Below are 144,179 nucleotides of genomic sequence, written 5' to 3' on the forward strand. Positions count from 1 at the left end.
AGGTACCTAGCTGTGGATTTTGTATAGTAAGTCTGTACTTTTCTGCACAACTGATACATGCTGCTGAAGTTAACATTTTTGCAGCTGGTGTTCATCCGATCAACACATCAGTAGCTACCAGCTTGAACAATACAAGTTTCTGATTGGTGCAATAATTTTGAATTATTTAGATCAAGTTATACTTCACTCAATACTAACCAATTGCCAATGACTCTGTAAAAGTGTTTTATATATGTTTGCTATTTTAAGTAGGAAGAACGCACAGGCTATAGTTTATATATACTGCATTACAGAGATAGATTAACTTGTGTTTTTAGATTGTGGAATCTTGAGTACCATCAATACATAGCATGTAATGTCATTATTTTGCTTTATTAATCGTGGAATTAAAGAACTTACACTAAAACTACAACTTAACTTATTTACTTGCTTTCACAATAGAGTCATGTTTTGTGTGGTGTATCCCCAGATACTTGCCTTCACTGCCCTTTTTTTTCTGAATCTGTTTTTGCTGGCTTTAGGACTTGGCATACTTTCCTCCTACTAACCCGCAGCAAAGTGTACGTGCACTCCATGCCAAACAAGGTAAAGCTGGTATACATCCAATTAGGACATTTAATTTTCTTATAGGTTTCTTGTAGATCGTTCTAATGGGTTGAAGCACTCATTGTACTACCCACTAAAGTAACACTGTAATATATGTCTCAGGCCTGCACTAGCATCCTGCAGTGCAGCTTTTAACAGCCATTTCGACCTGGCAACAGAAACATTTTGCCAGACTTAAACCTTCATTTTTAATAGCTATACATTACCCTCCAGGTATGCCCTAATGGCTTACAGGGCACGGTGTATTGTATTTAAAAAGTAGAAGATATGTGTTTAGGATTTACATGTCCAGGCAGTAAGAAAACTCCAAAATAATTTTTGATTGGCAAGACTTGCCCCCCCATAGACTAACACTGGTTTATGGTGTTTAAAACATGTGAAACCCAGTTTGGGAATAGCTAGAGAAATTCTTCTTTCACTCATTTAATAGTAATTTAAAGTCCCCTTTAATAGTGAAGTTCGATTTTAAATTACTATTTTGAAATTTTAACTTTTAGAAAGTTTGCTTTTTTGCCTTAACCAAATGTGTCCTACTGAAAGTGTTCAGTGTAATCTGCCTGTCAGTGACTTTCCTGTGGTGAGATGGGCATCCCCCCCAGACAGTGGACAAAAGGGCCCTTTGTGTGGGGAAGGGTGTTCCTCTACTGAGTAGGCCTGAGTGTTTGTACCCACCCCCTTCTTGGATATCAAATGGGACCCTGAGGGCTGTACTCAGCCCCTTCATGATTTCAGAAAGATGCCTAGCCTATTACTGGGAAATACAGCTTACAACTAGGCCTGCCTGTTCCTTGTTTCACTAAACAGACTGGAGCCAAATCCAGAAGAAAAGGAAGAACTGACCAGAACCAGTTTTAGGGTTAGGCAAAGGGCTTTCCTGTAACCCACAAACTGGCACTGAGTATAAAATTGGCATATGTATAGCCTCAAATAAGAATGTTCCTGGGCCTGAGAAGATTCAGAAGGACTGTCAGGCAGTCTGAATAAGGAAGACTGGTCCTGCTTGCCTTGAACTGAGGTTCCCAGATGTGAGCTGGCTGATCTCCTGTTTGAGCTACAGGGACACAAGTTTCCAGAGGCCCTTCCTCCTTTCCAGCTGACGAGCATCAACTGAACCTGACACTGTAGCCTCTGCTGGCCTCTGTAGGAGTGAGTCCTGACCCCCAAGTGCTGTCCTATGGGTCTTGGACCCTTTGCTGGAGTAGAGTGCACGTCTCTCTGCCTAACTGAATGTTTTGCCAGATCTTATGCACCATGGCACAGAGTGGCACAGACATATTTGCATTGCAGCACAGTGGCACTCTTGATCAGCAGCTTCACCGGATCTAAAGCAGAGACACAAAGACCCTTACATCATAGCACCACCCAGCCTGTGATCAGCAGTTTCAGTGGATCCAATGCAGAGCGCTGCAGAGCCTCACATTGTAGCACCATGCAGCTCCTAATTGGCAGCTTCACTGAATCTGACGCAGGACCTTGCATTGTAGCACTGGGCAGCCTTGCACCAAGGACAGATGGTACAGTTCCCTGCAGACCAATCCTGGTCCCATACCCAATTTGCCCTCCATCACTGTCGGCCTAAACTTGTGACTTTATTCTGTTCTGGTGCAACCAGATGCCCGCAGTTGGTGCTTCGCTCCTACTGGAGCAATTTTTACCTAAAACTTTAAAAACTCATAACTTCAGTTCTACTAATTAGGTTTTTGTTTTGTGTCCTTCTATTTAATAAAATACCCACCAATTTTCTAAGTTGGTTTGGGATTGTCCTTGGGCTGGGTTTTCACTTTATTTCTGTTTGTGTGCTGCAAGAATACTTTACACATTGCTTCTAAGCTAAGCCTTTCTGCTTTGTGCCAAGCTGCCTTAGGAGTAAGAAAAGGTTATGTTTTTTAGTGGCTTTAGTGGTTCTTCCTGATAGGGATTGTGATTATTTCTTTAAGTGGGTTTTCACCCTGCCCTGTTTAACAAGTAACCCATTTTCTTATAGGTCATATTCTGGATACAATATTTCTGCAGCATAATGTTTATGCTGTTGACATACAAACCAAGGATAAGGTGTGAGATTGAGCTGGAAGCAGTGCTGGAGATAAGAGCTTTCCCCTCTACATCCACATCCAAAGAATATGTGCTTACTCCCTTTCCATTGGTGCATACACAGTTCAGTGAAATCTTTGAAATTTGGCTTACACAGACCACTCATGGCTTTCGTAACCAAATTTTCTCCATTCTCTGCTTAGAAGGCAGAAATAATGTGTAAATTATCTCAGAAGTTAAATGGGGTTGGTTGCACAAATGTAATGGTAAGTTATCAAATCTGTAAGTGAACTCAAAATGACATTTTAAAATTGTATCTGATTTAGCTGAATTCCAACAGTTCATTAACAAATAAGGTCTCGATAAGATAGCTAATTCTGGGTGCAACCCTGTATGTAGTTGAACCACTGTTCGGATAAACAAAATATTACCATGTACTTCGGAGTGGTTGCTTTGAAATGGATATGGCAGGTTCTATTTTTTAATGCTTATCTTTCTGATTACCTAACATGCATCTTCTTCCTCTAGAATGTCTAGCAGCATATTTGATGGACAAAAAAGAGTATACTCGTGGAAGTTGAAACGCTAAAGTATACAAAAGTGATAGATAGAAAACTTGAATTAATCTCAGCCACTGGTACATACTTGGGCCCACATCCCAATCTTTCTGATTACCTAACATGCATCTTCTTCCTCTAGAATGTCTAGCAGCATATTTGATGGACAAAAGAGAGTATACTTGTGGAAGTTGAAACGCTAAAGTATACAAAAGTGATAGATAGAAAACTTGAATTAATCTCAGCCACTGGTACATACTTGGGCCCACATCCCAATCCATCGTTATTTTACACAGCGTGCCACCTCAGTTTGGACCCAGCCATATGCAGATCAGATGTGAACCTGCTCCAATGGGAACAATCCAGGATTACAAGAAACCCAGGACTGGTTTTCACCCTATTAGGGATGAAACTGTTCCTGGTTTGCTTGTGTTCTGGTTCAAGAAGGACCTGGCCTAGCAGTTTAAGCTGCACTGCTCCATTTGAGCAGGTTCAAGATAAATTTGCATGAGGTTGCGGTCACATAGAGGTGACGTCATGTGGGAAGAACGATGGATAGGAATGAGGACCAAGTGATTGCCAGTGGCTGAGATTAATTCAAGCATTCCATCGACCACCTTGTTTTTGATGCCCTATGGATCTATAATGCCTTGTGGGCATTATAAATATGCCCCATAGTGCTTCACAGCAGGAAACAATTATGGAGCAGTAGTGGTTTACCGAGGCCACATATGGATTTTTCTGTAATGTTGAATATTTTTCTATAATTTTAAATAATAGGCTGTGTGCAACAAACAGCCTGTTTCCCTGGGCCCCCCATGGAGGCAGGGGGTACTTGGAATTCAGTCTACCAGCAGGTAAGTTCCCGTGGCTTGGAGGGCAGACCAAGGGGGTTTAGAGGAGCACCAGAGGGGCCCCAAGTAGGCAATAATCCCACACCTTCACCAGCACTGGGGCGGCCAGGTGCCGGGTGCAAACAGGGCGTCGGGTTTCCAATGAAACCCTAAGAGGGGACCGCGCGCGGGGGCACTGAGGTGCTGCAGGTGAGGTCTGGGGGGGTGTCTTGGGCACACCACTGGTCAGGCAGGGAAGAGGCCCGCCTGTTGATTATTGCTGCACCAGGTGTCTATTTCTCCAAGGCCTGGGGGCCGAGGGTGCAGTGGGTCCTTTGGTGTCGGTTATCTCCGTCCAGGGCAGTCACGGACAGGGGGTCCTCGGGATTCCCTCTGCAGGTGTCATTGTGGAGTGGTCGCGAGGTCAACCCAGGGTGGACCCTTGGTCGCAGTCACCTGGGGGTCCTCTCTGGTCAGTTGGGCCACCTGGACTCGGGCTGTCGGGAGGATGGAGGATTCTGCAAGGAGGGGGGTCACTTCAGCTCTGGACACTTTAGGTGTGGTCCTGGTTGAGGTGGTGACTCATCCTTGTTTGTCCTAATTATCCCTCTGGACTTTGCCCCAAAAGTGGGGACTTTGTCCAGGGGCTGGGCATCCACTAGCTGGAGTGCCCTGGAGCATTACAACACAAAGCCTGAGCCTTTGAGGCTCAACGCTAGGTGTTACAGTTCCTGCAGGGGGGAGGTGTGAAGCAACTCCACCCAGTGCAAGCTTTGTTTCTGGTCCTAGAGATCACAAAGGCTCTCACCCAATGGGGTCAGAAACTCGTCTCTCAGTGGCAGACTGGCACAGACCAGTCAGTCCTGCACTGAAGGATTGAGTAAAATACAAGGGGAATCTCTAGGATGCCCTCTGTGTGCATTTTTTAAAAACCCAACACTGGCATCAGTGTGGGCTTATTATTCTGAGAAGTTCGATACCAAACTGCCCAGTATTTAGTGTAGCCATTATGGAACTGCGGAGTTCGTTTTGACAAACTCCTAGACCATATACTTAATATGGCCACACTGTACTTACAGTGTCTAAGAATGGACTTAGACACTGTAGGGGCACATTGCTCATGCAGCTATGCCCTCACCTGTGGTATAGTGCACCCTGCCCTAGGGCTTTAAGGCCTGCTAGAGGGGTGACTTACCTATCCCACAGGAAGTGTTTTGTGTGCATGGCACCCTGAGGGGGATGCCATGTTGACTTTTTCTCCCCACCAACACACACAATCCGCAATGGCAGTGTGCATGTGTTAGGTAAGGGGTCCCTTAGGGTGGCACAACACATGCTGCAGCCCGAAGGAACCTTCCCTGGTCACAGGGCCCTTGGTACCACTTGTGCCTTTTGCAAGGGACTTATCTGTGTGCCAGAGGTGTGCCAATTGTGGAAACATTGGTACATTTTTAGTGAAAGAACACTGGTGCTGGGGCCTGGTTAGCAGGGTCCCAGCACACTGTCAGTCAAGTCAGAATCAATATCAGGCAAAAGGTTTGTGGGGGGGTAACTGCAACAAGGGCCATTTTCCTACACAGTGGCATCTTAAATTCTCATTTTCTCCTAAAGATATAGATAGAGGACAAGACGTGACTATTTCTGGCCTCTAGACAAAATGGTAGTCTGGAAATGAAGTGATTTGATATTTAAAATGAATAGGCATAAGAATTCAGGAAGTATATACATAGGGAAGCCGGAGATGTAGCAGCCAACCTTGAATCGAAATAACGTTGGAATTAAGGCAACACTGTTTTAAGCAATGTTCTATTAAGTTAGATGAGAATTACTCCAGGAATGGGAGTTCCATAGCAGAGGGGTTGTGGAGGATGGATAGCACCCTCTTTGCTGACACAATGAAACATGTACTGAAATGATACCCATTAGTAAGAAGTCCAGATGAAAGTGGGCTGGAAGAAAGCACGTGCAGCACAGGAGAGAAAGGACAACTTGGTGTTGAAAGAGGGGTACAGGAACAGTGAGTGTGTCATATGGGCTGTCAGGTACTGTTAAAGCTGTGGAAGTGGAATAATTAGCAGCAGAATAGAACCACATTACCAAGGGTGGGAGCACAAGGAGTGAGTGGCTGAGGCCAACTAAAAGAGAAAAGGTACTCAATAAGGCAAAGGGGTAAAGTGGGGGGCATGCTGGAGGGAACCAGGAGATGTGGTACCAGAATATCATTACCTAACTATCCTCTAAGAAAAATAGTGTGTACTCCTTACACACATATCACCCCATTTACATTAATAATAGAAAATCTACATCCAGTGTAGAAATATTTTTGTAAACCATATCTAGACCAAGATATTTTATAAGGTGATACTTTTAACAACATTCTGACATACAAACGACCTGAAAAAGTAGAACACAAGCCAAGAAATTATATCTTGATACAGCAGAAAAGATAGTGGAGTGGGCAGTACAAGACGATTGCTTTATGGGTGGGAGATAACGGTGTTACAAAAAGAAAGCTAGGGGAACCTGATAGTGAGAGAAAAGTAAGAAACAGTTTGGCACAGAAGTTACTGAATCACTGCCTGAGATCTCTGGTTAAAGCACACTGATAGGCCCGAGCTGTGGACTGCTTGCAGGGCGCCCATGGGGGAGACAAACCACTGCAAGCAATATGGAAATGGAGGAAGAAAAGCAGAAGACTGAACCAAGGATGACCATACACAGGTGAGGCCATATGTAGGAAGAAATTCACGTCCTGGCTTGCTTTGAAGGAATCGTCCTGCTGAGTTAGAGAATGAAGACTGACATGGAGAGGGAATGAAGAATAGAGTGAGAAACACAAGAGGCTCATGCAGTCGTGGCTCGTGCGATGCTGAAGGGCCGATGCAGCACGCGGGGGGGGGAGAGGGATTAACGGGAGGGGGTTATATAAAAAATAAAAAAATTAAAACTTACCTGTGCCGCCACAGCCTTCAGAAAAGCGCTGCTCCTCTTCTCTTTCCTGCCTGCCTGCAGGCACAGGCTCCCAGCCTACCCTGCACCAAACCTGAAGCTGCTGAGCAGCATCAGGATTGGCTGGGAACGACCAGCCAGGGTGCACCCAGGGAGACTGCAAGCCTGTGCAGGCTCTCTCCAACCCAGCAAATGTGTTGCTGGGCTGCAGAGAGCCCTGTGCGCATGTGTGTTTGGCCAGCTCGATACGGCTGGTCAAACATACATGCACAGTGTGGGGGAGTGCTGTGCACTCCCCCTTAGTGCACGTCACCCCTGTGGCCCCACCCCTTTCCCCCCAAAATGATAATAAACAAATTTATTATCGTTTTTGTGGAAAAGGTTTCAGCTTCCGCTTCTGGCGGGGGCGACACTCCTCCCCCCTCATGGAGGTGCCGCCCCTGGGCTCACATTTAAAAGGCTCAAAGAAAGAGCTACAGCACTGAGAAAGACTGCAGGAAAGCCTGAAAAGCATGTAAACCATGAGATTGATTCAGGGATGGTGGAACCAAAGGAAGCAGCATGCTTACCAGTGGAAGTGTAACAAGGAAGGAGTGGATGACAGAGAGAAGCAAGACCATCATATCGATTCAGTTGGAGAATTAATTGAAACCTGATTTCTTATATACATCTACATGTGACAAACTGATGCAGTGGGCAGAACAGTTGGTGCTTGGAAGCAGCATCTATTATCATCTATTAATAGTTAAGAAATGTGTTTTCATTAATGTACTTACATAATGATTAGTGTCACTATGTCTAGGTTTCCTAATTGTCTTAACCTGGCTGCCGACACCATATTAAAGTTCTGGTCTGTCATTTAACAATCTACTGCACTCTGGGGTTTTAGTCTTGGTTAATGTCAATTAGGCTAGCGTATCAGGTTGCATTTGAAAGTCTTGAAACTATAGGCCTGATTCACAAAGGTAAACTTACACTTCTGTGTAAGTTTACAGTTGTTTGGTATTCACGAAAGGATTTAGGAGTAGCATCTTTATGAGTGCTGAGTCTCAGTACATAAATAGATAGGACTGCCCTATCTTTGTTTGTGTGGAGACTTTACACTCGTAAAGATACTACTCATAAATCCTTTTGTGTATACCAAACAATCGTAAACTTACAAAAAAGTGTATGTCATTCCTTGTGTAGATGAAGAGTGCTAACATAAGTGCTCTTTCTCACCTGTTCCTCTGGATATCCTGGAACTTACACCTCTGGTTTCACCAACCTTGATTGTGTCTCCCGACTTGAGCCCCACCACATCTATTTCTTGTTTTCAAATGATCCTCAGGTGACTTCTCCCTTCCTCCTACACACTGGACATCTTTGAACTTCAAATTGGCCTTCAGAAACTGGCCCTTCACTGTTTAATTTATGTTGTTCTTCATCACTGTAGCGAACTACTATGTACAAATCAACATCTTCCTGCAGCTTCCTCTACTATATTTTAGTCGACCTCCTGCAGGCTTCCACTGTACCTCTACTCCTGTGTTAGATCTGACATCCTTGGAGTGGTATTCCCCCCAAACTTTTTGCCTTCACTCCTCCTGTTTTACCGAATTCATTTTTGTTGGCTTCAGGACTATTTGCACTTTAGTATTGCAAACCAGTAAATGGTACTACATGTATCCAGGGCCGGTAAATTAACTTCTACTGGTGGTCGTGTAGCACTTATTATGCCACCCACTGGAGTAGCTGTTTAAAACGTGTCATGCCTGTCATTGCAGCCGGTAGTGCAGTTTTAATCTGCCATTTCGACCTGGCAAAGTAAACCTTTTGCTGGGCCTAAACTCTTTCTAATGCATAAGTTACCCTATGATGCCCCTAAAAGTTCATAGGGCAGGGTGCCTTGTATTTAAAAGGTAGAACATGTGAGAGCAAATTATTCATGTCCTGATAGTGAAAAACTCCATAAGACGTTTTACACTGTTGCAAGGCCAATCCCTCCTATTGTTTAACCTGGGGTTACCTTATTGCTACTTTAAAATCCTTTTAATGATGAAGGTAGATTTTAATTCACAATTCTGAAAGTGTCACTATTAGAAAGTAGGCATTTTCTTGTCCTAGCCATTTATGCTTTCTGCAAGGCGTCTGAGTCATGTGGCTGCAAATGGCTCTGCTCTTGTGGTTTGTGTATTCCTTCAAGACAATTACGCAAAAAAGGATTAGGTGTGGACAGGGTGGGCCATCATGCCAGGATTGTTGAGAGCAGAGTTATACGCAGCCCCACTTACATTTCAAAGAGTTCTGCCTCCTGCACAATCAAAGGCACCTGACACTAGTCTTTTGTCACTCCACTCTTCTTGGAGCCTTGACAGGGACAGGGAAGAATTTTCCAGAACCAAATGTCTGGGTAGTACAGGTATTCCCCTCACTTCAAAGGCTGCAATGGGTATTCATTTTGGATGTCCTAAGCCACTCATTAGTACACTCCTGGACCTGTGGACATTACAGAAGAGGGACTGCTTTGTTCCCCAGTGGGATGCCCTGCCGCTTGATGCTTGCCCTGCTCCCTAGATGACTCTGCTGCTGCTACTAGAGGACTGCCCTGCTGCTTAAGTACTGTCTTGACCTGCAAAGGGCTGCCCTGCCACTTGATGACTGGCCTGCTCTCAAAGAATGAAGACTGGACATAATCTCCTCAACCCTGGCTTCCTGAGTAACTCCAAGGATCAGTTGGCTGATGTCTTGTCTGAGCTACCGGGACAAAACAAGCTCCGGAGGCCTCCCTTCCTCCCTGCAGCTGAAAGCTAAACTGTTGTAATGGACCTACCTGGACCTGCAACTTGGCCTGCTTGCCCATTGGCATACTTCAGTTAAGCTCTTCCTGTAAAGATGGGTGCAATCATGAAGTTTTTGCCTCTTTTCGACTGCGAACGGCCCTTTTCGCCAAGACTCTGCCGCCTGCGACGATTGCCAACACGTAGCTCTAGTAAACCCAACTCTTTGCGCTACAGAGACCATAAGCAATGACAAGCAACAGGAGATCGGCACTTCATGCTACAGCAATGACAGGCCGTACTAACCGCCAATTCAAAGCTCCAGCTATGACCGTCTTCCACACCCAACCGGATCTTCGCGCTACAGCAACCATCAGTAACACCAGGTCTCCTCTTCGTGCTACAATGACGACCATACAAAATGCCCTCCCTGCTCCTCACAGCACCCCCCTCGTGAACAGAACTCATGATGCTGGACTTTAAGATGGTAATTTCTTCATTGGACTAACCTGGTCCCTGTATCTAGCATGCTCTCTTTTGCAGTCTGCCTGAACTTGTGACTTTCACCTGGTCTAACATGAATAGATGACTGTGAGTGGCATTTTTTGCTATTAGATTTTATATGTACCTGAAATTTTGAAACGTAATATCTCTGGTTCTACTGTATGAATTTTTGCTGCTGTGTATAATTTTATTTATTAAAATGAACTCTGTTTTTATAAATTAGCTTTGGATTTCTTTCCTGTTGTGTTTTCACTTTATTTTTGTTTATGTGCTGCATAAATTCTTTTAATTTGCCTCTAAGTTAAGCCTGACTGGTGGGGGCCAAGCTACCAGAGAGTTAAGCACAAGTTAATTTAGTGACTATTTGTGGGTCATCCTGACAAGGACTGTGGTTGTTACCCTCAACCATTAACCCGATTTCTTATATCCTGCAATTTCCTCCCTGCCCATTTCTCTTGGTAACACAGATATCTCCCCATTGTTCTGTTGCCCTGATGTCGCTCATTTGATTCACTAGTCCCTTGTACTTTTCCTTTAGTTACTGGTGGTCAACTCTACAGCCATCCAATTCCTTCTTGTGGAACCACTTTGGATGCTACACCCAATCTCTGCAACTTATGATACCACTCACTAATCAGAGTGCAGCAGTTTCATTGCAAAAATCTGATTAGTTTGCAATCTCTCATATTTATAGCACAACCGCATATGAGAATGAACATTGACTGCTTTTGCCAAATGCATGTTCTATCTGTTCTTTCCTCTTGTGAAATGGCTTGCAATCTATTGGCTGGCATTAGTTAATGCTATGTTATAACTATGATATAGTTACCTCATCTACATAGTATAAGGTGCATTTCAGTTGCACTCCTGACTTTGTTCCCACTAGAATGATAGTATCCATGGCATCATATTAGACAGAAAACCTTACACACATCAAAATTCAATATAGTCAAGTATATTTTTTTGTCAGCTATTGCTTAACGTCTGACAGTATAATAAACTGAGAAAAACCACACAAATACCCATAAGAACACATTAGACTGAAGACATTTCATACAACAAATACAACTTATATATGCCATGTATGTAGCTAGCAAATGGCGCTTCAGAACACTTCCCGCCATGCTACGCGGCAAACATCCAGCAGAACACAGTGCAAAAAAGATATAATCTGCCTCCAACACACCCCAGATAATCCATATCACCTGCTATCACTGCTCTGCCAAGAATTGCCACACCCACAGCTTCATCCATTACTACATCAGACATGTTTGTTTCGGCAATTGGTAAAGCACTCAAGCCACGCTTCAGACACCAAAGTCATGCAACCATAGTTCAAAGAACTAGACATAGCCACTGGCCACAAAAAGGTGAGGGACATAAGGCCTGGCTTAGATTTCAGGGGACAGGTTACTCTATCACAAACATGACTGATATTTTGTCCCCCATATTACAAGAGCTATTGGCTACAATGCACTTATAATGCAATGGATAGGATATCTTTCACCTTTGTGATGGAGTAACCCACCTGCTGATCTTTAAATCAGGCCAATAGTCACAATTCAAATCAGACTCCAGTCTGTAATGGGTAAATTAGAACCACTGGAAAAATCAGCAATGATCTGCAACAGCCCTATGAATCCACATATCAATTATATAAGAAAACATAATAATTGTCTAGTAGTGTGCAGTTTTAGGTAGACCTGGTGTCTCTACAGCCATATGAGATGAACGTCAGCTTTGTCTCCGAGAGATGGAGAGATCACCCCTGAGGTAGCCTGTGATCTTCTCCTGCTCAAATGCAGAAATAACGATGAGTTTGGGTTAGTGAGCATAGACTGACAAACAGCTGGAAAAACAAAAGTGGGCTTTATCATATCATCAAACCCAGGCAATTCAAAATGGATTCCACTACACCTCACTTTTCTGTCTCTTTCAGAGGTCTTTTTTAATCTTACCTTCATGCTTATCGACATGCTCTTCACCAATCAATATTCCCTGGTCGACATTGCCTACTCCTTACTTTTTCAAGCTTTCTTTCTCTCTCTCGTCAATCACGTTCTTTCAAATGTCAACCCATTCCTCCGTCTACCTACATGCTGCAGAAGATCAATGGATCTCTTGCAGATATTCATGAGAATCTTACAGATCAGATACATTGACTATAGCATTCATCCTTTACAAATCAATAAAATGTTTTCCTTGTTTGATGGCCAGTAACCAGGCAGCATCCTGAGTGTATTATTATTCACCTTGGTATACAGTTTGCAAATGAGAAGTCAGTTCTGTAAAGTAGGGGGGTCCCTCCAAATCCCGGTCCCAGCACTTGTTTCAGCGCCCAGGGAAATATGATTAATTCATCCTGGTGTCATTTTCCGAAATCGTGTCAAAATCCAGCAGCAGCATGTTGTTTGCATTCCGTTCAGGACAGCAACCTGCAGACAGCAAGGGGGGGGGCTCTAATTTTAACATCCTGATGGGCTTAAAACAAAGGCCTGATTTAAAGGGCAACCATTAGTCCTTTTGTTCAAATATCACTATAGCTGGGGGGAAGCCATCAAGAGAATAACACTTAGACACCAATGCAATGAAAGGAAACAAAGGCACACAGCTTGTCACAACTTCACAAGTACCTTTGAGAAACTATATGAGGAAGGTTTGTAACTTTCTTCAATTCCCTATGTAACAGATGTGTTTGCACCTTAAGAATGCAAGATTTATATGTGTGGGTGAGTAATTTCACAAATATTGATTAAACGGCATCCACTGATTTTTTTAAATTTGTTTTATAGCATTACTCATCCCAGTGTAGTGTCTCAGAGAGCGTTACATCACTAACAGAGGCACACTTAACAAGTGTGTAAATCAATGTACAGGAAAAGTTACATAAGAGAATGAGGGTTGTAAGTTGTAGGAATCACATTTCATTCATACTTGTAGACATTATGGCCCTCATTATGACCCTGGCGGTCCCACAACTGCCAGTGTTGCGGTGGCTGTCTCAACAGGGACGGGCCGATGGTGAAAACCCCCACAATATGAGTATGGCGGTTTGGCCTCTGCCAAACTGCCACATCCCCACTCATACCGCCAGGGCAGTTGGACAGCTGGGCCGGAGATCAGCATCTCTGACCCGGGGGTCCACTGAAGACTGCCGGAAGTATAACGAGTCAGCTTTCTGCCAGGGTTTCCACTGAGTTAGCACTGCCATGAAAACCCTGGGAGAAAGGCTACCAGTGACAGGAAATTTATTTCCTGTCACTGGTAGACGACTCCCCCAAACTCCCCTGCAATCCCAATACCCCCACCCCATTCCACACCAGCACCCCATTCCACCCACCACTTCCATAACAGCACCCCCACCCTACCTTCTAGAACAGCACCCCTTTCCCAAACCCCCTCCAGAACAGCACCCCCCTCCCCATACATGCACACACACCCACATGCACCCCGCATACACTCATTCACCAACACATATATTCACACATTCACTCTCATGCATACATACATGCATTCTCATTCACGCAAACATACACACATTCACTCACACACATACATACAGGCATTCACTAACACGCATACATACCACATTCACTCACACACATACATACATGAATTCACTCACACACATACATACACGCATTCACACAAGCATTCCAACACGCACTCTCTTCAACAATCATAAATGCACTCAAATGCACACATGCATACGCACATGCATTCAAACATGCATTCAAACACCCATGCACACAAGCATACACACATGCATGCACACTTACATTCACATAGGCAGGCAACACGTACTTACACACACACCACCCCCTCCCCTCCCGCACCTCTCCCCCATCAGACGATCTGCTTACCTTGTCCGGCGAGGAGGTTGTCTGCCAGGGAATGGGAAAAGGCACTTCTTCTGCCTGCAGCGTCCCACCATCAGGACACCGCCAGGGCGTGTTACAGGTTGTAATTCAGCTGGCAGAGTCCTTTTGGCAGGGTGGCGCTGGTGGTTCAACCGCCTCTGCGCCTCCAACCACCAGCACGACTTCTGGAGGATTTCAACCCCAAATTGTGGCGGAAATCCTTCAGTACTCATAATATGGTGGTCGTAAGACCGCCAGCACTGGCAGACTTCTGGTGCCCATGGCTTCGGCGGTCTTAAGAAAAGACCGCCAAAGTCATAATGAGGGCCTATATGTTAAGGGTGAATGGTCGGGAGAAAAACAAAGTCGGACTTAAATGTAACACAGTGATTGTCTGTACTAACAAGACTACTTACTTCCAAAGGTACTCTTCTTTGCAATCTTAGAATAACAACAGATTGAGAAAAAACTAGAAGGATATCAATCCATGACTTACAGTTTGCATGCAACTCCTTGATGCTGTTAAACAGTTCAATGTGTTGACTTAGTTGCAACTTATGAACTGGAAGTAACAAAGTGATCTCAGTGTCAAAAGCAGCAACCCACTTATCTTTTAAATAAGATATAAATCTGTAATTTACATGTTACACAATGTGCTTTGCAGCAAGCACATTAACCCTCTATTTTTCTTAGAGTAAACCCTTTGACAGGACAAAACAGAGAGCTCTAACAGAACAGTTTTAACCACTAGAGTTATCTTACTACTATTATAATACCCTCAAAACTGCAGGACACACAATTATCTCTGTAGTAGCTGTCCCAACCTTGTACTTGTAAGATGTTTTGAAATGCGGCCTCTTTGTGATCAATTAAGTAATACAGAACAGATTTACTGTCACACATGTCCTTGTTACCAATTTGTCTGCATCAGATTTTTTTTTTTTAATAAATGTACAAATTGGCTGTCAGACTCTGTTTTTTTAAGCTCTGTTCCTTGTGATCCCACTCTCTTGCATCTGCCACACTAGACCCCCAATTTATGGGTTCCCAGGATAAATTTGTTCCAATTTGAAGGGGTGTATCGTCAGCCCTCTTACCACTTCTAGTTTCTTGTGAAAGTATGAACAGGACATACTGGCAGATGAGAAATTTAAGGTATGCACCAGTCTGCTGCATGACAATTCATGACTATGTTGAAAGTCCATGGGGAAAAAAACATTTCATTCCCTATTACTAACCAGACAGCAGGCCATTTCAAGTGTCTGCAGGGAGCTGGTTGCATCAAACAGGCACTGGAGAGAAGGTGGGTGTCGGATAACAAAGGTGTCCACACGGGATGCACGTGTCTGGGTTGAACACTTCGAATCTGAACCTATAGCTTGGAATGTAGTTCTATTACAGATCATGGAACTCCAGAGGCTTTGCATACTAGATAATTGCAACCAGCATTGTGATGGGCATGAAAACCGAGCACAGGGTGTGCAGAAAGGATTCATACCGGTGTGCCAGCTCCTCTGCTAACAACTGGCTGGATCCCGGATCACAGCAGAAAAATCTATCCATAGTCGGACTTGCCTATAAGGCAATTAGGCAGCATGAGGTGGGATGATCTGACAGGTCAGTGTATGGGCCTTTTTTTGGCTGTGTGTGGACTTATTTTATGGTCTGCAGGGACAGTTTTTACTGTTGATTTCCCTGATATTAATACTAACATTGAAAGCCCAAATCCATGCTGTCTTTCACACTTTACAAAACAGCTATACAGCATGTCTTTACAAGTCCAATAGTGCCCTAATTTGCAAACATTAGCCACTTTTTTAGCTATCAGCTTCTATAAAGGGTTCCACTTTTATTTTGGTGCCCAGGTCTATTTTCTGCTCGAGCCGACCCTTAGCCTATCTCTTTGATGGCACCGATAGTAAGGTATGGATTCGAAATGCATACTGGACTCCCTATTTGGATTTCATGAAGAGGACTATGAACAAATTCTAGACATTGTCTTTAAAATATTAACAATATAATAGATGTTAAAGTAAAATATTTTCTGCCTCCTTTTCAGCATCCATGTGTTGGTTAATGTGTAGATTCAATTTAATTTGCATTCAGTACTTTTCTGACCCAGTCTTCCTGGGGCTTATAGGATGCAAGCAGTGATGCTGCCCTTCTAGCCTCTGCTGTCCCGCCCAAGATATCGGATGAGCTCACCTCTTTGCCGCGATGCCGTCTGTTAGTTGTGCCTCCCATCGCTATCGTGTTCAATTCCATGTAAACCTAATTATATACACATTTACAACCAGCAATAACATACTGCAGATAAAGTGCTATCAATGCCTGAACAATCCTCCCTTTTTCCTGCAATTAATCATGATATATTTTGACAAATACCATAATTTTAAAAATCCATTTAAAAAAAATTGCTTTTGAATTTTAATGCTGGCGTTTTGTCTTCCAGCTTGCTCACTTACAGATTCCCACCTTTCGCAGCACATTACTCTATTATGATAAATTATTCAATAACACCCTGTAATGTACTTTCAACACCATCTTTGTCATAATATGAGCTTGCCTCATTTGCCTTAATGGCAAGAGAATTATTTACAACTGGTTTGAAGAATATCTTGTCCTACACGCATCGCTTTCATTTCGACCTTCAGCGCGCCTTAGATTATATTTATCAGTGTAAATATCTGTAGGTCAATAAAGCATAGTCAGATGGCAGCAAGTGGGAGCACACGGACTACATTTTAACCTGAGGACCAGCCAATCGAAGCACAGGAAACAAAGCGGAATGAAAGAAGGCTTTGGCTAATCAGAACTGACCTTTCTAATAAAATCATGCACACAGTTTGTTACTACCGACACAGCTTACACAGAGGATGGCCTTGTGCTTATAGACACCTCCTGGATGTGTTCCTACTGCTGTTCTGCATTTTATATGGGAGTAGTGTACGACCACACATGTCAAAATAAAGATACAATTTCTATCATGTAATGATTTTGTGGTAAAACAGGAGCTATGCGGCGGACAAAAAAGATGCTTTCTACTCAGAATCACACTGGACCTCTTTCCATGCTTTGAATGAGTTGGCAGTGGAAGGGGAACAGCACTGTCCTTTTAGGCAGGGGTGAAGGTTTGGCTGGTAGCAGATCTGCAATTCGAAGACGATCTTTCCTGCTACAGAGATATACCATCTATTGAAGAAAGTTACATTTTGCTGACTTTTTTCTCACTCTAATTCACATCTTTTGCACATCGCACCCTTGTCAGCCTCAGGATGCAAAATAGGATAACAGAATCCTAACATGAACAACGGGTCAGCCTTTGAGGAAGGTCATATTACTTAATCTGCGAGTAGTTTACAGAGGACCTGACTTAGTTTATCTCATCTGGAACAAATCCAGGAGAAAAACTGTAAATTAGTCAGATTACCATGATTATCAATCCCTGGATAGGTTGGGTATGGTGGGTAACCTATATATTTTATGATCATGAACTCATCAATATAAAGACACAGTGAAGATACAACCCCACTATTCCTTCCTGCCCTCCCTTCACGATAGTGTCATTTGCAAAACCGTAATGTTACTCTCAAAATTCATCTTCTTCCTACTGAGAGCACGAATTCATAGGAGAATATTGCTAGTGTGGAATCTGAATTATTTCCTATAAATAACAATGAACCACAACAGAAATAGCACCATCATAAATATAATGGGGAAGAAATAATAGCAATCAGCAAAATTGGTAAAAAAAACCACACACGATGAATTATACTCTACTAACTCCGCAAGCAAACATAATGAGTGACTAGTGGAAATAATGCCCGGGAAGGTTGAACATTTTCAACCTAACACGTAACACTCTTTGTTCTTGCTACTAAACATTGCTGGTGTCTTAAATATACTGAGATAGTATTAAAGATACCAGCCCCATGTAGAGGATTGTTATTTAATAATCACACACACATTACAAAGGGCTTTGACACTGACTTCCAGAGTCTCTAAGGGCCCAATGTACGACCGATTTGCGACTCTCAAACCAGTCGCAATCAGGTTTGTGAATGCAAAATGTACTACAAGTATTCACGAAACCAAAATTGTGATGCAGGTGGTTTGGGAGCCGGAAAACAAGTGATCGGAAAATTTGAGTTGGATTTAACAAGTCGTAAATGTGAGTCGCAAAAATGCATGAACAAATGAGTCAGTTTGTGAGTATACATGGAATTTAATATCAATCCAAAATAGGTGTAAATATGAACCACCCTATAAAAACTGGAACCGGAATGCACCAGGGACCACCCACAATGGCTGCCCTGTACCTGATGGTGAGGAGGAGACTAATACTGGCTGACCAGCAAAGGAGACAGAGACAAGAATGAATCTTCAGGGTCAGGCTGACCCTGTTTGAGAAGACAAAGGAGGAGATATTTGAGCAGTACAGGCTGAGTAGCAATCTGATCCTTGAGCTAATTGCCACGTGAAACCATGCCTTGAGAGCACAACATAGCACTACAATGCAATCCCCATCCATGTACGTTTGACCTCCTGAAGTCATGCTTCGGTGTCTGCACAAGAGTGGGGGAGCCTTGCAGTATGCACCTGAAACAGTGTGCAAGATAGTGGCAACCTGTGCCATATTGCACAACATAGCCTGCAAGCATGATTTACATGTAGAGGTATCCGGATCAGAATCTGAGGACAATGACCCAGCTCCACCTGCACAATTGCCGGTCGAGGGAAGCAGAGCAGCAGAGGGGTTAAGGCGCAGGGATCATATAGCACGGCATTATTTTGCACGGTAAGAAATCCACATGTACCCAATACCCTCCAAGAATGATCAAACAACTGTTGTTATTCTATGCCAAAAGGCAACACTTCAATGTTAGTGTTGGTAACAACAGGGATGGGCACCCTGTCCATCATGAGTGCAATGTATATTGTGCCTGCACATGTTGTGCAGTTATGTCATCACATGGGGAAAATTTAAATTTAAAATCAACGCCGGCATACTGTCAGTCTAAAGTCACTTTTTTGCACTTCTTCCAGCATTTAGGGTGCCAAATGTTGTAGGTGCTGATAAGCAGCTGCTGCTCCTTCGGAGGACACAAGGCTCACCAGCAGACACACTGCTCAAGCTGGACACCTTGTTGTCTGCTGCGTCATCTGTTGTACGACTGACAATTCTGGCAGTTTGTGTTGCCTCTACAGCTGCAGTTATCTGATGTAGCCCTCTGGCCACATTGCCACTGAAGTGGCACATCTCCACCTGAAGGGACACTGTTTATCTGCTGTGTGGTGTTGTTGTCTGGGCTAGCCTGTCAATTGCCCCAGTTAAGTCATCTAATCTTGTTGTGCAGCTGTGCTCACAGCAGGGGTCTATTCCCTGTCATCTCCCTGCAGAGTTGGTCAATTGACGCACTAATGGCATCCAATTTTGTATCAAGGACTGCCTGGTTGGCAGACATCTGCTGGGTGATGTTTTTGAACCCATGGGAGATTTTTTGACTGATGATGCACATGTGTTTGTTTTGCACTTGCTGAACCCTCAACGTGGCCAGTTCTATGTTTACAGGCTCAGTATGGTAGCTGGCTCCTCCCTGGGAGCATGAGCCTACAGCTGGTACCTTTGGGCCTGTTGGGTTGGGCGCCGATGCCGGACCCTAGTAACGGGGATGTGTTGAGATGTTGACTGTATTTTTTTTTTTTTTAGTCCTCATATGTAACAAAAGACAGACAAGAGACCGCAGCGTGCCCCAGCCTTGATCATGGCTCAAGTGCTCCAGTGTCACTAAAGGAACGAACGGCCCCATCAGCCTTGGGGAGAGGGGCAGCACTAAGCCGCTCCCATCCTCCTAGCTGTTCAGTCTCAAGACTTAATCATTGGACTCTTACCAGAATCAGATCTAAGGAGTCAAAATGGGTGGAGTCTAATTAATTCACAGTATCCTGATGCCTGGAGAAGATGGTTCTATAGAAAGCCAAAAATGGTTCCCACATTCTAAGGCACCTATCCGAACCGTTACTACAATCTAAGTCAGAGATTCTCTTCACTGCCAACAGCCAGTCTCTATGAGTGGGGGGAAGCTAGAGATCCACTTAATGCATATTTCCGGCCGGGCTATCAAAACCAGATTAAAAAAAAGATGCCTCAGAGGTCTCTCCAATCTATCAGGTAAACTCCTCTCAGCAACCTCGTATAGCCCAAATACAACCATTGGTAGTGTTATCTCATTACGCCTATTCATAATAGACAGGATTTATTTGCCCACTTGTTCCCAAAAAGTATGTATCCCTGGACACTGGCACCAAAGATGGATATCATCAGCTCCCTCTAAGTCACACTTCGGGCAGTTGCTCTTTCCTTGGATAGCTATTTTAGTATACCTTTTGGGGTCCAGTATGCCCGGTATACAGTGAACAGGTGGTTCCGCCAAAAGGGGGCAGGTTTAACCACAGACCAAAGAATCTTCATAGAGGCCCGCCAGTAATAAAGGAAGTCTAGGGCAGGAAAAACAAGATCACATCCCTCTGTAGAGGGGGGAGAAGATGCATTTTCAGCTTGTATAAGTACCCAGTACCACTTTGAAACCTCTTTTTCTTGGCACTGTCGGCCAGTGATTTCCCTCTCCCAAGTCGTGAAACACCTGGCCTCCAGTTCCCCATGCGCCCAGTAACAAATACTGCCTGTCAGTAATAGCACTGTTTCTGTACATGACTACATGGACCATAATGCACAGCTGTGATGATTTCCTCATCTACATGGACCATCCAGGCATATATGTGTGAGGCTATGTTGCATGCTTGTGGGCAACAGGTTGCTGGTATCAGGTGAAAGTTGAAGGAAATTTACACTTATCAGTGATTGGTGGGGGTGCAGGTGTGGCCAGGGACCCAAATCGGCAGACTTCCTCTGGCTCCAATGTTGTTTCCAACTCGCCTCCACTGCTGTAGAGTGTGGCACATTGGATGGTCCTCCTCCTGTCTCCTGGACATCAAGTAGCCAGGAGGCAACCCTTTCCTTGGTCCTCCTGTTCTTTATTTCTTTGATTGACCTGTTGGCCACTCCCAGGGTATTGATCTGGATTTGAATCTTCCTCCAGATTCTGCACTTGTCAGTCTCAGATACATTCTGTGACAGCCTCCCAAACAACTCTACATGATGGTTACAACATCCCTCAGTTAGAATGTCCAGTTTCCTCTCTGAGAATTTTATTTTGCATTTGCACTCCACTGCTGCTTTGCTCCCCTGTTCGCTGGTGACTGCTCTTCATGGTGCAAAGGAAGTCAGTGCTGTAGGCCTGTGATGCTGGCATAGACCATGTGCGGTTCCTCTTGTGCAGACTCTCCAGGGACACCACTTCCTGCTTGGTGGCCCTTGCAGTATACCAGGACGAGTTTTCCCCCTTTTAAAAGCAGAGGTCGCAATTTGCGATCCACTATCGCTTTTTGCAAGCAGTTACCAGCTCACAGATTGCGTTTTCTGCAATGCGACCCGTCTGACAGTCACAATTTGCACCCGAAATTGTATGAAAATCGGAAATGGCACTTGCAAATTGTGAGCTGCAATTTGATGCAAATTGCGAGTCACTATTTCAGGCGGTCGTACATCGGCTACTAAAACTCTCTTCTTTGTGGTCATGTACTGACTCAGAGTTCTGCTTGTAGTCAATGATCAGACTCAGATAACTGCTGTGCTGTTCATAAATTGAAGTCACTTAAATGTCTGCTCTTGATAATGCACACTTGCACAGAGATCTGTTCCTAAAAATACCTAGAGTACACCGAACATCATCCTTTGCTAATGTTTCGAGTTATTCATTTCTGTCTCATTCCAGATATCCCTATTATTATTCATGGATCTACCCTTGATGACTCCCAGACTCACTCAGAGCTCTACCTTTGATAAATCCCAGAACCACTCAGAGATGGTCTCTTGTCACTACCCATACTCACTCAGAGCCCTCCTTTAAAGAATACCCATACTAAGTCAAAGTTGGCTTCCTAGTAATACACAAACTGCCTCACTCACACCTGAATAAGCTGTGTGCTGTCCCCACACAAAGGGCTGGAGCCAGGGAAGGGAGGGCAGGACATCTGTGCACTTCAAAGGCATGTCTTCGAAGTCTCCCCCACTTCAAAGCCACCGCTGTGTATAAGAACTGGACCTCAGACACCACCACTTCAGTACACTTCTGGACCTGTGAATACTAGGAAGAAGGGCTCCTGGGCTGCTGAAGGACTGCTACGCTGCTGGACTGCACTCCACTGGACTCCAGAATTGCAGTACTGACGTGCTGCCTGCTGCCATCTGCCTGGGTGAGAAGGACTTGACCTGCATCATTTGAACCAAGAACCCAGAGTGACTCTAAGGGCTAGTTGTCTGGCCTCCAGATTTGAAGTCTCAGGGACAAAAAAATACTTCCAACCACCCTGTTTCTGCACCTGGACTCTGCCAGCTGTGAGTCCACCCTGCCAAGTGGTGCATCCCAATTCCTGGACCTTTGGAATTGGGCCTAAGGTGCTTGCTGCCAGTGGTACTGACTGTTGGAAAGTGGATTATTGGTAAGGGCAGGTAAGTACCTACACTTGACAATGGGCCACTAACCCCTACTAGGTCCAGTTAGGTCTCAATAAATTTATCCCCCTCAACCCTTGTTAGCTTGGCAATGAGCAGTTACGCTTAACTTAGGAGAAAGGTTTGTAAAGCATTTAAAAATCACAAACAGTAAATAAGTAAAACACAAAACACAATAAAAATCAGACTTCAATTTATAAAAAAAAAAAGATATTTTTATCTCTAAATTGACACCAAAACAACACAAATCCTACGTAGGGAACCAGAGATATGAATTTTCAAAAGATTAAAAGTAATTCTAGAGCTTAGAAGCAAAGAGCGCTCAAAGGGTTACAAAAGGTCACACTGGACAGGGTAAAAGTCCAGAGTTCAGGCCACCCACGATGTAACACTGTTACACTTACTTTCAGAAGTGTTTCTTGATACAGGAAAGGGGTCCACAGCACCATCCAATGGATCAGAGGCTCTGGTTTGACTCTTGGCATCTGGAACTACAACGCCCGCAATGCACTTCTTCAACTTATGGAGCTGTTTACAACAGTTGCTCCAAATGTCTCCAGAGCTCTGGAACTTCTTCCAGAGGTCCCTTTTGGGTCCTTAAAGTGTCCACAGCTTGATCCAAGGTTCCAGAAGCTATGAATTGCTCCTTGGGAGTTGGGACTACATTTCCCACAATGCACCTAGTCAGAATCCTCAAATGGCCACTGGACGCTGGTCCCCTGGGCTCTTCTTGCAGGACATTTTGCAGCGGTTTCTGGGCAGCTCCTTTGTACCTGTAGCTTATAGACAGTCCCTTCTTGAAGCAGTTGAAGACAGGCAAAGTCCTTTTTGTGGTGAAGCCCAAGTGTGCAGCTGGTGTAGTACTTCAGAGTGCAGTGTCCAAATGCAGAACTGGGGTCCAGTAGGGCAGTCCTTCTTCTTCTTTGTCTTGTTCCTTGTAGGGATCTGAGGTGTGGGAGCAGATCTGCCATATCTTTCCCTGTCCCTGGGGTGATAACGGAGGAGTGCAATTGTTCAATCACAGGTAGGCCATTACCCTCTTGGATGACTACTTCCTGGGAAGTGTGGCAAAAATAAATCCCAGAAAGCAACATTTAAAAAAATCCAAAACTGCAGAATCAGAATTTTGGAGGTTAAGTCTGGCTGAGTTCACCCACTGCTGTGGCTATATTCTGTTAGCACACCCCTCTCCAGGCCTCTCCAGCCCTCTCTTAATCTAATCAGGGAGGCACCTGGTTGTCTGCGGTTGCAGGAAATGGGGGAGGTCCTGAGCTGCTCCAAATGTCCTAGCCTCCTTTGAAGGCCAGTTTGTCTGTTTTCCTCCCCACCCTGTTTCACCATCTGCTGAGGTATATGTCCTCCCCCAGGCACTTACTTTGTGTTCAGCCCATGCCACTTCACACGTCATCAAGGTAGGCTGGCCAGGCTGCCAGAGGCTGGCCAGTCAATGAAGGGCAATACAGAGCTGAAACTTGTAACTTTCAGGAAGAGTTCTAAAACTCCTGAACTAGTTATAGTAAATCCAAAAATAACATTTGTTGCATTTATAAAAATCAATTTGAGACCACACTTGCCATATCTAGATCCTTTAGAGACTTTACTAATTAAAATAAAGTATCCCCATTTTAGCCTATGGAGCCTATTAACTACAATGAGGGAAAAACAAATTTGGCTCTCTTTTTCTCACCAGGGATTCCAACCCATATTTTATAAGGTCCCTGCTTATAGTTACACTGCACCCAACCACGTGGGCACTTAGGGCACACCTTAGGGGTGACATATGTAAAAATAAGGTAGTTTAGGGGGGTGGTCTGGCCATGCAACAACATGGCCGCATAGACGGACAGATCTGCCGTCGGCGGGCCCCGGATCGGGCAGGTAGGCGTCCCGACGACCGATGCCCCCTCGCATCGGAGTCGTGGAGGACCTGTGAGGTCCCGGGGCAGCTGCGGGTTCAATCCCTCGGGGCCGCGCGAGCCCCGCCCGCACCCTCTTCTCACGCGGGGCCGGATTGAATGGTGAGGCCTGCGCGCAAAAGAGAAGCTGCGGCCCCTGGTACAATATTCAGGCCGGCGGGCGGAAACAGATCCAGTCAGAAGAGAAGGCAGTGAGCGGGGGGCGGCAGAACCACTAATTGCTGCTGAGGACCAACGCGGGGAAGACCAACCTGGGGGCCACATTCAAGGAGGGACAATAGGGGGAAAAAAAACAAAAAAAAGGAGAAAAAGAAAAAGCAATTACCACAAAAAAAACGAAATAACGTAAGGCAATACATAACTCTATCGATCTATGGATGTACCCACCGAGCATCTCTCCCCATGAGGACACAACCACCCTGAGAGGCACCAGTAATCCAACAGGAGCCCATCTACCCCCGCCCGGGCCACAAAGAGACCAGCGGGAAGTACAAGGCCACCTGGACCCACCTAAGGAGCAGACAAAAGCTCCCATTAACCTCTGAGAGACCACCTCATAGCAGAGCCCCCATTGAACACTGCGAACACCGCTCCATGTAGGGATTGAACTGTGGGCACATCAGCCTCACGGAGCTGCAGAACAGCAACGCAGGAAACAGACATTTTCAAACCCGCGAGCTGCTCATTGGCGGTCCTCACGCCACCATTGGCTAGATCACTATATCCTAGCCCTCTACGATTCCCCCTCCTCTCCCCCCAATCAAGAGGACCCCTCTCACATGTCGTGAGGAGGGGAACCTCCGCAGACGCTCTCTGACCGCGAACGGTCACCCCTACTACAAAAAGGGAGAAACGACAGCCACAGTAAGCCAACTAATGATGCGCTACTACACCACGGAGAGAGGAACCACACCCTTTGGGCACTACCTTGCATCCACTGCCCTCCTCATCCCGCTCCCTATTTCACCTCAGTGCAAGGGACCTGAGCACTTCTGCTGCCACACTCATGGACACGCGGATTGAGACTCGGGGAAGCCCAAGGCGACCACAGCAGTGACCCCGCTAACGTCCTAAGGAACGCAACCACGCGACCACGTTACCTCTCACCAAGACATCCACGTCTCGACAGTACGCTTATCACCCCTGGAGCCCAACATCTGGTGATGCCAGGGAACAAACCTTCGAACAAACACCTGGGTAAACCAGCAAGACAGTTGCTCTTTTCGGAAGCCCTGAGACAGAACAGAGCCCCGCCTTCGACACCTCAGGAACATATGACCCACCAACCTAGTGACATGGCGGACGCCCCACAGGGTGCAACAATGGACCGCATCCTACAGGAGATATCGGCAGTGGGCCGCAGGCTCGAGGGCATGGATAGCAGGATGATCTCCCTCACGGAGGAGAGAAAGTCAATGCACCTAGACATCGCGGGCTTCCAGTCCAAAGTGGTCACACTGGAGCAACGGGTAACGGCAGTGGAGACGCAAGCCACACTCACTGAGGACAGGGACCAGGAACTCTTACACCTTCGCAGCAAGGTAGCAAGGTTGTCGATCTTGAAGACAGAAGCCGCAGAGACAATGTCCGCTTCCTTGGCTTCCCAGAAGAGATTGAAGGGGCGGACGCGCAGTCTTTCCTAAAGAACATCTTACCTCAACTCACTGGCCTCGCCTTCGACCCACCCTTGGAGTTCCAAAGAGCACACAGACTGGGCCCTAAACGCCGGGAGGGTGCCAACCACCCGCGACCCATCATCACCTGCTTCTTACGACACACACAGGCACGCCAGCTTTTACAAAAAGCACGAGCGCAGGGCCCTTTCCGCATGAACGACCTCCAGATTCAAATGACGGCCGACTTCTCCAAAGAGACCAGCCACCGCAGAAAGGCATTCCTAGCTCTTTGCCCCGTCTGCGACAACTAGAGATCAAGTTCAGCCTCTTTGAACCGTCAAGAATGTGGATCACAAAAAACAACGTATCCAAGGACTTCTATGATCCAACAGACCTGAGTATCTATCCGGACAGCATCTCAGACCGTTCGATGGACATGTCCAGCCGGACTCTACCACAGGCCCAGATCACACAAGCGCGAACTCACCATCAATGGAAACGTCTGGACCACGACCCCTTGGAAATCTCCAACAGAGGCAGAGACCTTGAAAGACTCTCTAAGAACTATGATGTCAGGGGCCAAATATTGCACGCAGTGGTTAAACATACCCAGGGGATGGACAGGGACAAATCCCGCTCCCCCTTAAAGCCCCTCCCAGCCCCCACCTGAGATGGAAAGACCAGAACAGGACATACACCTCACGGGCTGGGAAAGGAAAAGGCATCCTTCTTCCAATCCCTTACTTACGACGAACGGCAGATAAGTGTTATGTGAAGTTTTACCGCTGTGCACTGTTATCCTTGTTTATTTTGTTCTGAATGTTGGGTATGTTTCTATTGGGCTACATGCTAGCCACTGACTCAGCTTTGGTGCTCTGACCCCTCGCTCTTTTGCTTACAACCCTGCGTTCCCCCTAGCCATACCGCTCCACGCTCAGACTGGCCCCACATACATATATATGTATATATATATATATATATATATATATCTATGTATATCCACTCACCCACGCGCTCTATCTCCTCGCAGCCCCCTCTATCTGGAGAACAGCCAATGGTTTCTCAGGCACGGCAAAAGACGAGGGCCTCCAATCCTCCCCGCCCTTTACAGGACTATTTTTGGCCTCTAGTAAACGCTACCCCGTGCCCTCCCCCCCTCCGTGCCACCACATTGATCTGTCACTCAAGACACAACTCCCCTCTGCATGTCCTCTTCCTGTCGCGCCGCACCGCGCGGCGCGAGCCGAGCGTTCGGCACAAGCCGGGCGTTCGGCTCGGGCCGTGCAACGCGTTCCTAAGACGCGGCGCGCCCCGAGCCTTTCCTGCACCCTACGAGGCCCCAGAACTTACATGGGGCCTCGCTCTGCTCTCTCTCTCCGTTTTTTCGGGGTCTCCTGACCCCTCTTACCTGTTTTTGCTCTTTCTTCTTTCTTCTTTCTTTTTCGTGGGTCTGTTTATTGCACTTTCCTTTATGTCTTTCCCCCTTCCCAGGTTACCTTTTTCTTCCCAGCATTCCTCATTCCCTATTCTCTATGGTTTCTACTCCATTCTGTTCTATCTACTTTTCCCTATCTAAGATGGTGTCCTTTTTCTTCCTGTGGGTCACTTCCTGTTCTTTGGTATTTAAGGGAGGTGTTTTCTTCTTTTCTTTGCGCTGCAACACTCTCTGTTCAGCTGGTGTCTTCGCTCCTGATATCCTAGCCTTTTGGTTCTGGAATTCGCTTATTCTGTGTTATTTGACTTCAGTTCTTTTTGATTCCTGTTCTTCTGTTCTTGTTTTCAGGAATCTTTCTGTTGGAGGTTTTTTCCCCTTTTTTGGAAGGGTTTTTTTCCCTCTGGCGCTATTTTCTGAAGGTCACGGTCTGTTCTTGGCGTTTCCATTGCCTACAGCACCGTGGCTACCAGAAAGAGTCGCCCCTTTTTGGGCCAAAGCCGAACACTCAAGATCCACGCCACTAGATCTGCAGATTCCATGGATGACACAGTGGTGGCTGCTGCAGATCCGGATCAATCTCTCCTGACGACGATTCAGCAACAAGCTCAAGAATTACAACAACTACGCAGTGAGAATGCTGCGTTACGACAGGCTTTGGCTTTCCGTAGTGGTGATTTTCCGACGCTCTCCGCCTCTACCCATCGTTTTTCTGGTGAACCAACCAAATTGCGTGAGTTCCTAGATTCATTAACAGTGTACTTCGCCTTCCGACCCACCCAATTCTCCCATGACAGAACAAAAGTGGGTTATCTCATCAGTGCCTTATCCGGTCCTGCCTTGGCCTGGGCAACCCCGATGGTATCATCCAACGATCCGGTATTGTCGGACTATCCCGCCTTCGTGAATCGCTTCAAGCAAATGTTTAGTCGTCCGGGATTGGAGGCCTCAGCGGAAGAAGCCTTATGCGACATTCAACAAGGCTCACAAGATGTCCTTCAATACATAACACGCTTTTGTCAGCTAGCGGCAGAGACCACCTGGGTGGAACGTACTTTGGTGACTTTGTTTCGTAGAGGACTCAAAGAAGAAATAAAAGATGAATTAGTACATTCCACCAGAGTGGAGGATCTTCGTGGCCTGATGGATCAAGCCCTTTCCATCGAGTATCGCCTTCAGGAACGGAGATTGGAGAAGAGAAGGAGTAGAGGGTCTTCTCAACCAAGCACTTCACAAGTTTATCAGCATTGTTCTGAGGAACCTCGCCCCCCTGCTAGAGACATCGAAGGAGAACCCATGCAGGTGGATACAACTCGAGGCCCTCTCTCCGCTAGCGAGCGGGAAGACAGACGAAAGAAAGGGTTGTGTCTGTACTGCGGTTCTGCCGGCCACATGCTTCGTACCTGTCCAGTACGTCCATCAAGGCCATCGGGAAACGCCACTTCCCGTCCTCTGTAAGAAGGGAGGGGACGGGATTATCAGCTATACCTTCCATCAGTTCCTTTAATGACAATACCACATCCTTGTTTATAGTACCAGTCATGTTACAATTTCCTGACGGCCGTCAAGAAAAGACTATGGCACTACTAGATTGTGGAGCCAGTGGTATTTATATGGATAAGAAGTGGGCCACTACTCAACAAGTTCCTACACAACCTAAGGAAATTCCCGAACAGGTACACACAGTGGACGGATCCTTGATATCCTCGGGTCCAGTTGATACAACTACCCTGATGCTGAGTTTACAGATCGGTAACCATCAAGAACACATCTCCTTTGATCTCATAACATCCCCCAACCATACCATCATTCTTGGAATTCCGTGGTTCATCAGACATAATCCATATGTGAATTGGGCAACCCGGACGGTCTCCTTGTCGTCACAGTTTTGTCACGAGCACTGTTTTGCTTCTGACAAGTATTGGTCACCTAAGAGATCAATAATCACGGAAGGTACTACCGGTTCTACCATTAATACAGTCCAAGGAGTCCCTGAACACTATTTGGAGTTTCAAGATGTATTTCAAAAACCCTCCAGACCTGTGTTACCTCCACATCTAGATTACGATTGTGCTATTCCCTTGGAACCTGGCACTATCGTTCCTTTTGGAAGGATGTATTCCCTCAAGGAACCTGAAAAGGAAGTACTAAAGGAGTATTTGGAAGAAAATATACAAAGTGGTCTTATTGTTCCATCATCTTCTCCGGCCGGGGCTCCTCTCTTTTTCGTACCCAAGAAGACAAAGGATCTTCGCCCTTGCCTGGATTTTCGAGGCCTGAATAAGATAACTATTAAAGATCGTTATCCTTTGCCTCTCATCAGGGATATTCTAGAGGCAGTCAGAGGAGCTCAACGGTTTACCAAACTAGATCTACGGGGAGCCTACCACCTTTTACGCATTAAAGAAGGAGATGAGTGGAAAACAGCCTTTAGGACTCCATTTGGTCACTTTGAATACAAGGTAATGCCTTTTGGTCTCACTAATGCCCCCGCAATCTTCCAGAGATTTATGGACTCAGTGTTTTCTGATCTTCTGAACCAGACAGTTGTAATCTACCTAGATGATATTCTTATTTATTCTAGAAATCCTGAACTCCATTCTTCCCATGTGAAGCAAGTCCTTCAAAGACTCCGGGCACATCAACTATTTTGCAAACCAGAAAAGTGTGAGTTTGACAAGACGGAAGTCAAATATCTGGGTTATCATTTGAGTCCCACCGGCGCAGCTATGGATCAAGAAAAGGTACAAGCTATTCTAGATTGGCCTTCTCCATCTTCTATTAAAGAAACACAATGTTTTCTAGGATTAGCGAACTTCTATCGGCAATTCATCTTAGACTTTGCAAAACAAACTAGCCATATAACTCACACTTTAAAGAAGGAAAATTTAACAAAAGGGTTTGTCTGGACTAAAGCGGCCGAAACAGCCTTTCAAGATTTAAAGAAGGCATTCACTCAAGCTCCCATCTTAAGACATCCAAATACCAACAAACAATTTATTGTCGTTACCGATGCTTCTGAAAAAGCCATTGGAGCCGCCCTACTGCAACAACAAGAGGATGATGGTCTTGAACATCCTGTTTTCTATTTGTCGCATATACTCTCTATTGCAGAACAACATTACTCAGTACTGGAAAGAGAATTATTGGCTCTGAAAACAGCTTGCATAGAATGGAGACAGTTTCTGATGGGTTCCAAGGAACCTTTTGAAGTGAGAACAGACCACCGTAATTTACAATGTTTACGAAATTTCGTATGCCAGAATAGTCGTCAAGCTCGTTGGGCCTTTTTCTTCAGCCAGTATGATTTCTACATTACTTATATTCCTGGCTCCCAAAACATTCTGGCTGATGCTCTGTCTCGTCGTTATCCAGATTGTACTCCTGCCCCATCTCAACATCTACTGGAACCTAATAAGATCATTGGGGTAGCTCAGTCTTTTCTGGAGGAGGTACAACTGGAATACTCCAATCTATCTGATCACGAAGTAGAGAAATTAAGACCTCTATTACATAAGAGACAAGGATACTATTATTATCAAGACCTGTTATTCCTCCCTACTGACAGAGTTAGAGAAAAAGCATTACAAATGTGTCATGATTCACCGGTTGCTGGTCATAGAGGCATCAAGGCCACACAAGAACTTCTTTCACGATTTTTCTGGTGGCCTACCTGGAAACTGGATATTGAAAGATACGTTCAGGCTTGCCCCACATGCGCTCAAGTCAAGATTCCTCGAACCAGACCTGCAGGATTACTCCAGCCTTTGCCTGTTCCGCCAACTCCATGGCACACCATCTCTACTGATTTTATGTGTTCTCTACCACCTTCAGCAGGAAACCGGGTAATCATGGTCACTGTGGATTCCTTTACTAAAATGGCTCACTTCACTGCCCTGAAAAAGCTACCTACATCCCAAGAACTAAGACAGATATTCATCGACCATATTTTCCGTCTTCATGGACTTCCACATACCATTATATCTGATAGAGGACCTCAGTACATTTCCCGGTTTTGGAGATATTTTTGTAAAACACTTAATATCAATAGAGCCCTGTCAGCGGGTTTCCATCCTCAGACCAATGGACAGACCGAGCGTCTGAATCAAGGATTAGAGCAATACCTTCGTTGTTTTTGCAATTCTACCCAAAGCAACTGGAACACTTATCTCTCTATTGCTGAATTCTCCTACAATAATTCTGTCCATAGTGCCTCCAAGTCCACTCCTTTTTTCTGTTCCTATGGCTTTCATCCTACCTCTTTCCCTACTTCTTCTCGGTCTCTCTCTCCCCTGCCCGCTATTACTTATTTTTCCAAACGCCTTCTACAAATCCATAGACTAATTCGATCCAATCTATTACACACCAAAAGATATATGAAGAAAGTAGCAGACAAGAAACGTAGGACTCCTCCGGACTACCATCCACAAGATAAAGTTTGGCTTTCTTCTAAATTCTTACCCTCACGTCTTTCTCAGAACAAGTTCACACCTCGCTACTACGGGCCTTTCCGTATTCTCCAGTTGATTAATCCTGTCACCGTCCGTCTTCACTTGCCTCACACGTGGAAGATTCATCCAGTCTTCCATGTCTCCCAGCTCAAACCTTATGTGCCGGATCCTTATTCTCGTCAGTTTTCCTGTCCTCCTCCTGTCTTAGTGGATGATGTTCCTGAATATGAGGTTCAGGAAATTTGTGACTCTCGTCTTTTTCACAAACGTCTGCAGTATCTGACTCATTGGAAGGGTTATCCTCTCAGTGAATGTTCTTGGGAAGATGCATCTTCTGTTCATGCACCTCTTCTGATTCAGCGCTTTCACCGTTTATTTCCTCTCAAACCAGGGCCTTCGGGAGGGGGGCCTACTGTCGCGCCGCACCGCGCGGCGCGAGCCGAGCGTTCGGCACAAGTCGGGCGTTCGGCTCGGGCCGCGCATCGCGTTCCTAAGACGCGGCGCGCCCCGAGCCTTTCCTGCACCCTACGAGGCCCCAGAACTTACATGGGGCCTCGCTCTGCTCTCTCTCTCCGTTTTTTCGGGGTCTCCTGACCCCTCTTACCTGTTTTTGCTCTTTCTTCTTTCTTCTTTCTTTTTCTTGGGTCTGTTTATTGCACTTTCCTTTATGTCTTTCCCCCTTCCCAGGTTACCTTTTTCTTCCCAGCATTCCTCATTCCCTATTCTCTATGATTTCTACTCCATTCTGTTCTATCTACTTTTCCCTATCTAAGATGGTGTCCTTTTTCTTCCTGTGGGTCACTTCCTGTTCTTTGGTATTTAAGGGAGGTGTTTTCTTCTTTTCTTTGCGCTGAAACACTCTCTGTTCAGATGGTGTCTTCGCTCCTGATATCCTAGCCTTTTGGTTCTGGAATTCACTTATTCTGTGTTATTTGACTTCAGTTCTTTTTGATTCCTGTTCTTCTGTTCTTGTTTTCAGGAATCTTTCTGTTGGAGGTTTTTTCCCCTTTTTTGGAAGGTTTTTTTTCCCTCTGGCGCAATTTTCTGAAGGTCACGGTCTGTTCTTGGCGTTTCCATTGCCTACAGCACCGTGGCTACCAGAAAGAGTCGTCCCTTTTTGGGCCAAAGCCGAACACTCAAGATCCACGACACTAGATCTGCAGATTCCAGGCGCAAGCAGCACGTGAGTCGTGACACTTCCTCTACCTATTCTTTAGAACTGAAGAAAGGACATTGTCCACTGTAAAAGGAACACAAGGGCTTCCACTGTGGAACACCACCGTCGAAGACAGGGTAACAAACCAAAGGGGTTATGACATCCTTGCTACTCCAAGGCTGCTTGCCCTTCCTGGTCATGGGGCCCGCTGGCTGGGACGGGGCTTCCCGATCTGGGTTTAGACTTGCAGACTACAGACTCCGAAGAGCAGGGCTATAGCTCCTCCGCCTCAGCTCCTTTCATTCCCCCCCTTCCCCTCTATTTCTTTCTTTTATTTCTTATCCTTCCTTTTTCCCCTACCCCCTTCCAGCTACTACTAGCTCGTATATCCATCTGTACAACCCGCCCCTTCTTTCCCCAGCTCTTCACCCCCGTCCCCCTTCCCCTTCTTCCCCTCCTACTTTTCTTTACTACTGTTCTCCCTATCCCTCTCTCTCTCTCTCTGCCTCTTTTCTCCCCAGGTCGCCCACCCCTGATCCTGCTCTCTGTTCGTCGAAGCTTGATATCATCTCCGCTTCGTGCACTTAATCACCCGCGACTCTTCCAACCTTTGCACTCTCCACTCCTCTCTCCCCCTGCTCCTCGTTCTCGCCCTCCGTCCCGTCTGCCTTCTTACACTAGCGTAAATACTCACTCCTGCTCCCCCTCCACAGCTTATGAAGATATATATCCCCCCTCAGACCCTTTAAACATCCCTAAACCTCTCCATACCTCTCCCGTAAATGGCTACTATCCCCCACCAATACCCACACAAGCCCCACACAATAGCCCACAAATGGCAGGACCCTCCCCGCATACTCCAACCCCCCTACAGATTATCTCATGGAACGTCAACGGCCTGACCCACTTCATCAAGCGAAAAAAAATACTCTCATACCTCCAATCGAAACGAGTAGACATTGCCCTTCTACAAGAGACCCACCTAAACAAGGAGGAGTCAGCCAAACTACACCGGGATTGGGTGGGTACAGCTGCAGCCCCCCTCCTGGAGATAGAGGCGAGGGTCCCCCACGCAAATGTGGAATAGCAGTATTGATACGGAAAAATATTGCCTGCTCGGTCTCTAAAACATGATAGACACAGAGGGCCGGTACGTGTTTGTTAAGCTCAAGCCTGGAGATGCCTCCTTATGTGTGGGATCCGTCTATGCCCCCACACGCCCCAAGCGTCTGTTCTTCCTGCGACTCAACCGTCTATTGTCAGAAATAGGAACTACCAGAACCATAATAGGGGGAGACTGGAACCTAGTCAGAGAAGCAGTGCTAGACAGAACGGGCCACTTAGATGTGACCAATAACAGAGACAGGGCTCTACAATCAGATGTGATGCAGGACAATGGTATGGTGGATTACTGGAGAATGGCAAACCCGACGATAAGGAATACACCTTCCTATCACCGGTACATGGTACCCAGTCCCACCTAGATTACTTTTTTATCTCACATGGCCTAGCGGCGCAGGTCGCAGATGCCCGAAAACTGGAGGGTGGTTTATCGGACCACTCCCCGGTGCAAATCGTGATTCATCTGGGCCTAATGTCCCCCGGTCGTAAACCTTGGAAACTGGCAGTCCACCGATACCGCTCTCCACAGGGCAAGGCACGATTACAAGACCATATGTCCACATATGCCCAGAATGACCAAGGCTCCACTGACTCGAGAAGGGTCCTCTGGGCGGCAGCAAAGGTGACTGTGAGGGTACAGATGATGAGGGACGCAGCGCTGGCGAATCGGGATAGGAAAAACCAACAAGCGAACTTGGAAGAATCAGTCCGCCAATTGACGAGGCAATACACAGACCACCCCTCCCTCCCCGTGCGCAGGCGTCTGGAGACCGCCCGCATGGCACTCAACGACCTGCACACCAAAAGAGCAGAATACGCTCTCCAGTGTATACAAGGCAGACACTACGAGCAGGGGGAAAAAGCAGGGAGACTATTAGCGGCCCAACTTCGTCAACGAACAGCAGCTATGGCCATATCAGTGCTGACAGCCCGTTTCGGAACAACGCTCACGCGCCCGCAAGACATAGTCAATGAGTTTGCATTTTACTATTGTCACCTCTATACCCCCGAGTCGACAACTACACCTGAATGCATTGACACCTTCCTCAATGGTATAGAACTACCCTCCCTCTCTGCGGACGGACGCGCCCTACTAGAGGGAGACATCAGCCGGCTGGAAATATCACAGGTTATCTCCGACCTCCCCTACCACAAGTGGCCGGGCGAAGACGGTTTCCCAGCAGAATTTTACAAATGGGCAGACAGGCTCCCTAGGCACGATCTCTAATACTGCCACCATAGCAGCAATACCGAACCCCGGACGCAATCCTTTGCTCTGTAGCAGCTATCGGCCAATCTCCCTCCTAAACCGAGACATCAAGATTCTAACCAGCGTTTTAGCGAACTGACTACGCAAAGTCATCCCCTCACTTATACATCAATCCCAGGTGGGCTTTGTGCCGGGCCGTACCTCTAGGAACCATTTGCGTACCCTGTGCCACTCACTATGGTCATCTAGAAACATGCGGGAAGAAGATCTAGCTCTGTCCCTAGATGCGGAGAATGCCTTCGATCGCATCGAATGGCCATACCTATTTGCGACCATGAAAAGATTTGGCCTCGGAGATCAGTTCATTTCCAAAGTTCGCCTCCTGTATGATAACCCAACAGCGCGGGTCAACTGTGGGGGCTTTCCCTCCGATCGCTTCCCCATTCGAAGAGGAACCCATCAGGGATGCCCCCTTTCCCCCTTCCTATTCCTACTAGCTATGGAGCCACTTGCGACTATTATTCGTACCTCCCCTTCAATAATGGGACTCACCACACCCGGCGGCGTCTCCAAAATCTACCTATATGCCGACGACATCCTACTCACTATAGCAGACCTCGGGCGCTCCCTTCCAGCGCTACTGGAGACCATTGAGACCTTTGCCCCCATCTCAGGCTACCTTGTGAACTGGGACAAAAACGAGGCCCCCCTCACGCACAACAACGAAAGCTGGCATACACGGACATCCATTTAGATGGACTCCAAAACATCTTAAATATCTGGGAATTCTGGTTAGTAGAGGACTGGACCACATGGTGATAGATAACCTTACCCCTTTGATCCACGCATGAGGCTAGACTTTGACAAATGGTCCCATCTGGGCCTCTCCATGTGGGGCAGAGTACAAGTGGTGAGAATGGTCACCGTGCCATGCTTCACCTACGTTCTTGGCCTCCTTCCTCTCCAGATACCCCTCCCGCTACTCCGGTCAGTAGGCGCGGAGATCAGAGCTTTCGTATGGGGCTCCATGCGACCACGCTTGGGCCCCGCCAAACCTCTGGCATGCCATTCCTATGGAGGCCTGGGCCTCCCCTCAGTAGAATACTGCACTCTAGCCCTACACCTGTCGCCCTTAGCCACGTTAGCATCGAACATGAAAGAACCACCTCAATGGGTGGCAATTGAGAAAGCCCTGCTCCCCCATGGCGGTATTATAGAGAGTCTATACTGCACTGACACAACCTACCCTATACTCACGAATCCGATACTAAGAGCGACGCGAATGGCATGGAGAAGGGCTAACTCCTTGGTGGGAGTCCACCCCTCGTTGCACACCCAAGCACCCCTGTGGAACAACGACGGACTGCGAATAAGAGGAAGGGTCTTCACCTGGCTGTCCTGGAGAGAGGCAGGTATAGTACATCTAGGCCAGATTCTACAGGACGGGGCAATTAGGACTTTTGCCCCACTGTCTCCATCCAAACCAAAAATGGCGGTACATGCAACTCCAACACTGCCTGCAACACAACACAAACATCGCCCACCAAGGCTCAAAATCGTCACCAGTGATGCAGTACATTCGAACATGGGGGAAATATAAGGGTTTTATGGCAGGCCTATACGAGGTCCTTACAAGGCACAAGTTCTCTCAACCCCTTTCAGAATCTCTACGTTCGCAATGGCAAACCCGACTGCAGAGACCCTTTGAAACGGAAGACTGGGTGGACCTGCTAGAGGCGTTGGACAGGGGGGTCCGCGAGGTTCGCCTGAAATTCTGTCTCTTCAAGATCATACATAACTGGTATTGGACCCCTCTACGACTCCACAGAGCAGTCCTCCTCCCGCACGCGACCTGCTGGCATTGCTCGGAAACTCAATGTGATCTACTCCATATTCTGATCGGCTGCCCATCGGTCCGCCCTCTATGGGAAGCCGTCAGCCTCACCCTTTCCACTTCAATCCCGTTACCAGAACGATTACCCCCCTCTCTCATCATCTTACATGACATGGCCACCCTCCCAGTATTGCAGCGTCCCTTACAGAGACTGCTGCATACCGCACTCGCAACGGCAAAGATATGTATCCTTCGCCATTGGTGCTCGACGGACCCCCCTACACCGGGTGAATGGATAACGGCAATGACCCAGGTAGCTGCGTGTGAGAAGATCATTTACAACCTCCAAGACCAGGCGGACATGTTCCTTGGAGTATGGGCCCCGTTCCTTAAAGAACCTCTGCTGCCACAACCACTATAAACATCGCAGACACTACTCTGTCAATATTAACCCCGCAACAGGGATTACCTGTCGTCCGACCCCACAACAACACCACCCGTGGCTTAGAACCCATTCTCGCCCATAATAACCCCACTTCTCTCTCTCCCTTCCACTTTTATCATGCATACACCCTATCGCCCTTATTCACTCATCGTGTAGCTCTCCATAGCTGTTCCCCCCTCCTCCCCCCTCCCTGTACATTATGACTCACACACCCCATCCATCCTCCCTTTTAATTCTCCACTCTCCCCACTATCCCCCTCTCCCCCCCACCCCTCCCCCTGTTTCCCTCCACCCCTACCCATGACACGTCTTAAGTCAGGTACTACATCCCCAGTGGATACACCCATGCTCCCGGGTGACCCTCTTTCCCTCTCTATTCCACTCTCTCCCTTTTTGCCTCTTCTCTTTCTTTCTTCTCCCTCCCTCCCCCTTTCCTCTCCCCATCTCTCCGCCTCCTTCCCTCTCTCCTCCCCTCCCCCCACCCTATCTCCCCTACTTCACTCCCCCGCTTTCTCTTCCCTTCTCTCACCTCTCCCCACTTTTTCCCCTCCTTACCTTTCTTTTTCCCACTACTGACCCACGACTCCCCCCATCCGGCCACTAATGGATCTATCCCTCTACTTCCCTCTCCTCCCCCCCTGCACTTTCCTTCAGAACCCACCCTCTCATTATCTATGTTATAACTGTATACATACCAAAATGACACGTTCTATATAGCACACCCCTTTGTTCCCTTCGCACAACTTTACCAACATTGAGACAGCCGGCCTGTAAGCAAATACGTTCTACAATGCTTTGTGACATGACTTGCATGTTTCCCCAATCTGCCCCGGCACCCCCCCTTCCCCCCATCTGACCACTACCCCCTCGACTTTCCTCAGACTTGTTACCTCCTGAGAACATCATGGATGGTGTGTTACTAAGACTATGGTCAGCGCCAGTTGAGTTATGCTTCTAATGCATAGCTATAAGAGTTAAGTGTATGTATAAATATACGCCATCTCCTTCTCTGTACAAAATGTTGAATACGACTGCAAAGGATGACTCGTACTCATCCCCCCTTTCTGTATTGTTCTTTCTCTTTCTTGGATAATATAATAAAATAATTACAACACATAAAAAAACTACGCACCAAAAAAAAATAAGGTTGTTTAAAACTTTGGAAGTACTTTTAATTCCAGAATCTAATTTGCATGTAACTTTTATTTAAAAGCAGCCAGCAAGGCAGGCCTGCCTTTACAATGACTCAGCAGTGCACCTCTAGGGCACTACCTATGCTGGGTTCCCTAAACCAACATACCCTACCATATAGTAGGGACTTATAGGTAGGTTGATACTCCCAAATATAATTAGCCTTATTTGCATACTCATTTTACACAGACCACAGAACATGGGACTGGCTAGCAGTACCCAGGACACCATCAGAGTCAGGAAAACACCAGCAAAAATTGAAAAATGGGGGAAAAAGTTAGGAGGCATCTGCCATCAGCCCAATTTTCTCACACTGACTCATCTTCTCTGCTGAGTGATGCATCCTGAGCAGAACTGACACATCTTCCGGCTGAGCGTCGCATCCTTGAGCAGAACCGAAGCATTGCCGCTGCTGCGCGGAATTGACCTCTCATAAAAGACTCACATGCCCGTTGCATCCCGCATCTTGGATTCTGAACCATCCAAACCACCACTTGATGACACATTTCCTTCTGCAAGCTCCTCGCATCTCCCGTTGGTGGCAGCCTTGACAACAACATCAAAATTCAGCATGGCAGCCTCATCGCTCTTCAGATCCAATGCATCACCTTGAATGTGCAATTCATCTTCGACGCATCTTCACATCGCAAGGCCCATCAACTGGATCCTTAACACAACAGGACCTTGCATCACACCCTCACTACATCTCAGAACCAATGTATAGGCTCAGCCGAGCAGCGCATCTTTGACATGGATCCACGCAATGCGCCACAAACAGGATTTAAGGTACTTTGTTCAACAAGCCTAACTGGGTCTCTGTAGCCAGCCAAAGCGCCGTTGTGGTCAGCCTGAACTTCTGACTTTGTCCCAGTCTAGCACAGCCAGATATCTCCAATATTGCTTTGTGCTTCTTGGCGCTATTTTTACTGCTGAACCTCTGTTCAGAATCTGTGTGACCTTCTTGGAGAGGGATGATCCCAGTGCCTAATTAACCTGATGTTCTTCAAGGAGCCACTGAGTTTCTAAAGCCATTTTAGGTTAAGCCAAAAAGAGCATATTTTAAGTTTCACTCTAGTAGATGTGAGAGCTTCAAGCCCTCACCATCCTCGTAGAGGGCCTGGAGGTCGGAGAGCAGCGATACTGTACTGAAGGCAGCGTACATTTTTGACCACAGGAGCCAAGTGGGTACTGGCACATGATTTGTTGGGCTCCAGTGTATGGTTTCTTCCATGGGTGTTGATGAGCTACTTATGACCATACAGCCTCAACATGAAATGGATCGATACTCTTTCTGGGCACCATTACCCTAACAATCTAGATTTTCCTAGTCTCACGACGGAAAGTCTTAATTTTATTAAAGACACGGAGGCGAGTATTATGCGTTTCTTTTCTCACTTTAATAAATAGCAGCAGTCAAGAAACGTACTACAATTCCCAGAAGGCAAAGGAACAACAGCCAATGGGAATAGAAATGTAGTTCAAACAATGTACACCAATCACAAGTATGCAGAGGCATTGTGACATCACTTGACTGCGAACAGCCCTCTTTTCTTGCGAGAGAATCAATGAAAGTTAAACAATGGAACAATAGAAAACAGAATAAGAATTGCCATAATAAAAGACAACACATCGGAACAAAAGTTCAAAATCCAAGGTAGCCAAGACGGGTTCCGGTAGGTAGCTGCCGCGGAAAGAGCAGGTTGAAGAGTAGACAACCAAGCTGAGGTCCGAGATTTAAGTGGAGGCTTGAGTGATGGCCAGCGGTGCTAAAAGAAGGGAGGGAAAGATAAACAACGAAGTTACTGGAAGAGGAGGGATAATACTCGCCTCCGTGTCTTTAATAAAATTAAGACTTTCCGTCGTGAGACTAGGAAAATCTAGATTTTATGACAAGACCGGAGGCTCCTATTATGTGAGTTTAAAGCATATTAATTACATCCAGAGACACACTATTAATAGGCTTACAGTAAAATTCTCTAAAAACATTGTCATTAGACCAATCTGCAGATTTAAGAATATCTTCTAACCGGGAGCCCGCCCAGAACGCCTTAGAGCCATAGCTCCTCTGGAAGAATGGCCTCCGAACATAGAAGTATCTATGCCCGCCAGCGACATTAACCATTTAACCCAACTGGCTAGGGTAGCAGCCGAAACAGGAGAGTGGGGTTTTCTGAATGAAATCAATAATTGGGAATGAGAAGAGGATCTTAAATCTGCAGTCTTTAGTTCATAGGCTTTTAAACATTGTTCAACACATAATTTAGGATGATGAGGAAAATATGGATAAAAAACAGAAGCTAAATTGGTCTTGGTTCGACGAAACACCTTAAGCAACACCCCCGTAGGTGTAAATTGTCTATTAGAAATATCTAGAGCTTTAACATCTGAGATGCGTTTTATAGACACTAGGCACAATAACATAGTCAGTTTAGCCGATAACATTTTCAATGAAAGTATGGAATTATCAGGCCATGAATGAATGAATTTTAAAACAATGTTCACATCCCATAAATGACTGTATCTAGGTAAAAGAGGATTGGAAAATTTTACTCCCTTTAATAATCGTCAAATTAATGGATGTTCTCCCACCGGTTTTCCATTGACCAGTACATGGTTTGCCGAAATAGCTGATCGATATAGGTTGATTGTGCGAAAAGCTTTACCTTTACTGGCCTCGGCCGCTAGAAAGTTGATGATATAAATCAAATCCGCTGAAAAGGGATCGATGTGTTTTCCCAGACACCAGCTGTGCCAAATAGACCAGGCTGATGTATAGGCCTTTTTTGTGCCTGGGGCCCAGGACCGGGAAATGTATTGGGAAGCCTCTGTCGAAATGCTCGGGAAAGATTGAGATTGCCCGAAACTTTCCATGCTGACAGGGTTAATAGATTGTCCAATATGAGAGGATGTGGTTGGCCTAGAGGATCCAGAAGTAGATCCGGGAAGGAAGGAATCAAAATCGGGAAATCTATTGAAAGCTCTAGAAGAGCTGGGAACCAGGTTTGAGATTGCCAAAAGGGGGCTATTAGAATTAAAGAGGCTTGTTGACGTCTGACATGAGCTAGGACCCTGCTGATCATAATGACAGGGGGAAAGGCGTAATTGAGGGAGAGGGACCAGTCCTGTAAAAAAGCATCTGATGCCAAGGCTAATGGATCTGGACACCAACTGTAAAACTGAGGAAGGTGGGCATTGAGGTGAGAGGCAAAAAGATCGATTTGTAACGGGCCCCATTTGTTGAGAATGATGTGGAAAATTGAAGAGTGCAGTCTCCAGTCGCTTGAGTCCCGAAGGTGATGGGAATGCCAATCTGCCACTAAATTCTGAGACCCCGGAAGGTATTCTGCATGAACCGAAATGTGGTTTGAAAGGCAAAATTCCCAAAATCCCTTGGCTAATTTCGCCAGGGGGTTGGATCTTGTGCCCCCAAGATGATTTATATACCGTACTGCAGAGATGTTGTCCATTCTGAGGAGAATGGCGCAACAAACTCAGTTTTTTGCAAGGCTTCTGATTGCAAAGGAGCCGGCAAGCATCTCTAAACAGTTTATATGCATTTTGGACTCCTCTGACGACCATGTGCCTCCAGTCGAGATTGGTCCACACCGGGCCCCCCAGCCGGAACGGCTTGCATCTGATTCTAATACTAGATCTGGGGCTGATGCAAAGATAGTCCTTCCGTTCCAGGCCTCTAAATGGTCTGTCCACCATTGAAGTTCTGTGCGCGATTCGTTGTCCAATGGAATGATATCTGCGTACGAGAGTCCTTTTCTTAAGTGACGAATTTTCAGCCTTTGAAGAGCTCTGTAGTGGAGAGGACCAGGGAAAATGGCTTGAATGGAGGAGGAGAGGAGACCTACAATTCGTGCTAGCGTTCTGAGAGATATCTGAGAGCTGGTAGGACTTGAAGTATTTCTGATTTTATTGTCTTGATCTTTGCAGATGGGAGCAAAAGTGAGGCGGAGATTGAGTTTATTTGGAAACCTAAGAATTCTATAATTTGAGAAGGGATTAGAATAGATTTTTCTCTGTTTATGATGAAACCCAAGTCTGAAAGGAGTGAGCATGTAAGGGATAGGTGAGACAAAAGGGATTGAGGCGACTGGCTCATTATTAGGATATCGTCGAGGTAGATAATGAGACAGACACCTTGGGCTCTGAGAAAGGCTACCACCGGTTTCATGATTTTGGTGAAACACCATGGGGCGGAAGAGAGACCGAAGGGTAGAGGGTAAAATTGAAGAAATTTCCTGAAATAGGGGCTGATTGGAACCACCAGATACGCATCCTGTAGGTCCAATCGCACCATCCAATCCAGTTGAAGAAGAGTATCTCTGAGATGGAGGATGGTTTCCATCTTAAAATGGTGATAAACTACAAACTGATTGAAACCCTTTAGGTTTATTACAGGACGCATTTTTTTGTTTTTCTTGAGAACTAGGAAAATTGAACTTGTGAAGCCCGTAGGATCGGGGAGGGTAAGAGCGATGGCTTGCTTTTGCAATAGGGATTGTACTTCTGAAGTAATGAGGGAAGCCATCTCTGCAGCAAAAAACGAGGTAGAGGGGGTAACTGGGTCTGAATAGGTGTTGCATAAAGTTCTATGGCGTAACCTTGAACAGTGTGTAGAATCCAAGGATCTGCTGTTATTTCCAACCACTTTGGTAGGAAAAAACGGAGATGTCCTCCTACAGGTATAGAAGAAGGAATAAGACTTACTTGGCTGAGGAGAGGCTCTCGAGTTCCTGAAGCTTCTGGAACGGAAACCTCTTGATCGTTGGGGGTAAAATTGTGGTCTGTACTCTTGGTAGGGCGTGTTGTGGTATCCTCTGGAACCTTGATAGTAGTACGCACGGCCGGCAAAGCGGTTCCTGCCTCTGCCAGCCCGTGCAAAAACTCGCTGGGCAAACATCTTTTTTAGAGATTGCTGGGCTTTATCCAGTGACGTGAATGTTGAGACATACTTGCTTAAGTCTTTGATAAAAGACTCCCCAAATAAAGCCCCGTCTGTGCAAGCATTAGGTTGAATGGTTGCCAGATTGACCAGTTTAGGGTCAAGTTTTAGTAGTAGACCCTTACGTCTTTCGTGTGTAAGGGCAGAATTTGAGTTTCCTAGTAGACAAAAGGACCGTTGAACCCACAAGGTAAGCTCTTCGGGATCGATGAAAGAGCCATCGATTCTAGCTGCTTCAGCAATATCAAAAATTTGAGTTAGGGGACCCATAATGTCAAGCAATTTGTCCTGGCAAGAGGCCCACGCTTTGTCCACTCCTTTGCGTGGATCCTTGCCCAATTTTGTGAAAAAGGTCAAAAGGGGTTGATCAATGGAAGGAGTAAGGGAGATATTACCGGAGAGGGAGGGGCGAGGACACTCAGATTTTAGTTTTGCCCTACTTTGTTTGTCCAGAGGGCAGTTAATTTTAGCGGAGACATATTGGGCAACATGATCAGCGGGAAGCCATTCCGTAGAGTTGGGGTGAAGGATATTGGAAGGGTCAAACATCGGGAAACCTTCAGGGTCTAGGATATTGGAAGATTTAAGGACAGATGGTTTAGATTTCTTTGGGGGGGGGGAGAATATGAACCATCATCACCAGAAGAGGACACATCGGAGTCAGAATCCGGGTCTGGAAGGTCGTCATCCGTATCGGGATAGACAAAATTATCAGAGGAGCAATAACGTTCTTTTGCTTGGATTTATGTTTTAAATTTACTTTTGAGGTTGGTTTCCCAATGTCCAATGTTTATACTCCTTGGAGGGAGCCTTTTGAGGAACCACGTCCTCTGCCACATGTGAGGTAGACTCACTTTTCTTTTGCGCCAATTTTTTAGATGTTTTGGGATTTTTAATGGGAGAAAGGCGCTGACTGCATTCCCCTGCAGCCTGGGCCGACATGGACCTAGATAACATGTCAGAAAAGGAAAGTTCTAAATTTTTTGAAATTTTTTGCATAGAGGAAGAAACTGCCTGTTGAACAGAAGTTTTTATGAAGGCAGACAATTCATGTCTCACATCGTCAACCTCCAAAGAAGGAGAGTTATCCGAATCCATGATAAAGCTATAGGAAAGCAGGGACTTAAAGGGTTAGGAAAACCAGTAAAATTACCAAGCTCTGCCTATGGGCGTCGCTAATCCTGCCAGACAAGGGAACACAGGAGGAGGAAGAGGACTGGGGCTCCTGTGAAGGCAGGAGGTAAGAGCAAAAGGAAAGTTTAACCGAGAAAAATATAAATAAGATTAAGTCCAATGCAGGGAGACGAGTGCTCAACCCGAGCGTTGGAAAAATGTCTATTTATAGACAGGGCTCCGGCGAGTAGAAATGTCTATTTATAGACAGGGGCTCCGGCGAGTAGACGCGCTGTGTCAGAGGCGCCGGGTTTCCTCAGCGTGTGAAAATAACTGACGCTGAGGAACCCCGGTGGAATGAAGAGAACGCGCGCTGACGCGCGCAGCAGGAATTCGGAGGCGGTTGGGGGAAGCACGAGGGGCGCTAGTAGGAATGCGGCAACATGCCGACTGTCAAAGAGCAAATATGAGTAAAAAACGCGTATGTGAAGCTCGAGCGCAATAAATATCGAATGCAATTAAATCTCAATAAATAAGCAACAATTAAATAATTTTTTACAAACGGAGACAAGATAAAATGGTACTTAGCTTGACTGCGAGCAGCAAGAAAAGAGGGCTGTTCGCAGTCAAGTGATGTCACAATGCCTCTGCATACTTGTGATTGGTGTACATTGTTTGAACTACATTTCTATTCCCATTGGCTGTTGTTCCTTTGCCTTCTGGGAATTGTAGTACGTTTCTTGACTGCTGCTATTTATTAAAGTGAAAAAAGAAACGCATAATAGGAGCCTCCGGTCTTGTCATAAAATTGCAAATACTATACATTGATAAACCACTCTCTTCTTGCTGACGTTATTTACATAAGACAGTTCAAAGAATGTGTCAGGAACCTGAGGGGCAAAGAAAACCATCCCAGAGGTGCCCTCTGATATAATAGGGAGCAATACAAATGTAGATTTGTTTTCTCCTTTTTATCTGTTGTGAAATGGTTCCTCTTTTTTTTTTTTTGTAACTTGTCCTCCAGAATCGGAACGCTGTGAAAACTTTAAAGGGCACCGGTCTTTCACTTTTATCGACTTTTCTGAGACGGCATGAGAATTTTGGAAGCTTTCGTTAGTTTCCTGTAATGCTTCTTCAGGTGCAAATGCGACCTTGATGAAATGATTTGGTTAAGATGTTTTTAATTGAAAAATAATCATAATACCTCTCTTCATCAATTAGAACCGCTTGCATACACCTCACAATCTACCTTGCTGCGCTCTATACTGGATTTCCAAATTGTGTGCCCCAAAACTGAAAATAACTAGACATTGCTAGTACTGAGGCCTGGCGTCCATGCTCCTACAGGGATGGCCGTTGTTTCCATGCCAAAAGCGTTGCCCACATCTGTGAGACGCAGCTCCACAACAGAGTGGCAAGCTCTGCTCCAAACCTACTTCCATCAGAGGTCAAATGACCTTAACTCAATACGATGACGGAGGACCTGGGAACTGGTGCGCAAACTGGCTGCACTTCTGAGAGGCTTCTGCTGCAAGCGTTAATATGCATCATCTTCTGCACTCTGACATCATAAAATCAGCCGGAATTGACATTTTGGTGACACTACTACATCTTCTTAATGTAGAATTTGAATTCAAAGTCCAGCATCAATATAATGTCCAGTACTGGTCATCTAGCCTGTTTGTGAGTGGTCCTAATTTCTAGTGCAAGAGGAGTGATGGGGGACAGGAGGATATATAACTGATCCAAAATGTAACTATGTTTTAATACATAGGAAAACTGGGATTTTAGTAGGAGTGTGTAAAATATGTGCACTTTGCTTTTGCGCTACGAAAAATTCACACACATTATGCAATTTATTTTAAATTATATGAAATGCAAAGCCAACATTTAGTGCTATGTTTAAGTGAGAAATGCAATCGCCTGTAGCATAATGGCCTAACTACAGGAACCTTGTGTAACAAGCTTAAAATGAAGTTCCAAAATTACACAGGATTATGCCGGCGTAACAGAAATTTCAGACAGGCCAAGATCGCAGCTGACGTCCCTTTGCATTCTGGTACTTGTAGGTTTGCTTTATTATTAACAATTCAGAAGTAAAAGCAGAACAATAGAACGCAAATATATTCAAGCACAACTGAGGTTGGACAACCTGCATGCTCTGGTCACATTTGCGGAGTTCTTGTCATCAGCAAGCAAGCACACAGAGCTATGTTCAGCTTCCCAGCAGGACAATTACTTAAATGGAGTAATTTGCAAACATGAAAATGTTCCAGGTCCCCCATTGTCGCAATGATGGGAAGTCATATTCAAATATTATGGTATCTTGGCAGGTGTCCATCAATCCTTCAGCCGTCCTCTTAAGTACGGTTATACGGTTTAGAGTGAATAGACCATCTTTTTTAGACTTTTTAAAAGTCATTTCGAAACTTAATACAAAGAACGTTGCAAGGCTGTCAGGGATAGCTTCCCACTGAAGCTGGAAAGGAGCGTCTCATTGCAGTGAAATGGCTCCACTCTCTTGAGGAACCCTCTAGTGAAGGCGTGTGTTTGAGTCAGTGCTTAATTTGCCAAAAATGAGTAATGGTGCCCAAATGTTTTCTTGAGCTATTAAGTGTCTGGAGCTATTAAATGTGTCTGGAGCCATTAAATATGGGAGCACGAAATAACATCACTGCCTAGCCCCGTGAACCCATCTCAAGCCTTTCTAATCCACTACAACCCCTTTTGTTTCACTCCTGCAGGTTCCTGCTTTCTTTCTTCCTCTTTGTTTCCACTTTTTGTGTTTTCTTTCTCTTGCTCCTGTAAATGCCTTATGATGAATAATAAGTGATGGCCCCCAAAAGTAAGTACGGGTGTGTGTCTACTGGCAAAAATAGGCTGAAATTAAGCATTGATTGGAGATCCTAAGGGAATTCGATGCTCAGGGAAAGAGAGCTGTTTTTTGACTCTGGAAGAAGCATTAAGAATCGCTGTCTATAGATCCTCTCCATTACCACTTTCCTTCATGTCCTGCATCAATACAGAGAGGGACTTGAATTCTCCTTATTGAAAATTGGATCCCTTTGTGCACAGTACTTTTGTTAGCACGTCTGGCCTTATTTGTTTTTTTCTCATTATTTTGTAAGGGGATGCATGGAAGGAGATTGGACTCTTGGATGAGGTGGAATATAGGTATTTGAGGGTAACAGATCCCTGACACTGTTTTATTTATATTCTGCCTAAAATTCATAAATCTAGTAGTTTGCCGCCAGATAGACTGATAATTTCAGGGACTGGGAGCTTAACGGAACACTTGTCAGAATTTGTTGATCTCTATTTGAAACCATTGGGGTACATTTGCCCTCATACATCAGCGATACCATGTATGTACTTAACTGAATGATATATCTTGTGACCAGAGGATGTTTGTTTGACTAGATGTAGTGGGACTATATACATGTATAAGGAATGTGTTTGGACTCAGACCTTTGGATCATTTCCTTTAAAATAGATGTGCGATCTTGAGGGAATATTCCAAAATGTTTGTGGAAATGGCAATTTTGATTTTGACCAACAATTATTTCCTGTTTGGAAATGACTGGTACTATCAGGTGCAGGGTACTTCCAAGAGGGTTCAGGTGTGCCCCCTCATACGTCAATCAATAAATGAGTTGGTTTGAGGGTGTGTATGCCTGGGCCCCAGCATTAAGTGGCTAGATTGACCGGGGTCACTTAATAAATGGCATCCTTATCATTTGGACTGTTACCAGAGAAAGTTTAGATCTGTAGTTTAACCATCTGAGCAACAATGTGTATAATATTTGGTTTACCATGAGCTGTGATTCAAAAGGGATAAGCTTTTTGGATGATAAATTGTATATTGAAAATGAAACTATTCAAAGTAAATTATTCTGTAAGGCTTCCGCCATGAATAACATTATAAAAGCAGACAATGATCACCCTCAAGGGAATACCTTTTGGGGAGATGATGTAATTACAGAGGAATTTTAGCCAAGATGGAGACTTTAAAGAAGGACTGGATGACTTGAATAGATTGTATAGACAAGGTCATGAAAAGCAAGCTGAGAAGTGAATCCTTGATATTGACAGGTATAATACGTCAATCCCTAGGAACAGAAGAATGGGAGATATTAGCTGACTAGCCTTGGTTACTACATATAACAGAGATTATGAAAAGATATACCAAATTTTACATAAGAAACTGGCCTTTACTTAGTGTGGTTCCTGGATTGACAGGAAACATTCCGGCTAAACCGATTATCACTTATCAAAGAAATTACACAGTAAGGGATAGGGTGATTAAACATTTTCTGGAATCTTTTCTAGAGAATAGTGTTAACTGACTACCAGGCCTACCTAATGGTTTCCATATCTGTGGTGATTGTAGTGTTTGTCCAAACAGACTGAGCAGGGCTCAAGACTTTTGTTATAACACTAAGTGAAAACACCACATTCAGCAATTAATTAATTGTAACAGCCAGCTTGGTATGTGTGATTATGAGTAATTGTTCTTAAATATATGTAGGTAGTACAAAAAGAGGATTGAAATCCAGGATATTGAATCACAGGAGGTCAATAAAACATCAAGATGTTAAATCCCCATTGGCAGAAAGTATTAAGCAATGTCACCCAACAACAGGAGAATTTAAATTCCATGGAATGCGAAGGATAGTGAAGGATCCTTGGAGGGGTGGGTGTTCTTAGTCCTGAGACTCTGCCAAACGGAAGCAAGATGGATTAATAAGCCTAGGGTGGTAAGGATGGGGCGAACATTAGATGCATGGTTATCTATTGGCCTGCTTTGGTTATAATACTTTTTTCACTGATATAAATGTAGTAACCCTGCAGGTTGGCGATTATGAAGAATGTGGACATTGGGTCTCACTAGTTCTGTAGAGGAGGGACGAGGAAGGGAGAAAATAGAAGAAGATGTGAGGAAAGTACATTTATATATGTATTAAAAGTTAGATTATAGATATTTTTGATTAACTACCGGCTGGCAGCGGTTGATAAGAGCAGTCCATGCATCTTGTGAATCTGAGTTAGTAAAATGTTATATTATATACTTTTCACGTCTTTGTTTGGAATAGGCCCTAGCAAGTAAAAAATATGGGCCTTTTAGTTTGGATTGAGGTTTTACCCAATCATGACTTGATTCTGACAATGTTTCTCCAGGTCTACCTGGTGACTGAACTTTATTTTATTTATTTTGTCACTTAATTGCCTCTGATTGTGATACACATTGAGGTGAACACATGAGCCTATTGGTCTAGTTTTAGGCTGTCAACACAGGCCTTTATAATGGAGCAAACGTGATAGGAAGAATGGGGTGTGTTTTTTGTTCTTTTGATTTCATGGGTCAGTATCTTATCAGGATGCAATATTGAGAGTCACCTCTTTGGTTCGCTCGTTACATGAATATTTACTCTCGAAGAATAAACACTTATGGTTTTCTGATTGGATGGTTTGTTATCCAATCATGAGGCAAGATTTTTGGTTGCTTTTATGACCCGCCTGTTATTAGAACACTTTTTACTAGGAACAAACATTTATGGCCCTTTTTCTGAGTAGATGGTGTCCTATCCAATCATAATGTGACTTTGACAGGTGCCTTTCTAGTCTGCTTCCTACATGAATTTTTTTCTCTTAGTAGCTAACGCCCATGGCTTTCTGATTGTGTGGTTTATTATACAATAAGGATGTGAGTTTGAGGGTTTTCTTTCTTGCCCGCTTGTCATACAATTATATTTCTTTTGTGTGTCTATTAATATTCAGGGCTCTTTTTTTATTGGATTTTTTTCATCCCACCATAATACAATAATGAAACTTACCTCTCTGGCCTGCTACAACAAACACTCTGGGTTTCTTGATGTTTGCTGTGATCATGGTGAATTGTAGTCAATCAGCACGTTTTTGTTCTTTAGGGTCGATTTGAAATGTTGGAAAGTAACCATTGGAGGTAATTTTCAACCTCTGGGATGTGTTTTCCTTTTCTGGCCTGAAATTAGCAGATTAACAAAAGGTGGAAGATTTCTGGTGGTTGTCTGATTGGACAGTTTGAATTTTTGGGCAATATGAGTGGTTAGTTTTCTACATAAATAGAGGGAAAGGATGTTGAGGGGTACACAAGAAGGCTCCAGGTGGAGGAAATATTTCGTCCCTCTTTGCAATACACACAGATTCGTGGATATGGGCTTTGGGGTGAATGCTCCGACTGACAGAGTATAATGCCAGCGATTAGGGAGTCTACTGGAGAGATGAACTTTTGATCTAGAGTAATTGGAGGCTAGATTTTGTTTGGTTATGTTGTTCTCTAACGACTCTCATTCTCCCCTGGATTATATTGGATTTTGATAGTTGTGGATATAGTAGTTACTTTATTAAGGGCAAGGATTTGACACCACACCTTGTTACCTATTTGTTCTTATAGGTCCCACTGAGGAGAAGGAAAAAGGATTGTTACTTACCAAATACTATTGATGAGGAATCACCAGATAAAAGTAAAAAGTGAGTGGGGGGACAGGTTTGGTGTTTATCAGCGTAACACCGTAGTTATAGGGATCATATAAATATTAATCTAATTTTTAGTTATGTGTTTTTATAACAGGAAAGGTAGATACAAAATACAAGATCAAGTGACTTTTTGCATATATGTAGGTTACTAATGTAAGATTCTTTGAGGGTCTCAATGGACATGTAGGAAACAGTGATTGAACATAGTTTGGATGGACATATGGGCATTTGTCATTTCATATGTTCACAATACAAGCATAATATACATTGCCTAATATGATTAACAGTATGGGCAAGATATAGATTGCCTAATATGAGTAAAATGGGTTGAATATGAAAATTATATAAATGGTTGTTCAAGATCAGTATGATATCAAATGTGATAGGTAATGTGTATTTGATGTTCAATGTAGCTGTTTTGTTTGTTGTAGATGTAGGGGGTCATGATATGTTTTATTGTAAATCAGTATGAGGGAATTAGGTGAACTGTTTCTATTGTGTTGTTTTAAAAATATTGTGATTGATTCTTTGCATTTTTTATTTATACATATTTGAATATTTTATGTTTTTGCTTTCAGTCCTGATGAAGTCCAGTTTTTGGGACAAAACACATTGGCTGGGTTGATGTTGGATGATTCTTAAAGGAATAAAGAATTTGGATTGAAACACAATTTCATGGCTCCCGCTTTATTAGATGTTTAAGAAGGACTGCATTTGATTGTGATAAAATTCTCAAGAAATGTTTTAGTAAAAAAAAATGTTTAACATTCGAAGAGAAAAGTTTTTTGGACTTCTTAAGCAATCCCTTCTATGTATGGATTTTGATACATGAGCACATGTTGCAAAAAAATTATCTATCGGGGAAATGACCCCAACAAGTCACACATAGTTGAAAGAGATTAAAAGTAGGAAAATCAGGTATAAAGGAGGCATCATATGGCAGTGAACGTTTTGGGGTTAGTTGCAGTTCCTGGCCTGTGTTTGGGTGGTTATAGGGGGTTGGCTGCAACCCAAAGATTTAGCTGGGAAAATACTTTAATGCTCCTTCACATGGAACGTTTAGAAAATAAACAGACACACTAACATGAGATAGGAGGATTTGAGCCCTCAACCTACTGTCAGTCCAAGAGCTTTAACAGTGGGCCGCAAGTGACTCTGCTGTACTTTACATCAAAACATTGAAATCAAACATCCTGGCAGTGTAACACTTTGAAGCCATTGTACGAAGAGACCATTTGTTGGAGGCTGGTTAATAGGAGAGGTAAGATCGCACCTACCACTAGCAATAACACCTCCAAACGGTGTTAGGCTCAGTCAAGGACTCAAAACATTAGGCCATTGCTCAACCCCTGGTAGCTTGGCAACACGCAGGCAGGCTTAATGTAGGAGTCAAATCATTGAAGTAAAAATGACTTCAATGACCTTAGGACTCGAGATATAGGGCCAGATGTATCATCAAGGCCTTTTGCGATTCGGAAATAGCGATTTTTAAGAAATCCCTATTTCTGACTCGCAAAGTGCCATGTATCACATTTGCGAATCGGTAATAGCGATTTCTTAAAAATCGCAAATGCTATTACCAAATCGCAAATTGCGATACCGGCCCCATTCGCACCTATGGGCCTGTTGGCCCATATCTGCAAATTTTTTGCATTTCCAAAATTGCGATTTCTGAACCAGAAATCACAATTTTGGAAATGCAAAACCCCAGGGTGCTGGGGGCCTTCTGCTGCACCCCAAAAAATTTTGGGAGGACATGTAAGGTGCACACATGCCAAAAGGGCATGTGTGCTTTACATGTACAATTTAAAAATGCATTTTAAATGCATTTTTAAATTTTGCACATGGTTACCACCAAGTTCAACTTGGTGGTAATTAGCGATTCCTAAATGCCAAAATCGCATTTAGGAATTGCTTCATACATGTGCTAAGGAATCACAAATAAGGAATCCTTATTTGCGATTTCTAATTTAGAGAGTCGCAATTTGCGACTCTCTAAACAGGGTTGCAATTTTAAGGAATCGCTATTTTAGCGATTCCTTTAAATTGCGTTCAGAATGTATTTCACTCATTCTGAAATGGCATTTTGCATTCACAAACGGGCATTCGCACCATTTGCGAATGCAAAAGGCTTTCATACATCTGGCCCATAGTTACTTGAAATAACTGAACTATAACGTCCCTGTAACCTTTGCTTTTTTAAATAAATAATATGAATATATATATATATATATATATATATATATATATGTTTTTTTAAATAAATAATATATATATATATACATATATCTATATATATCTATATATATCTATATCTATATATCTATATCTATATCTATCTATATAAATATATCTATCTATATATATATATACATAAATATATATTTATATATATATATATATATATATATATATATATATACATATATATATATATATATATATATATATATATATATATATATATATATATATATATATATATATACATATATATATGTTAGACCTGACAGCCTTAGGGTGGTCACCCCTAACTTCTTGCCTGCCTCCCTCCACTGTTTGGACACTGTTTTTGCTGGTTTCAGGTCTCTGCGCACTTTACCACTGCTACCCAATGCTAAAGTGCATATGTTCTTTACCTTTAAACATGTTGACATTGGTTAACACCCAATTGGCTTATTTAATCTACTTCTAAAACCCCAGTAAAGTGCACTACATGTCCCAAGATTAAATGCTACTAGTGGGCCTGCAGCACTGATTGTGCCACCCACATAAGTAGCCTCTTAACCATGCCTCAAGCCTGCCATCGCAAGGCCTGTGTGTGCAGTTTCACTGCTACATGGACTTGGCATTTAAAGGTACTTGTCAAACCTTAAACTCCCCTTTTTCTACATATATGTCACCCCTAAGGTAGGCCCTAGATAACCCATAGGACAGGGTGCTATGTAGATAAAAGGCAGGGCAGGTACCTGTGCAGTTTATATGTCCTGGTAGTGTAAAACACCTCATTTGTTTTTACACTGCTGTGGGGCCTGTTCCTGTCATAGGCTAACATTAGGGCTACCCTCATACACTGTTTGAGTGGTAGATTCTGATCTGAAAGGAGTAAAAATTCATATTTAATATGGCCAGAATGGCAGTATAAAATCCTGCTGACTGGTGAAGTTGGATTTCATATTAATATTTTAGAAATGCCACTTTTAGAAAGTGAGCATTTCTCTGCACTTAATTCCTTCTGTGCCCTACAATCCATGTCTGGCTGGGTTAGTTGACAGCTACCTTGTGCATTCATCTCAGACAAACCTCAAACACAGGATGCTCAGTCACACTTGCACACATCTGCATATTAAATGGGTCATCCTGGGCTGGGAGGGTGGAGGGCCTGACACTTACATGTCAAAGGACAGTAGCCTGCCCTCACACAAAGGACTTCCACACCCCCTATTGGGACCCTGGCAGACAGGATGGAACTGAAAGGGGACCTTGTGAACTTCTAAGCCACTCATTGAATTCTCCCCTACTTCAAAGGCACATTTGGGTAGTTAAGCAGGATCTCTGACCCTACCAACTCAGACACTTATGGACAAGATACCACTGTAGAAGAATCCCTGAACCAGAACCAGAACCTGCAAACCGCCAAGAGGAACTGCATGGCTGCCCAAAGGACTAACCTGGCTGCTTTTCTGCAAAGGACTGCTGCCCTGCTATTGCCCTGCTGCCTTGCTGTGTTCTGGCTCTGCTGTGAAGTGCTCTCCAAGGCTTGAATAGAGCTTGCCTCCTGTTCATTGAAGTCTCAGGACCAAAAAGACTTCATCCTGAAAAAGAACTCCTTGTGCAGCGTAAATTTGGTGCACAGTCTGCAAGAAATGACACACAGCCTGCATCGCAGTGAGAAAATCACTGCACGCTGAACTGGAATGACGCAGCCCGGCTCCTTGAAGTGGAGATCGACGCAGCACCAGTGTTGCAACAGGAACTTTGATGCACGGCCTATGGAATCGACGCAAAGCCATGCCCGAACGATGCAGCCCGACTTCCTGAGAGGAATCAACGCAGTGCCTGCCATGCAGAAGAAATTTCCATGCATCGCCCACCGGATCGATGCAGCCCCTGTGACTTCATCCTGCATGCCCAGGATTTCAACACATCATCCCCAGGGCATCTGAAAACCCGCAACCCAAAGAGGATCCCAGTCTACACGTCGGAAATTGATGCAAAGCCTGCCCTGCGTGAAAACTCACCGACGCATCATCTGTGTGCGCCGGAAAATCGACACACACCTCCCCGTTTTCCACGTATCTCCTCCTCTGCAGTCCCATATGGAGAATTTGAACGCAAACCAGGTACTTTGTGCTTGCAAGAGACATTTGTTGCTTTTTAAAGACTAAAGACTTCTTTTATCATTTCCTACAGTGATAATTCAAAGTGTACTTATCCAATCTTAATCATTTTGACCTACATTTAACCAGATAAATATTATATATTTTTCTAAACACCGTGTGGTGTATTTTTGTGGTGTTATTGCATGTTTTGTTACACAAATACTTTACACATTGCCTTCTAAGTTAAGCCTGACTGCTCAGTGCTAAGCTACCATAGGGTGGGCACAGGATAATTTTGATTGTGTGTGACTTATCCTGACTAGAGTGAGGGTTCTTGCTTGGACAGGGGGTAACCTGACTGCCAACCAAAAACCCAATTTCTAACATTGGTGATCAGCGGTGAGGATAGGACTTGTATTTGTGCAGTGACATACAATAGCTAAGTGTTCACTACCTATCCACAGTTGAAGGTCAACTTGATTTTGTATCCTTTTCTGCAATTTCATTCTCTGCCTGATTTTTAACTAAATCCTCATTCAACATCTCTCTGGCTGGGTCTCAAGCAGGAGCTGAAGCTTTTGACCTAGCCGAGCTGGAGACATACACTGTCAAACAGCTGAATGGGTTCTGCAAGGGGTTGGGAGTACCCATCCAGGGTGCCTCCAAGAAAGAGGAGTACCAAAAGGCACTGAAGGCCTGTGCAGAAGCCCATTCAGAGGAGGATGTTGAGGAGGAGGAGCAAGAGGATGGCCCCTCAGAGGATTTCTTGCCAGTAGTGGGGGATGTTACCCCTGGAATTGTGCCCCCTAGTAGACCAGTGAGAAGTGTCTCTAGCCATGACCTGACCTCAGAGGAAAGGAGGGAGGAGAGAGAATTCCAACTACAAATGGCAACGTTAAACCTGGAAGCAGAGGAGAGGAATGCAGAGAGAGAGGCTGAGAGAGCTGAGGCTGCAGCTGAGAGAGCCTTGTCTGAAAATAAACTTTTGTTGGCTCATGCACTGAGTCTCAAGGAGCTGGATATTAAGGCAGGACAGTCTGAGTCCAGCAGTGATGGTGGCAGCATACATGCAGGACCTGCTGGGGAAAGGAAGGTTCGTATACCCAAAAATGTAGTGCCAAGTTATGTGTTGGGAGATGACATTGACAAGTGGTTGGCTGCTTATGAAGTTGCACTAAGGACTCATAGGATCTCTGAAGAGCAATGGGGGGGCAGCCTTGTGGTGGTATGTACCAGTAGTGGTGAGGGACACACTCTGCATTGGATCCTAAGGGTCAAAACAGATACACACCATTAAAAGCTGCTTTGCTTGCCAAGTTTGGGCTGACACCTGAGAAGTACCTTCAGAGGTTCAGGGACAGCACCAAACTCTCCACACTGAACTGGGTAGACTTTTTTGATTTCCCCAGTAAGGCACTGAATGGATGGGTGTGGGGCAGTAAAGTAGATGACTATTTGGGGTTATATAATTTGATCCTGAAAGAGCATATGTTCAGTGTTTGATTTACAGAGTTGCGCCAGCACCTAGTTGACAGTAAGCTGACTGATCCTAGAAAGCTTGCTGAGGAGGCGGACCTCTGGGTTAGCACCAGAATGTTCAAAAAGGTACCTGGGGACACACACACACAAAGGTGGTCAGGGTTCCCAACAGAAGAAAGAGGGGGGAGAAAAACTCAAAAACAAGGAGTTCTCAATAGGCCCCCAAAACAATTCCCCAGGGGGGTTGGTAACCAGTCCCCACCTGAAACTGACAAGAAGCCAGGGCCAGAATACTTTGACAAGAAGAAAGGGAAGTTTATCTCCAGATGCTTAGAGTGCTTCATGTTGGGGCACTACAAGGGCAACCCCCAATACCCCAAGAAGGCAAAGCCCCCCACTGGAGGGCAGACCCCTGGGTTGGCTAGTGTAGTGCTCGGTCGGGGAGGTGGTTCCAGTTAGCTTTGGGGAGCAGATAGGGGAGTCACTAGTATCCCTGGGAGATAAGGAAATGGTGCCAAAAGCCCACATGCCTGCCAATACTTCCAAGTATAGGCAGTGGGTCACAATTGATGGGCAAAGGGTGGAGGCTCTGCGTGACACAGGAGCCAGTATGACTACTGTCAGGGTTGAGCTGGTGTCAGCAGAGCAAGTCATCCCTAATACAATCCACCAGTTCATAGTCACTGACAATCGTGAGAGCCACCTACTGGCAGCTCTGGTTCCCTTTGAGTGGGAGTGGTCTCTTGTACTGTAAAGGTAGCTGTGAGTCCAGCCATGCCAGTAGATTGTCTATTAGGCAATGATCTTGAGCATACTGCCTGGAAGGAGGTAGAGCTCAGATCCCACCTGGAGATGTTAGGTTTTCCTGAGTGGGTCTGCATGACCACATGGTTCATGGCTGCCCGGGAAGGGATTCAAGGGCGACTGGAGCCTGGAACAATGGCCCAGACAGCTGCACAGAGAAAGGGCAAGGGGTGCGGGAACCCATCCCCAGATATTCCCACGGTGGTGGACGGGGTCCCAGAGGAGGAGGCCCCTGAGCCAACTGGAGAGGATATTGCCGCCCTGGGTAACCTACTGGAGCTTGCTGTCTGGCAAGTGGAAGGGGAGCGAACCAGGGAGAAATTCTGCAAAGCGCAGAAAAAATGCCCCACTCTTAAGGGTCTGAGGTAACAGGCCTCAGCCCAAGCAGTAGGCGAAGCCTCTGGCGATCACCACATATATTGGGAGAATGATCTCCTCTACAGTGAGTCTAAGGTTCCGGACATTGGGGCAGCATGTGTGCTGGTGGTCACCTAGTGTTATCGGGCTTTCCTACTGGGCCTGGCTCACAACACCCCCCTGGCAGGATATTTGGGGCAAGACAAGACCTTTGCCAGGCTTGTCACCCACTTCCATTGGTCTAGAATACGGGTAGCCCCAGATAATTTCTTTAGGGCCTGCCCAACCTGCCAGGTTAGTGAGAAGACAGGGAAATGGCTTAAGGGCCCCCTGATCCTACTCCCCGTCATTGACATAAGTGTACTTGTCAAATCTTAATCATTTTGACGTACATTTAACCCTATAAATATTATATATTTTTTCTAAACACTGTATGGTGTATTGTTGTGGTGTTATACTGTGTTATTGCATGATTTATTGCACCAATATTTTACACATTGCCTTTTAAGTTAAGCTTGATTGCTCAGTGCCAAGCTACCAGAGGGTGGGCACAGGATAATTTTGATTGTGTGTGACTTACCCTGATTAGAGTGAGGGTCCTTGCTTGGATATGGGGTAACCTGACTGCCAAACAAAGACCCCATTTCTAACAATATATACATATATATAATATATATGTGTGTGTGTGTGTATGTGTGTGTATGTGTGTGTGTGTGTGTGCTACAATGCCTTACTACCCTTACTACCAAAGTGGTGCAAGGAGTGCAAACTGAGTGTAATCAGATGTCACAATCAATTCAATAACTAAAATGTCCAGGAGAACACCTAAAACACCTAGTACAATATCAGAATCCAAATTATTGTGGTCATTCTGACCTCGGCGGTCTTTTTTCCAGACCGCCGAGGCCGGGGGAGACAGAATACCGCCATTGCCGGCGGTATTCATGCCTCCCTATTCCGACATTTCCGTTGGGCCAGCGGACGGTAACAGCGTTACCGTCCACTGGCCCAGCGGAAATGGCACATCAACATTGCCGCCGGCTCGTAATAGAGCTGGCGGCAATGTTGATGTGCAGCGGGTGTAGCACCCTTCGCGCATTTCACTGCCTGAAATTCGCGACGGGGCTACGCCTGGGGGCCCCTGCACTGCCCATGCCAAGTGCATGGGCAGTGCAGGGGCCCCCAGGGGTCCCGTGCGTCACCTTACCGCCAGCCTTTCCATGGCGGTATCTACCGCCACAGACAGGCTGGCGGTCGGGGACTCATAATCCCCAGGGCAGCGGTGCTTGCACCGCTGCCCTGGGGATTATGACCGCCAGGCGGAAACCTGGCGGTTAAGTGGAGGGGCCGGCGGTATGGCTGTGGCTTTTGCGCCACGGTCATAATAGCTGGCGGGACACCGCCAGCCTGTTGTCGGTGTTCCCGCCAGCAAACCGCCGGCCGCCAGGGTCGGAATGACCCCCTATGTGTTGTAGTAAAACAACATATACACCTATGCAGTGCATTTGTCACTTTTTATTTAAAAACTATGTTTAAAGAATTACCACAACTATACAATAAAGTTAATTTACAAGGTATACGAGCTTCCAATTGCTAATGCATATTGAGTAGATAAAGTCCCATGTTATTGACCATTAGTATAGCTCATCGTAAATTCACTTGTGCAAGAATAGATGCAACTAATTGATCATTTTCAAAATTCTATGTTGTATGTAGGTAAAAGAGATGAGTACTCATCTACTCAATATGTATTAGCAGTTGGATATAGTTGTCACGTTTTCTAAATACATTTTATTGCACATTTAAGCCCTCATTATGAGTCTGGCGATCTTAAGACCGCCAGACTCGCTGTGGCAGTCAGACTGCCGCGGTTGTGGTGGTCTGACTGCCACATTACAACCGTGGTGGAGCCGCCATGGTCCGACTGCCAACACCGCCAGGTTGCCGCCAGTCGACAACCTGAAGGTCTCGGCGGTTGTAATCCGCCAGAGTGCCGCTGCATGCTGCACTGCCCTGGGGATTACGACTACCCAATACGCCAGCCTTTTCATGGCGGTTGGACCGCCATGGAAAGGCTGGCGGAATGGGGGCACTTTGCATGGGTAGTGCAGGGGCCCCCATCGATCCCCATCGTGCTATCCACTGCCCGAATTACGTCACATTCGCCGCACTGCCGCATTACTGCCGGCTTGATTACGAGCCGGCGTCAATGTTAAGGACTGTTTCCCGCTGGGCTGGCAGGCTGAAATCTTTCCGCCTGCTGGCCCAGCGGAAAACTTGTAATAGGGCATGCGGTGTTCTGGCCGCACTGGTGATCAGATGGCAGTACACGTTTGCAAGGTGACCTCTGCTGCCTGCCAAACTCGAAATGAAGGCCCTAGTTGTTTTATAATATAGAATAAAAAGTGACAACTGCACTACACACATGCATATGTTGTGTTCCTAATACACATCATTTGGATTTCTAATATTGTACTTGGTGTGCTTCTGAACATTTTAATAAATAGCCCTGAACATGCGCACACAAATGCTAGGAAAAGAATGAATTTTATTAATGGTGATACAGTTAATTAAAACCGCACATGATAAAAACAATGTGCCTAAAAATAAGGAAGAAAATAGAAACAAAAGATTAAGGGAGAAGACAATGTTCATTAACAAAGGAGAACTTTTAAAAACACGTTGAATCAAGTCACTTAATACAAAGATGCTTCCTAGATCTCTGTCTTGCTCTCTTTCTCTGTGGTATGAATGTTCTTTCACTATTAACATCTCCGCTATTATTTCATCTTCCTTTAGACCTATTCCTTCCCCACTCCAAGATGTGGGTTTAGGACTGCACTGACCTCTTTAAAAACAAGTAACACATGGCATTTAATTGCATAACATACTTCTATTGGTTATCTTTGGTACAAATGTGCACAAAAACAATTCACAGCCTGCAACCATGTAGTGTTTGTGCATATATCAGTGCAAGCAGACTTCTAGTGAAGCATCCGTGTGTGACATAAAGGAGAAAGCCTACTATTAGAGACAATGGGCCTCATTACGACCCTGGCGGGCGGCGGAGGCCGCCCGCCAGGATGCCGCCCTCCATAATACCGCTCCGCGGTCAGAAGACCGCGGAGGGTATTATGAGTTTTTCCCTGGGCTGGCTGGCGGTCTCCAAAAGACCGCCCGCCAGCCCAGGGAAAAACTCCCTTCCCACGAGGATGCCGGCTCGTAATCGAGCCGGCGGAGTGGGAAGGTGCGACGGGTGCTACTGCACCCGTCGCGTATTTCACTGTCTGCTACGCAGACAGTGAAATACTAGCGGGGCCCTCTTACGGGGGCCCCTGCAGTGCCCATGCCATTGGCATGTGCACTGCAGGGGCCCCCAGGGGCCCCACGACAATCCTTACCGCCATCCTGTTCCTGGCGGGCGAGCCGCCAGGAACAGGATGGCGGTAAGGATTGTCAGAATCCCTTCGGCGGCGCAGCGAGCTGCGCCGCCTTGGAGGATTCTTAGGGGCAGTGGAAAACCGGCAGGAGACCGCCGGTTTTCCCTTTCTGACCACGGCCAAAGCGCCGCGGTCAGAATGCCCAAGAGAGCACCGCCGGCCTGTCGGCGGTGCTCCCGCCCCCGTTGGCCCTGGCGGTTCTCTACTGCCAGGGTCATAATGAGGCCCAATGTGTGATGCACAGAACACATGTTAGAAACAGACACTTTGGTGGTCATTACAACCCTGGCGGACGGTGTTAAAGTGGCGGTAAGACCGCCAACAGTCCGGCGGTAAAAAATTCGCAATTACGACCGTGGCCGAAACCGCCAACAAAGACAGCCACTTTAACACTCCGTCCGCCACGGCGGTACAAACAAACACCGCGGCGGTAACCGCCAACAGACAGGCGGGAGACAATGTACTGCCCACACTATTATGACAGGCCAATCCGCCACCTTTTCCGGGGCGGATTCACCGCGGATAAAAACACGGCGGAAACAGACATTTGGAAGGGAAAACGCTCACCTCTACACACTCCACGAGGAAGGAGGGCACCATGGAGCCGGAACTTCATATTCTACCAGCGCTAGTCTTCCTGCTCTTCTACGAGGAGCATCAACGCCGGCGGCGAAGACCACGGTGAGTACTGCACCTACGACATAGGGGAGGGGGAAGCAAAAACACAGGGACACACACACTCAACACCCCAACCCCCACCCCGACCCTCACCCACTACTACACACACACCAATTCTTATCTAACATTACAGTAACACCCCCCAGCCCCCCCGGAAGAATGCAAAGACAAAAGGAAATGAGTGGAACCATTGTAATATATCAAAATACAGTAAGCAAATATATACATATATATATACACACAACAAACAAAATATACACCACGATTAGTAGTGCAGGTTTTGCACCATTCATAGTCCGTGGAACACTGGGCCCAAAATGCATGGGCGAGGCCCACACAAGATACCCGAACATGACGGAGAGAACACTGCAGGGGCATCAGATAGAAATACAACAGGCACCTCAGGGGGAAGGGAAGGGGGGGCACCTCAGCCGGATGAGTGCACTACGCCAGATCCACGAGGGGCCTCCATGCCCATTGATGTATCCTGGGGAGTGCAAAGCCCCAGTCTCTCAAGTCTCTCAAGTGGGTGGGTTGCCCACTGTACCATCCTGGGGAGTGCAAAGCCACAGTCTCTCAAGTCTCTACAGTGGGTGGGTTGCCCACTGTACCATCCTGGGGAGTGCAAAGCCACAGCCTCACAAGTCTCTACAGTGGGTGGGTTGCCCACTGTTCCATCCTGGGGAGTGCAAAGCCACAGTCTCTCAAGTCTTTACAGTGGGTGGGTTGCCCACTGTACCATCCTGGGGAGTGCAAAGCCACAGTCTCACAAGTGGATGCATGTCTCCACTGGTTCTGGAGGGGGACTGGTGCCCAGAGTGCTTCATCCTGTGCAGGACAGACGGAGTGGATGCAGGTCTCCACTGGTTCTGGAGGGGGAATGGTGCCCAGAGTGCTTCATCCTGTGCAGGACAGATGGAGAAGATGCAGGTCTCCACTGGTTCTGGAGGGGGACTGGTGCCCAGAGTGCAGCACTCACCCCGTGACGGTCCCAGTTGCGTCACTGCCCCTGCCGCAAATGGGCAAGCGGTGCTTTCCATGGCGGTCTTTGCCCTGTTCAGCGGTGCTTGCCATGGTGGTCTTTGCCCTGTTCAGCGGTCCTTGGCCTGTTCAGCGGTGCTTGAGTTGCCAGTGTCTGACCTGTTCAGCGGTGCTTGCCATGGCGGTCTTTGCCCTGTGCAGCGGTCCTTGGCCTGTTCAGTGGTGCTTGAGTTGCCAGTGTCTGACCTGTTCAGCGGTCCTTGCAATGGCGGTCCGTCATTGCCCAGCTGGGCTGTGGCTGGCGGTCCTTCATGGGTCAACTGGGCTGTGGCTTGCGGGGCCCTCCTGGCCAGCTGGGCTGTGGCTTGCAGGGCCATCCTGGCCAGCTGGGCTGTGGCTTGTGGGGCCCTCGTGGGCAGAGACGATGGGGCTGGCGGTGGCCTCCTGAGTAGTGACGATGGGGCTGGCGGTGGCCTCCTGGGCAGTGACGATGGGGTTGGCGGTGGCCTCCTGGGCAGTGACGATGGGGCTGGCGGTGGCCTCCTGGGCAGTGACGATAGGGCTGGCGGTGGCCTCCTGGGCAGTGACGATGGGGCTGGCGGTGGCCTCCTAGGAAGCGAGGGTGATGGCGGTCTTCTCCGCCGTGCTGCTCCTCCCAGACTCTGGAGATTTCTTCTGCCCCTTCCCCACCTTGGGAGGAGTCACAGCTGAGTCCACACTCCCCCCGGGACCCCTGTGAGTGGCTTGGCTGGCTGGAGTCTTCCCCCTCTCCCGCCGGGCACTGTCCAACTTCTGGTGCTTCACAGGGGGGGAACTGGCTGTGCTGTGGCTCCGTGCCACACTGGCTGCCCTTGTGGCTGGTGCACTCCACATACCTGTAACAACAGGCACCACTGATCCCGGAGATTTTTTGGCTTAGGTGCTAGTACGGGACCTATGAGTTGGACGGGGGGTGGTGGGAAATAGGTTAAGTTGGGACAGGAAAAGTTGTTTGGACACACTGGGACGGGTAGCTGGAGGGGGTTTGGGAGTGGAGGAAGAGGTGGTGGTTGTAGGAGGTGTAACTTTTGTGGATTTTGGTGCAGGTGCATGGGCTGGAGGCTGTCGTGAGGTGGATTGCTGTTGGGTGGGTGTGTGCCTGCGTTTGTGTATCTTCGGAGGGGGCGTCACAGACACACTGGGAGAGGACACAGGGGATGTGTAAATGGTAGTGGGGGTGGTGAGTGCACGTGAGCGGGGTGTGGTGGTGGGTGTGCTGGTGCGGGACGTAGTGGCTGTAGTGGTAGTGCATGCAGGTGTGAGTGTAGACGAGACTGGGAGGGAGGAGGGAGACGAGGATGAGGGGGACACAGTGGAGGCTGTGGATGTTGGTGTGTCTGTATGTGTGTGATGCTTGCGTGAGTGCCTGTGGGATGTGTGGTGCTTATGTTTGCCTGAGCTTCCCTTGTGTGGTGAGGTGTGTGCAGGCTGGTCTGATGGTGTGCTTGGGATAGGCAGAGGTACAGGGGATTGGGTCGGGGTGGAGGAAGTTGGAGGGGGGAGGCTAGACACAGGGACAATGGCTGCCATCAGTGCTGAGACCAGAGTCTGAACTCTGGCAGCCTGACCAGAATGAATGCCCTCCAGGAATGCATTTGTGTGTTGCAACTCCCTTTCTACACCCTGGATGGCATTCAAAATGGTAGACTGCCCAACAGTGAGGGACCTGAGGAGGTCAATGGCCTCCTCACTGAGGGCAGCAGAGGTAACAGGGGCAGGGGCTGAGGTGCCTGGGGCGAAGGTGATGCCCGCCCTCCTGGGTGAGCGGGCACGGGGCAAAGGCAGAGGGGCTGCTGGGAGGGCGGTGCTGGCAGGGGGGGTGGCGGCTGTACCTGTATAAGTGGGGGGCACAGATGTTGCCGCAACCACAAGGGAGCTCCCATCGGAGGATGAGTCCGTGTCGCTGGTTGCAGATCCTGTGACCGCCGTGGTGCTCCCCTCGCCCTCCGTCCCACTGGTGTATTCTGAGTCCGTAGTGTGGGCCTCCATGCCCATGCGGGATGCAGCTCCCTCGTGCTCCGGTGCCACTGTACCTCCACCTGATGATGCTAATGCACACAAGAACAGGGAGACCACAAAAAGGGGGACGACGACAGAAGAAAGACAGGTTGAGCTACCGTTGGCAGACAATACAGACACAGCAGCCCCCTGCACTACGTCGCGCTGTTGGGCTCTACAGTGCAATTCCTGGGAAATGGCCTGCAAGGCTATGGACGACATCTGCACACATAGATGACACGGGGGCATGAATACCTGTACTTGGCACTCTACAGAGGTGGGCTGGGGGGGCCACAGGGCCATGCCTTACGAATGGGCTTAGCCTACGGAACTCGCCCTGGCCTAGGGGAGCCCACAGCCCTCCTCCCCCACCCAGACACCTTCACTGCGCGCAAAGTCCGCTGAATGATAGTGTACTCACCCCCTTGTGTCTGCTGTGATGCCCTCAAGCGCCCATCCAACTCAGGGTAGGCCACCGCCAGGATCCGGAACATTAGGGGGGTCATGGTTCGACGGGCACCCCTCCCACGTTGGGAGGCCATGCCCAGCTGAGCCTCCGCCGTCTTCTTGCTCCAGCGGCAAATGTCCTCCCATCTTTTCCGGCAGTGGGCGCTCCGTCTGTGGTGGACCCCCAGGGTCCGGACGTCCTTGGCGATGGCACGCCAAATATCCTTCTTCTGGTGGGCGCTGACCTACATGAAATGTACAGGGGAAGAAGAAAAGTCATTACCAACTGCACCGTCAAAGTGAGTGGCCCACATCCCTACCCCTGCCATGTGGCACATGCATTCACAGTCTTTCATGCACGCAGAACTGTGCCCCCTTCCTTCTTACAACCAGCCCTCTCCACACAGGCATAGCCCATACAAAATGCTCCATGTTTACTTACCTGTTGGTCTGGAGGACCGTAGAGTAGCGTGTACTGGGGGAGGACCCCGTCGACGAGCTTCTCCAACTCCTCTGCAGTGAAGGCAGGGGCCCTTTCCCCAGACGCACTAGCCATTGTCTCTTCCAGACCGAGGTCACAGCAGCACTTGCAGTGTAGGTCCTCTCCTGTCGAAGATCAGGTATCGAGTGATTCAACAGTTAGAAAATGGCGGTCACGTCCGCGGCGGGCACGTCCGCGGCGGTGCGTACCATCACCGCTGGCGTACATCGTCATTGTCTCCTGGGACCCATAGGGTCCAATGTTAACCAATGCAGCTTTGCGCCGCGGTCTTCGACCGCCTACCGCGACGGTGTACAACGCCAGCGCAGTTACCTCACATCCCATTGTCCCACTTTACAGGTCAGGCAGCCGCCATTTCAGGGGCCCACATGGCCTAATTACCAACTGCGTCACACATACCTAGGCCTAGTCTCACAACACACATACAGGCCACATTTTGTGTCTGAATGGTGTTCTGTGTAGACTGTGGGTACATACCTCTGAGTTGTTTGACCCTGTGGTCGCTGTTGTCCTTCATAGGCACTGTCCGCTGGCACATGTGAGGAGATGGCGGCATCCTCCGGTGTACCGACCGCTGGTGGACCTGTCGACAATGGAGGAAAGAAGTTTGATCATCACCTACAGGTTTGACCGTGCCACAATCCAGGAACTGTGTACACAGTTGGAGCCTGACCTGATGTCAGCAATCCGCCATCCCGCAGGAATCCCCCCTCAAGTGCAGGTGCTATCAGTGCTCCATTTCCTTGCAAGTGGGTATTTTCAAACAACTGTGGCCATGGCATCAGGGATGTCCCAGCCTATGTTTTCCAACGTGTTGTCCAGAGTGTTGTCTGCCCTGCTGAAACACATGCGGAGCTACATCGTTTTCCCTCAGGTGGAGGACTTGCCTACAGTGAAAGGTGACTTCTATGCCATGGGACACATCCCCAACATCATAGGTGCCATTGATGGGACCCATGTAGCTTTGTTCCCCTCCCACAGGAGTGAACAGGTGTACAGGAACCGGAAGAGTTATCATTCTATGAATGTACAGATGGTATGTTTGGCAGACCAGTACATCTCCCAGGTAAATGCTATGTTCCCTGGCTCTGTGCATGACGCCTACATCCTGCGGAATAGCAGCAGCCCTTATGTGATGGGTCAACTCCAGAGGCACCGTGTGTGGCTATTAGGGGACTCTGGTTACCCCAACCTGTCATGGCTACTGACCCCAATGAGGAATCCCAGGACCAGGGCAGAGGAACGCTACAATGAGGCCCATGGGCGGACTAGGAGGGTGATCGAGCAGACCTTCGGCCTCCTGAAGGCCGGGTTCAGGTGCCTCCATATTACAGGTGGATCCCTATTCTACTCACCAAAGAAGGTGTGCCAGATCATTGTGGCCTGCTGTATGCTTCACAACTTGGCTTTGCGACGACAGGTGCCTTTTCTGCAGGAGGATGGTCCAGATGGCGTTGTTGTTGCAGCTGTGGAGCCTGTGGACAGTGATGAGAAGGAAGCAGAGGAAGAAGACATTGACAACAGGGACTCAGTCATCCAGCAATATTTCCAGTGACACACAGGTGAGAATACATTCCTGCCTACTACAAGTACTTTTACACTTCTACCTCTATCCTGTCTGTCGATTTCACCCAGTGTATGGTCACTGAGTTGTCATTTTCCCTTACGGTTTCACAGCTGTGGTTTCCAACGTGTGTCATCTGCTAAGATTCCTCATGGACTAGAGCTGTCTGACATTGGTATGTTGACATTACTATTTCCTGGAACTTTTGTCACTGTAATTGCAAATACACTATTTCTAAATCACAGACAGAATCCAGATCTTTTGGTGCTTTAGGTGTGTTTATTTACATACAAAATATTGGTGGGGGGAGTTAAATGGTGAGGGGTGATGGCGGAGGAGTGTCCATGGCAGAGTCCAGTCTATTAGTCTCACAGCTGCATTGCCCATATGGGCATAGGAAGTGGAGCTGGGGCAGTTCCACTATAGACAGGGTGACAAAGTGGGACAGTGGTTTGACAATCAGGGTGGTCTCATTTCTTGGTGGGGGTCTTGGCATCGTGCTCTGTCTTGTTCCTGGATCTCAGGGACCGCTTGCGGGGTGGTTCTCCATCTGCAGGGGGTGGGGTGCTGGTGTGGTGGTCCTGTGGAGGTGCCTCCTGTCCACTAGCGCCGGCGGAGGTGGTGGGCAGTTCATCGTCCATGCTAGTGTCAGGGGCCCCTTGGAGTGCCACAGTGTCCCTCCTGGTGTTAAGTATTTCCTTCAGCACCCCTACAATGGTGCCCAGGGCGGAGCTGATGGTTCTGAGTTTCTCCCTGAACCCCAAATACTGTTCCTCCTGCATGCGCTGGGTCTCCTGAAACTTGGCCAGGACCGTTGCCATTGTCTCCTGGGAGTGGTGGTATGCTCCCATGATGGAGGAGAGGGCCTTGTGGAGAGTGGGTTCCCTTAGCCTGTCCGCCCCCTGTCGCACAGCAGCCCTCCCAGTTCCCCTGTTTTCCTGGGCCTCCGTCCCCTGGACCGTGTGCCCACTGCCACTGCCCCCAGGTCCCTGTTGTTGTTGGGGTGGTGGGTTATCCTAGGTTCCCTGTAGTGGTGGACACACAACTGATTGACGTGTCCTGGGGACGGAGGTATGGGCCCGATGGGTGGGTCCTGTACTGGTGTTACCAGAGGGTGGAAGGTCTGTGGTGGCCTGTGCCTGTGTGAGGGGAACCGACTGTCCCGAGGCCCACGAAGGTCCGGGCTGGTGATCTGGATCCAGTTGGACAGAGCTGCTGTCATCACTGTGGGCCTCTTCTGTGGGTGGGGTGGAGATGTCTGGACCCTCCTGTCTGGTGACGTTGGGTAGTGGTCCTCCAGGGGTGTAAAAGCATGATTATTGCATCTGTGTGTGTCATGGTGTGCAATGGGTGGGTGACCGTGTACCCCAGTGCTAGCATTCCTGTGTGGGGGCTTGTGTGATGATGGTTTAGGGGGTTGCATGGATATGTGCAGTGGGCATGCTTTAGTGATGGGTGTCCATGCTTTGTTGTTGCATGCAGGGCTTGGTGTTGGGATGTGTGGTTTGTGATATTAGTACATTTGTGAGGAGTTGGAGTGATAGGGGAGGGGGCGAAGGTGGGGGTCTGTGATAGCATGCAGGTAGGGTGGGGGATATGGTAGTTAAAGGTTTGACTTACCAGAGTCCATTCATCCACCGACTCCTGCGAGGCCCTCAGGATGCAGAATCGCCAAGACCTGCTCCTCCCATGTTGTTAGTTGTGGGGGAGGAGGTGGGGGTCCGCCGCCAGTCCGCTGTACCGCCAGGTAGTGTCTGGAGACCACGGAATGCACCTTCCCCCGTAGGTCGTTCCACCTCTTCCTGATATCGTCCCGATTTCTTGGGTGTTGTCCCACTGCGTTGACCCTGTCGACTATTCTTCGCCATAGCTCCATCTTCCTTGCAATTGATGTGTGCTGCACCTGTGCTCCAAATAGCTGTGGCTCTTCCCGGACGATTTCCTCCACCATGACCCTGAGCTCCTCCTCCGAGAACCTGGGGTGTCTTTGCCGTGCCATGGGGTGGTGTAGGTGATGTGTTGGGTTGTGTGTGTGGTGATATGTAGTGGTGTGTTGTGTGAGGTGCGTGGAAGTTGTGTGGGTGATGGTGGTGAGTGCCTGTGGATGCTAGTGTGTGGATGGTGGTGTCTCTCTCTGGCTTTCTCTCTGTGATTTTTGTCGTAGGGGTTTGTGGGTGATGTGGGTGTGTGTTTTATATTGTATTGCGTGTGTGGGAGTGGTGTGTGTATGTGTATCAGGTGTGTGTATTTTGAATTGTCCAATGTGGCTTTGTTTTGTAGAAGTGTGTGTATTTTGAGCGCGGCGGTGTGTACCACCAATGGAATACCGCGGTTGAAAGACCGCCGCGTGGATTCGTGTGTCGTGATAGTGTGGGCGTATTTCTGTTGGCGTGACGGTGGAGGTTTTGTTTTCGCCAGTTTATCACTGACCTTTGGTGTGGCGGACTTGTGTGGGTGTCTGATTTTTGTCGGATTTCGAGATGTGGGTCATAATAGCTGTGGCGGAATTCATCGGCGGTGTGTTGGCGGTCTTCTGCATGGCGGTAAGCGGCTTTGACCGCCAATGTTGTGATGAGGGCCTTTGTGTTATACTTGTTACATGATATTTGTGTAGAATAGCTTATGTGGGAGGTAGAGAGCACATTCTGGAATTGTATACTCTTCGTAGATCAATGAGTGTATGTGGTCTTGAGCTATGGACCATGTTTTATATACCCCCATGTAACACACAGTGGGGATCCTTCAGCTGTGCACTGTTTTTCTGGCATCAATAGTATTGTTGCAATAGCAGCAATATTAAGTGGCCATAGTTTAATTTATTACAACAGTCATAATGCATCATGTGAGTGTGAGAAAACAGGGCCCTCTAAATTTTCCCCCCATTTTTCACTTTTTGATGGTGTTTTCCTGACTCTGATAGTGCCCTGGGTATTGCTAACCAGTCCCAGGCTCTTTGCTCTGTATATAATGAATATGCAAATTAGGCTAATTATAATTGTCTATGTCAACCTTCCTATAAGTCCCTAGTATACGGTAGGGTATGTATGTTTAGGTATCCCAGCGTAGGTAGTGCACCGATAGGTGCACTGCTGAGGTGTCCAGGGTCATTTTAAAGGCAGGCCTTCCTAGTTGGCTGCTTTTAAATTAAAGTTAAAGGCAAATTCAACTTTGGAATTAAAAGTACTTCCAAAGTCTTAAACTACCTTATTGTTACATATAAGTCACTCTTAAGGTGTGCCCTATGTGACCCTAGGGTTGGGTGCCATGTGACTATAAGCAGGAATCCATAAAGGGACCAACGTTCTGTGGGAATTCGAGCCTGCTTGCCTCAATCGTGACCCGGCCTGACTTGCAGGTCCGTCCTGGTAAAGAAAATCTCAGAAAAAGTTACTAAGTCTGTATGTAGAAAGTTGACCGGGACCTCCAAGGCAGTGTATTTGAAGACGCCTCCAAGGACGTCGGATCAAGATTCAGGTTTGCCCCAGTTGAAGGATTTTCATCTCGCAAAATCGTTTAAGTCCGGAAGTAGAAATCACCACCAGAGTTCCAGGAGGTCGGATTGGACTGGCGACTTGGTCCAGCTGAAGAAAATCTTCTAGAAAATTACTAAGTCTGAAGGTAAACTGTTGACCGTGGCCTCCTGTTGACTGTAGCTGAGCAGGGCTCCATCACAGTCGGCCTTAAACTTTGACTTTGCTCCGGTCGGGGTGCGACCACATGACCAGATTGGCGCTTTTCGTTTTTATGCTCTAGAAAACAGTAATTCTTTAAAAATTCATATCTCTGGTTCCCCTTATCAGATAGCAATCTGGTGGTGTCATTTCAAAGATAAAAATATAATCTATGTTTGTAAATTGGTGTTGGATTTTTATTGTGTTTTGTGGTTTACTTATTCACTGTTTTGTGATTTTTAAATGCTTTACACATTTGTCTCCTAAATTAAGCCTTGTCGCTTGTTGCCAAGGGTTTAACTGGGTTTCATTTTATTTAACTGGACCTAAGTGGAGGTTAGTGGCCTATTGCTAAGTGTAGGTACTTTCCTACCTTTAACAATAACCCATTTAACAACAGTGAGAAACCCCTGGGTAGATCCTGAAGATAAAAGTTGCCTATTGGACATTGTTCACCTCAAGCAAGCACTACACCCACAGTCATTTTTTGACCAATTTTAAATCAACAAGAGGTGCCATAAGCATTTCCATTAACTTTCTTTCAGCACATTTCCAGGTTCAGACCACTATAACCAAGCTAAAGGGGTTGGAAATCTCCATCTGTGCTTGTGATTTTGGGATTTTAATCCGCAACACATGCCCCTGTAATAAGGAGCTGTGTGGTTTTGTTTGCCCTCCATTCCATTTGTATCTGGGTGTGAGGCTCTAGATAGCTCCCAGCCAGGCTACTTCAAACAAATAGATGACTCCTTAAATTCGGCCTTTGTTTTGGGCCCAGCTGGAATTTCAAATATTAAATCCCCCCTGGGGGCCTGCATGTTACGTATCCGAAGGAAAACAGACAATGTTAAGGCATTGCTTAATGTGTCCTGGTGTATGAAAATTACACTAGGATGAGTTCAGCATATTTCAGTGTGGCCCAATTTGCAGGGTAGGTGGTGCCTACCCTCTGAAAAGAGTGGGTATATGCCATCTATCCGCGTATACTCTCGATTTGTACCCTGATGGCAGTGCCCAACTTGTGCAGGAGGTTGAAGGTGGTGCGCATGAACAAACATTTTTTGGTACTGGAACTTATTTTTCATCACCAGACTCTGACCCAGAGCAAGTAGGAGTAAGGCAGGAAATGTAGGAACAGGAGGAAGAGAAAGATAATAATAATGTGACAAAGGGAGAAAGGAGGTATGCAATAGGACCTACAAGACTGAGGCAAAGTGGAAGGAAGTGAACAATAATGGAAGAAAAAGGCATGCTATGGGATTGAGACACCTCAGAATTTGGCAGCGCTGGAAGTGAGTTACTAAAAAAGGCTTTGGGCCCTTGTACTCTTTTTTTTATTGCAGATTAAGCACATGTAGGAGGGAGGTGAGCATTGAACATTAAGGGCCGGGCCGGATTCACAAAGTTAACTTCCACTTTTGAGTAAGTTTATGCATTTGAGTAAGTTTGCTACTACATTTTGGTATTCATAGACTGCACCTTAGTAGTAAGTTACACTTTTGTAGGTACTTACACCTTTAATTAGTCCAGCATTACACATGGCCAACCACTGGTGCTGCAACACCCTTCCATTGAAAATAATGGAGGTGGGGTCTTAAAGTAAAACCCTATGTGGAATGATCTGAAATACGTTTAATTATTTAAAAAGGTAAAGCTATAAATGAATATACATTAATGTTAAAAAATATATTTATACAAATGGTAAACATGTATTATAACTTATAATAGATTTAATTACCTCTTTCAAATATAAATAAAACATAACTTTACATAAAATATTTAATAACCATTTTAAATTTAAATATAGCGTACCAATTTATTGTTACATTGTACCCTAAACATTTTGCCTTTACCCCTCCTGATTCTGAATTTTGGTTTGATTAGCCTTAAGGCTCCGTGCATGTTACCACTGTTAACCAGTGCTAGATTGCTTATGCTCTATCCCTAAAATATGATAAAATTGTCTTACACCATATTGGCATATTTATTTTACTTATAGGTCCCTAATATATGGTACTACATGTGCCCAGGGACTGTAACTGGAATGCTAGTAGTGGGCCTGCAGCACTTACTGTACCACCCACTTAAGTAACACTTTACAATGTGTCCCAGTTCTACAGTTGCAGCCTGTAGTGCAGTTTTAACCTGGCAAAATATACTTTTTGCCAGGTCTAAACCTTTCTTTTTAATACATATGTCATACTTAGGGTAGAACCTATTCAGATCATTGGGCAGGGTGCATTATGTTTCAAACTTAGAACATGTGTTTTTTATGTTTTGCATTCATGGCAGCGAAAAACTTCTAAATTTGTTTTCCACCAATGTGAGGGCTGTCTCGCCTATTGGATATCATTGATTTACCTTATTATATTTAATATGTGCTAACTTTGGATTGGCAAAAGATAGGAAGATCTGGTTTGTACTAAGTGATTTGTAATTTAAAATACTCTTTAATGGTAAAGGCAAATTGTAAGTCACAATTGTGACAATAACACTTTTAGAAAGTTGGCATCTTCTTGTTCTAACCATCTAGTGCCTGGGTCCTGGGTCACATGACTGTGAATAGCTTAGCAGGTGCTGTTTGACAGTATGACAAAGGGGGACTAGATCATGGCAATATAGGATATCCTGCCAGTGTTCACTGTCCCACTTACATTTCAAAGGGCTGCCTCCAGCACACACACAAAATAGCCTGTCACCAGTCCCTCGCCAGACTACTTGGTGCCTTGACAGGGAAAAGGAAGAACTTTTCAAAACCAGCCAGCATGTCATCCCCACTTCAAAGGTTATAACCAGGTATGAATATCGGACCTCATGAATCACCTATTCACGACACTCCTTGACCTCTGGAAGACTTGAGGAAACTGCCTTATACTCCTGATGACTGCCCTACTGTTTGAGGCCTGTCTAGGTGCTTGAATTTGAGAGGACCATTTCTTTAACCCAGGAATACCAGACTGACTCCAAAGGGTAGTTGGCTGGCCTTCTGAGTGAGCTATAGGAACATAACAAGCTGCAGAGACCTCAAACCCTTCACCTGGCCTCTGCTGGAGTGAGTCCTAAACCCCTCAAACAGTCATGGCTCCTGAAAGTAGTGTTAGAGGTGCTGCTCCTGCCTAACCCTAAAAGTTGGCACTTAGAAACATTTTCACCACAAAGTGCTTGAGGAACTGGGAGAAGACCAGGACCGTCCTCCAAGCCAATTCACCGAAGATGCATTGCCGGTCAACCTGACTTTGATGTAGCTCCGGCTACATTCTTCTCCGCAGCAGCAAATCGTATTCTGTGGGACCCTCGAAAAACAGTATCTGGCCTCTTTTAGTCCTCTCCGGCTACAGCTTTGTTCCACTGGAGCTTGTTTAATTTTAATAATTTGTTTAAGTCCGAAGGTAAAAATCTTCACTGGGATTGATGACAGCAGGCTCCCCATTTATGACAACTAACTCATCGGCATGGAAATTTGGCTTCTCCCATTCAGAGCTCTTCTCTGCCATTGTCAACAGTACTTCCCGGCTCCTCTGACACAGTTCGAAAGTAATCCGAGACCGGTCCCAAATTCCCAATCCACCTTGTGTATCTGCCCAGCGCGCTATTGTGGTCAACCTTAAGTTTCAACTTTGATCAGGTCTCATATAACTAGATACCCACAGTTGGTGCTTTGATCTTTTTGGTGATATTTTTCACTGCTGACTTTAAAAATTCATAACTCTAATTCCACTGATTTCAATTATTTTGATTTTGATCCATTTTATTTATTAACATTTTCTCAATTTTTCTCAATTGGTGTAGGATATTTTTTTGTTGTGTTTTCACTTTATTACTGATTGCCTTCTGCATAAATGCTTAACACAGTATCTCTAAGATAAGCTTGTCTGCTCTTGTACCAAGCTACCAGAGGGTTAGGCACAGCTTAATTTAGTGACTTTTTTTGTACACCCTGACAACAAATGCGATTATTGCTTGAAAGGGTTCACACACCCCTCAATCAATAATGCAAATTCTTCATGTAGTATTAGTATATTTTTAATATTAAATTATATTTATTTGTATTTTAACTAGTTTAAATATTTTAACTTAATATACCATGATTTTCTATAGGGTTTTACTTTAGGTCCCTACTTCCATTATCTGCCATGGATGGTGTTGCAGTACACCTGGTTGGCCATATGAAGTGCTAAGCTTGCTACAAAAGTGTAAGTTACTGCAAAAGTCTAAAATACTACAAAAGTGCAATTCATTAATACATGAAAGCAGTAAATCTATGAAAAAATGTAGTTTGTGAATCAGGGCTCCACACTTTTTCAAAATGGCTGCCACCAATACTATTGCAATTTGCCCTTTGTTTGTCAAGATTAAACTGATTCTGGGGTTGGAGTTTGGCCATGAAGCAAGATGGCCACTTCTAGTTAGAGGTGTGGAGAGCTGCCCAGGAACATTATGCCTCTGCTCTTCTCCCTAGCATTAGCACACTCCAGATTATGAGGATGTTGTGATGAACAACTGCCTTTGACTTTTGCCCCTTGGCCTTTGCCCAAGACAGGGGTGGTCCCATATTTCCATTCTGGGGTCCAATGTATGGCTGTGCTGAAGAGGAGGTAAGCAGAGCAGCGGAGCACCTGTTTGGACACAGGAGTGTGTCAGTGTCCCATCTTTTTTGCCCCACCAGAGCTAATTTATTTCTGCAGCCACGGACCCTGCTCTGGAGCTGCTCAGTGGTGCCATCTTGGGAGGGAATGCTATAGGGAACCACAGCAACTGCAGAAGGGGAGTGGCCTATCGCCCACAGTACTGCCCACTTTGTTTATTGGCTTCACTGTCCATTGTGGTCCTTGTGCTATATTGGGGCTGGAGCCTGAGCCTTGCACTTCCTGTGCCTGGAACCCACCTGCTTACCATGAGCCATTGTGGTCGCACCCGAAAAGACTCCTTCAAAACTGTTGCCTTACTGTCATGGGTATTCTCCCTGCTGACTAGCTTAGCTGACTTTTCCCCAGGAAGTGTGGCTAAGAATCGGTCCCTTATCCCCCTTTTCTTACCTCTTTCTGCTGTATGCCAGCCCTGTGTTTGAGGGCTGCACAGTTGTCTAGTGAACTTCTGGGTATCGCCCTTACCACAGGTGCAATTGCAGGGCCTACAACAGGTGCTCAGGACTCTTCAGTGGGTGGGACAGAGGTGTCTTAATCTCCCACTACACTTGGGCCTCAAGGTCGTAGCCAGACCACAGTTTCTCACAAGGGGTGGTAATTTCCAGCAGGAACTCATGGGCCTTAAGGACAGATCCCCATGGCTGGGTAACCCTTGCCATCTGTTGAATTAGTTGCAAAGATCCATAGCTGCCCAGTTCCTCTCATCTCATACAGTATCGGAACCTAGGAGGACGGCACCTTTTCTTCTGGCAAGGCATCACAACAGCTGCTCTTTTCAGAGGCGATAGGGGTTGCAAAACATTCAACTGTAGCAGTGCATTCCGAAGTGTCTCTAGAGATACTTAAGGAAAACATTGCCATGAGCTCACTGCTGGGCTTCATGGATGCCACTTTATCAGACCTTGCTACTGAAGTTAAATCTTTTAGGACTTAAATAGGCTCCTTCCATGCAAGGGTAGATGGCTTGGAACATAGTCAGAGCTGGAAATCCAAGCTGCTGCACTGACCACCTGCCCCTTTGACCTACAGTGGAAGGTGATTGACCTAGAGGACCCCTCCCAGAGAGATAATGTAAACTTGTATGGAATGCCGGAAAAAATTGAGAATGACAAAATGAAGGCCTTTCTGATCAATGTATTCCCCTGCCTCTCAAGACTTGTCTTTCCTCCATAGCTAAAAGTACACAGAACACATAAGATTAGGTACTGAGTACCCACGACCAGGGCCTCAGACAAACTACGACCAATCATGCTGATTTTCCTATGATACCAAACTTAAAAGGAAATTATTTTTGAAACAGAGACTGAAATTAAGGAAATGGGACATAAAATTTGGCTACTCAACCATATCCCAATGTTGCAGACCCTTATGCAACAAGGCATGGACCTATATTTGCATTCTTTTCCCCAAAGTGTGTCCTCCTTTACATACATGTACTAGTCTGTTTACTCGTGTTACCCCATTATACAATTAGACTTCACCAAAGGGGGCTCCCACTCGGGTGGGCAGGCTGATATTTATAAGTGTTTAGACCACACTTCAAAAGTTACAGTTGGGATGTTTTGGGAACACACATGCCTGTGCCTTCTTTTTTTCCTGCCTAATTATTTGGCCAGACTTTCTTATCCACCAGACATTTTCTCTCGGGTCATTATAGTTTTTCTCATTTCTCACATACTGGAAGGGTAGCACAGCACTCCCGTCACCACCATAACCCTCACTTTCTCCTTTGTTCCCCACGTCCCCCCACCAACACTATTGAGGTTCCCTCTTCTTCTCCCTCTCCTCCTTCTCATCCCGGTGCTTATGAAATTGTGGTCCTAGTGGCACAACTACCCCACTAAGTGATTCACTGTGTGCAATGCTCGCTGGCTATACCAGGACCCCACAGTCTTCTCCACACTGGTCCCTTAGCCATCTATTTTTACTTCATGCGCAGGGGCCTTGATGCCCAGAAATCTCACAATTATTTCCTGGTGTGATAATGGACTAGCCAACTACGCAAAAGGGGAAAAGATATTAACCTATTTAGATCCCAACCAAGTAAGCAGATGTTGTCCTCCTACAGGAGACGCAGTTAAGTGCCAAACCTGGGAGAAACTGGATGGGGAAGATCATTTACAGCTGCAGTTCGACTCCAAATGCTTCTCATTCACATTTGACTAGTTCTAAGACATATGGTGTGGCTATCTGGCTATCCTCATTAAATTTGCAGATGTGGATAGACAATGAGTGAAGATTTGTCTTAGCTAAGTTAAAAATTGGTTATAGGGTATAAAATGTAGGATCCATATATACCACGAATGGAGTCAAAATGACTTTCTTACTTAAGTTGAACAGGGCACTAGCTAAACTGAGCACAACCCACATCACATGGGGGAATTGGAACCTGACACTAGATGATATCCTGGACCACACAAGACCCATAGAGAGACCCAATGACAAAGATAGGATGCTCAATGAGGATATCATGATGGATCAGGGTCTCATTGACATTTGGACACTGCCAGGCCCATCAAAGAAGGAACATTCATTCTTTTCAGTTGCCCATGCCTCTCACTTCAGGCTGGGCTATTTCCTGATATCAAAATTGATGGGTTCTAATGCTTTGAACTGTAAGGAGCATTTGTCAGACCTGGCATCCTAGGCATGGTTGTCTCCTCACCTTTTGCTTTCAATTCTGTTTTGCTGAAAAGTGGTTTGAACCGTATGGGCTAGCTTTACAGATGCACACAATCCATGAGGAAGATTGGGGGGCTAGCCTCTGGAAACATACGCTAGGGAGGGGAGGTACATCCTACTAGCCTTAAAGAAGGTGGACAGGATGAAGTATTCCCCCATGAAGGAAACCCTTTTCAGGAAATATGGTCTCACCCCTGAGAAGTATAGTCAAATATTAAGGAACAGTCAGAAGCTCGCCCATCAGTCCTGGGTGGATTGTGTAAATTCCTTTTGCCATGCACTGGATGGTTGGGTGAAGTAAAGGATTACCAGGGGCTTAATCATTTGATTGCTGAGATCACATTTTCAGTCTTTGTTTTGTAGCTCTGCGCCAACATCTGATTGATGGTAAGCACACTGTTCCCAGTGAGCTTGCAAAGGAGGAGGACCACTGGCTTAGCATCAGGGTTCACAAGATGGTAATTGGGGGGGATCACCACAAAGGTTGGCAGGAAGCCCAAAATAAGAAGGATTGGGGAGACAAACATAAAAGCAAGGAGTGCTCTAAAGGTTCCCAAATAGGGGCAGGACTCCAATCCCCCACCTGAGTAGAAAAAGAAATGGTTGCCTGATAATAATTCTTCAGAGAAGGCACCCCTAAAGTGCTCTGACTGCCAACAGGTTGGACATTTCGAAGCGAATGCAAGTGTCCCAATTGGGCACAGCCCCCACTGATGGGCACACACCGGGGCTGGTGAGTGTAGTGCTGGGGATGAGATTGCTCCAGACAGTGTGGGGGCCGACCATAGGTTACCCGTTTGTCCCTGGTTGATGGAGCAGTTGTGCCCAACGCTCACATGCATAGTAATACTAAGAGGTATAGACAATGGTTCACCATTAATGGGCAGAGGGTGGAGACTCTGAGAGACACTGGAGCCAACATGACAACCGTCAGATATCACCTGGTGAGCTCAGAGCAGGTAGTCCCTTATGCATCCCACCAGGTAATTCCAGCTGACAACCATGAGAGTCACTATCCAGTGGCCCTGATTCCCTTTGAGTGAGGGGTTGCATGTTCCTTGAGGGTAGCTGTGAGTCCATACATGACTGTGGATTGTTTGCTTGGCAATGGCCTACAGCATACCATCTAAGTTCCCACCTGGAGATGTTAGAGTTGCTGGAGTGGGTGTGCATGAGCACACGGTTCAGGATTGCCAAAGAGGGTATTCAAGAGGACCTGGAGAGTGGAAAAATGGTCCAGGTGTCTGCCAAAAAGAAGGACAAGGAGTGTGGGAGACCCACTCATGAAATTCCCACAGTCTGGATGGAGACTGAGCCTGAGGGTGATGCCCCAGAGCCTACAGGGGAGAATATTGCTGTCCAACAAAACCTACTGAAGCTGACCAATTGGTGGAAAGAAGGAGGTCTCACCAGGGAGAAATTCTGTAAAGCACAGAAACAGTGCCCCACTACAGTGGCAGGCTGAAGGACAGGCAGCTGGTCACACCTCTGGTGATCAACTGATCTATTGAGAGAATGTTCTCCTGTATAGCAAGCCTAAGGTTCCTGAACCAGGTGCCCCCATGTGTTGGTGGTCCCCCAGTGCCACATGACCTTCCTATTGGAGCTGGCTCATGATGTTCCCCTGACAGGTTTTCTAGGGCAGGGCAAGATCTTTGAAAGGCTTGCCACCCACTTCTTTGTGGCCCTGGATGAGAATAGCCTCAGATGCAATCTACAGTTCAAACCCTACCTGCAAGTAATAAGGCTCCCCGCCAACCATTTCCTCCCATTGGCACTTCCTTCAAAAGAGTGGTCATCAACACTGTTGGGCCTCAAGATCCAAGGATAGTCGTGGGTAACAGGTTCATCCTGGTCATAGTAGGCTATGTCACTCGGTACCCGGATGCAACTCCTCTCAGGACAGTGACTGTGCCCACAGTGGCCAGGGCACTGATGGGAATATTTACCTGAGTGGGATTCCCCAAGGAGTTAGTATCCGACCACAGTTCCAACTTCATCTCTCGATAGATGAAATCCATTTGCAAGGAGTGTGGGGTAGCTTATACATTTTACACACCCTATCATCCTCAAACTAGCAGGCTTTGTGAGAGGTTAAAGAATACCCTGAAAGGCATGATCATGGGTCTATCCGATCCCTTGAGGTGGAAGTAGGATGTTATCTTGCTATGCTTGTTGTTTGCATGCAGGAAGGTACCACAGAAGGGGGCTGGATTCAGCCTCTTTGAATTTCTATTTGGGCACCCTGTGCAAGGGCCTCTCACTTTGGTGAAGGAGGCTTGGGAGAAGCCTCCCAGGAAATCAACCAAGTATGCGATCAGATACATGTAGGCACTCCGTACACAGATTAAGCACTTCTGGAAAAGGCCAAGGAGAATCTAGAAGCCAGCCAGGAGGTCATGAAATGACAGTAGGCCCCTCTGGTAGAGTTTCACCCTGGCCAAAAAACACGGGTGATGGCGCTGGTGAAGCTCCAGGCCCTACAGGACCAATGGACTAGGCCCTATGAGAAGAAAGAATGCAAGAGCGAGGCCACCTACCTGGTGGACCTCAAGATCCCCAGGAGATTCTTTGAGGGTTTTGTATGTCTATCGCCTTAAACTCCACTTTGAGAGGTCACAGTTAACCATGCTCCTGGTCACTGATGTTGGAATGGGGAGGAGAGTGAACTTCGCCCTGACTTCATTTCTTCAAAGGAGTAGAATGGGTCAGAGGAAGTTGTCAGCCTCTCCCCTACTCTGACCCTAGAGCAACAGACTGCCACTAAATGTTCGGGCACTTTGCCTCTCTTTTCTCCTTTATCTCAGTACTCACTACATGGTGTGAACATGATATGTATACTGGGGCCAGCATACCTATGAAAGTACCATTTACAGGCTATCTAACCAGGTGAGAGGCAGCATAATAGAGGAAGCCTCTAAAATGCTGGAGCAAGGGGTCATTGAGCCCTGAAACAGTCCTTGATACTGTCCAGTGGTGCTGGTCCTCGAGGCTGCCCTTCAAGTTAAACCCCATGAACTCTGGCTCTATTTGGATTACCAGATTCTCCATGCAATCACCAAGACTGATGCACACCCCAACTCCCAACATGAGGAGCTCATAGGCCTGATGGGAGCTGCTAAGTTCCTCAGCACATTTGACTTGACATCAGGGTACTGGCAGATAGCATAGACCGAGAGGGAGAGAAAGAGAGGTCTGAATTCTGCACCCCACAAGGCCATTTCCAGTTCTAGGTTGTTGCAGTGGGTTCTGCCCCAGCAGTACGCCTAGAGTTTTTTGTTTTTTGATCACCCAAATTTTTGACTTTTTACTGTGGGTGAGCTTCATTAGCAGTGTCTCACCCACAGTAGTCACAGTAAACTACTCCATGTGTCCATGTGTTTACCGCCAGTGCCCACCTTTTAAGCTAAGGCCAATGGACCGTAACAAGGATAAGAGGCACTTTACTGTGTACATCTGAACACATGCACAGGCATGGGCACTCATGTGCTGGGGCAGAGGTAGTTTGGTGAAATGTGGACTGTACAGGTAAAGGTATCTACCTGGAAAGGCCATGATGGCAGTGTACACTTTTAGAGAAAAGTCAGTATGCTTTATTGTTTTAACTATAGTGACACTCCATTATACACATAGGGAGGGAACTGCCCTAGAATGTAGTTTTTTTCACAAAATGATAACTGTACATCTTATGGGTCAGTTAGAGTTTTCATATTTTCATGGCTCAGCGCAGGATCAGAGTACAGGCCTAATGTCACCCTGCTGTGTCCAGTAATTAAATTTTCTCCAGCGGCAGGACCAAGGCCACCCTCTCAAAAAAGGAGCAATTAGCACTACTTCTCCTTGCTCCTGAGAGGGAAAATGGTTGGGGGGAATGCTCTGTATCAATTATCCAGCTGTCACACTGCACCTGGGATGGGCCTGCCGAAGCCCCCTGAGCAAAGGAGAGTGTTCAGACAACTGGAGCTAAACCACCATGGGGCCACCTTTGAAATTCTAGTGTGCAGGTCCCTGGCAGTGATGTCAGTGAGGGGTGGAGCTGAGACCCCAGGAGCTGATGTGACTGGTGGCTCCTTGATAACGCCTTTTTAGATTGTTCCAACATGCTGTGCAGGAGGGTTGGGACAGGGGTGGAGAGGTGATGTAGCACCCCAGGATTGGCTTGGGGTGCCTGTCTTCTGGAATCTTCTTTTCCCCATTATAAACTCTTGCACAAGAAAAAGGCTCTTTCCGGCCTGCAGATTTTACCCCCACTGCATCCTGGGACTGCCATAGCGAACTGGAAGGACGAACCCCCTGACAGCCACTCAGGACCCAGGACTCTGTTCACTTGACCCTAGGACCAGTGGGTCTCCAAAAGGGCAACTCAGGCTGCCCCCCTTACTCCTGCTGACCATTTGGGGGAAGCTCCAGACTTTTCTGATCCACCAACAAAGCCACTAAGGAGAACTAGCACAGGGAGCCAAGATGACCAGCTTTTGGAAGACTGCACTTCTTTGAAGGTGGGGAAGGTGGATAGGACTCACCACCAGGACTAAAATGAGCCCAGGATTGTCCAAATCGGCCAAACGTGGCTTGAGTTTTGGCATTTTAAGGTTTGCAACCTTTAGCGTTCTCTGCCACCGAGCATGTGGGGTTCCACTGCAGGACCGGTACAATTCCCCAGGGGTGGGTCAAGACCCATCGAATGGTGCAGGAAAGGAAAACCTATTTTTTTGGGGGGAGAGGGCTTGCATGGGGCCCCCTCCCTGTATTCCTAACTCCCCTGGGGACCCTATCCCCAGATGGACCCTCCTTGCAGGGGCCGGGACCCCGACTCCTGTGCACATGTAACAATGGGGAAGCTCTATTGTGCTTCCCCAGGAGGAGGCCTGAGTGGCCTATTATTCCATCCCTGGGCCCCAGGAAGCAGCCCCAACATCACCTATCAGGACATGCAGGAGGAATGCTGGCTCCTGTGCAACATGTAGACATGCTGCCAACATGGGGAGCTGGCAAAAGTAGCCATGGGTGGGCTCCAAGAGCTGTCATCTAACAGTGACCATCTCTAGGGTGCCCGTATGAGACAGGGCACTCCCACCATGGAACAATATTAAAAATGCAGTGCAAGACTGCCTTTTACATAGACAAATCCAAGGAAAGCCTCAGCCTGGCTCTCCATGACACAGTGGGAGAGCCAATACTGGAAAATTAATTGCACTCGCCCCATAATGCCTTGCGGGGCATCCTGTTCAGGACACATTTTTGCCAATATATTTTCTTGTGATGGCCCTAAGACGATTGGAACGCCACCAAAATACTCAGCTCCACAAGCTCTTTCTCCCTGGATCACCTTTTGGGTCCGCACCCTAAATCTGCGGTACCCCAAAATCAACACCCTTCTCACTTTTCAAGGCATTTGTAAGCTCTCTCATGGCTGAAGATTTTGTTTTACAGCTGAGGGGAGTTTGTTTTCGAGAGGTGTGGTGTATATTAATATGTTAGGAAGCCTTGAAGGCCTGAAAAGGTATGCACTGTTCTCTCTTGGGTTTGAATGTATGGTTACACTGTAATGATATTGCATGGGCTTCTGCCCTCTAGAGGCTGAATGTATAATTGCATTGCAATGTTTCCCCCATATTGCTTTTATGTGGTCATGCCCTCTAGGGGCTGATTATATAGGTACATAACAATGCTATTCTGACCATTATTGTCTAATGTCAAGTGTATGAAAGAATGCACAAACACAAAGTTTATTTCTGATAAATTATTTTATTGGGTTTGCATGAGGATTGCATTTGTTTTATTGGACCACCATTATTATAATTAGGACACTGATTCATGCCAAAGTAATATCCTTACTACACCATGACTTTTTGAACACACATGATATGTTTGTGTTCCCCCCCAGGGGGTCATCACTGGTTGTACAATGTCAGCTATGGTATGTTCCATCTGCAATGTATACTTGTATATTATTGTGTAGTATTTAGTAAATTGTGTGTAGTAAAAGCACTTTCCAAAGAAGAAATACTGACTACCATTTATTGAGCTTTATAATTGCATGCCAGTGATTGGTGATTCCTTGCCCACACCACCTCCCTTGAGTAGATCCTATACTGCTCCGCCTCATTACCCAGTGAGAGTCAAGCACTACAGTTGGGTGTTTGGTTCCCACTGAGGGCAAATTAGTAAGTATTATTTGTGCTGGCCATAACTAATAGCCCAATTTCCAACTCAGGAGATGCCCTTCAGGGGTTGGTCAACCAGGTCCTGACTGGGTTAGAGAACTTCAGTGCCACCTAAGTAGACAACATTGCTGTCTTCAGATCTAGTTGATATGGTCAGCTCTGCCACCTGAGAGTATAGCTTCAGGATTTGTAGAGAGCACGCCTGACTATCAAGGTCAGTAAGTGCCAGAAAGGACAGGGTCCAGTGGTCTACTTGAGACACCAAGTGGGAGCAGAAGGGAGAAGCCCTTCCAGGCCAAAATCCAAACCATTCTGGCTTGGGAACCCTCCAAGACCCAGACAGAGGTGAGGGCCTTCCTGGACCTTATCAGGCACGACAAGAGAGTTGACAGGGGGTATGGCTCCATTGTTGCCTTCTTGAGACAGGTGATGTCCAAGATATAGCACAGACAGGTGATCTGGACGGAGGCGTGCCAGAATGCTACTGACACCGTGAAGGACATGTGCGCAGCACTTGTGCTCAAGACCCCTGACTTCTCAAGGAAATTCCTTGTGCAGAGAAATGCATCAGAGCATGGCAGAGGGACTGTGCTCTAACAACTAAACAAAGAGAGCCTGGATCAGCCTGTTGCTTTTATCAGTGAGAGGTTACTTCACAAGGAACAGAGGTGGAGTGAAACAGAAAGGAAACCTGACTTTGCAGTGGTTTGGGCACTAAAGTATTTGAGACCATGCCTGTTGGTGCTCACTTTCTGGTTCAGAGAGTCCACAGACCCCTCAGATGGCTAATGCACATGAGGGATGAGAATCCGAAACTGTTGAAGTCACCCATCTCAATATAGGGAAGGAAGTTTATGGTGGAACACCGCCCTGGCACAGACCACACCAGTGCTGATGGCCTCATCAGGTTTGTCTACCTTAATGATGAGAACTCCCAGGAGGTTGGGTAGTTTTCCCCACTTTCAGCAGGGGAGACACATGTTAGACCTAGCATCCTTGGCATGTTACTTCCTGTCAACACCAGAGCAGTACGCGCTCTACTGGCGACAAAAATGCAAAAACCCAGCACTCTCAAAACAAAGTAATTTATGCATTGTGCTGATATGTTGTGGTTTAACCTTTTGCATTGCAGAGTTCAATCCTGAAAACTTATTTTTAATATGCTTACAAATACTGTTCCTTTGCAATGTATTGCTGCAGGTTTTCAGAGTGTGTTAGGGTGTGGCCCCTTTCCAGGGCCTTCCAGAGACTTTCCCTGCAACATGCCTGGGCGTGGTTCTGGGCTGGGCCAAGACTCTATAAAAGAGAGCCAGCCCAACTCCCAGTGCTCACTATTCAGAGGTCCTGGTGCAGAGCAGCAGCTTCTTCCTGAGCTCCTGTTCCGGCGGCTTATTTGGATTTTCCAGTCTTCTGCCCTTCATCCTTCATTGGTGATTATTGTTCCAGGCGGTAAGACGGTGGTTGGACTGTTCCGACACCGTTATTGAGAATTTTCCTATTCTTGGTTTAATTCTTAAATGAGTAACAGATTACTTGCGCGCTACCATTTCTTGACATTTATATGGTAGTTTACAAATAGGCTAAACGCGTGATTGATTTCATAAAGGTTTGACTTTGTTATTCATTGCGTGCTACCATTTCTTGACATTCGCATGGTGGCTTAAGAATCGGCAAGACGCGCAATTCGTTTTATGGTGTTTAAACATTGTTGTCCATTGCGCGCTACTATTTCTTGACATTTACATGATGTTTTACGAATTGACAAGACGCGCAACTCGTTTCATGAGGATTTAACTTTGTTGTTCATTGCGCGCTACCATTTCTTGACATTTACATGGTGGCTTAAGAATCGGCAAAAGAAGCGCGATTCATTTCATTGTACTTTGATCTTGTTATTTATTGTGAGCTGTTATTTCTTGACATTTACACCGTGTTTTACGAATCGACAAGAAACGCGATTCGATTAGTGATGATTTGACCTTGATATTCATTGCGTGTTACCATTTCTTGGTATTTTACATGGTGACACTCGAATCGGCAAGACGCACGATTCTCTCCTCGAGTTTATTTCATGTTGTTTATTGTATGCCACTATTCTAAGATATTTATTATGTAATATTCGAGTTGACAAGTTATGTGATTTGTTTCCTGAATCCATATTGTGTTATTCATGGTGCACAATCCTTTTATGGTGTTTACTATATATATATATATATATATATATATATATATATATATATATATATTCACCAAAACAAAAAAGAAAAAAGTAAAAATCGCACGCTCAGGATTCAGGGCAAGTGAAAACAGTGTTTAATCAAAGCACAACGCGTTTCGGCTGACACAGCAGCCTTGGTCACGTGATATTCACCACCAATCAAACATAGCTAAATACCATTAGTTCATAGACATAAAAATAAGACAAACAACAGTTACAAGGTACAGGATAAGAACCTAAGAGTACAACCTTAAATAACATTACATTATACCAGGATTTTAGTGACTGGTGGAATCTATACCAGTACACATAATTGTCAAATATATAAATAAAAAAATACATATAAATATATAAATATATAAGTATACAAATATATAATTATACAACCATGTGACCATATAGAATAAATATGTAAAGGGATAAAATATCATATAGAGGCAGAAGGTAAAACACCAAAATAGAACACCGGGCTAATGTATTATGTATTATCATAAAATATTATCACTTAAAGGCCCAACGGTGAACTATAATCACCCAATGCAAAGGATAAATCAAATAATTATTCCTAACCTGCAATGGTTATGATATTGATACCCCTATATCGCTTTTTACATAATTAATATTAATACACCAGACCAATAGTATAACAGAAATCTTTATAATATTTTCTTATCTTATAACCTGCACTGCCAACACCCAATAACGTGCAATACGACGAGAGTGGTGGCAGGTAGACATCAGCATTAATTTCAGCCGACCCAATGAATCTGAAAAAGATATATACACATATTGAATAAATGACCATAGTTACCCCAATCTAATCAACTCCTAAAACCATATCATAAACACTATATTAATTCTGAAAAAAGAAAAAAGAAAAACTGATAACACATCTCTTATTTTTTAATATTCAGAAAAAATATTCAGAAAAAAATAAATATATATTAATACATTCTAATAGTACATTCATCTTTTCATAAATAAAATAATAGTCATCACTAGCCGAATTCTACCCTATTCTAGTAGTATTTTACTCATCATACAAATGGGTATTCAGTTCTTCCCCAGTATTCAATCCTTTAGGTGTCTTGGTCTCTAGATCTAAAATATATTTTGACTCTTTCTTCCTCAATATTAGTTCCCTATTACCCCCCTATGGGATAAGGGGCATGTTCAATACCAAAATAGGACAACTGGGTCCAATCAGAACTATGTTTCTCTCTAAAGTGCCTTGCTACTGGGTAGTGATCATCAACTGAAGTTATGGCACGCATGTGTTCCAAGATCCGTTTTTTGACACTATGTTTGGTACTTCCAACGTACCATCTTTTACAGGGACATTCCAATATGTAGATCACAAAAGGGGTACTGCATGTTATACACTGATTAATTAGCCTGTTTTTACCAGGTTTACACAGTGCATACTGTTTACGCATAACACTATTGCGGCATGCTTTGCAATGCCCACAAGGAAAAAAACCTTGAAGGCCATGGTCTCTAAGTTGAGATGTGGTAGTGATATCATTAGATCTTAACATATCCTGTAAACTGCGTCCTCTTCTGTACGTAATCTGAGGTCTGTTTAATATCGAATCCCCAATGACGGGGTCACTCTTCAGTATCTTCCAATTTTTTGTGATGATATTCTTAATTTGTTTTGTATCATCACTGAAAGTCATAATCAGTCTGGTATCGTCATTGTCATCCAACTTCTGTTTGGGAATATTATCAAATAAAATATCAGTTCTTTTTGTTCCCTTGATTTTATCGATTGCTTTTTTAATAACCCAATCAGGGTATCCCCGCTGTTTAAACCTCATAATCATCTCTTTTTGCTCAATTGCAAAAGCTTCATCAGTGCTGCTAACTCTTTTAGCTCTTAGCAGTTCTCCATAGGGGATACTCCACTTTAAATTTTCTGGGTGGCCACTCGAAGCGTGTAATAAGCTGTTGCCTGCTGTGCACTTACGGAAGAGCTCAGTATTGACCTTGTTACGATCAATCTTTATCAGTGTGTCCAAAAATTCAATAGAGAGCCTACTCATTTTGTGCATCAGTCCTATATTCAGATCATTATTATTTAATTTGTCAACAAAATGGGAAGCTTCTTCCTCGGATCCTTTCCAAATAATGAAAAGATCATCAATATATCTTAGCCATAAGATTGCCTGACTAGTTTCTGGATATTTATCTTCATCTTTGAAAATATTCTCTTCCCACCAGCCTAAGAAGAGACAGGCAAAACTTGGAGCAAAACAAGTGCCCATCGCAGTTCCGAGGATCTGCTGATAAAGGACCCCATTGAACAAAAATAAATTATTAGTCAGACAGTATCTTATCATATCTACTACCATTTCAGTGTGTGCCAGGTATTTAAGTGATCTAGCATCTAGAAAATGTCTGCAAGCTGTAATGCCCCTATCATGGTCGATGATAGTATACAGGGAGTTAACATCTAAAGTTAGTAACAAAAAATCATCTTCCCAAACAATTCCTTCGAGTTTACCCAAAAAGTCCTTAGTATCACGGACATAGGATGGAAGATTGACAACAAATTCCCTCAGAAAATGATCGACATATTTGGAAACATTTTCTAATGCACTACCACATGAGGATACTATAGGTCTTCCTGGTGGATTAGTTCTATCTTTATGAATCTTGGGAAGAATGTACAACACCGGTAGTTTGGGAAAATCTCTCTTAAGAAAACAATACTCTTCCCACAGTAGTAAGCCTTTATCTTTCCATTCCATAAGTAACTGCCAAATCCCCACAATACTGTTGGTATAACTTTCTTTAGTGGAAACCTTGTAGAAATGTGTGTTATTAAGTTGGCACATAACTTCCTTAATGTATTTTTGTTTATCCATAAGTACTATATTGCCGCCCTTATCTGCAGGACAGACAATAGTGTCTGTATCGCTTGCCAAAGTTGTAATAAAATCTTTTTGGGATTGTGTTAAATTGTAATTACATTTGGATTTAAACCATGTTCTATGTCGGAATTGGATCAGATCTTTTACCACCACATCATAAAATGTATCAATATTATCATGAGTCATGATAGGAAAGAATGTAGATCTTGGCTTAAATCCAGTGGGGACAGACACATCATACGTAATATTTAAATCATCAAGGATTTGATAAACATTCCTAGTTGTGATAGAATCTACAACATTGTTCTCCAGTTCATAAAGTGCAATCAGAGAGTCCATATCACTGATATTAAGAACATCATGGGAAACATCCCTCTGGGGGCCTTCAACCCTCACATCGGGGGAGTTTTTTTGTTTAAACCATTTTCTCAATTTCAGTTTTCTAATAAATTTAAAAAAGTCAATCCTTGTCTCAGCATAGTTAAAACGTTCTACAGGGCAGAAAGAGAGGCCTAAACATAGTGTAAATTTATCACTGTCAGATAACACAAAGTTAGATAAGTTCACGATAGTTTTATTCACCATGTTTTCATCCATTATGTTAGTATGTTGGAGCTTCTTGTTATTTTTCCCACTTGCCCCATATAGAAATTTGTTCTTATTGTGATTTCTGACTCTCTCTCGCCTCTTCTGATTCCGCCTCGTCTTCCTCTTCGGCCTGATGTCCTGCCTTTGTAATCGGAGCTCTGTCCATGCTGGTTCTTGGATACTTGCCTGCCGCGTCGCAGCAGGCGATACTCGTCTAAAAAAGTTGCTGGTTTGTTGGTGACTTCTTCCATAGATTTCTCACTCTCAGTTGAACTGGGAGTATCAGATTCTCTTGCACTTTCCACATCAGTTTCCAGGGAAGATTGCCTCTCCTCCATAGGGAGACACGCAAGGGATGATTTGTATAGATGATCGTACTTCCTATTGAAAGTGAGAATTCTTCCGCTTTCATAGTCCCCTATGTCTCTATGTAGTTTCTGTTGTTTCTTGATTTTGATTTCCTCCTCATATTTCTTTAATCTAATAGTCATAGTCTCCATAAATTTTAGTATCACTTCCTTTTCAGAACGTGAGTCCAAATCATCTTTTAATTTCTTAATATCACCTAATAGGGTTTTCCGGTCCTGCCATGCATATTTTATAAGTATCTGAAGCATATGTCTGGAGCTTGAAGCTGAGTTTTCTGCCCATTCCTTTAACATCTCTGGATTGGGGTTCTCATATGATGGTGTGATAAAAATACATAGGCCTCTTGGAACCATCTGTTGATCCACGTAATTTTGCAAAGATGTAGCCTCCCACCATTTAGATATTTCAGCTTTACTCAATTTCTCCAATTTCTTTAATGTAGCATTCAAATCATTGTTACTTTCCTGATAATGCAGAATTGGACTCTTCCTAATTATGGGGGTTATTCTAACTTTGGAGGAGTGTTAATCCGTCCCAAAAGTGACGGTAAAGTGACGGATATACCACCAGCCGTATTACGAGTTCCATAGGATATAATGGACTCGTAATACGGCTGGTGGTAAATCCGTCACTTTTCCGTCACTTTTGGGACGGATTAACACCTCCTCCAAAGACAGAATAACCCCCTATGTCTTTAGAAAATAATGTCTGTGCTGCCAACCGCCTCTCGTTCTCTATGTCATCATCCATTATGCAAAATTACTGCAATGGATCAGATTAGAACTGAAAACCAAAAGCCGTGAATCCCCTAGGAAAATTCCTAGTTCCCCTTGCCTGGGTGAGCCAGAAAATAATATTATTACAACTAAAATAGCTGCATTAAGGGCCCAATATAAACTGTGGCAGGGCTATAATGTAAAATATACGAGAGGAAAAACCACCTTTGTTGATTTCAAAACACTAAGAAAGAAGCGAGGAGAGTCACATACCTTGGAAATGTATATCTCTCAGTCCTTCCAAATCTGTCCCATACCAATTGCAAAATGAGATCAGAACTGTTCAGCAGTCTGCACTTGTCGATGTAAGCGGTCAGACCAAAAATGAAAAGTGAGGCTCCAAGGATGAAAAAAGAAACGGGTCTTTTGTATTATGTTCCGTTTTATATTCCTCCATATGCAGCCGTTGTAAGAGTATAGCTGCAGAGACCATTAATGACGGAGAAACCCAGTTGAAATAGCGTTGTGTCAACTACGGCAATAAATTATCCTGGAGCTCCACGTTGAAGACGCTACCACATACGAAGCGGAATGAAAGAGCTGAAGAAACAAAGTACGGTATTCTTCCAATAATCGGCGAGTCACCACAGGGCGCCGCCCGGCCACAAAGTAAGCAATAAAGTAATTCAAATGGACGCGGAAAGAAATGCCGAGTCTTTTCACCGAGCGCCGAAGTCGGAAATAGTGCTGGCACTTCAGACGAAAAAATCAATATGAATGCAGCATGTATTTTCTGGCGGCCGGCCACGGAGTTCAACGTAATATATATATATATCTGCAATATGCGCAATTTGTGTTGAAACATTTTAAGAGTACACAGAAGGCCAGAGTTTCTAGATGCAATATTGTATGGTCCTAGTATACATTCTCAAAACAGGATTTATATGGCTGGTTTAAAATTTTGTCAGAATATTTTTCTGATTCTCATGTGAAGGAAAGTACTTGAATAAGAAAGTTTTCATTTAATTCATCTTGATTCCCCTACAGGTATCCGGCCATCTTTAAACTTAATCATTTTTCATTTAACTCTTAGATTGTTCATGTATTCAGAGTGACTAGGCTTAGAATCATAGTCTAGTATTGATTTCAGGAGAAATAATTTTCATATTGTGTGCTCTAACCTTTTTCTTACTACAGGTCTCCTTCCCAGCTGTTCCCTTCCTAATCCCCTCTTCCCCTCTTGAACTCTCTCAGTCTCAGTGATTTATCTATCAGAGTCTTGGAGCTGTTCAGTGGTGGACGTGTTGGGAACGTGCACAGACCCCGAGGATCTGGTGACTCTGACACTTCCCTAACCTTTTGCCTTTAATCCTCCTGTTTTGCTGACTATGTTTTTTTGATGGCTGTTTAGCTGTGCACTTTACCACTGCTAACCAATGATATAGTGCGTGTGTTCTCTCCTTCACACATGATACAATTGGCCTAAACCCAATCAGCCTATTTAATTTACTTTTAAATCCTTATTAAGGTGGCACTATAGGTGTCCAAGACCTCTAAATTGAATGCTACTAGTGGGTCTGTGTTTGAAATGGCCCTATCTGCAGGGTTATCCCCAACTGTTTTGCCTTCCCCCTCCTATTTTTCTGACCCTCTTTTTGTTGGCTTTAAGACTCTGGGCACTTTATCAGTGCTAAAGTGCAGGTTCTCTCCCCACAAACGTGGTATGATTGACTTATACCTCTTTGGCATACTTAATTTACCTGTCCATGGTAAAGTGGTATACCATATACCCAGGGACTAGTAGACCTGCAGAGCAAATTCCACAACCCACAGAAGTGGCCTTCATGCACAGTTGACTGGCACATTGACTTTTCATTTCAAACTACTTACCAAGGCCTGAACTCCCATTTTGCTAAGGTAGGCCCAAGATAGCCCTATGGGCAGGGTGCTGTGTATGTAAAATGTTGGACATGTACTTTTATGTTTTACATGTCCTTGTAGTGGCAAACAGCCTATTTTGGTTTTCACTACTGTGAGTATTGCTCCTCTCATAGGTTAGAATTGGGCTTTCCTTATATACCTTTAAGTGATCATCTCTGACCTGGAAAGGGTAGCGTGGGTATGTTTGGTATGTTTGAAATGGAAGTGAGAAATCCTGCTTACAGGTGTAGGTGGATTGTACATTACTATTTTAGAAATGTCAGTTGTTAGAAAGTGGACATTTCTCTGAGTTTATAACTCTGTGTGGTTTGCAGCCTAAGTTCAATCCATGTTTAGGGCTGAGTGACAGCTATACTTTGTGCATACTTTCCAGACAGACGCAACACAGGAGGGGCTGGGTACATCTGTATACTGATAATCTTCCTGGTCTGGGAGAGAGGGAGGCAGGCACACCTACATTTGTATAGGCTGTGTCCCTGCTTCACACAAAGGACTGATTAACCCCCTACTGATGTCTGGAGCCAGGGCTGGGTTGAAAGGGGTTGTGTTACATTTGAAAGGGTCCCTTTGAAGTCACCCCCTTTAAGACATTTTGGAGTATAAGTACAAAGGCTCTGACCCCATGATTTTAGAACACTTCTAGAATGATGACATTCTACCAGGAAGGACTGCTGTGCTGTCAGGAGGGACTGCCACTTTGCTGTTTGCTCTGCTGTCTGTCCTGCTGTTTTGGCCTGCTGCCTGGTGCTTCTTGCCTTGAAGTAAGAAGACAGGATCTAACTCTCTACATCCTGCATTCTATTCTAAAGTTTCTCCAAGGGCCTGGCTGAGCTTGCCTCCTGTTTCTAAAGTCTTAGGGATATTAAAGATTTCACATGCATCTTGGTACCAGCACCTGGGCCCCTCTGCTGTGAGTCCTGCTCTGCCCACTGGTGCCAAATCCAGTCTTGGGCTCTTGGAGGTGCGTGTAGTGCTGCAGCAGAATAGCTGACATATCAACACCGGCACGTCACTTGAAACTGACGCATCCCACTGCAGACACAATGCTTTGCTATTGCCTGCACTGAAAAAGTAGACACCGCTTGCTGACTGTGCGATGCAATAACCCCGACTTTCAATCTAGCCGTGACTTGGCTGGTACTGCACTGACACATCAGAACCAGTACTCATCACTTCTGGTCAACGCTGCATCAATGATGTTGCTCAATCAGGAAATGACGCATTGCCTGCATGTTCAACACATTCCCTCCTTTTGATCAACGCATTGTCACTCAGCAGCAATGCAACAAAGAAACTGTCAGCAGGTCTGCGTGACTCCTGTGACCAGCCCGTGCTCCATTGTGGTCGGACTGGACTTTAGGATTTGCCCAGGGGGAAATGTCCTGAACAATGCATTGGGAACAACGTCTGGACAAGTGTAACCACTCTTGCTGGAACAATGCACAGCTTTTTCTCTGCCTTAACCACGCATGTCCTGAACTACATATATGCGTGGTTAAGGCAGAGAAAAAGGTAGAGTGGATCGGGACAGGACGCAGTCAGGTAAGTGTGGTTCAGGCAGGAGGTAGTTTTTAGGGGGGGTGGATAAAGGGCTTGGGGTGTTGGGATATTTTTTTTAAAGTTGGGGTTGGGGCGTTTGTGTTTTTTTTAAGGGTGGGGCTTAGGGTGGGGGGTTGTGTAGGGTTGGGGTAGTTTTTAGGGGTGGGGGTGGATAAAGGGTTTGGTATGGGGGTTGGTGGATTGAGCTATTTTTTTTTTAGGGGTGACGGTGGGGGGATGTTTTTTCTTTTAGGGTGGATTGGGAGAGGGCACAGTCAGGTAAGTGGGGCTGGGGCAGAGTTTCTGTAGTTGTTTTTGGGGTGGGGTTTACTAAGGGCTTGGGCTATTTTTTTTTAGGGGCGGGTGGTGGGGTTGGGGTAATTTTGTTTTTTAGGGTGGGTGGGGTTGTCAGAGAAGTTTTGTTTTTAGGGGCGGGGTGGGGTCAGGGTAGTTTTGTTTTTAGGGATTGGGGTGGGGGTCGGGTGGTTTTATTTTTAGGGCGGGTGCAGGGGTGGGTTGTTTTTAGGGTGGTTAGGGGTCAGGGCAGTTTTGTTTCTAGGGGTGGTGGGGGTGTTGCAGTAGTTTTGTTTTTAGGGGTAGGGTGAGGGGGTCGGGGTAGTTTTATTTTCAGGGTGGGTTGGTTGTTTTTAAGGTGGGTCGGGGAAGGCTTTAGGGCTCAGGTTGGGTGGGGGGTGTTGGGGTAGTTTTGTTTTTAGGGGCAGGGTTGAACGTGTCGGGGTAGTTTTGTTTTTGAGGGGAGGGGACATGGGATCAGGGTAGTTTTTGTTTTTAGGGGCAGGGGTGGAGGGCTGGGGTAGTTTTGTTTTTAGGGCTGGTGGGGGGTCGGTTGTTTATAGGGTGGGTGGGGGTAGGGGAAGGTTTTAGGGCTCAATGTTGGGGGGTGTCGAGGTAGTTCAGTTTTTGGGGGTGGGATGGGGAGTCAGGGTAGTTTTGTGTTTAGGGTGGGTGGAGGATTCGGGATAGTTTTGTTTTTAGGGCAGGTGGGGGATGGGGTAGTTTAAGTATTAGGGGTGGGGTACATTTGGGCCTTAGGGCAGGTGGGGGGTTGGGGTAGTTTTGTTTTTAGTGGTGGGGGTGGAGGGATCAGGTAGTTTTGTTTTTAGGGGCGGGTTGGGGGTTGGGGTAGTTTAAGTATTAGTGGTGGGGTACTTTTGGGCTTTAGGGCGGGTGGGGGGGTGGCATGATAGAACCACCCATGCCATTCCCACACATACCTTCACTAGGAATGATTTTACAATGAAAAATCATTGTAAAGGCATGAGTGGTAAAGGCATGCATGGAAACAACACAGTTGTTGCTCCGACCGTGTTTTTAAGGCATGTGTGGTTCTCGCATGTGTTGTTCCATCAGACACTCTGGCCCAGGTCCAGCATGACCAGATAGCCCCGGTTGTATAATTGTCTTCTATGCACTGCATTTTGATTTAATCTTTAAAAATATATAACTTGACTGGTGTATGTTACATTTTTGTCATTTTGGTCTTGTTTGACTCAGATAAATATTGGCTATTTTTCTAATAGTGTGTGGAGTCCTATTGTGGTGTTTTCACTGTGTGTGTGCACAAATACTTTACACATTGTGTCTTTAGTTTAGCCTGACTGCTCTGTGTCAAGCTACCAGAGGGTGAGCGCAAGTAAACATTTAGGCCCTCATTATGACATTGGCGGTAAATCCCACTTACCACCATGGTGACGGCTGCCAGCATACCACCACGTGACGAATGTCCGTTCCCCATATTATGATAAACACACACCAATCCGACAGAATACAGCCACATACACAAATTTGCCAGCCCAGAGGTCAGTGCTAAAGTGGTGGAACCAACACCCATACTGTTATTACAACAGAGCAACGCCCACCACATTATGACCCACGAATCACAACAGTGGACATTCAGTGGTGGTAAACCATTGGCAGTACATACCGCAGCGCTCAGAATGGACCCCCACATACAAAACGACACTACATTGGCCACACACCTGACACTCATACACACACCACACGCACCCACAACACCACAAAACACCCACCCACATTACCCACAACCCTTTGCAAACAACAACTACTGCCAGGAGACTGACACGAACAACACAGACAACTAGACACACACAACACATACACCCACACATCCCTCAGGCACCCCACATCACCCCCCCACATTACTCAACACACTCTCACCAATACACACCACACAACACCCATGTCCTATAAAGGCACCCCCATTTCACTGATGAGGAGCTAAGGGTCATGGTGGAGGAAATTGTCAGGGTAGAGCCAGAGCTGTTTGGAGCACAGGTACAACAAATATCCATTGCCAGGAAGATGGAGCTATAGGGGAGAATCGTGGACAGAGTGAACACCGTGGGACAACATCCAAGAACAAGGGACGACATCAGGAAGAGGTGGAATGACCTACGGGGGAAGGTATGTTCGTGGCAGCAAGGCACCAGCTCACCATACAGAGGACTGGAGGTGGACCCCACCTCCTCCCCCACGGCTCCCAGCATGGGAGGAGCAAGTCTTGGCATTACTGCATCCTGATGGACTCGCTGGAGTACCGGAGGACTGGACACTGGTGAGTCAACATTTAGTACTTATCACCCCCATACCTGCATGCCATCACACTCCCTCTCCCTCACTCCCATCACTCCACTCCATCCCACACACTGCACCTACACATATGACTAACCCCAATGCCTAGCCCTGCATGCTATACCAATGCATGGACAGCCCTCCCAGCCCTGCATGGACACCAATCACTAAAGCATGCACATCATATTGAAACTAACAATCCCACAGTACATCATCATACACAAACAAAAGTGGCAGGGCAACAGCAATGATAGAGGGGAAGCCAGGGATATACAATATGTCACAGACATGAAGCATAATATATCACTTACATCCCCACAGGTGCCCCAGCCAATCCAAGCGCAGAGGTGGTACCATGATTATCCAGCCCCCCAACAGAAGAAGCACCCAGTGATGACAGTAACTCTGGACTTCAGGATCTGGACCAGCAACCTGGCCCATCAGGGACCACTGGACAGCCGGTCACCCGAGCCCACTCACAGTCCACCACAGATCCTCCCCCATCAGTATCCAATACCACAGCAACCACCCAGCGTGCCCACACCTCTGTCCCCAGGACATGTCAATCAGCAGTGTTCCCACCTGTACAGGAACCCCAGGCCACACCTCGCCCCCAACACAATCAGGGAACTGGGGTCAGTGGCAGTGGGCAAACCATTCAGGGGACAGAGGCACAGGGGAACAGGGACACTGGAAGGACCGCTGTGCACCAGGGGAAGGACAGGCCCAGCACACTGACTCTCCAGGAGGCACTCACCGAGATGCTGGGAGCCTACCATCATTCCCAGGAAACGATGGGCCAGATCCTTGACAACATGCAGGAGAACAGGCAGCTGCAGGAGGAATAGTATCAGGGGATCAGGGAGGACTTGCAGGCCATTAACACCACCTTGATCTCCATAGCAGGGGTGCTGGCAGACATGGCCAATATCATGAGGGAAGCAACAGCACACCAGAGGGCCCTTACCGCTAGCCAGCCCATTGACCAGCCCTTCACTTCCACTGCAGCTAGTGGGCAGGAGGCCCTGCCGCAGGACCCACAGGCCACCAGCACTCTTCCCCCTACAGAAGGTGAACCACCCGCAAATGTTCCCTGCCACCCAGACAGAAGCCAGAGACACTTGTCAAGACCACCACCAGGAAATTAGACTCACCTGATTGTCCCCGTTGTGTCCTACCCTGTCACCTTGTCCACTTTGAACTGCTGTTGCTCCCCTTCCTTTGGCCCCTTGAACACTGCTCCTGTGCTACAAACAGACTGGAACAATACCCTGGATTTTCCTCCATCATCACCCCATTCCATTGCACTTTCCCCTCATTTTTCAGCACTTAAATAAACACCATTGGACACAACTCGACTCCTTGTATGTCATGTATTGAAAATTTGTATTGCTTGAAACAGCTACATCCATTGCAAATGACTGTACATAGTGAGAACATAAAATGAATGACCTGTTGCTGGCTGTTGTGATCACATCACATTTTGTCATATTACTAACATCTGTAAAATGAAAATCCATAGGTGACAAAGAGTAAAGGAAATAAGTGGGTAATGCCAGCATGCCAATGCCACAGAGACTATACCAGTAGTCATAGAAATGTGAAGTTGCACTGTCTCACCTGTGTGTCATTGGAAGTACTGACGGATCACTAATGTTCTGTTGTCCACATCCTCATCCTCTATCTCCTCATCCTCACTGTCCTCATTGTCCACTGCTGCCACAGGGGCATCTCCAGTCTCCTCCTCCTGCAGAAAAGGTACATGCCGTCTGAGGGCCAGGTTGTGCACCATGCAGCATGCCACTATTATCTGGCAGACCTTCCCAGGTGAGTAGCACAGGGATCCACCCGTCAGATAGAGGCACCTGAACCTGGCCTTCAGGAGCCCGAAGGTCGTCTTGATGATCCTTCTGGTTTGCCCATGTGCCTCATTATAACGTTCCTCAACCCCTGTCGTGGCATTCCTGACAGGGCTGAGCAGCCACGATAGGTTTGGGTAGCCAGAGTCACCTGCAAGTATTGAGGGACAACATTTAGCCTCACACAATGATATGGGGATGCCACCTGAAGGCATACAGTGGGTGGGGACCATGGCTCACCTATTAGCCACACCCTGTGCCTCTGTAGTTGGGCTATCACATTTGGGATGCTGCTATTCCTTCGAACAAAGGTGTCATGCACCGACCAAGGATACTTAGCATTGACGTGGGTGAAGTACTGGTCTGCCAGGCATACCATTTGCACATTCAGTGAGTGGATTTCTGAACACCTGCTCATTCTGGCGGGGGAGGGGTGACTAATGCAATATGCGTCCCGTCAATGGCACCAACAATATTGAGTATATGTCCCATTGCATAGAATCCATGCCTTCACAGTGGCCAGATATTCCACCTAGGGGAAAGCTATGTAGCTGTATGTGTGTTTCACCAGGGCAGACAAAACTCATGCCAGCACGATTGAGAACATGGCTGTGACATTCCTGCTGCCAAGCCCCTTGTCACTTGAAAAGAACCAGTTGCCAGGAAATATAGCACTGATAGCACTTGTACAAGAGGGGGGATCCCAGTCGGATGAAGGATGGCAGATATCCGGCTAGGATCCAATTGGGCGCACAGCTCTGTGATTGTGGCCCTGTCCAGTCTATAGGTGAGTATAATGTGCCTGTTCTCCAGTCGAGCCAAGTCCACAAGGGGTCTGTACACAGGGGTTTGTCTCCTCCTCCTATTTATCTGCAGCGGTAGGTATCTAAGGGACACAACAATGAGTAGGCTGTCACAATTTGAACAACGAAACCCCAACCCGAGTGTACATAGTGCATTTATGAAATTGGACAGTGGGAATGGTGAGGTATGTGCTAATCTAGGCTGTGAAGAAGTTAAGATTGATATGACCATTGTCCAGCACCATGAAATGGCGACCGCCTGTCCTGTATGTGGGGACACGTGGAAGTGAGGTAACTCCACCAACATTGGGCGTCGTGGCAGAACGCGGTCTTGCACCGCCGTGCAATTCCTCATTGGATAATATGGGGCTCTGTGGAGTACAGTGGCCAATGGGGATCTGTACGGCGGTGTCGGTGTACACCGCCGCGGATATGACTGCTATTTTCCATCTGATTTGTCACTTGTTTCCTGACCTTCAACAGGAGAACACCTACACTGCCTGTGTCTGGAACCTACCATGGCCTGTGTGACTGGGAAAAGGGCCCCTGCCTTCACTTCGGAGGAGTTGGAGCGTTTGGTGGATGGAATCCTACCCCAGTACAGACTGCTGTATGGGACTCCAGACCAACTGGTGAGTACACCTTGAGCACGATGCATGAGGAAAGAATGCATGGAGATGTGTGTGCAAGCATCGTGTCATCGGGGACGAAATGTCTTGCGGTGGTGTACATGGTGTGCGCCGGTGATGTGTGTGCCAATGGTGACAGAAACTGGATTAGTGGGCCATATCTGTGACAGGCTGGATTGTATGTGTAATGGTGTCCTCCTGTCTGTATTACCTCTGCAGGTCAGTGCCCATCAAAAGAAGGGATCATGACATGCCATCGCCAAGGACGTGCGGACCCTGGAGTTCTATGGCAGGCGGAGTACCCACTGTCGGAAACGGTGGGAGGACCTGAGATGCTGGGCACGGAAGACCGCGGAGGTCCAGCTGGGGATGGCCTCCTTACGAGGAAGGTGTGCCCGTTGGAATCTGACCCACCTGATTGCCCGCATACTGGTGGTGGCCCACCCAGAGCTGGATAGGCACTTGAGGGCATCACAGCAGCCACAAGGGGGAGAGTACAGTGGGCATTACTACAATAATTGGCAGGTGGCATGGGATCTGGGTGGTGGGCATAGGTTAGTGGGTGCCCCTAATGCCAGGCCAGACATTGCACCATAGTCTAGTTCAAGGGTAATGGGTGTATGGCAAATGCAGGTAACCTAGCTTGTTAGCATTCCATGTCAGTCAGGGCTTTGTGGGTCCCAGGAGGAGTGCAGTCGGCGGTGTGTGGCCCTCATCCTGCCGTGGCATGTAGCCAATTCACTAGCAGTGCAATGCGTAGTGCACAAGCCTGATCCCTGCACATGATGGTGCTGTGTATGCCAAATGTGGTGTTGGTGCAGTAATTGACCCAGTGTTTTCTTTCTCTCTCTCCCCACCTTTTTTCTTCTGTCATCCTGTTCATGTGTGCATTAGCATCATTGGGCGGAGGAGCAGGGGCACTAGCGACAAAGGGAGCTGCATCCCACAAGACCCTAGAGGCAGAGTCCATGACGTCGAGGGAACCAGTGGGACAGAGGGCGAGGGGAGCACCAAGGCAAAGACAGGAGGCGACAACACAGACTCAGATACCTCCTCTGATGGGAGCTCCCTGGTGGTGGCAGACACCTCTGTGACCACCCCAGCTGCAGGTACAGCCGCCACCCCCGTACCAGCACCGCCCTCCCAGTAGCCCCTGAGCGAGTTGCCCGTGCCCGCTCACCCCGCAGGGTGGGCATCTCCTTCGCCCCAGGCACCTCAGGCCCTGCCCCAGTGAGCCCTGCCGCCCTGAGTGAGGAGGCTATTGACCTCCCAAGATCCATTCCTGTAGGGCAATGCATTCATGGAGGGCATCCATGGTGGACTGGCGGCCCAACAGAGATCGATACAGGCTCTGGTCTCCTCTCTGATGGCAGCCATTGTCCCTGTTCCCACCGTCCCCCTTCCAACTACCACTTCAAAATCTTCTCAACCCCAACCCATCCGATGCACACATACAGACGAGCATGCACACAAGACACCACACATGAGTGGCAGAGTCAAACACAGGCACCACACTTCATCCCACAAGCACTCAGGCAAACACCAGACATTTGCAGACACAACAACATCCACTGCCTCCACTGTCTCCCCCTCCTCCTCCTCCTCGTTCACCTCCCTCACAGTCACATCCACACTCACACCTGCATGCACTGCACCAACATCCACCACGAGCATCACCACATCAAGCAGCACACACATCTCGCTAGCAGACACCTCCCCAACATCCACCACGTGTCTCCCTGTCCTCTCCCACCCTGTCTGTCCTCCCCTCCTAAAGGACACAAACGCAAGCACTCACACACCCAACAGCCATCCACCTCACATCAGCACACTGGCCATGCACCTGCACTCAAGTCCAGCAGACATACACCTCCAACAACCACTCCCTCAACCTTCACTCCCATCCCTCATCCCACCCCACCGTCCCTAAGAAGCTTTTCCTTGCCCAACTTGACCTCTTCCCTCCTCCTTGCCCCCTCCTGCCCATAAGAGCAGGGTCCCAACGACCCAGCCCAGCACCTCAGCCAAACAGTCCACGTGGACAGTGGTGGCACCACCTAGTCGTGGTGGCAAGTCAGTGAAGGATCCCACTCTACCAGCCAGGAAGTTTAAGGATCCCACACCTCCTGCCATGAAGGGGAAGGAGCCCGCACATCCTGGTATGAAGGGGAAGAAGCCCTCAACTCCTGCCAGGAAGACGAAGGAGCCTGTACATCCTGCCATGAAGGGGAAAAAGCCCTCGACCACTGCCAGGAAGGGTAAGGCTCCAACGCCTCCTGCCATGAAGGGGAAGAAGCCCTTGACTCCAGTAGAGGCTGTCAGGGTGACACCACCACCACCAGTGGTCACTGGGCCCTCACTGTCAGATGAGGAAGAGTAGCCTACTCCTCCAGCAGAGGCTGCCCAGGAGGTACCTTCACCTGCTGAGATAGTGCAGCCCTCACCACCAGATGACACAGTGCAGCCATCACCACCAGCGGAAGCCATGTAGGCCACCCTCCAAGGACTGCTGAACAAGTGCCCCCCTCCAGAAGCAGTGGGCATTTTCTCCACCTGAGAGACTGTGACCTTGCACTCCCCAGCAGAGAAAAATGGTCATGGAGCCCCCTCCAGAACCAGTGGGAAAGTCGTCCACTCCAGAGACTGTGGCCTTGCACTCCCCAGCAGAGAGAAATGGGCAGGGAGCCCCCTCCAGAACCAGTGGGAAAGTCACCCACCTGAGAGACTGTGGCCTTGCACTCCCCAGCACAGAGAAATGGGCATGGAGCCTCCTCCAGAACAAGTGGGAAAGTCACCCACTCCAGAGACTGTGGCCTTGCACTCCCTAGCAGAGGGAAATGGGCATGGAGTCCCTTCCAGAACCAGTGGGCTTATTCCCATATTCGGCAGAAGTGACCCCTGCCCCTCATCCCCCTGAGGTGCCTGCCCACTTGCAAACTGATGCCCCTGCAGAGTTCTATCCGGATGAAGTCAGGATTCGAGTTGGGCCTTGGACTGTGCCCTGGGGTCATGTGGGACATTATTACTTTGAACTGGGCATTGGCCCTTTGAGTACTTTTGTACATATCTGTTTTTCATACAATTGGTAGCTGTTTACATTCTCATTACTGCATTCTTGTTGTCCTTGCATTATTCTGCCGTGTATCGTGTGACCTTGTTTTTCGCCTTCAGCTGGTTGTGTGTATGGTTTGTGTGTGTGAGTGTCGGGTGTGTGTTGTGCATGTGTGTGTCACTCTCCTTTTCCTCCCTTCCTCCCTTGTGTGCTAGGCAGCTGTACTCACCGTCGTCGTCTTCGTCGGCGTTGGTGTTCCAGGTAAAGCACGATGTAGATGAGCATCAGGAAGACTTGCAGTTCTGGTTCCATGGTGGCGTTGTTCTTCCCGATCTCTTTGCTCATCTGTGATGTGTTTCCACCAGGCTTTTGATGGTGTTGATATCGCCCCAGAAATCGTGGCGGATTGCAGGGTCAAAATATAGTGGGCGGTACTTTGTCTTCTGTCTGGCTGTTGTTGGCTACCGCCGTGGTCAGTGGTGTTAACGCCCTGGCAGTTGGTGTGGTACATTGGCTGTCTATGGGAGTTATCTTCGCCATGATCATAATTTGACGGTAATCACTGCCAGCCTGTTGGCGGTATTACCGCCACTTTATAACTCACTGCCACGGCCATAACGAGGGCATTAGTGTGTACCTTACTTGCTCTGACTTGGATTGTGGTCCTACTTGGACAGGGTACAACCCTCTGCCAACTAGAGACCCAATTTCTAAAAGCCTGCACCTCTGATTGTGCCACCCACTTAAGTAGCCCTTTAACCATGCATCAGGTTTGCCATAGAGGCACATGTGTAGTTTTTAAACCATCCTATCGACCTTGCAAAAAACCTTTTGCCATCCCCCAACCGTCCATCTTAATATATATATATATGTCACCTCTAGGGTAGGCCCTGAACAGCCCAGAGAGCAGGGTGCAGTGCATTAAAAAAGTAGGACATGTACCTTTTACATTTCCTGGTAGTGAAAAAATATTACATTTGTTTTTCACTACTGCAAGGCCTCTCTCCCATTGGATAACACTTGAGTTACCTTTCTACATTGAATAAGCTGTTACTTCCAATTTTTCAGGGCAGTTACGTTTGGTGTCTAAAGAATTGTAATTAAAATGCCTTTGTTGTGACGTAGCTCGGAACTCCGGTGTGTCATGTGGAATCCTTTGACATAGCATGGTGATATCTCGGGATTGTGTACGCCTCTGCTCCCTCTGTGCCCCTTTATTCCGTGTTCTCAATCTGTGTTTACTTTACATCCGTATTTGGCAATAAAGATTTACTTGCATTAAGAATCTGCGTTGGATCATCCGATCTTTTCAGAAGTGGCGACGAAGATGAAGCGGATTGTTTTGAGGCATTTCGTTTCGTGATGAAGTTGTGACCGGCTCTGTTTCTGTGAAGCCTCGGCTGGTTTCCTCGTTTCAGCAAGCCTTGTGGTAATGAAGTTGTGACCGGCTCTGGTTTTGTGAAGCCTCGGCCGGCTTCTTTGTTTCAGGTATTTGGGGGCACAGAGTTGAGAGATAACACATCGTTGGGCTCAACGGTGTGTTTGGCGCGAGGCATATTTGAGAGCATGAACACACCGTGCGCCCCGTATTTTTTTTTCTTATTTACCTTCGGCAGCGCGTTTTTTTTAGAGGAGTTAATGCTTGTGCTGCCAGATTTATCTTCAAATCTCTCTTCGTGGGAAGTGCCGATTGCGACTGGCAGGAAGTTCTCTAAAAAAAAAAATTGAAGAAGGATTCTGTTTTTTTTCTTCGCTTTCCTTTCTTCGCCTTCGCATCAACACAGAAGAAGGACACCAGAAGAAGAAGTGTGTAATTTATATCGGCCACCTTTCTTTGGGACATCATATATATATATATATATATATATATATATATATTTCTTTTCTTCTTTTTCTTTTTTTTTTTTTATTATTTCATTATTGGTACTGTTTTTTTCCCTCACCAGTCTCAAGAAGAAAAGGGGAAAATTTTCAAAAAAGAAAGAATGCAGAACGTCTTGCCACCTTCTCCTTTTCTACAAGATCCGGGTAATCCTCCTTTGGAATGGAAGTTACGGCTGCGTTCTTTCAAGGCTTATTTAGGAGCTATTGATGGTCACAAATTTAGGCCTGAAAGAAAAAAAAGTCTAATGTATTATTATCTGGGTGTGGAAGGACAGAATATCTTTGACCATTTACCTGTCTATGAAGTACGTGAGGAAGAAGAGTTAGATGAGTTCGAGATGGCGGTCACACAACTGGACAAGCATTTCACTAAGACCAAAAATGTTTTTGTACATAGGTACAAATTTTTCACAAGGGCGCAAAATCCCAATGAAAGTGTAGATTCGTTCATCACAGCATTAAAAGTGTTGGCTGCCAAATGTGAATTTGAAAATTTCACCTCTCAACTCTTACGCGATCAATTAGTAGCAAGATGCTATTGTAAAAGAATCCAAGAAAAGTTACTAACTTGTAAGGATCTGTCCTTAGACAAAGCTATTGACATAGCAAAGAGCATCAAATGTTCCTTGGAGGATGCAAAACAGTTGGAGTTGTCTTTGTCTAATGTTTCTATTTCAGGTGCAGTGATCAATACACAGAACTATGATTACAAGAAACAAGTTCGTACCGAAAAAAAACAAGAGAACATCCACTTTCTAGGAATACTTTGTCATCTAAATTCAATCAAAAGACAATGGCGGTCATTACAACATTGGCGGTAAAAGCCGGTTACCGCCGTGCAGAAGACCGCCAACACACCGCCGCGGCCGCAGAATTCCGCCACAGCTATTATGACCCACAGCATGGAATCTGCCAAAATGCAAACACACACAGAAGTCCGCCACACCAAAGGTCAGTGATAAACTGGCGAAAACAACACCTCCCCCGTCACGCCAACAGAAATACGACCACACTATCACGACACATAAATCCACGCGGTGGTCTTTCAACCGCAGTATTCCAGTGGCGGTACACACTGCCGCGCTCAAAATACACACACTCTTACAAAACACAGCCACATTGGACAATTACAAATACACACACCTGATACACATACACACACCACTCCCACACACCCACTACAATATAAAACACACACCCACATCACCCACAAACCCCTACGACCACAATTACAGAGAGAAGGCCAGAGAGAGACACCACAAACTACTACCAAGCATCCACAGGCACAAAATACCATTACCAACAGAACTTCCACGCACCTCACACAACACACCACTACATATCAGCACACTTATCACCACCCACACCACCCCACACATCACCCACACCACCCCATGGCACGGCAAAGACACGCCAGGTTCTCGGAGGAGGAGCTCAGGGTCATGGTGGAGGAAATCGTCTGGGTAGAGCCACAGCTATTCGGAGCACAGGTGCAGCTAGGAAGATGGAGCTATGGCAAAGAATAGTGGACAGGGTCAACGCAGTGGGACAGCACCCAAGAAATAGGGATGACATCAGGAAGAGGTGGAATGACCTACGGGGGAAGGTGCCTTCCGTGGTCTCAAGACACCACCTTGCGGTTCAGCGGACTGGCGGCGAACCCCCACCTACTCCCCCACAACTAACAACATGGGAGGAGCAGGTCTTGGTGATTCTGCATCCTGAGGGCCTCGCAGGAGTAGATGGAGGAATGGACTCTGGTAAGTCAAATCTTCACTATTACATCCCCCACCCTACCTGCATGCCCACACATACCCCCACCCTCACCCTCACCTCCTTCACTCCAACTCCTCACAAATGTGCCAATATCACAAACCACCCATGCCAACACAAAGCCCTGCATGCAACACCAAAGCATGGACACCCATCACCAAAGCATTCCCACTGCACATACCCATACTCCCCCCTAAACCATCATCACACAAGGTCCCACACAGGAATGCAAGCACTGGGGTAGACGGTCACCCACCCATTGCACACCATGGCACACACAGATGTATTAAACATCCTTTTATGCCCCTGCAGGACCCCTACCCAACGTCACCAGACAGGAGGGTCCACACATGTCCACACCACCAACAGAAGAGGCCCACAGTGATGACAGCACCTCTGTCCAACTGGATCTAGATGACCAGCCCGGCCCATCAGGGACCTCTGGACAGTCGGTTCCCATCACACAGTCACAGGCCACTACAGAGCTTCCACCCTCTGGAAACACTAGCACAGCACCCACCCAGCGGGCCCATACCTCTGTCCCCAGGACACGTCAATCAGCAGTGTGTCCACCACTACAGGGAACCCAGGCTAACCCACCACCCCAACAACAACAGAGACCTGGGGGCAGTGGTAGTGGGCACACGGTCCAGGGGACGGAGGCCCAGGAACACAGGGGAACTGGGAGGGCTGCTGGGCAACAGGGAGAGGACAGGCCAAGGGAACCCACTCTCCATGAGGCCCTCTCCTCCATCATGGTAGCCTACCACCACTCCCATGAGACGATGGCAACGGTACTGGCCAAGTTTCAGGAGACCCAGCGCCTGCAGGAGGAACAGTATTTGGGCTTCAGGGAGGAACTCAGAACCATAAATTCAACCCTGGGCACCATCGTAGGGGTGCTGAAGGAAGTACTCAATACCAGGAGGGACACTGTGGCACAACAAGGGGCCCCTGACACTAGCATGGACGATGAACTGCCCACCACCTCCGCCAGCGCTAGTGGACAGGACGCCCCGCCACAGGACCACCACACCAGCACCCCACCCCCTGCAGAGGGAGAACCACCCCGCAAACCGTCCCTGAGATCCAGGACAAAGACAGAGAACGATGCCAAGACCCCCGCCAAGAAATGAGACCACCCTGAATGTCATCTTTCTGTCCCACTTTGTCACCCTGTCCATCCTCAAACTGCCCCAGCTCCACTTCCTATGCCCATTTGGGCAATGCACCTGTGAGACTAATAGACTGGACTCTGCCATGGACATTCCTCAACCATCACCCATGACCATTTTACAACACCCTCCAATATTTAGCACTTAAATAAACACCCTTGGAACACAAAACAATCTGGAGTCAGTCTGTGATTTCGAAATTGTGTATTAGCAATTAGAGTGACAAAATGCTCTTTCAAATGTAATGTCAACATACCTATGTCACACAGCTCTAGTCCATGAGGAAACAAAGCAGATGTCACACAGTGGGACCCACATCTGTGAAATCATAAGGGAAAGTGACAACTCAGTGACCATACACTGGGTGAAAACGACAGACAGTAGAGAGGTAGTAGTGTTACAGTACATGTAGTAGGCAGGTCTGTACTCTTACCTGTGTCTCACTGGAAAAATTGCAGGATCACCGAGTTCCTGTTGTCCATGTCCTCTTCTTCTGCATCCTCGTCTTCACTGTCCACAGGCTCCACAGCTGCAACAACACCGCCATCTGGACCATCCTCCTGCAGAAAAGGCACCTGTTGTCGCAAAGCTAAGTTGTGAAGCATACAGCAGGCCACGATGATCTGGCACACCTTCTTTGGTGAGTAGAATAGGGATCCACCTGTTATATGGAGGCACCTGAACCTGGCCTTCAGCAGGCCAAAGGTCCGTTCGATAATCCGCCGAGTTCGCCCATGGGCCACATTGTAGCGTTCCTCTGCCCTTGTCCTGGGATTCCTCACTGGGGTCAGTAGCCATGACAGGTTGGGGTAACCAGAGTCACCTGCAAATGGCGAGGGACAACTGTTAGACACAAACTAACTCTTAGGGATACCCCCAGACAACCATTCCCACTGTCTTGCTTCCAGGTGCTCACCTAATAGCCAGACACAGTGCCTCTGGAGTTGACCCATCACAAAAGGGATGCTGCTATTCCACAGGATGTAGGCATCATGCACTGATCTAGGGAACTTGGCATTCACATGGGAGATGTACTGGTCTGCTAAACACACCATCTGCACATTAATGGAATGATAACTCTTCTAGTTTCTGTACACCTGTTCACTCCTGCGGGGGGACCAAAGCCACATGTGTCCCATCAATGGCACCTCTGATGTTGGGGAAATTTCCCAGGGCATAGAAATCACCTTTCACTGACGGCACATCCTCCACCTGAGGGAAAACGATGTAGCTCCGCATGCGTTTCAGCAGGCCAGACAACACTCTGGACAACACGTTGGAAAACATAGGCTGGGACATCCCTGATGCTATGGCCACTGTTATTTGAAATGACCCACTTGCAAGGAAATGGAGCACTGACAGCACCTGCACTTGAGGGGGGATTCCTGTGGGATGGCGGATAGCTGACATCAGGTCTGGCTCCAGCTGGGTACACAGTTCATGGATTGTGGCACGGTCAAGCCTGTAGGTGATGATCACATGTCTTTCCTCCATTGTCGACAGGTCCACCAGCGGTCTGTACACCGGAGATGCCACCATCTCCTCACATGTCCCAGCGAACGATGCCTATGAAGGACAAAAGCGAGCACAGAGTCAACCAACTCAGAGGTACGTACCCACAGCTTACACAGAACATGAATCCTAATCCGTAAAGTGGCCTGTATGTGTGTTGAGTCTAGGCCTAGGTATGTGTGACGCAGTTTAAAATTAAGCCATGTGGGCCCCTGAAATGGCAGCTGCCTGACCTCTAAAGTGGGACAATGGGATGTGAGGTAACTGTCAACACCAGAGCAGTACACACTCTATTGGCGACAAAAATGCAAAAACCCAGCACTCTCAAAACAACGTAATTTATGCATTGTGCTGATATGTTGTGGTTTAACCTTTTGCATTGCAGAGTTCAATCCTGTAAACTTATTTTTAATATGCTTACAAATACTGTTCCTTTGCAATGTATTGCTGCAGGTTTTCAGAGTGTGTTAGGGTGTGGCCCCTTTCCAGGGCCTTCCAGAGACTTTCCCTGCAGCATGCCTGGGCGTGGTTCTGGGGCTGGGCCAAGACTCTATAAAAGAGAGCCAGCCCAACTCCCAGTGCTCACTATTCAGAGGTCCCGGTGCAGAGCAGCAGCTTCTTCCTGAGCTCCTGTCCCGGCGGCCTATTTGGATCTTCCAGTCTTCTGCCCTTCATCCTTCAGTGGTGATCATTGTTCCAGGCGGTAAGACGGTGGTTGGACTGTCCCAACACCGTTATTGAGAATTTTCATATTCTTGGTTTAATTCTTAAATGAGTAACAGATTACTTGCGCGCTACCATTTCTTGACATTTATATGGTAGTTTACAAATAGGCAAGACGCGCAATTTGTTTCATAAAGGTTTGACTTTGTTATTCATTGCGTGCTACCATTTCTTGACATTGGCATGGTGGCTTAAGAATCGGCAAGACGCGCAATTCGTTTTATGGTGTTTAAATATTGTTGTCCATTGCGCGCTACTATTTCTTGACATTTACATGATGTTTTACGAATTGGCAAGACACGCAACTCGTTTCATGAGGATTTAACTTTGTTGTTCATTGCGCGCTACCATTTCTTGACATTTACATGGTGGCTTAAGAATCGGCAAAAGAAGCGTGATTCGTTTCATTGTACTTTGATCTAGTTATTTATTGTGAGCTGTTATTTCTTGGCATTTACATCGTGTTTTACGAATCGGCAAGACGCGTGATTCGATTAATGATGATTTGACTTTGATATTCATTGCGTGCTGCCATTTCTTGGTATTTTACATGGTGACACTCGAATCGGCAAGACCCACGATTCTCTCCTCGAGTTTATTTCATGTTGTTTATTGTATGCCACTATTCTAAGATATTTATTATGTAATATTCGAGTTGACAAGTTATGTGATTTGTTTCCTGAATCCATATTGTGTTATTCATGGTGCACAATCCTTTTATGGTGTTTACTATATATATATATATATCTGCAATATGCGCAATTTGTGTTGAAACATTTTAAGAGTACACAGAAGGCCAGAGTTTCTAGATGTAATATTGTATGGTCCTAGTATACATTCTCAATACAGGATTTATATGACTGGTTTAAAATTTAGTCAGAATGTTTTTCTGATTCTCATGTAAAGGAAAGTACTTGAATAAGAACGTTTTCATTTAATTCATCTTGATTCCCCAACAGGTATCCGGCCATCTTCAAACTTAGTCATTTTAAACTTTACTCTTAGATTGTTCATGTTTTCAGAATGACTAGGCTTAGAATCATAGTCTAGTATTGATTTCAGGAGATATAATTTTCATATTGTATGTTCTAACCTTTTTTTTACTACAGGTCTCCTTCCCAGCTGCTCCCCTCCTAATCCACTCTTCCCTTCTTGAACTCTCTCAGTCTCTGTGATTTATCTATCAGAGTCTTGGAGCTGTTCAGTGGTGGACGTGTTGGGAACGTGCACAGACCCCGAGGATCTGGTGACTCTGACAGAATAGTGAGCCCACAAATTATTATCCTCCTGGCTTGTGTATGTTCTCAGCATGGTCACGTTAGACAAGTTAGTCAAGGATATCACCCAGCTCCAAGCAGAGGTGGTATCATCCAAAGAGTTGACAACTAGCTTAGCAGAGAGAGTGAGTCAGTTGCAAGATAAGGTAGAGAAGAAGGAACAAAGTCCCTCAGGTGTGTCTTGGCCAGGTACTTCTTCTCAGGCTTCTGGAAGTAATCAGATTTCCCTAAATGTTCGTTCTGCAATTCCTTTAGCTCCCCCAGAACGTTTCTCAGGTGACCCTTTGAAAGCGCAATCTTTCCTGGTTCAAGTGGAACTACACTTCACCTGCAGACCAAATACTTTCCCCGATGCCCAGTCCAAAGTAGCTTTCTTGTTATCATATCTGTCTGGGGATGCAGCTACTTGGGCAATTCCTCTTGTGCGTAAAAATAGTCCCTTGTTGTACAACTGGAGAAATGTTGTTCGTGAATTTGAGTGAGTTTTTGATCGTAGAACTGTAACATAGTCAGCAGATCGTGAATTATTAGATTTACGCCAAGGGAATCAAGACCTAGTGCCGTATTTAGACAACTTTAACCGGCTGGTTGCCGAGACATCCTGGCCTGAAGAAAAACAAGCGGTCTTGTTTTACAAGGGACTCAAAGAGGAACTAAAAGATATCTTAGCGCAAATCGACCCACAACCTACAGACTGTCAAGAATTAATAAATCTTGTCTTGAGACTTGATCATCGTTAAGCAGAATGTAAAGGAACGTGCAAAAAGATTGAAAAATATTCATGGCGCGTTCATGATAACAGAGAATCAAGAACTCCGAAAGAAAGAACGCCGGAACCGATGGAAATTGGAACCATCAGAAGACCTTTGACCAAAGATGAAAAGGACCTACGCAGAAAAAATGGACAATGTCTTTATTGTGGACAAAAAGGTCATTTTGCCAAAGATTGTCCAATCAAACCAAAGAACAAGCAAGGTCCAGTTCAGAAGGTCGCAGCTAATGCACCAGTCGAGTTGGAAAACTAAAACACCCAAGATGCAGAGAAGGGTTGCTCTTGGGTGTCACCGTGGACCCTTCACAATCTAGACATCTTAAACTGGAAATAAGAGTTCAGGTCAAGAAAAAGATCTATTTCAAAAAAGCTCTACTCGATTCTTGGGCTACTGGGAACTTTGTTGATGTCCAATTGGTTCGTGCATAGGGGATCCCATGTATTGAAAAGAAGACCCCAGAAATCATCCAGGCAGTCGATGGAAAACTCTTGACTGGAGGTCTGGTAACTCTTCAGACTATCCATGCTCCCCAATATGGGATTATCCTCGGCTTGCCATGGTTTACTCATCACAATCTGGAGATCAATTGGGCAGAACGAAAAATTGTGTTCTCATCTGCGCTATGTAACAAACAATGTCTCCAAAAGATTCAGGTACCAAAAGTTTGCAACTCTTACATAGCTACTGCCGCGGAGAAAGAAATGCAGCTGCCCAAACAGTATTCATCTTACAAAGATGTATTTGATGAGAAAGGAGCAGAGACTCTACCTCCTCATAGATCTTATGACTGTCAAATTGATCTAGTCCCAGGTGCGATACTTTCCAACTGTCGTGTACATGCCCTGTCAGAACATGAAAATCAACATTTACGAAAATACCTAGATCATTTTTTGGAGAATGGCTTCATTCGCCCCTCTAAGTCTCCTGCAGCTTCGCCTTTGTTTTTTGTTTCAAAAGCTAATGGAGAACTTCGAACTTGCATCGACTATAGGGGTTTGAACAAAGTCACCATCAAGAATAAATATCCTTTACCCCTAATTCCGGTCTTATTGGAACAAGTAAAGAGAGCAAAAATCTACACGAAGCTTGACCTTCGAGGTGCTTATCATTTGGTCAGAATGAGAGAGGGTGATGAATGGAAAACAGCGTTCAAGACAAGATATGGCCTTTTTGAATACACCGTCATGCCTTTTGGTCTGTGTAATGCTCCAGCAGCATTTAAATTTTTCTTGAATGATGTTCTTAGAGAGTACCTCGACATATTTGCCATAGTCTACATCAAGGACATTTTGATCTACTCAGACAATGAAAACATTTTAAGAGTACACAGAAGGCCAGAGTTTCTAGATGCAATATTGTATGGTCCTAGATTCTCAAAACAGGATTTATATGACTGGTTTAAAATTTAGTCAGAATGTTTTTCTGATTCTCATGAAAAGGAAAGTACTTGAATAAGAAAGTTTTCATTTAATTTATCTTGATTCCCCTACAGGTATCTGGCCATCTTGAAACTTAGTCATTTTAAACTTAACTCTTAGATTGTTCATGTTTTCAGAGTGACTAGGCTTAGAATCATAGTCTAGTATTGATTTCAGGAGATATAATTTTCATATTGTGTGTTCTAACCTTTTTTTTACTACAGGTCTCCTTCCCAGCTGTTCCCTTCCTAATCCCCTCTTCCCCTCTTGAACTCTCTCAGTCTCTGTGATTTATCTATCAGAGTCTTGGAGCTGTTCAGTGGTGGACGTGTTGGGAACGTGCACAGACCCCGAGGATCTGGTGACTCTGACAGTAACTGCGCTGGCGTTGTACACCGTCACGGTAGGTGGTCGAAGGCCGCGGTGCAATGCTGCATTGGTTAACATTTGACTCTATGGGTCCCAGGAGCCAATGACGATGTACGCCGGCGGTGACGGTATGCACCGCCGCGGACGTGACCGCCATTTTCTATCTGTTCAATCACTCGATACCTGATCTTCGACAGGAGAGGACCTACACTGCAAGTGCTGCTGTGACCTCGGTCTGGAGGAGACAATGGCTCGAGTGTCTGGGGGAAGGGACCCTGCCTTCACATCGAAGGAGTTGGAGAAACTCGTGGATGGGGTCCTCCCCCAGTAAACGCTACTCTACGGTCGTCCAGACAAACAGGTAAGTACACTGGGAGCATGCTGTATGGGCTATGCCTGTGTGGAGTGGGGTGGATGAAAGATGGGGGGGAGATTGAGGCGTGCATGAAACAACGATGAATGCATGTGCCACATGGCAAGGGTAGGGATGGGGGCCAATGACTGTGACGGTGCAGTTGGTAATAACATTTCTCTTCCCCCTGTACAATTCATGTAGGTCAGCGCCCACCAGAAAAAATATATTTGGCGTGCCATCGCCAAGGACGTCAGGACCCTGGGGGTCTACCACAGACGGAGCACCCACTGCCGGAAAAGATGGGAGGACATTCGCCGCTGGAGCAAGAAGATGGCGGAGGCCCAGCTGGGGATGGCCTCCCAACGTGGGAGGGGTGCCCGTCGCACCATGACCCCCCTGAGTTGGATGGGCGCTTGAGGGCATCACAGCAGCCACAAGGGGTGAGTACACTCTCATCCTGTTGATTTTGCGCGCACTGGAGGTTTCTAGGTGGGGGAGTTGGGCTGTGGGTTTCCCTAGGCCTAGGCCAGGGCGAGTGCCATGTACACCTAGTCATGCCCATGTGTGCAGATGTCATCCATAGCCTTGTAGGCCATTACCCAGGGATTGAACAGTGGAGCCCAAGAGCGCGGCATAGTGCAGGGGGCTTCTGTGTCTGTCGGGTCCGCCGACCGTAGAGGTAATGCATGCACTCAACATGTCTTTCTTCTGTCGTCCCCCCCCCTTCTTGTGGTCTCCCTCTTCGTGTGTGCATTAGCATCATCAGGAGGAGGAGCAGTGGCACCGGAGCACGAGGGAGCTGCATCCCACATGGCCCTGGAGGGTGACACTACAGACTCGGAGTTCACCAGTGGGACGGAGGGCAAGGGGAGCTCCACGGCGGGGACAGGAGCTGACAACAGCGACACAGACTCGTCCTCTGATGGGAGCTCCCTTGTGGTGGTGGCAACAATTGTGCCCCCCGCATATACAGGTACAGCCGCCACCCCCCCTACCAGCACCGCCCTCCCAGCAGCCCCTCAGCCTTTGCCCCGTGCCCGCTCACCCAGGAGGGTGGGCATCACCTTCGCCCCAGGCACCTCAGGCCCTGCCCCAGTCACCCCTGCTGCCCTCAGTGAGGAGGCCACTGACCTCCTCAGGTCCCTCACTGTTGGGCAGTTTACCATTTTGAATGCCATCCAGGGTGTAGAAAGGCAGATGCAACAAACAAATGCATTCCTGGAGGGCATTCATTCTGGTCAGGCGGCCCTTCAGAGAGCTTTTCAGACTCTGGCCTCAGCACTGATCGCAGCCATTGTCCCCCCTCTAGCCTCCCTCTCCAACTTCCTCCACCCAGGCCCAATCCCCGCTACCCCAGCCTATCCCAAGCACATCTTCAGACCAGCATGCACACACGTCAACACACAAGGGAAGCTCAGGAAAACATAAGCACCACACATCCCACAGGCACTCACGCAAACATCACACATGCAGACACACCAACATCCACTTCCTCCACTGTGTCCCCCTCCTCCTCGTCTCCCTCCTCCCTCCCAGTCTCGTCTACACTCACACCTGCATGCACTACATCTACAGCCACTACTGCCTTGACCAGCACACATACCACCACACCCCGCTCATTTGTAGTCACCACCCCACTACCATTCACACATCCCCTGTGTCCTCTCCCAGTGTGTCTGTGATGCCACCTCCCAAGATACACAAACGCAGGCACACACCCACCCAACAGCCATCCACCTCACGACAACCTCCAGCGCATGCACCTTCACCCAAAGTCACCAAACGAACACCTCCTACAACCACAACCTCTTCCTCCACTCCTAAACCCCCTCCAGCTACCCGTCCCAGTGACTCCAAAAATCTTTTACTGTCCAACCTTGACCATTTTCCCACACCTCCCCCACCCCGTCTGTCTCCTAGGGCCTGACTCTCCAGGTCAGGGCAGCCAGTGTGGCACAGAGCCACAGCACGACAGTCCCCCCGTCAAGTATCAAAAGTTGGCCAGTGCCCGGCGGGAGAGGGGGAAGATTCCAGCAACCAAAGCCACTCCCAGGGGTCCCGGTGAGAGTGTGGAGTCAGCTGCGACACCTTCCAATGTGGGGAAGGGCCACAAGAAACCCAGCAAGTCTGGGAAGAGCAGCAAGGTGGAGAAGACCGCCATTATCCCCGCTGCCCAGGAGGCCACCGCCAGCACCTGCCCTGCTGCCCAAGAGGCCACCGCCATCATCCCCGCTGCCCAGGTGGCCACCGCCATTATCCCCGCTGCCCAGGAGGCCACCGCCAGCACAAGCCCCGCTGGGCTAGAGAGGACTGCCAGCACAAGCCCCGCTGGGCTAGAGAGGACCGCCAGCACAAGCCCCGCTGGGCTAGAGAGGACCGCCAGCACAAACCCCGCTGAGCCAGACACGACCGCCAGCACAAGCCCCGCTGGGCTAGAGAGGACCGCCAGCACAAGCCCCGCTGGGCTAGAGAGGACCGCCAGCAGCTGAGTCACTGCAAAGGAGCCCGCCACCTCAAGCACCGCTGAACAGGGCACCGCCACCTCAAGCTCCGCTGAACAGGGCACCGCCGCCACAAGCACCGCTGGCCCATGAGCGCCAAGGGCACTGACTTTACTGAGTCCGTCACAAGCAGGATGAAGCACTCTGGGCACCATGCCCCCTCCAGAACCAGTGGAGAAAGACATACACTACCTCTGTCCTTAGCAGGATGAAGCACTCTGGGCACCATGCCCCCTCCAGAACCAGTGGGGACTGTATCCACTACCTCTGTCCTTAGCAGGATGAAGCACTCTGGGCACCATGCCCGGTCCAGAACCAGTGGAGACTGTTTTCCACTTGAGAGACTGTGGCTTTGCACTCCTCAGGATGGAACAGTGGGTAACCCACCCACTGTATAGACTTGAGAGACTGAGGCTTTGCACTCCCCAGGATGGAACAGTGGGCAACCCACCCACTGTATAGACATGAGAGACTGTGGCTTTGCACTCCCCAGGTTGGAACAGTGGGCAACCCACCCACTGTAGAGACATGAGAGACTGTGGCTTTGCACTCCCCAGGATGGAACAGTGGGCAACCCACCCACTGTATAGACTTGAGAGACTGTGGCTTTGCACTCCCCAGGATGGAACAGTGGGCAACCCACCCACTGTAGAGACATGAGAGACTGTGGCTTTGCACTCCCCAGGATGGAACAGTGGGCAACCCACCCACTGTAGAGACATGAGAGACTGTGGCTTTGCACTCCCCAGGATGGAACAGTGGGCAACCCACCCACTGTATAGACTTGAGAGACTGTGGCTTTGCACTCCCCAGGATGGAACAGTGGGCAACCCACCCACTGTATAGACTTGAGAGACTGTGGCTTTGCACTCCCCAGGATGGAACAGTGGGCAACCCACCCACTGTATAGACTTGAGAGACTGTGGCTTTGCACTCCCCAGGATGAAACAGTGGGCAACCCACCCACTGTATAGACTTGAGAGACTGTGGCTTTGCAACCCCTCAGGATGGAACAGTGGGCAACCCACCCACTGTAGAGACTTGAGAGACTGTGGCTTTGCAGTCCCCAGGATTGAACAGTGGGCATGTGGCCCACTCGTGGATTTGGCGTCGTGCACTCAACCGGCTGAGGTGCCCCCCCTTTCCCTCCCCCTGAGGTGCCTGTTTTCTTGCTCTCTGATGCCCCTGCAGTGTTCTCTCCGTCATGGTCAGGGATCTTGTGTGGGCCTCGCCCATACCGTGTGGGCCCAGAGTTCCACGGACTTCATTGGAGCACTACCTGGACTACTGAGCTTGGTGTATATTTTGTTTATGGTGTATATATAAATTTTTTTTTTTGCATACTTGATTTTAATATATTACAATGGTTACACTCATTTCCTTTTGTCTTTGAATTCTTCCGGGGGGGTTGGGGGGTGTAACTGTAATGTATCATGCTGTACTGGTGTGTGTGCTATAGTGGGTGAGGGTGGGGGTGTTGCGTGTTGCATGTGTGTGTGTACCTGTTTTTTGCCTCCCCCCTCCCCTGTGTCGTAGGTGCAGTACTCACCATTATCTTCGCCGCCGGCGTTCGTGCTCCTGGTAGAGGAGCAAGAAGATAAGGGCTGGCAAGATGTGCAGCTCTGGTTCCATGGCGTCCGATTCCTCGTGGGATGTGTAGAGGTGAGCGTTTTCCCTTCGAAGTCCTGTTTCCACCGTGTTTTTGTCCGCAGTGAATCCGCCCCGGAAAAGGTGGCGGATTGGTAGGTTGTGATACAGTGGGCGTTACTTTGTCTCCCGCCTGTCTGTTGGCGGTGACCGCTGCGCTGTTTGTTTGTACCGCCGTGGCGGTCAGAGTGTTAAAGTGGCTGGCTTTGTTGGCGGTTTCCGCCACGGTCGTAATTCAAATTTTTTTATCGCCGGCCTGTTGGCGATCTTACCGCCACTTTAACACCATCCGCCAGGGTTGTAATGACCACCAATGTGTTTTAGGTGTGGTTCTTCGAACCATGTGTCATCTTTCAGAAATTGTCCAGCTGTTAATCAACAGTGCAGGAATTGCAACAAGCTTGGGCATTTCTCACGTGTTTGTGTGTGTGTAGAGGTGGTAAAAGGAGTAGTGTTTGATGTGTTCTCGATGGAGATAAGGAGAGTGTACAACATGATGACAATGAGTTTGTGTTTGTAGTCAAGGATAATATCTCTACAGTCAACAAGATGGTAGTAGATCCTGACAATGAGGTGTTGGTGGGAGGAATTGCAGTTAAACTATTAGTGGATACAGGAGCTCGCATCACAATTGTTTCATTAGAAAAATTCAATGAGTTTTGGGTGGAAAAAAATCTATTCCCTCCTGATGTTGCCACACTAGCTTTTGAGGGGAGCAAAATTGATTTGGTTGGATACTTTTGGTCTTCATTGTCCAATCCAAGGCAAAGTGTATGTGGCCAAAAAGGGTATCAATGTCTTGGGCTTAATTCATCAAGCTGATTTCAAGTTAATCATTAAGCCAGGAAGGGAAAAACCTGTGTCAATTGACAGGAGTGATACCAATTGTGTTAAAACTTTTTCAGTGGCAACAAAAATTTAAGAGATTTTTTCAGGACAAATTAGGAAAAATAACAAATTTTACACACACAATTAAGTTGAAACAAGGGGCGTTCCCTGTTAAACATAAACTGAGAAATGTTCCCTTTAGCGTGAGAATGGAGTTGTCCAATTTACTGAAGGACATGTGTGAATAGGGAATAATAGAAAAGGTGGAAGCAACCCTGTGGTTGTCTCCCATAGTTTTAGCAAAGAAAAGTTCTGGAGATCTGAGAATGTGTGTGGACTTAAGAAGCTGGAATGAGGTAATATGGGTTGACAGTTTCCCGTTACCTAGAATTAATGACCTGATTGCGAAAGTGGGGTCTGCTAGCTGGTTCACGAAGTTAGATCTAAGATCGGCGTATCATCAGTTGGAAATAGATGTCAACTCAAGATACCTTACAGCTTTTGTGACTCCTGATGGGACCTTCCAATTTTGTAGATTGCCATTCGGTCTAGCATCAGCAGCTGCCGTTTTTCAAAGATTGATGACTGACATGTTTCCCAACAATCCCAATGTTGTCATATTCCAAGAAAATATTTTGATTTTTGCTGACACTGATACTGCACACGATAAGGTCTTGGAGGAGGTCTTGAAAACTTTGGAGGATAGAGGTGTCACCCTAAGAAAAGACAAATGCCTCTTTAAGACTAGGGAGATTGAGTATCTGGGTCATGTCTTATCTGAACAGGGTGTCAAACCTAGACTAAAATTAGTAAAAAGCATTTGTGAAGCTCCTGCGCCAAAGACTAAAGAGCAGTTACTTTCCCTCTTGGGGTTATGTGAATTTTATGCAAAGTTTTTGAAGGATTTTGCCAAAACTACAGAATGTTTCAGGGCAATTCTTAAAAAGAAACAAACATTGTATTGGTCTGATGAGTGCAATGAGGCATTTGAACAGATAAAACAACACATCATTAATTCTCCAGTGTGTTACAACCATTTTCGGAAAATAAGAAAACTATAGTAACGGTGGATGCGTGTGAGTATGGGTTGGGTGCAGTATTAACTCAGATTTCAAGTGAAGGCAAGGAAAGCACCATAGGGTTTGCCTCAAGGACATTGCGAGTAGTGGAACGAAAGTACTCCGTGATTGAGAAGGAACTTCTTGCTTATGTATGGAGTGCAGAAAAATGTAAACAATATCTTTGGGGTAGACATTTTATTCTAAAAACTGATCATCGTCCCCTGGTAGAGATTTTGTGAGGAAAAAAAATAAAATGCTCTACTGCTCGCATAACTCGATTGTCAGCTAAGTTATTAGAATTCAACTTTTCAGTTGAGTACATCCCAGGTGGGAAAAATAGTAGGGCAGACTGTTTATCCTGCTTACCTATCAAGGATGATGAGGAACAGGAGTGGGAAACTGAAACCACACAAAGTGTCATTAAATGTTTGAAAGAGGTTTTTAGTCGGGAAGGTTTTCCTGAACAGATCATGACCGATAATGGGGTACAATTTGTATCCACGGATATGTGTCATTTCCTGAGTAAGTGTGGAATCAAACACATAAGAACTCCACTATATAATCCCCAGAGTAATGGTGTTGCGGAACGCTTCAATCGTGTGCTTGTAGAATGTATCCAAGCTGCTCTCAGAAGCAACTTGTCAGTGGGACAGGCTATTAAAGAACTAATTTGGTCTCATCGAACTACACCTCATGTTGCTACTGGTAAGACCCCTTTTGAATTAATGAGAGGTAGGACTGCGACGACAGAACTGTGTCCTTTTTGGATGATTGAGTTATTTCATGAAGGAAGTGATTTAAAGGAAGCTTGGTGGGTAGCAAAGGACAATTCTGATGTTGTGGGAAGGAAAAGGTTGAGAGGGATACCAGGGAAAAAGGATGGTTTGCAGATTGGTGATTGGGTGAGAGTAAAGGATCTCATAGTAGTTAGAAGCATGTTGAAGTTTAAAGAATCTCAACAAATTCAAGATGTACGCAGAAATGCTGCTAGATTGACTGATTGTAGTTGGTGGGGTGTCACACGTTTAGCTTTAGATCCCAGTGTGTGGGGAAGAAGTGAGCATGAGGAGGTTGGTCACAAGTTTTCTGATCAAGCCGGTGGAAATTAACTTGAGGCTCACAATTCATTTGAACAAGTGAGCAAGGGTGTGCATGGTGATAAAACAAATTTCGAAAGGAAAAGAAGTATGAGAGAATGCCATAGGCCCGCAATGTTTCGTGACTATGCCATGTCGTAAAAAAACATACATATTTATATATATTAATCATTTATTTAGTGAGTTGTTATGCTGTGTGTAAATCTTGCATTTAATATTAGTTGTAGTAATTTTGTTTTTTGTAGTATGTTACTTATTTAAATTAGTGTTATTGTATTTTAAATTTGGTTCCATAAAAAATTTTAAAAAAGGAAGGAGAGGTGTTGTGACGTGGCTCGGAACTCCGATGTGTCATGTGGAATCCTTTGATATAGCATGGTGATGTCTCGGGATTCTACATGCCACTAACGGACAGCTGCGCACGCCTCTGCTCCCTCTGTGCCCCTTTATTCCGTATTCTCAATCTGGGTTTACTTTACATCCGTATTTGGCAATAAAGATTTACTTGCTTTAAGAATCTGCGTTGGATCGTCCGATCTTTTCAGCCTTATTAATGGCTAAATTAGATTTTAATATTACAATTCTGAAAATGCCGCTTTTAGAAGGTTGGCTTTTTCTTGTCCTAACCATTTGGTGCCAGAAGCCGTATCCTGGGTCACATGACTAGGTGTAGATGGTAGTTGTTTTTTGTGTCCCAGACAGTGAAATAAAGGGAAGCGAGGCGTTGGTGGTGGGTCACTCTGAGTTAACAAAGTGGAAGAGCTGTCACCTACCACACTTGCACATCACATAGGCTCTGTCTCACAAAAGGCTTGCCCCATGTCTGTTGTAACCCTAGACAAGCTGTGGCCAGTACAGAGAGAAAGGGGATGCCTTACACCTCAGGGAGGTGGAACCATCTAGAAGATTCCTCCACTTCACAGTGGGCAAAGATTTAACACTTAGACTTAAATCTTTTGGACCTGTGAACTCTGATAGGCTCTACTGATGAAAGGACCACCATTCTGCTGGTCTGTTGCCCTGTAGGACTGCTGCCCTGCTGTGCTGAATTGCTGCTCTGGTCCTTTCTTGCCTAGGTGGGAAGGACTGGACCTGCATCTCTCAACCCAGGATCCTAGTGTGACTCCAAGGGTTAGTTGGCTAGCCTCCTGATCAAAAGCCTCAGGAACAAAACAGGCTTCCAACAACCTTAAACCCAGCACCTAGACTCTGCCATCTGTAAGTTATGCCCACCCAAGTGGTGCCATCCCAGTCCTGGGCCCTTGGAGGTGGGCCATAAAGTGCTCTGCCAACCCATCTGTGGATCCAGCAGAACAGATGCATCTCCTCTGTGGCTCATCAACCACAGAACAGACACATTTCTCTTGTTGTTCCATGCATCGCCCTTGGAACCAACTAATTGCCTGCTGCATGGACATCTCCGACACAAGGACTTTGCATCGCCCATCATAGTCCATCGGAGCTGATGCATCTCCGTGCAAGGACATTGCTTCACCCAAAGCAGCCCATCAAAACTGATGCTGCAGAACGTACCTCCGGACAGGGATATTGCCTCACACTTTGCTCTTCATAGCTCCCATTAACTGTCGCTGCACGATGCATCTCCTAGCCTCGATCTCTCCTCGTCTCTGTTGCACAATGCGTCCTTAGCACTGGACTCCTCATCTCTCTACAACCAAGATTAAGGTATTGTGTTCCTTGGTCCTAAGTGGGTCCTTGTATCCGGCCCGCACTCCATTGCAGTCAACCTGAACTTGTGACTTTGTACTGGTGCATCGCCACCAGATAACCACAATTGGAGCTCTGTGCTTTTTGCTGCTATTTTCACTGAAATCTTCAAACTTTCATATCTCCGGTTCTACTGAGTGGATTTTTGTTGTTTTGGTCTTGATTTATTTATTACACTTTGCTCTATTTGTCTACATTTGTGTGGGATTTTCCGTTTGTTGTTTTTTCACTTCATTACTGTTTGAAGTACTGCATAAATTCTTTACACATTTCCTCTAAGTTAAGTCTGACTGCTCTGTGCCAAGCTACCAGAAGGTTGAGTACAGGTTAATTTTGGGTTTGTTTGCAACTTCACCCTGAGTAGGATTCTGGTTGGTGCTTGACGAGGATTTCACCCCTTCAACCAGTAACCCAGTTTCTTACAGGGTTCTATATCAGACCACATGTTGATCCGATTGACTGGAGACTATGCCCACAAGGAAATCATGGTGTCTTAATATTGCCCGCTATAAACTGCCCCATGAGAAGACGTTACAGAAATCACACATAACCACCTATTGAAAGTATAGCAGAGAGTTGGTGTCTTCCGCCCAGGTTCTATGGGAAGCAGCTAAGGCTACAGTTAGGAGTCAAGCCATGAGACACTCCACCATAGCAAATAAATTGCGAATTGGACAGCAAACTACCCTTGAAAGCGACATCAAGTCCCTGATGCAGCAATACTCTAATAGCCCTACAACAGCAGACCATCTGGCATTGGAATTGGCTAAGATGGACCTCCAAACACTGTACACTACCAAAGTGAAATAAATGTTTTGTCTCTTCGAAGCCCGCCGTTACTAGCATTGGAAAAAAGCGGGATACCTCTTAGTTGCCCAGCTGAGACACAGGGAAACGATGGTGGCTACTCACCACTATAAAAGATGTGTTGGGTCGTTTGTTATGTGGCCTGCAGAGTATAGCGGGGGAACCACGCTGGTGCCTTCGGCCTTTTTAGTAAAGGGGACTGCTGATGTACTGCTCGCCTCTCCGTGATATACATTCCACTACCCTTGACTCTTGAAGATTAGTGAAGATGTTTTTTTGCTGGGACTTGTCCTACTCCTTAATATTATTTTTCTTTTAGATTACCGTGGATTGCGACACTTGAGTGCAATGGTTGTACTATACGACTGGGTATTGTTTTTCATTGTTTGTTACTGTTTTTCAGTGCCTCCAACGTATGTACATGGACTGCTATTGCCATCTGCTTGTTCTATAGTTGCCAAATGCCCAATTAAAAACTACAACACAAAAAAAGAGTAATCTGATTCTTATTACTGCCTATAGGACTCAAGTACACTGAAAACGAAAATTAAATTGAAAAGAACTATTGCTTGAAACGTGTACATTGAGCTCCAAAAGCCTTTTAATGCTTTTAAATGTCTACAAAGGGATGGAAACTATAACATGCTGAATTAAGCCGAACATTATGTTCGTTCTAAATTCGGGATGAAAGGGATTTGATCAAACTCTTTATCAAAGCACACACTACATTTTCCTACACGGTTTTGTTACATTTTATGCTGTTCTGTAACCAATCGTAGATATGGCAGGATGTAATTTACCCACAGATCTCCCTCATTTCCTGTTTTTGGAATTCATTCATCTGCCATAACAGTCCCAGGTGTTTTTCCAGCAGTATCTGCTCAGAATGCAAAGTGTTGAGATACGTTTTAACCTCCAGGAAGAAACCTAAAGTAATGCCGGGGAATTACGAGACCTGCATGGTTGGCTCCTTCGCAATGGCCCTGGCTAAGAGGCAGCATCTGAAAAATAAAACATTATTTTTTTTTATTTTTCAGCTGCTGGCTCAGCCAGCATGTGAAGGGAGGGGCAGGACTGGGCCATGGGAGGGGAGAAGGGAGGGGATAAGTTTGCATATCAGTTTGGCCGGCTCTCTTAGGCCGGCCAAACTGACATGGCCACTTAGGTTTTTCCAACCCGGCTGTGTTTAGCATGGTTTAACATAGAGCAGTGCCAGGATTTTGTGGGGAGCATATGCTAGTGTCCCAGGGACTGCTGGGGCACCATCAGACAGGAGTGCGAAGCAGCCGGCAGCGATGGGACAGGTAGGTTTATTTTTTTTACATATTTTTCATTTGTTTAACCCCCTTTCGATGTCCCTTCCTACACAAAAACAATCATTCCCATGACACAGGCACCCTTGCACCCTGGTGCAAGGGTGCCTGCATTGGCAAATGGCAGCAATTTGTGCACCAGCGCAGGCAGGAGAGGAAGGTAATGCACCGTATTGTGTAGATACAGCACATTTCTGCCCTTTCCCAGTGGCAGAGGGCGGCACAGCAAGTTGTGCCACTCTGTGCCATGGGCCTTGTAAATGAGGCCCTAAGTGTCCACCTCTCCACCTTTCAGTACTCAGTACTGAAGGAATCTAAGTGCAGGTAACGGACCCAACCGTCTTAAATGTTGAATGACCTGCGTAGGATGCAGTGTGCTTCACACCACACACATATGGGAGTTTAAAAGCATCACAGCAGGCAAGCAGCTCTTTAGCCAGGTACTTACTTGTCAGACTAAAGGCCTTTTCAAAATGGGGAGGCCTCTTTGATGTTGGCTAGTCTGCGGCCATACTACCTCCTTGCACCCACCGTGGTTCAACAGATGGAAAGCCATGCAGAGGAGAGGGTTCGCTGTAAAGCAGAGGAAATACTGAAAAGTGGGAAGAAAACAGTGTGACAACTTAACCAGGGTATGGTGAAAATCTATAGCTGCTGTGTACTACTGCAAAGTTGGATGTGCATCCGTGCAATGAAGAACATTGGTGGAATGTGGGGAAGAAGGCAGAAGATTGATAAATTGTCTTTTGAAATAAAAGGATAGAAGAGCTTTGGTTCTGACTTTTATATCTTATCTTGCCCTGGACTCTCTCCAGAATTGTTTGGTTTAACTCCCTGAGTCTCCTTCATGACCATTCAGGGTGAACTTGTTAATCTTCTTCTGGCCTAGCTTAGGCTTAGCTGTGCTAATCATCAAGAGTGGGCTACTCAGTCTGCCCCTCTGTGAGACACATGCTTCCTCACTTGAAATGGAAATTGAGTCAGCTAAACTGTGTTCTAAATATTGTATACTCCCCCTGACTGAGAGACCTGGTTGACTTCAGCAAGGACGTGGTGGAAATGCTTCTTTGTGTGGGATATCGTCCAAAGGAGCTGTGAAGCAGGATTCGGGACAAAAGAGGTTCACTCCCTTTCTGCAAAAGGAGTGGTGGGCTTTAGTCACCCCTCTTTCTGCCAGACCCTTCCTTGATTCTCCTCTTCTCCCACCGCCTTGGTGATTCTCTGCTCCCCTCCCCACCCAATCCAGAAGCTGCTCCCATGCTATTGGTCTGAGTGGCATGAAACATTGCTCAGTTAGGGACTGGAAGTCTGCGCTGATTCTCCACCCAACTGTGCAACACAGCTCAGGTGGATGGTTCTAAATCTACATGTCGGTTTGGCCGTCCTAAGACAGTCGGCCAAACTGACAAACGCACTTATAGTACACCTAGCACTCTCCCTTGGCTGCTCCTGACTCAGAGACTGGCCCTGCCCTGCCCTTGACTCGGCAGACTGGCTGTAGATGAGCAAGAGAAAAATCAAATGATAATAAAATAGTTTTATTATAATTTTATTTTTCTGCTGTCTTTCAGCAGTGGGGTGATGCTCCTCCGCCATAATGGACGGGCACCCCCTGACATCCACTTTGAGTTCTTCATGTGAGTTTCTGTGCAGAGACATCAACTGTGGAGTCAAAATAATTCAATTTTTATCTCCCATAGTGTTCTTTCTCCCTAATATAGAAAAAATATCTAAAGGAAATTACACTAACCTTAGCACAAAAGTAATTAGGACATTTGCTAGGTTTGGTATACATTCATTTAGAAGTTTAAAAAAAATTAGGGCCTCATTTACGAGGCCCTAGTGCCACTGGAGTGTCACTTTTTGTGATGCTCCGGTGGCGCTGTGCATTGCATCGTATCTACAAAGCAACGTTAACGCTTAACACGGCCATGTAGAGATGAGTCTCGACGACACAGTTTTCTGCAGCTAAGGTTCTTGCTATGGGTGTTGCTGCGGGCATATCCACGCAACACCCATTGCTTTTTGGCACTGACTCAGATTTACAGGAAATCGTAAACCTGAGGCAGAGCCAAAAACGAATGCCTCAACAGGGGTGGTGTTAGAGTGGCACATCAAGGAGAAATACTTATATTTCTCCTCATTGTTTTCTCTTTCTATTTGTGCTGCATTCTGCAGCACACATAGAAGGAGCAAATCGGCATTAAAGATTGTTTTGTGCAGGAAGGTAGCCCTTCCTGCACAAAAACAATCTCCTCTGCAACGCAGTTATCCTTGCATCATGGCACAAGGGTGGCTGCATAGGTGCTATGCAGCTAATTTAGTTCTGGTGCAGTGAATACATGGGGATGCGCCATATTCTTCTAAATGTGGCACATCCCTGCATTTTGGAAACTATATAACTCAGGACAGCAAGATTGCTTGCAGCACTGTGCTGCACCATTTCCTTGTAGATGAGGCCCTTAATGTTTAAAAAGTATTCTGATCTGGATATGTAGAGGTAACATTGTATAGATATCTGGACCATTAATTTATTCATTTTCTGTGGATTTTCAAATCCATGGAGAATTCACAAATCCACTTAAAACACATAAAAACACAACACTATACTATAAAGCTGTTTTTCCCATTGTTCATAGTGGATTTTCAAATCCGACTGTGAAGTCACATATCCACCTGGCTCTGAATGGCAAACGTATGTTGCACCTTCAAATACTCAACTTGCTGCACTAAGAACAGTGTTGGGAAAAATAGGAGGAAAAAGGGCATAAGGGGGCAGGGTGAATCTATCCTGTTAACCAGACCCATGCAGGCAGGACAGGAGTGGTGAAAGCCCCCCCAGTAATAAAATAACTATTAAAAAGCTGATTTCAATTAGGGGATTCGCACATCTGGTGCAGGATTCACAAATCCTGGACACCTTCCGGAGTCTCAGGATTCTTTAAATCCTGAAAAAGGGACAAATATTCAGTGTAATATGATTGTGCATGTTCAGCAGCCACATACGGTGGCTGACTGCATTCAGCAGGTTGGGAACAGGGCCAGGCCAAAGTCCAGTCTGGGCCGGCTCCTACTTTTGTGCCTAGTGAAAGACCCGGTGCTCCAGGGGTTGGCTACCCTTGTGGGATGGGACCCTGCAGCTCATGCCACAAGGGCTTTCGATGCATAGTTTGGCAACATGCTGCAAGATGGGTGAACGATCACCTGCAACTAACCCCTTTGCACAGGGCTGAAGTCAGTGTGAAGAGGAGGTTGTCCTTCTACAGTGGGTTGTGCACCAGGTCCGGCTAAAGACCAAGCCATATGCACCAAGTCTGGCTCAAGACTTTGCCATATGGAGTGGGGTTTAACTAACCCACTGTGGTTTGGGTGCTGGGCCTGGCCAAAGCCAGTCCCGGGGTCAAGCCACATGCTGCATGGCCAAAGACTATGAACAGTGTGGGCTGGTTGCTCTTGCTTGGTTGAGTGAAGGGAGCTGTTGCATGTGACATTCAATAAATATATATTTATATATTTTGGTAAATGTACCTTTTACAACTTTTATAATTCTTGTAAATTTATAGGGTTATTCAACTATGTTATGTGTTTAAAGTGAGGCACTTTCCCTACTGCTGCACAGACTGCAGAGTGACTAGTAAACATTACCCATCTGAAGTCCAACAATTTCACTACTGTTGCACAAACCGAAGTGGGAATAGTAAATTTAATCCGCCCTGAAATCTAATGCTTTCTCTACTGCAGCACAGAGAGTGGTGGGAATAGTAAATGTAATCCCTTTTAAACCCAGAGCTTACCCTACTGTTGCACTGAATGGAGTGGGAATAGCACATGTAATCCTCTGAAATCCAAAACTTTCCCTACTGTTACAAAGACTGGAGTGAGAATAGTAAATCTTACCTCACTGAAGTCTAGTGATTTCCGTACAGCACAGACTGGAGTAGGAAAAGTAAATGTAACCTCTCTGAAAGTATATGCTTTCACTACTTCTGCATAAACTGGAGTGGGAGTAATGTATCTATTATTCCAAGACTTCAGTACTTTTCTCAATATATGACTATTTTTGTCATTAATATAATTTTTGTTAGTAGTAGTAGTATTAGTATCATTATTAATATTGTTAGTTTCAATTTGTATCATATTTATATATATTTAAATATATACAAAAAAGCATCGCCTTCACGCCAGCCACTTACTAACGGTGAGTCACAGCAGAGCGGCGACCCCTCATAAATCCATCAGACATTGTCCAAGCTTCAAAGGGACAAAAACCCTAGACGAAAAACAACGATCCGTGACTCCATGCAAGAACGTGTTTATTGCTAAACAAAAGAAATCCTAACGCGTTTCGGACCACTAGCTCCTTGATCACAGGTCAGAGGACATGTTCTATCGTACATATATTTAAACTAAGGGAAAGACAAAAAACATAGAAAAAGGACTCTAAACACTTATTTCAAAAGTGTCAGCCATTTTGAAACGGAGTTCATGTAATACATTACCTAATCACGAAAATTCGTATTTCATATAAATGGTCACACATTAACTCCTTATTCACACAACAAAACAAGACAGATGTTGCATTATATATAGTTAAATTACAAGAAAATGAGAAAAGAAAAAAGAAAAAGAGTATATATATATATATATATATATATATATATATATATATATATATATATAGAGAAACATATTAATCTAAAGATACTTTTTGCAAACGTGTCGGCCATATTTAAACGATGTTCATATAATACATAGGCCCTCATTCCAACCCTGGCGGTCTATGACCGCCAGGGTGGAGGGCAACGGAAGCACCGCCAACAGGCTGGCGGTGCTTCCAGGGCCATTCTGACCGCGGCGGTAAAGCCGCGGTCAGAAAAGGGGAACCGGCGGTTTCCCGCCGGTTTTCCCCTGGCCCAGGGAATCCTCCATGGCGGCGCTGCTTGCAGCGCCACCATGGGGATTCCGACCCCCTTCCCGCCAGCCTGTTTCGCAGTTTACACCGCCAGAACCAGGATGGCGGGAACGGGTGTCGTGGGGCCCCTGGGGGCCCCTGCACTGCCCATGCCACTGGCATGGGCAGTGCAGGGGCCCCCTAACAGGGCCCCATGAAGATTTTCACTGTCTGCTTTGCAGACAGTGAAAATCGCGACAGGTGCTACTGCACCCGTCGCACCCCTGCAACACCGCCGGCTCCATTCGGAGCCGGCTTCTATGTTGCAGGGGCTTTCCCGCTGGGCCGGCGGGCGGCCTTTTGGCGGTCGCCCGCCGGGCCAGCGGGAAAGCCAGAATGGCATCCGCGGTCTCCTGACTGCGGAGCTGCCATTTGGCGGTGACCGCATGGCGGGCGGCGACCGCCGCCCGCCGCGGTCAGAATGACCGCCATAGTCTAAGAACTCATATGAATTTGTTTCTATGTGTCTCGAATATAATGTAAAAGGAGCTCAAATACTAATACATACACGCATGTATTCCTTACATGACGGGTCTCTACAAAAACTATATTGTTATTTTTAAAACAATATAAGATTAATATTATAATACTCATCTAATATGTAGAATGTACTCGTCAAGCTATAATAGTTCCTTGCGTTTCCAACACAGATCAGCATTTTCTTTGTACCTATGACAAAGTATAACATAAAAAATTATTACTTAAAGAAAACGATAATAATAACATTATAACAATTATTATATCCTAATCCTTGTTTTGTTCACAATGAAGATTGCTGCCACCCATATCTAGATAGAACTAAGATGAACAAAAAGTTCTTCATCCTGATTAAATGCATTTAGAACAATAGTAGCATATTTGATAATGAATTTGGATTCTAATTGTCTCAGTTCGAGTTCTCTATTGCCACCTCTTATACTAGCTGGAATACTGTCTAGCACAGAAACTTTCAACAGATCCCTATTCTTCTGGTGAGCAACAGCAAAATGTCTTGCGATCGGATATGTTTTGTCTTCATTGGTTATAGCTCTCATATGTTCCAATACTCTTTTTCTCGCTTTATGAATTGTGCTGCCAATATAATACTTATTACACGGGCAGCTAAGAGCATAGACACAGTATTCAGTATTACAATTAAGATGCTTCCTAATAATAAAAGGGTGTGAATTCCTAGATAACTAGATCTTGCGACAATTACTGCTGCCCTTACAGGCTTTACATTTACCACATGTGAAAAAACCCTGAACAATAGATTCCTTATCTATCCTTAAAAAACAAAGGTTACAGGGATGTTATAGTTAGAGTTCTTTCAAGTTTCAAGCATGCACAGTTTTTCTTCAATAATTTGACTGCTAATGTTATATTGATATTTTTATCGACGTTATAAAAGTTGCCATGTGTACTGCAATATCTTGGGTAATTAGCAGTGCTTGGCGAGGGCACAAGTTATAGCTACCTTAGGGCTCAAGTTATAGTTACTTGAAATAACTCTAATCATAACTGCTGAATATATATGGTTTTGTGCGAGTAAATTCAGAGCCTAACTTTAACGTCCCTGTAATCTTTGTTTTTTTAAGTGAATGTCTATGTTTTTTTATTCTATTTCATAAGTATAACATCCCTGTAATCTTTGTTTTATTTGTGAATTTCTATTGTTTTATTTTAACGTGAAGTAATTTTAATTACCATACATTAATCCAACCACCGTCATGTACTGCTTTCAGCTGTGTGTGGCAGGGGCTGGTCGCAGGGTCTGGTCTGTGGCCAATTTGCTATAACTACTCAACCATGTGCCATGCACGGCCTTTGGCTGCAGGGCCTGGCCTGCCCCCAAAGCCCTATAACCTCCCAACCCCACATGCATAAGTTTCTGAGTGGGTCTGTGAGTGAGTGCATGACTTGGTGAGTGAGTCTGTGTGTAGGTTGTGATTGTCTGAGTGGGTCTGTGATTGAGTACATGAGTGCATGAGTGGGTCTGTGAGTGGGTGTGTGAGGGTCTGAGTGGGTCTGTGAGTGGGTGTGTGAGTATCTGAGTGGATCTTTGAATGTGTGTGAGGGTCTGAGTGGGTCTGTGAGTGAGTACATGTCTGTGAGTGGGTCTGTGAGTGGGTGCATGAGTGTTTGAGTGTGTTATGTTATGTTATAAGAAATTCTAAAGTGCAGCACATACCTGGAGGTGTCTTGATGCGGAAAATGAGATGAAGAAAAAAGCGGAAATCTAGGGAGAGGTAAAAGGCCATGTCTTTAACAATTTCCAAAAATGTAACAGGTTAGGGGCATTCTTGATTATAAATGACAGTACATTGAAATGACAATGAAATTCCTGCCACCCCAAGCTGACCGCTTGAACCTGGGTGTCATGGTTCTTTGATTCAATTCCCTCAGGAGCAGAAGAAAGATCCTCAGTCCCAATCCAGGCTACTCACAATGAATGAAGTTCTCCATTTCGAGCACCATAGAGAGGGATAGGGGAACGGGACAAAGAGAGACTGCCTCAGAGGTCTGCTTCTTCTTCAATTCAGTCAGTCAAACTCTTCCTTCTATTTGCTAGGAAGCAACACATGAAAGATTACAATCACAATTTCTAGGGACACTCTTCCATATACAATCTACAGCATTTGACTACTAATTAAACATGTTTACTTCTGAGCCATTTACCTGAATCTTCTGAGGAATTTGCTTCTCTTATTTGATAGGTATTAATTTTATATACACTTTTACCAAGGTTGTTCTTGGAATTGAAGTTAAGTTAATTAGATTTTTTCTTTATGAATAATTCTGTCTCTTTTCAAGTATGTTTCATCAATTGGTTTTGCTTTACTTCCTTTTGATCGAATTAACGCTGTATACAAATGCACATATATGAGTTAAGTAAATAAGGCCTTATGCAATTTAATTTTCTTTTCTCAGAAATCCTTTTTTAGTCACTATGGGCCAGATGTAGCAAAGGGTTTTTCCCATTCTGTGTCAATGGGAAAATGTGTTCGTACATATGGCCCTATATCCTTAGGTCTTAAACACTAGTGTTGCATAAAGTATCTTCGAATGAACTCCAGAACTCTGTCAACTTTAACTGTCACAGAAATATAGTTTGTAGATTACAAGAATGGTCCATGCAGTTTTCGCATTACTGAAATCATGCCAGATCTTCTCTATATCGAAGTTAATACAGTTATAGTATTTGAGCATTCGTAATAATTATTTTCTGTAGTAAACTTGAATGTTCTTATAATTTCCGCATTACAGGGACCTTGCTGAATCTCTCTCTATACCAACGTGAATGAACTGTGAACCTTTAACCTGTACACTGTAATATTAATGGCTTACTTGACGAATTCTTCTGTTTCTGTGAAACAGAACCGCACTGGAAACTCTACCTCATGAAATGTGCTCTCCTCAGACACCTGCGTATCCCTGTCAAAAACACAGTTGAAGTGCGCGGTGCCTGAACCGAGTGAGCGTATTATCAACTTGATCTCAATGAATGAAAACACTAGACCTGCAAACTAGTAGTTGGTTTACCTGGTGGCCATCTAAGATTTTTCTCACAGTTCTTCCCTTGTAATGTCTGCAAAACAACTCGAAGAACAATCTGCCAATAAGGACATTGTCTTTTCCACTGTTTCTTGACCTGTAGGCTTTTCGCTTTTCTATCATACCCCACAGGAGTCAGGGCATAGCAACTTTGAGGGTTCTTGACAGTACTCCTCTTCAAAGAACGGTTTAACAGTTTGGGTTTGTCTCGATGCATCTTGGGAAAATTCTTGATTAATCTTGAGGCATGCATATTGTTCTGAGGTCTCAAGAACTTTCTTCTGGGTCATATCATTTCCAGTCAATTAAATAGTACAATGTGCCCTTTCTTATTTTGGAATCCAAGATCTGAAGTACTTCATACTCGTCTGTAGAGTTAATCTGAATTCGAGTTGGAGGAGTATTTACTCGTTAACCTGGAGGACTGTTCTTTAACAATGAAACTTGAAAACCTAGATGTATTTTCAACTGTGAGGGTAACTGCAATTTAACTGCCACTGGATTGATCATTTGTCCACTTTGAATGGACCAATTAATCGAGGCTGGAACTTGCGATTTCCTTTGAGGTGTAAATGATATGTGGATAAACAAATCTTGACTCCCTTTGTAAAAATAGGACTCTCTCTTCTTTTTTTATCTGCCTGAGTTTTGTATGAAATGTTTGCTAGGGTTATTCTTTTCTTGGCTCTCACTAAGGTGGTCTGAAATCTTTTTACTAAATCTTCTACTGCTGGAACTGTGTTATCCTCTTTACCCAGAATTATGTTAGGATGCCTAACTTGATTTAGGTAAAGGGGGGGTAAACCTGGTAGTGGAGTGCACAGCATTATTATAAGCAAATTCAGCTTGCCAAACCAACTCCAGCCATTCCTCCTCTTGATCAAATAAACAGAGTCGCAAATATTGTTCTAACTCTTGGTTCACTCTCTCTGTTTGCCAATCCGTTTCTGGGTGATAACTTGTAGAAAAACGTGACTCAATTCCTAGTCGCTTAGCAAAGGCTCTCCAAAAGTTGGAAATGAATTGGGATCCCCGATCAGAAACTAGAATTTTTGGAATCCCATGAGCTCGTACAACATGTTGTGTAAATAACTGAGCAACTTGTTGTCAGGGAATATTCTTTAGAGAGATGAAATGTGCCATTTTGGTAAAGGTGTCTACAAAAACCAGGATAGTATTATAACCTTGACTACCGGGAAGATCTACTGTGAGATCCATGATAATTGTATTCCAAGGGTGAGGAGCTGTGGGTAAAGGTCTTAAAAGACCTTGGGGAGCTGACCTGTTGGATGTTCCTTTTTGACAATTTTTGCAAGTTGACAAATAGGCCCTCATTACAACCCTGGCGGTCGGGGTTAAAGCGGCGGTAATACCGCAAACAGGCCGACGGAAAAAAAAATGGGATTACGACCGTGGCGGAAACCGCCAACATAGACATCCACTTTAACATTCCGACTGCCAAGGTGGTAGAAACAAACAGCATGGCGGACACCGCCAACAGACAGGCGGGAGACAAAGTACCGCCCACTGTATTACAAGAGGCCTATCCGCCACCTTTTTCACGGCGGAAACAGTACACAGAAGGGAAAACACTCATCTCTCGACACCCAATGAGGAACCAGGACGTCATGGAGCCCAAACTTCAGGTGTTACCCATGTTGGTTTACCTCCTCTTCTACCAGGAGTACGAACGGCGGCGGCGACCACGGTGAGTACTGCACCTACAACACAGGGGGGGGAGGAAAGAGAGTGACACACACACGCAACACGCAACACCCCCACCCTCACCCTCACCCACAACAACATACACACAAATACATGCAGCAACATTACATATACACCCCCCCACCCCCTGGAAGAATGCAAGGACAAAAGGAAATGATTGTAACGATTGTAATCATTCAAAATCCATTAGTCAAAATTCAAAATTCAGTATATACAAATATGCACACCAACTACACAAGTCCGGATAGTGTACTAATCAGTCTGTGGACCACTGGGCCCAAAATGCATGCACAAGGCCTACACATGATACCTGACTGGAAACGGAGAGAACACTGCTGGGGCATTAGATCGAAAATATACAGGCACCTCAGGGGGAGAGGAGGGGGGCACCTCAGCCTGATGAACGCACGACGCCACTGCTGCACGAGGGGGCTCCATGCCCATTGCTGTATCCTGGGGAGTGCAAAGCCACAGTCTCTCAAGTCTCTCCAGTGGGTGGTTTGCCCACTGCTTTATCCTGGGGAGTGCAAAGCCACAGTCTCTCAAGTCTCTCCAGTGTGTGGTTTGCCCACTGCTGTATCCTGGAGAGTGCAAAGCCACAGTCTCTCAAGTCTCTCCAGTGGATGGTTTGTCCACTGCTTTATCCTGGGGAGTGCAAAGCCACAGTCTTCCAAGTCTCTCCAGTGGGTGGTTTGCTCACTGCTTTATCCTGGGGAGTGCAAAGCCACAGTCTCTGTAGTCTCTCCAGTGGGTGGTTTGCCCACTGCTTTATCCTGGGGAGTGCAAAGCTACAGTCTCTCAAGTGGATAACAGTCTCCATTGGTTCTGGAGGGGGCCTAGTGCCCAGAGTGCTTCATCCTGCCAAGGACTGAGGTAGTGGATGTGATACTCCACTGGTTCTGGAGGGGGCCTGATGCCCTGAGTGCTTCATCCCGCCAAGGACTGAGGTAGTAGATGTATCTCTCCACTGGTTCTGGAGGGGGCATGGTGCCCAGAGTGCTCCACGTTTATTGTGGCCGGTACAATTCCCTCACCTGGGTGTGCGTGCCATGAGATTGGCGAGGTTCAGGTAGCATGATACGCCATGGAGGCAGCGACATACCCCACACTGCTGTGGCTGCGCCTTCCACCTGCAGGTGCAAACAGTGATGGAAGAAATGCCTCATGGAAGCTGCCCAGGGTCCAGGAACTCTCCTCCAGCCTCAGACGACTGACCACTGGGGATGGTAGCCATGTCAGCGGTGGTGCCTGTGTCCAAGGACTCCACGGGCCGGTGGCGGTGCTTGCGGCGGTGTCTGTCGCGGCGGTGCTTGCGGCGGTGCTGGCAGCGGTGCATGGGTCAGCACCTGCTGAGGGACACAGCAGGATGTCTCCTGCAGCCTTGGACGGCTGCCCACTGGGGAAGAGGCTGGGACTGTTGCTGAGGCTGTAGACGTGCCGGGGCGGTGCAGGTGGCGGTGCTTTCGGCGGTGTCTGTTGCGGCGGTGCTTGTGGCGGTGTCAGTTGCGGCGGTGCTGGCGGCGGTGCATGGGTCAGCACCTGCTGAGGGACACAGCAGGATGTCTCCTGCAGCCTCTGACGGCTGCCCACTGGAGAAGAGGCTGGGTACTGTCGCTGAGGCTGTAGACGTGCCGGGGCGGTGCAGGTGGCAGTGCAGGTGGCGGGGCAGGTGGCGGTTGTGGTGGCGGGGCAGCTAGCGGTGTTCGCCGCGTACAGGTTGGCATGATCGTGGACAGAAAGTGTGACACTGGTCCCTCAGTTGGTGCCACCCTGCCCTCTCCTGACCTGCTCTTCAGCTTTTGGCCCTTCCCCAGCTTTGATGGTGCCGCAGTTGTCTTGCCACTATCCCCTTTGGTTTTTGCAAAGCCCTTGGTGGCTGGTACTTTCGGCTTCTCCCTCCGGGATGTGGGCAACTTTTTCAGCTTGGCAGGTGACGGAATGTCTTTGCCCTCGAAACGTGGCACACTGGCAACCCTGATGGGTGGCGCACTCCATGACCCCACAGTTGCTGGCACCACTGTGCCTGGGGATGTGGTGGCTGAGGTGCTGGGCTGGGACCTGGAAAGCCTGTACCTACGGGAAGGATGGGGGAGGAGGTGTAGGGAAGAGGTCAATGTTAGCCAGGAAGAGTTTTTTAGACACACTGGGACGGGAAGATGGAGGGGGTTTGGGAGTGGAGGTAGAGGTAGTGGTTGTAGGAGGTGTACGTCTGCTGAATTTGGGTGATGGTGCATGGGCCGGAGGCTGTTGTGAGGTGGATGGCTGTTGGGTGGGTGTGTCCCTGCGTTTGTGTACTTTGGGAGGAGGGCTCACTGACACATTGGGAGAGGACCCTGGGGATGTGTGAATGGTAGTGGGGGTGGTGAGTGCACGTGAGCGGTGTGTGGTGATGGGCGTGCTGGTGATGGAGGCAGTGGCTGAGGATGTAGTGCATGCAGGTGTGAGTGGAGACGAGACAAAGAGGGAGGAGGAGGACGTGGAGGAGGGGGACACAGTGGAGGCAATGGATGTTGCTGTGTCTGCATGGGGATGGTGCTTGTGTGAGTGCCTGTGGGATGTGTGGTGCTTATGTTTGCCTGAGCCACTCTTATGTGTTGATGAGTGTGCCTGCTGGTCTGATGGTGTGCTTGGGATAGGCTGAGGTACAGGGGATTGGGTCTGGGTGGAGGAAGTTGGAGGGGGAATGCTGGACACAGGGACAATGGCTGCCATCAGTGCTGAGGCCAGAGCCTGAAATGCTCTCTGTTGGGCTGCCTGCCCAGAATGAATGCCCTCCAGGTATGCATTTGTTTGTTGCAAATGCCTCTCTACACCCTGGATGGCATTCACAATGGTAGATTGCCCAACAGTGAGGGATCTCAGGAGGTCAATAGCCTCCTCACTGAGGGCAGCAGGGCTGACTGGGGCAGGGCCTGAGGTGCCTGGGGTGAAGGAGATGCCCACCCTCCTGGGTGAGCAGGCACGGGACACACGCTGAGGGGCTGCTGGGAGGGCTGTGCTGGTAGGGGGGGTGGCGTCTGTGCCTGTAGATTCGGTGGGCAGGCACAGAGGTGCCCACCACCGCAAAGGAGCTCCCATCAGAGGAGGAGTCACTGTCACTGCTGTCTGCTCCTGTCCCCGCCGTGGAGCTCTCCTCACCCTCCCACTGGTGGCTTCAGACTCCATTGTTTCGTCCTCCAGGACCAAGTGGGTTGCAGCTCCCTCCTGCTCCAGTGCCAATGCTCCTCCGCCTGATGATGCTATTGCGCACAAGAACAGGGACACCACAAAAAGGGGGGGTGGAGACAGAAGAAAGACATGTTCAGTGCATGAAACACCACTACAGTTGGCGGACACAACACACAGGGAGCCATGCACTGACAGTTCCTAGAAATTTCAGCTGACCATGGAGTACGAGGCCTGAGACCAATTGCTGCACAACTGGAAGTCACAGGAGCCTGACTAGGTGTAGATGGCTCTTACCACTGGTGGGTTTCGGGTGCCACATGGCGTGCCTCACAAGGGACCTTGCCTACCAAGTTCGCCCTGGCCTAGGGGAACACACTGCCCACCTACGCCACCCAGACACCTCGTGATGCGTGCAGAGTCAGCTGAATGATAGTGTACTCACCCCCTTGCGGCTGCTGTGATGCCCTCAAGCACCCAAACTCTGGATAGGCCACCGCCAAGATCCGGAACATCAGGGGGGTCATGGTGCGACGGGCACCCCTCCCACGTTGGGAGGCCATCCCCAGCTGGGCCTTGGCCGTCTTCTTGCTCCAGTGGCGCAGGTCCTCCCATCTGTGGTAGACCCCCAGGGACCGGACGTCCTTGGCGATGGCACGCCAAATACCCTTCTTCTGGTGGGCGCTGACCTAGAGGAATAGTACACGGGGAAAGGAAATTTCTTAGGACCATCATACTCATTGCCCCCCAGTTCCCACCCTTGCCCTGATGCACATACACCCCCCATCCGCACATGCACGCCTCAGCCCCCCCATGTATCTTCCATCCACACCACTCAAAACAGGCATTGCCCATGTAGCATTTTCACACAGTGTACTCACCTGTTTGTCTGGAAGACCTTACAGTTGCTTGTACTGGGGGAGGACCCCATCCGCTAGTTTCTCCAACTCCTCTGAAGTGAAGGCAGGGGCCCTTTCCCCAGACACATGAGCCATCTTCGCTTCCAGACACAGGTCACAGCAGCACTTGCAGTGTAGGTCCTCTCCTGTTGAAGGTCAGGTATCAAGTGAGTGAACAGACAGAAAATGGCGGTCACGTCTACGGCGGAGCATACCGTCACTGCTGGCGTACATCGTCATTGGCTCCTGGGACCCATACGGCCCAATGTTAACCAATGCAGAATTGCGCCGCGGTCTTCGACCGCCCACCGCGACGGTGTAGAACGCCAGCGCAGTTACCTCATATCCCCTTGTCCCACCTTACAGGTCAGGAAGCCACCATTTCAGGAGACCACATGGGATGGATGTTAACTGCGTCACACCTATCTAGGCCGGGAATATAGACAGATACCGGCACATTGCGGATTAATAACATTTCTGCAAATAACACATTGTGATACCTCAGTGTTGGATGACTCTCTGCTCGCTGTTCTCCTCCATAGGGCACGTCCGCTGGGGCAGGTGATGAGATGGCGGCATCCTCTGGTGTACAGACCCCTGGTGGACTTGTCGACAATGGAAGAGAGACACATCCTAGTCACATACAGACTTGATCGTGCAACAATCCAGGAACTGTGTGCCCAGTTGGAGCCGGACCTGATGTCAGCTATCCGCCATCCCACAGGAATCACCCCTCTAGTGCAGGTCCTGTCTGTACTCCATTTCCTGCCCAGTGGGTCTTTTCAAACAACAGTGGCCATGGCATCAGGGATGTCCCAGCCAATGTTCTCTAACGTGTTGTCCAGAGTGTTGTCTGCCCTGCTGAAACACATGCGCAGCTACATCGTGTTCCCTCAGGTGGAGGATTTGTCCACAGTGAAAGGTGACTTTTATGCCTTGGGACATATCCCCAACATCTTTGGTGCCATTGATGGTACACATGTGGCATTTGTACCCCACCCAGGAATGAACAGGTGTACAGAAACCGGAAGAGCTATCATTCAATGAATGTGCAGATGGTGTGTTTGGCAGACCAGTACATCTCCCATGTGAATGCCAAGTATCCTGGCTCAGTCCATGACGCTTACATTTTGAGGAATAGCAGCATCCCTTATATGATGGGGCAAATCCAGAGGAACCGTGTGTGGCTAATAGGTGAGCCTAAAGTCCCCACACAGTTTAATTTGCTGTCTGGGTATGGGGCTGTCCCTAAGGGTTAGTGTGTGTTAAACAGTTGTCCCGCAACACTTGCAGGTCACTCTGGTTACCCCAACCTGTCATGCTACTGACCCCAGGGAGGAATCCCAGGACAAGGGCAGAGGAACGCTATAATGAGGCACTTGGGCGAACTAGGAGGGTGATCGAACGCACCTTCGGCCTCCTGCAGGCCAGATTCCAGTGCCTCCATTTGACAGGTGGCTCCCTATACTTCTCACCGAAGAAGGTGTGCCAGATAATCGTGGCCTGCTGTATGCTGCACAACCTGGCTTTGCGACGCCAGGTGCCTTTTCTGCAGGGGGATGGGCCAGATGGTGGTCTTGTGGCAGCTGTGGAGCCTGTGGACAGTGAAGAAGAGGAGGCAGATGAACAGGATATCGACAACCGAAACAAGATCATCATGCAATACTTCCAGTGAGACAAAGTTAAGAAGATGTCACTGCTTCCCACATCGCATACTATTGTTGGAACTAGCATAAGTCTGTCATTTTCATTTAGTGTATGGACCCTGACTTGTCACTTTGGCTTTCCATTTCAGAGATCTGGGTCCCACTTTGTGCCCTCTGCTATGTTTACTGCTGGCCTACGGCTGTGTTACATTGGTATGTGAACAAGTAAATTGACATTGCTATATTCCATAGTTATTGCAATTACACATTTGTGAAAGCACAGACTGACTCCAGATTGTTTTGTGATTGAAGTGTGTTTATTTCTGTGCTAATAAGTGGAGGGGATTGTAAAAGGGGCTGGGGGGATGGTGGAGGAATTTCCATGGCAGAGAAAAGTCTATTTGTTTCACAGGTGCACTGTCCAAAGGGGCATAGGAAGTGGAGCAATGGCAGTTTAAGGATGGACAGGGTGACATAGTGGGACAGTAGGGTGACATTCAGGGGGGTCTCATTTCCTGGCGGGGGTCTTGGCAATGTTCTCTGTCTTGTTCCTGGAGCTAAGGGACCGTTTGCGGGGTGGTTCGCCATCTGCAGGGGGTGGGGTGCTGGTGTCCTTTTGTTGCTGTGGCGATGCCTCCTATCCACTAGCGCCGGCAGAGGTGGAGGGCTGTTCATCATCCAGGCTAGTGTCAGGGGCCCCTTGTTGTGCCACTGTGTCCCTCCTGGTGTTGAGAAGGTCTGCCAGCACCCCTGCAATGGTGACCAGGGTGGTGTTAATGGACTTCAAGTCATCCCTGATCCCAAGGTAGTGTTCCTCCTGCAGCCGCTGGGTCTCCTGAAACTTGGCCAGTACCGTTGCCATTGTCTCCTGGGAATGATGGTAAGCTCCCATGATGTTGGAGAGAGCCTCATGGAGTGTTGGTTCCCTGGGCCTGTCCTCCCCCTGTCGCACAGCAGTCCTTCCAGCTTCCCTGTTATCCTGTGCCTCTGTCCCCTGAACCGTGTGCCCACTACCACTGCCCCGAGTCCCTGATTTTCTTGGGTTGGTGGGTTTGCCTGGGTTCCCTGTAGTGGTGGACACACTGCTGATTGACGTGTCCTGGGGACAGAGAGATGGGCCCACTGGATGGGTGCTGTGCTGGTGTTTCCTGAGGGGGGAGACTCTGTGGTGGCTTGTGACAGTGTCAGGGGAACCGAATGTCCCGAGGTCCCAGATGGGCCGGGCTGGTCATCTTGCTCCAGGCGAGGAGAGCTGCTGTCATCACTGTGGGCCTCTTCTGTGGGGGGACTGGATATGTCTGGCACCTCCTGTCTGGTGACGTTGGGTAGGGGTCCTGTTGGGGTGTAAATGCATAATTATTGTATCTGTGTGTGCCATTGTGTGCAATGGGTCGTTGACCCTCTACTC

Source organism: Pleurodeles waltl, chromosome 3_1, assembly GCF_031143425.1.
Source record: "Pleurodeles waltl isolate 20211129_DDA chromosome 3_1, aPleWal1.hap1.20221129, whole genome shotgun sequence".
In the NCBI taxonomy this organism is placed as follows: Eukaryota; Metazoa; Chordata; class Amphibia; order Caudata; family Salamandridae; genus Pleurodeles; species Pleurodeles waltl.